The following is a 143,668-nucleotide window of genomic DNA, read 5'->3' as shown; positions in this document are numbered from 1 at the left end:
GTTGAGCTATCGCTCCTCACCCATTATGCTGATCACAAGGCTCCCTGGGCGTGGCATGCACTCCTACGCACAGACGAGCGGTATGTGGACCGTCGACAGTTGAAGGTGGCCACAGCTGGGGGGAAGGTTTGGAACCTTGCTTGTGATGGTGATTCAGACAGTCACAGGCGGGTTCGAGAGTTGATTGAGCAGACGGGTCTTCATCAGCTACCATATTGCAGCTACCCGGTGACAGATGCAGGCCTTATTTTGGCCCTTGTGGAGCGATGGCATGAGGAGACTAGTAGCTTCCACATGCCGTTCGGGGAGATGACTATCACCTTGGACGACGTGTCGGCTCTTCTCCATCTCCCCATGGGGTCGAGGTTCTATACGCCTGGGAGGGGGGAGAGGGACGAGTGTGCAGCGCTCTGTGCTCAGTTGATGGGAGGATCTGTTGGTATTTATGAGGCTGAGTTTGATACGAATAGGTCCCAGACTATTCGCTTTGGGGTCTTGCAGACCCGGTATGAGGCTGCGTTGGCGGGTATGTCTTAATTATTATTGTATTGTCTTTGTATCTATTATTATTGTATTGTTATAAACTATTAACTTAATTCACTTCATTGTAGAGCACCGATATGAGGACGCTGCACGGATTTGGCTGGTGAACCAGCTAGGCGCCACGCTCTTTGCTAGCAAGAGCGGAGGCTACCATACGACCGTCTACTGGATAGGGATGTTGGAGGATCTTGGTCGAGTGTGCGAGTACGCGTGGGGCGCGATTGCGCTCGCTACGCTATACGACCAGCTTAGTCGAGCGTCCAGGAGGGGGACGGCCCAGATGGGAGGTTTTACCTCGCTCCTGCTAGGATGGGTCTACGAGTACCTTTCTGACCGCGTCATTATCCGTAGGGCGGATCCGGAGTACTCGCAGGACCAGCCTAGGGCGCGGCGGTGGGCTATGTCCCGGGTCGGGCATGCAGGCCTTGATGAGAGGCGAGTCATGCTCGATGAGCTGACGGTGGATGACGTTATATGGACCCCATTTGAGGACCATCGGGCTCATCGACCACGGGATCCGAGGGCCATGTATTCTGGCTACATCCGGTCGCCATTTGGCCGTGTTGTTCGACGGCATCTACCAGAGAGGGTTCTGCGCCAGTTTGGCTTCATACAGGATGTCCCTCGACACCCCTCTGAGATCCAGACGTCTGGGTCCCTTGCTGAGACTGCAGATGCTGCCTTTGCTGAGTTTGCGCCGCACCTCCGCCCTCAGGGGATCCCCGCTACATATCCGGGAGAGGCTGTGGAGGATTACATGAGGTGGTACAGCGCTGTGTCCCATCGGTTCATCATCCCTGATGATAGGAGGGAGGAGTTCAGTGCAGTGGTAAGTTTGAATTTTATTTTCCATTCAATTGTGATTTTTTGTTCATGATATTTTATTTGTATCTAATGTATCTACATTATTTTTGCAGACTGTTATGCGTCGGGCCGTGGACTTGTTGGAGCAGTCACTCGAGGTGCCAGATGCTCCTGCAGAGGGCACGCATTCCCGATCCCTCACTGAGAGGGCGCTGGATCTTATTAGATCCAATGCCTTCATTGGTACCCAGGGGGTAGCCTTTGCTGCTGTCCGAGGAGCTAGAGCTGCAGGAGGCAGAGGTCGTGGAGACAGAGCGCGTGGAGGCAGAGGCCGTGGAGGCAGAGCCCGTGGAGAGGGTGCTCCTGCAGAGGGTGCGCGTGGAGGCAGAGGCCGTGGAGGCAGAGCCCGTGGACCTAGAGGTCGTAGAGGGGCCGGTAGGGGTCGGGGCGAGTGATTGACTATATATTTGTATATTTTTTTTGTATTTTTATATTATGACACGTGACTCTTTGTATTAGGACTCTCTTTATATTAATCATGCTTTCTATTTTCACTCATTATATGTCGACTCTTGTATTGAAAAAAACCCGTATAACTACACCGTAAATAATCAAAGGCAGGATAAGTAACATAAATAATTCATGGCAAACAGTTTAAAGGGTACACGAAATTATTCAGAAGCAACACGAAAACAAAATTAATCCTCAGTGATATCGATGAAGTCGTGGGGTCCGCTATCCTGTGGAAATACTTTGACTATGTTGGGCAACGTTATATTCAGATAACGAACAGATTTACTCGGTGCAAACACAGCAACCTGCAAGTAAATTGCAAATTTAAAAGATTAATGCGTACTTGTTCAAAGGAAGCAAGATTAATGTTTAAGGTAATAGACCTTTTGGAGAACAAGAACAGATCCAACAGTTATGACATTCCTAAATTCCCCGTCAGTGAAGGCCTTGCGATGGACGCTAGCGTCAACGGTGCCCGTAGGGTCCTAAATCAATGCAATCGTGAGAGAAAATGAGACAACAAATTGACGGTTAAAGAAGCTGGACAAAAGCGAGCAAATACCTTGAGGGTAACTTTGGCATCTCCGAAACCATTGGGAGTGCATGATTTAATAACAGCAACAACACTCTCTACTCTCTCAACATTCGTTGTGATTGTGCCCAGCGGAGTGGCAGATTCCACCAATTGCAGGGCTGTAAGCCAAGCATTTGAATTGAAATCAGGATCGGTTTCGGTTGATCTGTCTTCGAGAGCACGCCTCACAAATTCTTGGGTCGGAATGAGTAGTGTGTTAGGGTTGGATCTACGCCCATACATGGCAGCCTGGACGGCGCCAGCTGGCCCAGGAATGAGAGGACGAGAGCTGCTAGAAGTGCTGCCTTGACGTTTGCAACGGCGGACTAATGCATCCCAGTCTTGTTCCATTGTTTTTTTTTATCTTCGAAAGCAAGACATGAAGAAAAGGATGAAGAAGAATAAAGAACCCAGAGAGATTTATAGCAGAATGGTCAAAAGATTTATGGTGTTTGGTGGATAATACAAGTGTGGTTGGGGTTGGTTGGTGGTAGATAGTAATGTCAGGTTTCAAGTTCGTCATTTAGTGGATGAAAATGACAAGACTCTGATGATGGGGTGGTTGGAAATGACAGGACTCTGATGATGGGGTGGTTGTAAATGACAGGACTCTGATGATGGGGTGGATGAAAATGACAGGACTCTGATGACAGAGTGGTTGTCTATGTTAATTATCCCTGATGCTGATTCAAAATAATAAGGTCCATCAATATAACAATGACCATCAAATTAATATTATTAAAAGCAACAAATGAACATCATAAAGGCAAGGCCCATCAGATTAATATTACAGAGCGTTTACAAATGAATATCACACAAAAGTGTGGTGTCAATCTGAGGTGATGTCTACATAGCTTTGGTGAATAAGAGGAACACCAAAAGTAACAAGCCAAGCTTCATATTCTGATGTGAATCTTCCTAAACGTGTACCATATGGGGCGCACCAGCTTACTGATGTAGGATCAACATACCGTTCCCACTGGAGAGCAATTGGCGGCATAGAATGTCCAGGAGTTAGATGGAGCTACATTATAGAGAATAACAATAAAATTAGATAACTTGCAAATACAACAAATCAATTCACCAATTGGATATTAGTGTACTCAATCAAAAAATACCTGTACAAAGTGATTAATCACATGACCAACAACTATAACAGGATGTACATCCGGTGGACCTTCTCCTCTTAGTGGAAGGTATGACCAACAACCCGTAGAGGAGATGGATATGAAAACCACTTGGAACCTGGTTGCTACAAGGTATCCCATCTCTGGCAGTTGCATCCATTTATCCTCGGTAGCCGGATCACCAGGAGGAAGAGTGAGTCGGGAATGTAAGGCATTAACCACATGTCTGGACCACATTTCATCATACAACCCTCTGTGTCGTTCAAGTTCTTCTATCAACGCTGCCCTAACCCATGACCAACTTTCCTCACCTGATGGTAGTCCGAGTAATGCAGCAACGGCTCTATAGCCACAGTTACCATCATCCTCAACATTCTGAACTGTTTGTATATATGGGTGGAAAAAGGCTGGAAAATGACCCATGAAATAGCTTGTATCAGACTTCTTCACACGCTTCTTCTTCTTTGGTGGTTGTGAAACCTTCTTTGCCTCTCTGATCTCCCTATCAACATGTTCAAAACCTGAAAGATCACGAGTCAAGGATCCTATTGCTTTATTCTTAGGTGGTATTTTCTCATTCGCCTTAAGAGTGCGCTTGGACCTTATCTTAACCGCAGGAGTACAAAGTGAACTGCTTTCAGGACAATAGATCGCTTGAAGCTTCCTCCTTACCATACTCTGCCCTCCAGTATCCAAAGAACTGAAATAATGTGTCAATGCCTCAACTTCTGGTTGCATATCTCCATGGTTCATGCCGCAAATATGGTTGCTGGTAGTATCTGCAACAGGTTCAGGTACATGCTCCCAACTCAGTCTCTTCCAGAATGGATGAATTGACTCATATGGAATTCTTTCATAACCTGCAAGTTCACAAAAGTGTCACTTTCAATAACAAATAGAATTAATTGACAAGAGAGTGGTTGACCGGTGACCTGCAAGTTCACAACCGCAAGGTAGTCCATGAGTCTCTCTCAACAAGCAATCGCATCCGCCGTAGGACTTCATTCTTATATGTTCATCGTCGATGAGCTGCAGGCATTTGTTTGACACAAATCCTCTAATATTTGTGTAAAATGGGAACATGAAAATGTGATCAATTCTGTGAATACTGCGCTCAAACGATGCTAATATTTCAGTATGTCGATTACATGTCAAACTATGCGACGCATCCCATGAAGTGGCCAGGTCACCCTTGCAATCCCGTAACATCTTCTTCAAACTGGCATGTGCACCCTCAGCCCTGCAAACAACAAATAGATATCTTATTAACAACAATCTATCAAATGAGCAAACAACGCATAAATTAAGCTCATGTAATTTTTTTACCTGTTACTTGTTGTTGTTCCAAAGTGCATCACATGATTTGTCCATGCCTTGGCGAATTTCTCCTTGTGAACCAACCATGTAGTAGAACAATAGGAGGTAAAGTTGCTGTATTTTGCCTTGCACATATTAAACAATTGCATCCATTTCACTTCAAATTCTTCAACTGTTGCAGCATCCACCACCTCTGCCCACTTCATCATAACCAACTCAGCAAAATCATCTGTGCCAACATAGAGTTTGCACTTTGTCAAAACACACTTGTTGATGTGCCACAAGCATAATAAATGTGTAGTGTTAGGAAGGCTTTGCTTAGCAGCACTCAATAAGGCAAGATCCCTGTCAGTAACAATCACCTTAGGCAACATGACTTGATCAGCTAATAGAGACTTCATACACTCCAGTGCCCAAACGTAGTCATCTGTGCCCTCATTAACAATGTAGCAAAAGGCTATGGAGTATGTCTTATCTGTGGAAGTCAGTCCAACAATCTCAAGCAAGGGAATTGCATATTTGTTTGTCTTGTATGTGCAATCCATAATCACTACATATGGAAATGTGTTGAACAGTTTGATAGCATTTGGATGAGCCCAAAATACATCCCTAATGACTTCCGATCCAGGCTCATGTCTTTCAAAGTGGACATACTTGTCACCGTCCAACTTCTTCAACAAGTGTTGCATTTCTGTCAATCCCCCGCGGAGGGATTTTCTTAACCTCTTGCAAACACCATAAATCTGAGATATGGTAGTCAAGTTTGAAGGATTGTTTTCCTTCAAAGTCAACAACATCTTTCTCGGTGGAACCCAACTCCTTGTCATTTTTCCCACTTGCTCCTTCTCTCCGGGTTTTAGACGACCAACAAAATTGTGCCCAAGTAGTGACCTAGCTGGTTCATGGTTGTGTATACCTTCCATCACCTTTAGCCGCCAATCTCTATCTATGCCATTTTTCCTAGGTCGTCCTTTTAGTCTAAAAGGACGACCTGTCTTTTGTGATCTCGTCCCTTCAACAAGGTCAGGGTCTCTATAAGGAACATATTTACCATGCTTCTCGCACCCCAACATGACATAAGCTTTTCTGCTTCCATTCCCACCATAATCTGACTTTGTGATCAACGTAACATATTCATTTTCAATCGCAATTCCATGAACCCAATTGATAAGATCATCACGGGTAGGGAAAATCTGTTATAATAATAAGAATTGATTACAAGGGTGATCAAGACATAATAAGAATTGATATATTACACTCTCAAAACAATGCAAAAATATGTTCAAAGAATACCTGATCAGTTGCAAATAAATGCGAGACATCTATACTTATACACGGGGGCACAAATGCTGGTGGTGGCACCTCTGTAGTGGCCTCTTCAGGTTGACCATTGTGAAATCCAGCTTCAATCAATTGTGACTCACCAAAGAAAAATGAATCTGTCATCCCTGGAAGAGAATACGGAAAGTTACATTCCATACTCAATACGGAAATATACTTTCCATACCGAATACGGATTGTTACTTTCCATACTGAATACGGAAAGTACCTTTCCATATTCAATACGGAAGATAACAATCCGTATTATATCACGACTCAGAATTCAAAAACCCATCCTTCTAACTACTTAAACTACTTAATCTAACTACTTAAACTACTTAATCTAACTACTTCCACTACTTAATCCTACAAAATAACAACAAATAAACACATAGACTTACCTCTACTACAACACTTGTTGTAGTGGTGGAGAGCTTGGGAAATGAAGGAGTGGATGGTGGTGGAGAGCTTGGGAATGAAAGTGAGGTAGGAGAGGGTGAGAGAGAGGGTGGTCTGGAGGCATTGAGGAGGTTCAGGGGGGCTGGTGAGGGGTTGGTGAAAGTTGGTGAGGGAGGAGTAATGGTGGAAACAGGGGGAATCCTGTCAGAGTTAAATACGGAAAATACCTTTCCGTATTCATCAAAATATAATACGGAAAGTACATTTCCGTATTCAGTTAAATTGAATACGGAAAGTACCTTTCCGTAGGGCACTTTTGGGTTTAAAAAAAAAAGGTGGGGCGCGCAGCCCCATAGGGGAGGCCCCAAACCCAACTCCCTAGAATTCTCTACCAAATAAAAGTAACGGTCATTTATTGCACGAAAGATTTTTGTTTTATATTAAAAAAGCTTAATTCATGTTTTATTTTAAAAATATATAAATATAAAAAATGCATCCTATATCCACGTTTTCACTATTAGGTTAATATAAAAAAACTCAATTTATTTAAAAACATGGAAAGCACCTATTCCATGAAATTAAGCGCTGCATATAGGAAACTCAAATTTCACCTAGCAAGCTAAATCAAGGGGAACAAAGGAAGCACTTCCAAATACCAAATCCATTAATTTATGCTATAGTACTGTAAAATTATACAGTGTTAGCTTTTATGCAGAAGGAATTCCAATGTTGTAGAGATAGCAATAGAGAAGTCACAACCACCTTTATAAAGTGTAAATCAAAATAGAATAATGTACCAAAAGATAGTCAAGCATAAAAAGCAATACATATAATTAGAATCTGAACACCATTTTTTTAACAATATCAAATGGCCAGACTTGATTCAGCCAGAGACGCTCTGCAGAGCTACATGCTAGTAATTGAATCAAATGACTTTTTTATGTAAATCATAGCAGCACCAACCTTCATAAGATTCAGAAAGAGAATCCACAATTTTTATAAGGTTTGCATTGAACTCATTAAAAATGATCATGCCTATTAAAATCAGCAAGCTTCAGATTACGGTATGTGTCTCGTCTCGGCCAATATCATACATACCAATCCTTTAGTATGCGTCCCAAAAAGGAAATCATTGGACTTTTCCTGCAAATATATTTCAGCACAAAAGACACGTACAAACCCAATTGCTGAATGCAAAGACACTCATGAAAGAAACATTAAGCTCTTAAAGTTCCAAAACCATTGTAGTGAATTTTATTATTTTGGGAGCTCTGACCCTGAGGTTGCTGTTGGGAAGCATGCATGTTTAGCAACTGTTTTAATGAGCAAAAAGTCTGAGAGTAGAGGGAAGTCATATGCAAACAACCTAAATAAATTAATAGATGGAGAAGTTGCAGTGTCAAATAACATGAAAAACAAAGCAAAGGGATAAAACAGCCACATCATTTCAATTTTAAGTGATTTTTGTTATAGTTATGCATTTTTATAAAATAAAAAAACTGGAACTACAGGAAACCTGAGATTGAAGAAGGTTAGGTTAGCATTAGAGTTCCATTTTACTCACCTTCTATCTATTATCAAAATATTATTTATGATATTCGTTCATAGCTATTCATCTTCAACTCTTCTAATTAACTAATGGTTGCATAAAACTAAATCCACCTCTCACCTGTTATAAATTAATATCTTTTAATGTCTCTCATCTGTTACAAATTAATTACTTTTAATGTTTCTTCACACGTTAAAAATTTATAGCTTTTAATGTCACTCACCGTTACAAATTAATCACTTTTAATGTTTCCTCATCATCTATAGTGACTATATCTTAGACTCACCAACCAATATTATCTTAGTCCTTCTAATTCCAAAGACTATTTTATCTAGTCTTTCGTCAGGAACATTTGTGATTCATTGTCCCCAAATGTTCCAACCACAGCTCAACCAACAATGCATGAACAACCAATGAAAAATCTTAATCAAACCTGAAAACTTGAGAAGACTTTCTTTGCAACAACATTTACTATAAGATTTAAAGATGCTAACATGAAGAAAGGAAAAAGGCATCGGATAAAGAAAAACCCTTTTAAATCAAGAGTTACCCTTCATATTAGTATTGACAAAAAAAAAGTTCACATATTATCATACATACCACCTGCAAGCAAAAGGAAATGAAGGTCTATGTGACAAAATCTAGATCTAGTGTTATCAAGGTTCTCTTATATGGCAATTACTTTTTTAAAAAAGTCTAGACTTCATGACAAATTTTGTAGAGATTTCAGACCAATTTTCTACTTCATTGAGTTACACATTTTTCCTTTTTGTAAGAAATAATCTTCACCATATAAATAGTATTTATCTATATCTTTAAAAAGGTTCCTCTGTTCCTTTGTTTAGTCCAGCTACAGAGAGAACATGTGACGAAAAGCTTTTGGAAACCATTCAGCATGATGATATTGATTTCCTTAAGGACTTGAGCAATGTTGTAATATAAAAAATTTAATTAAGAATGGTCATCACTTACTATGACTCGAAATAAGTTCTAGCATTACCACAGCAGTGACCACATGTTTATAAGAAGACTTGCTCTTTGCGCATCCAACTTAGCAAGCCTAAGGTTTTTTAAATGACAATACTTTAGTGCTAAAGAATCACAAATTCAATGGAATTTTACAAATAGATGGTAGTAACACAAAAAAAAATAATCAATGCAGTTTCAGATCCAATTGAACAACAGAGAAGAAAGGCAACTTTTAGTAGTTAAATGCTTCAGAGCACAAAGCAGAATTAAGCATATAATACGACTACAAAAGAATTTCATTTGCAGAACAAAATTAGTTATATAAAATTACCCAAAAGATGGTGTCACTTTAGAATCCATGCACAAAAATGATTAAGGATCTACATGCATAAGATAACATAGTGTGGTTAGTCCATGAGCAAACTTGATATCACTGAAGGAACATTTCCTAAACAAGCAACATGGAACTATCCTGTATTCATTGATAAGGCACAAATGGCCATGAAAAGAAAATGTTCATGAGATCAGTGACATTCTATACTAATTTTAAAGAGCACATTTTTGTCTCTTTTCTTGGGTATGCATCTCCTATAGACTTAAAATTTTTAACTACAGATGCTTTTCAGTTTCAATTTCTTCCAATTCAAAACTTGCTCTACCACACACTCAAAAGTTCTAAGCAATGAAACCATTGATAAATTGTGCTTGATTTTTAATTTTGTTAGTGGAATCAAATGGAATGAAACCAATGAGGGTAAAACAGATTAATAATTACTAATTACTATCTTTATAAAACAAACAGAATACTATAAGAAGAAACAATAGACTAACTAAACATGTTCACCAAGTACAATTGAATGGTGGGGAATCACAAAACTAAACAAAAGAAACAAAAGAAGAAAAAACTAAAATAACAGTAAAACAATAAAAAAATTCAAAAGATTACCGACAATAGAAGACTGTTGTGTAAAGTACCCCTCCAAATGGCTGTGAAGAATTATGTTAAACAAATAGAATGGGAAAGGCAAAAATCACATATAGAAGAGGAAACCAAGTAAAATTGAATGGTAGGGTAGCACAAAACAAAACAAAAAGAAACAAATGAATAAAAAGCCAAAGCAAAAGAAAAAAAAAACAGCAACCTGCGCCAATCTCTTGTAGTTTTCTGGTAGTTGCATGTAGTGCATAGAATGTTGCCTCTACTACTTTTATGTGGAGCCATGGAAGAGCACATATACAAAATGGAAAGACGAAAAAAAACTAAAACAACAACAAAACTAACGGTTCAACATACCCACTGAAAGGAGGATAGTAGTTATGCCTGTTAAGGAACATAATGACAGCATATGGAAATTGTAAAGAGTTACCAAAGGTGAAACTAAACAGAAAAAATACATATTTTAAGCCTTCATCATTCTCACCCAAAGAAGGAAATTCAAGGCCACAACCGAAAGACATCACAACCAAGAGATGTTATCGGCGATGGCACGATGCTTCATACTCACCGAAGAAGGGATTTCGCGGGCATAAACGAATGGCAGGTATGCACAACATCAGAATGAAAACAGGGCAGCCTTGATGACTGGAACAGAGGTAATGCGGCCCGGATAACAAACACAGAGTGAATCCTGATCGCTACGGAAGCCTCGATTTCGTTGTGTGAATCGAATCATGACTGCCAAGCGGACATGGAGATTGCGGAAGCCCTGAATTCCCTTGTCAATCCTGATTGCAGTGGAGCCCTAATGCGAATCCTTGACTGAAGCAGAGATGTTCGAGGACAGTTTCACTCTTTGAAGGCTTTAAATGGTTCTTTATAGCTTTCAATCTGGAAACCCAAATGCGTTTCAGATGAAAAGAAACGGCTCAAAGAAGATGAAAAGAAACGGAAAAAGAACGTCAGAAAGGTAGGGTGAAATGCGTTTCAGATGGAATGCATGGAATGGAAGAGTGAAACTGATGCAATTAAAATTTCAAATGGAATCAACGGCTGACATTCAATCTGAGTGAAATAAAATGACTTTTTACAAAAATATCCATGCCCAGCTTTCATAGTTTTTGGAATAAATTGTCGAATGACTTTTTTGCCCCCAAGGCTGCAAAACTTTGCTTTTATATATATTATAGATAGATAGATATATATATATATATATTTCTCTTTCGAAAAAAAAGTAAATTCCAAAATATATATTTACAAAAAGCATTCAACCATTAACTAATTTTAATATTTAACATGTTTATTTTTATTTAAAAGATATTAATTCGTGTTATTTTTGTATCTAACTTTAGCACTTAATTTTTTATTTATATGTAAAATGTAGTAATAAGTTTTGTTGGTTAATTTTTAAAATTCATCAACTTATGATGATAATTAAAATTAAAATTTTAATTTTAATATATAAGAGTTTGAAATTTTTTACAATTAGTTATAAATGTAAATTTTATTTTACTATATATCTTTATTAATGTAAAGTTAGTCAATTTAAATTATTATTATTCAAAATTTGTCTTCAAGTTATAATTAATAGTTAAAATTTAATCACTAATAAAAATTATTTTAAAATATGGGAAATTGAAAAGTTTTTTTTAATTTGGAAATTGAAAGGTTTAACAATTATTAATTAATATAATGAATAATAAACTAAATGTAGTTATTTTTTAGTTTTGTATTTTATTATCTAATGTATTTAATACAAAGGTGGTAATCAATGCAAAAAAGTTCAAGTCTCCTTTACATATATATAGATGATATTACTTCAATAAGTTATCCTGCCTACATCGTTTTATTATAGACAAATGTTAGTTATTAGAGCATCTCTAATGTAAGGTTTTTAGTTTTTATTTTTGAGTTAAGAACTAAGAACTGAGTTCTTAACCACTGGAGCGGATGACGTGGAATTCTTAGTTCTTAAAAATAAGAACTAGATTCTTATATAAGAAGTTTTACTTTTTGAGTTCTTAGCATAAAAATTTATTTTTTTCTCTCTCATTCATTTAATTTAAGTATTGAATTAAAATTAAAATTTAAATTTAAATCAAAATTATATGAAAATAAAAAATATTAATATAATGATATTGTGGGACCGAATGAATAGTGCTAAGAACTAAGAACTCATGGTTGAAGCAAAATCTGCAAAGAGTTGCTTAAGCACATGTGGCAGTACGAGCCCACATGAATAGTGCTAAGAACTAAGAACTATGAACTAGCATTGAAGATGCTCTTAGTAAATTAGTACAATTATCTCTCCTCAGGGTTCGAACCCTGATCCCTCACCTACAATTTCCCTTAGCTCAACTGTGTGAGCTACCCACCTCACCCTCTATCTGCTTACATTGTGTACTCATTATCTTACAATATTTCATTTTAGGTTTAACTGTATTTTTGTCTCTAATTTAATGCGATTAAGCGAAATAAGTTATCAATGTAAGAATCTTGTTAACTTCAGTGATATTAGTCCTCCCATCACCCTTCATTAGTTGATTAACGAAACATACTGACATGTGATTCATTAATTGATATGACACCTTATGTGAGTCTTCAACGCACATAAATAATTATAAAAATAGAAATTTGTAAAATAAATAAATTAAAAAACACCAAATTAACCTAGATAATTTTTTTGGTTTTGTAAACTCTGATATGAAACCTCCCTTTTAGAAACTTCAACTTACTTCCCAGTAACTTCATCATCCTTCTTCCTTCATCCAAAAACTCCGTCTTTCTTCCTTCCTTCATCCTTCTTCCTTCAACATGAGGAGGTTGCGCGATTGGTGAGCAAGGACATCGTGGTGGCCTGGTTCTGGGTGATTGGGGCTTTGAGGGGAGGTTGTAGCAGAGTGTGGGAGTTTCGATCGAACTCTAAGGTGGTTGAGATGTTGTTTGATGTTCTCTTTGGTTCCATGGCTTATGGTTAGGTCTAGTGTTGGTGATGAAAGGATTCTTACCACTCTACTCTTGAATTCCTCAAGACTCAATTACAGTATAGTAAATGGTTTTGTTGTATCCATGGGGAATTGCTAACACAAATGTCGTTCTCTAGTTAGGTTGCTCAAACAATGAGTGTTTCCAAAATATTGATCATTGTTTAGTAACTAAATGCATTTGTGACATAAAACAAAACGATATAATAAAGATTGGATATTAAGATGAGAAAATTGTTGGAATAGAGTTCATCGTTTAACTACTTGTTGGCCCAATATTTTGGCCCAAGAAAAAAAAACGCATTCAGCCCAAAACTCTCGAGGAAGTCGAATTCTGACTAAAGAAAGGAAGAGGAAGTTGCACCAAGTTAATGGGGCGGCAAAACTCGACAACAACAATTACTGCTAAACACAGGCACATGTAACACGTGCCACACTGACCAAGTCAAATTCCCCCCACGATGGTCGAAAACATGGCCAGGAAACGGTTGGAGCAGTTGAAGCACACGATCTCCACCACCATGCGCAGAACTTCCGGAGCAAGCATCAGATCGTGGGAGAAACCAGACCCACTAACACGCAGAACACGAAACTCTATAAATAGGAGAATCCAATTCAGAAAGAGGGTTCCCAACTCAAACTCTGAAAAATTCACCAGAAAGCTCTAATGTCCACATCAATGAGACTCAAGGAGCAAAACGTGATGATGAAGGAGTACGTTGCAGAACCAACACTTTAGTTTCCCCGCATTTCAGCTTGTTGATTTCCAGTTCTTCTGTGCAGTTTGTTTGTCAAAATCTGCAGTTCATGTAGTTTTCATGTTATTTTAGTTTGTTTGACTGTTTTGTAATCGACTCGTATTCAATAAATTCCAGTTTCATCTGAGCTGCTTGTTATTGTCGAAAACACATTCATGTACACACAACACTTTGGCAAAGCGTTTTCTCAAAAGGACCCTGAAATCTAAACTTCCTTTAGTCGAACTAAGAGGATATTTGTTTACCAAAAATCCGTGTAAACAAATTGGCACGCCCAGTGGGACAATTTTTGTGAAAACTAAGTTTTACAGAAGCGTTTTGTGTGTTTTGTTTGCTGCATGCTATTTGGTATTTTCTACTTGCCTTGATTGTGATTTATATGCGCCTGAGAAGTGGTAAGACTATAAGTATGGCAAGCAATCGAGGGAGGACTTCCCCCCAAGGGTCTAACGTGGGCAATCAGGGTAGTCCCGGGGGAAGTAGTGGTAATAATAATGAAGAAGTGTCTACTGGAATGGGGCATGGCACCACTATGTCAACCCAGAATGTAGCAATTTCTGCAGTTGCAGAAATGCCTGTATCTACATCAGTACAGGCACAAATTGTTCCAACAGTTACGAGGGAAAACATGCCTTATGGTATGCCTACATCTATGATGCAAGGCATACAAGGCACGTATTCGACGTTCCCTGAAAATGTTCCCCCATTCAGCATACCCCCTTTTGGGGCAAATGGAACAATGTTAAACTTGGGAAGTCGAGTTAGTCCCCCTATTCCTGGATCTAGTTCACAAATTTATTTATCTACAGGTATGAATAATGGTTCACTTCAAGCCATTAGGCAGCAAGTAGATGATAGTAACCATGAAATGGTTAACATGCTATCTCGACAGATAGGTGAGCTAATCAACCCTGTGCTCCAAAATAATAATGCCAATAATCAGCATTTGGCACGACAGATGGATCGTTTGGCGACAGCCCTGGGGGCACCAGTCGAAATCCAACCGGCACCAGGGATTAACCAAATCCCGTTGCCTAACCATGTCCCTGCCCCGGTGCGCTATCAGGCGCCGCAACACCAAGAGATGAGGGCAAACCCTTTGTACGAGGCAGTGCAGCCACCATTGCAAAATGTGTATATGGTAAACAGGGAATAGGACATGTTCCTAGAATAGAGAACCAAGAAGCCAATGAATTGGCGCAGATTGCTTCTGGGTATATGATAGATAGACTAAAGTTAACAGAGTTAATCAAGATCAAAGAAAAACTGAGTCCTTCAGATCTCGACATTATGGTCATTGATAATCTAACTCCTGACGATTGGAGAAAGCCAATTGTCGAATACCTGCAGAACCCAGTGGGGTCAACTGATAGAAAAGTCAAGTATAGAGCTCTAAGTTACACCATTTTAGGCAACGAGTTGTTTAAAAAGAACGTCGACGGCACACTGTTGAAATGCTTAAGCGAAGACGACGCATTTATAGCAGTATCAGCTGCTCACGATGGCCTGTGTGGTGCTCACCAAGCAGGGGCCAAAATGAAATGGATTCTATTTAGACAAGGTTTGTATTGGCCAACTATCATGAAAAATTGCATCGAGTACGCAAAAGGTTGTCAAGATTGCCAAAAACACTCAGGAATCCAGCATGTGCCAGCTAGTGAATTGCACTCTATTATCAAGCCATGGCCTTTTAGGGGATGAGCAATAGACTTAATTGGCGAAATTCACCCAGCTTCATCAAAGCAGCACAAGTATATCATTGTGGCAGTCGACTATTTCACTAAATGGGTCGAAGCCATCCCACTACAAAACGTAACACAGGAAACGGTGATCGAGTTCATACAAAACCACATTGTATATCGATTTGGATTGCCAGAGTCCATTACAACGGACCAAGGCACGGTGTTTGTGGGACGCAAAGTGGCAGCCTTCGCAGAATCTTGGGGCATCAAGCTTTTGACCTCGACCCCTTACTACGCTCAGGCTAATGGCCAAGTAGAAGCAGCCAACAAAGTCCTAATAAGCTTGATCAAGAAGCATGTGGGTCGAAAACCAAAAAGCTGGCATGAATCTTTAAGCCAAGTCCTATGGGCTTACCGGAATTCACCAAGGGAAGCGACAGGAACGACGCCTTTTCGACTGGCCTATGGCCAAGAAGCCGTATTGCCCGCAGAGGTATACTTGCAATCATGTCGAATTCAAAGGCAAGAAGAAATCCCATGGCCATTACAATAAAGCAACAATTATGAAGCCTAAATTCTCGACTTGAAGGCTTCAAGCTGAACCCCAGCAGCAGCAATCCTACAATCCAAGCTTTGCTTCATACGCTGTTCCGCTGCTACTTCTTTAGAAAGTTGAGATGTCGAGAGCATCACGCCCGTGCACTCAGCAGCCAGCGCATTCAGTCGAGAATTCACAGCTGGGCCTTCATCAATCAACATAGCCTTTTGCTTCTCGAGTCTGGCTACCTCCCTGTGAAGCTCATCCAGTCGAGCATCAACACTCGACAACTCAGCTGCAATGAGAGTCCTCCTAGCAGTCAGCTTGAGAGCCTCTTCTTTTGCGGGCAATAGGCCATTGGTATTGGAAACCACTTGCGCCTTTTTAGTTTCAATAGATTGCTCCACCGCAATGGCTTTGTCAAGCGTGGCCACAACATCGACCACGAGAGTTTGCAATTCGACGAGGGCATCTGCCTGAATTTGATCAAGTTGTTGGCTTAAGAGGAAGGCAAGCAGTTCTTTCACTTCTTGGCCTAATTGAGGAGTGACTCGGACACTGCCAATAAAGCCAGTATCGAAAACCAGCCCTTTTAACTTAACAAGAGCCGCTTCAATCCGGCTATCATCGGGCACTCCACCAGACTGAGCAGTCTCAGCAATTTCAGCTTGGCGCGGCGGAGACTCGAGATCCAAAGTACCATCAAAGAAGCTCTGGAAGATAGAAAGAGGATCCTCGACCAAAAGAGCACTGAGCCTTTCACTAGAAGTATGAGAAGAAGCAGTCGTCTTAGAAGAAGCTGAACCTCCCTTAGCATGAGGTGAGATCAAAGCGGCTCTAGCATCTTGTTGAAATCGCTGAGGAGAAAGTCGAGGCTGTTGAGGGGAAGTTTGAAGCTGTCGAGGAGAAGGTTCGGAATGAGTAGAGGCCAGAACATCAGCCTTGGGTGGGGGCATTACGCCAATCACTTGGTCAGGCTGAATGATTGGATCCTCACCACCCTGCACTTCATCATGCGGCATGCTTTCTTCACGAGCAGGGGAAGGCAGGTTCTGCATATCCTGTGGAGGAAAATTAGAAAGGTTATCTCGACATTCTTTGGTATAATAGGGTTCACAACCAGGATGTTGCCAAGCAATTGGTTTCGAGTTAAAATAGAATGTCAGTTTGTCCCACACAGGGTCTGACTCAGTAGAGTCTAAACTCGAGCTAGAGGACTCTAAACCGCTCGAAGAACTAGATAGGGCAATTGGTGGAGGTTTAGAAGAAAACCACGTGGCCCGAGGTACAGCCATTTTAGACATGCCAACCCTCTGAAGAATCAAAGTAAAAATGATTGAGAAAGAGGAAAAGGAAGCAAATTGAAACAAGATGTGAGCTAATGATTCACCTTAGGGCCAGATGCTATGAGGGGACTGGAACTGGTTGAACTCTTAGAATGGTGGGAAGAGGAGCTGCCAAATTTGCGACTAGACCTTTTCCCGGAGGTCTTCTTGGCTTGAGCCATCTCGACAGGAATTGGTGTAGTACCTTGAAGCAGAGGATTAGAAGCCTGCTCATCAACACCTTGTTCAACACCTTGCTGCACTTCCTCACGTTGACTAGCTGATTTAGCCGGGGAGGGATTTCCCACAGAAGATTCACCAGCGCCTTTAGCCCTCTTTTGGCTCGCAGAAGTAGTTGGGGTGGCTCCCCGTTTTCGACTCTGAAACAAAAGCAAATGATCACAAAGATATACACGTCGAGTAAAAGTCAGAGTTTCACAAGGTTCAGTATTACCTTAGGAATCTTGAGCTTATCAGCCAAGGCAACATCATCATCATCATCATCCTCCACTTCGACAATCGCAGAGGCCACCCGAGGAGAAGCCTGAGGGGTCGGTCGAGGAATTGGTTCAGCTACAAAAAGAAAACAAAGGAGGATTAAGCCATAAATATCGCAAAGATGCCAGGTCGAAATGATTACCTTGACCAATAAGCGATTTTATCGATATGTGGTTGAAGATTTCAACCGGCACATGGAGAGGATAATTTCATAGGTAACGCTTGGTCCAGGTCACCCGCTTCCGAGGGGGCAGTGCACTGTGGTAAAAGTTTTTGATACTTACATGATCAACCCACTTAGGAAGCACTACCGGAAAAGCCAAAGCATACTTACAAGTAGGCAGTGGTGGGAACCTAAAGCCAGTTTTTCGAATAATAAAAGAAAGACCGTCCTCATCAGAAGGAAGGTTCAATCGGGTTTTCTTGGCTTTAGCTTCCCACATTTGCCTGAGAACTTGAGCTGCTTTGGCAACCGTTTCCTGAAGTCGAGGACCCGGAAAGTACACTACACCGAAGAATTGTTGAAAAGCGTTGATCTCAGATGTATGCATACCTTTAGTTTTCTTTGGGGCTTGCCTCTGCAAAAGAAAAACGTTTGTTATGCGCTGGAAGCAATCCTCAATTGGCGTCGAAATATCATGCCAATAAGCAGACCACCACGCCTTAAACGCCTGGGTGACGTAAAAGGATGGAGTGAAACTGAAAGGACTAAGACCAAGTAGCTCCTCATTGTTATAGTAACCAATGGTAGTGTCGAAAACACTACGTTTGGTGATGGTACCAGGATAGAGGATGAGGGATTTGTCGAACAAGGTATTGGGCAAATCTTGACTCAGCCCAAACTGTCGAGACACAAGCTGAGGATTGTAACCGCAAAGAGTAAAATCATTACTGGCGAAGTTGATGGTTAACACCCTGGGAGACAATATAGTCTGCCAAAGCTCGACTTGGTGTTGAGAAAGGTTCTCCGAACCGGGAAGATTAGGATATGAATTCCTTAGCCACCGAGGGCCGTAAGAGGGTTTGTGATACGGTGCAAAGCTCGAGCGGAAACGTTTCAGCTCGAAAAACATGGTGAAATACTTCTTAAAGTCAAACTCGAACGTGGAGGCATCATAAGGAGGGGTGAGAGCTTCAAGCCTGAAAGCGTCGATCCTTGTGTTAGACAACACAGGAGGAGAGTTCTTGGCTGGAAGAGATGGTTCGAAAACCGCATTCATCCAAAGCTGAAGAAGCCAGAAAGGACCAGCTGCATTCAAAGACGCCACTTTAGGATCTCGAATATCGGCGATTGCTTCATTGATCATTTGGTAGAGATTACCGAGCACGAGCCTAGCCATGGCGATAATTCGACCCTCGTGCAACAGATTGGCTAAAGGAAGAAGTTTAGCCGGAATTCTCAAAGATTTGGTGCAGAACACATAGGCAGAAAGCCAATACAGTAGAAACGCGACATGCTCAGCATCGGAGACTTCACCATTCTCGACGTAATGATCTTTAATAAACTTACTGAAAGCAATGTTGTCTGTCGGAATGGCGATAGGATCAGTGGGAGCAGCAGAAGAATGATAATCGTCACCCACCACCCAAAGGCCAGTGATGGCAGCAACATCGAGAAGAGTAGGAGAAAGCATCCCAAAGGGGACATGAAAGCTATTGGTGGACCGCTCCCAAAAGAAAAGAGAACTCAGAAGCATGGCAGGGTTGTAAGTAATCGGCGACCTCGACAACTAAATGAGGTCGAAAATGCCAGTCACTTTCCAATGCCCAGACTTACTGGCCTCCACCCTGTTGAGCCATCTCAGATAGGCTCCTTCACCAGCAGATGGGATAGGAGGCGCAGACCTGAAAGCCCTTTTGGGATCTTTCAGAAAAGGGAAGCGGTAAGAAGGTTGGAATGCAAGAATGAGCTCATCCCCACGAATGCTGGGGTGAAAATGCTCGTAGTCCTCAGGGAGACTGTTAGGCCTGCCCTTCTTCGCCTTCTTCAAAGGGCCCAAAATGGCACGTAAATTGCCATTCACAGAAATAGGAATAAATACCTGGGATTTCCAGATAGCCCGTTTCTCCACGTCATACGGCGGATCTGGAATGGGAGTGCGCTTGGCTTCATTCATCTCACAAGCAGCAGCCAAAGGGATGACATTGTCGGAACCAGAACCAGAAGCCATGGAAATGTTCAGAGAATACACCGGGAAAACAGAAACCAAACGATGGAAGGCGGTCACAAGCAAAATCAGGCAAAAGTTTGAGTGTTCGAAAGCTTGAGGGTTTGAAAGCGTGAGTGATTGAAAGAACGGTAAAGCTTGAAGAAGGCCAACAATGGCGTATTTATAGGCAAGCGAATAGTCGGACGTGAAGCTGCATTACAGGGTGATGCATAAAATTTTTGAAATCCAACGGTTATTTTATTATATAACCGCAAACCCTAATGAAAAGGCTAGGAAAAGGCCATGATTACTCTAAAGTAGAGACGGCACACGGCAGACGAGGTCAGACGCTAAAGCCTCTGATTGGAGCAAAAGTCAAACGATTGGATCTCTGATGGGACTTGAAATCAGAAAAGGAAAAGTCGCGAACAGCCGTCAAGCTCCGTCAAAATGCACGGGCGAAAAATGCTTGATCTCTCCAAGGACTGGTAGTCGAGAATCAACATTTTTGGGGGGCATCTGTTGGCCCAATATTTTGGCCCAAGAAAAAAAAACGCATTCAGCCCAAAACTCTCGAGGAAGTCGAATTCTGACTAAAGAAAGGAAGAGGAAGTTGCACCAAGTTAATGGGGCGGCAAAACTCGACAACAATAATTACTACTAAACACAGGCACATGTAACACGTGCCACACTGACCAAGTCAAATTCCCCCCACGATGGTCGAAAACATGGCCAGGAAACGGTTGGAGCAGTTGAAGCACACGATCTCCACCACCATGCGCAGAACTTCCGGAGCAAGCATCAGATCGTGGGAGAAACCAGACCCACTAACACGCAGAACACGAAACTCTATAAATAGGAGAATCCAATTCAGAAAGAGGGTTCCCAACTCAAACTCTGAAAAATTCACCAGAAAGCTCTAATGTCCGCATCAATGAGACTCAAGGAGCAAAACGTGATGATGAAGGAGTACGTTGCAGAACCAACACTTTAGTTTCCCCGCATTTCAGTTTGTTGATTTCCAGTTCTTCTGTGCAGTTTGTTTGTCGAAATCTGCAGTTCATGTAGTTTTCATGTTATTTTAGTTTGTTTGACTGTTTTGTAATCGACTCGTATTCAATAAATTCCAGTTTCATCTGAGCTGCTTGTTATTGTCGAAAACACATTTATGTACACACAACACTTTGGCAAAGCGTTTTCTCAAAAGGACCCTGAAATCTAAACTTCCTTTAGTCGAACTAAGAGGATATTTGTTTACCAAAAATCCGTGTAAACACTACTATATATCCTATGATCCTATATGCAAATTCATTTCGATCCATGATTCATATACATCATTTCTACCCTACTTCATTGGTTTCTCACATGAGTGTGAAGGTATGAAAAACGGTAGAAAGGGGGGGTTTGAATAACGTTTTCAGTACAAAACTACCACCTTAAAGATTTTAACAAATCTTTTCGAGAACTAAGTGCAAAAGATAGAGATAGAAAAGCACACAAGGATTTTATCCTGGTTCACTTGATAAATCACTCAAGCTACTCCAGTCCACCCGTTAAGGTGATTTCTTCCTTCTTAGAATGAAGGCAATCCACTAATCAGGTAAGAGTTACAACTGCACTTGAAACCTACAAGTGACTAACAATTACACTGACTTAGCTCACACTAAGATTCACTCTCTTAGTCTTCTCTAGGATCCGATCAACCTTGATCTCCTAAAGGAAAATCAAACAACTGTTTGAGGTTGGTGTTTACAAGGGTTTGCTTCTGAATAAGCTGAGTGTAAACTAAAATAAATTACAAGATGAAAGAAAGCTTAGAATATATCTTGCGCGTGTGTATTGCTTCTTGTATATTTTTTTCTTCTAGCCGCTTCTTTCAATCTTCAGCCTCTATATATACTCCAAGGATTAGGGTTGAGCGTTGCATGGGAAATGCTACCGTTGGAGGGCAGTTCTGGAAAATCCAGCTTCTGCTGTGGCTGAGAACGTTAGGTAGGTCGTCAGGAAGGTACACTTGCTTTTGTACTTGGATAGCGACTTGACCTTTTAACCTAGGAGACTTCTGATCAGAGGAATGCTTCGTATTGGAACTTGTGAAGCCGGTTGATCAGAGTCAGAGGGATAGCACAGATCCTCTGACCATTGTATCTTCTGATTCTGAACTCAGAGGGAAGAACATGGCCTTCAGAGTTTCTTGCTTCTGGACTTCAGAGTTTCCACTATTCAGCTTCTGGATCTTCAGAGTCTTCTACACCATCGGAACATCTGAACCTTCAGTGTTTCTTGGTTGTCAGAACTTCTGGATCATCAGAGCTTCTAGCGACTGAGTCCTCATCAGAGTTTGTATAGCTTCAGATCTTCTGAAGCTTTTCCACTGTTCATACTGAACATGGTGAATGCGAAAGCGTTGCTTGGGTTACCCTTTATACACAGTGCTTCTGATTTGTGTGAAATTGAGTCAGGGTCAGAGCCTGTAAATAGCACACTCAGAAAAACACGTTAGAGTACCACAATTGTTCATATCAAAAGGTTAACTTGTAATCATCAAAACATAGAGTTGTACTACTAGATCAAAACTTGATCTTACAATCTCCCCCTTTTTGATGATGACAAAACTAAGATTTTTGATGAACAATTCTTAAACATTAAACTGAATTCACTCAGAGTTTAGAGATATAGAATAAGACTTATCCTGATGTGAATGGTTTATCTTGCTCATTCTGAATTCAAGTTACTGCTTGATTCTGAGCTTAGCTCCCCCTGAATCTAATACTTGATGAAAACGTTAGTAAAGTCTAGATTCTGAGCTAAATCATATAAGAGTTCAGAGTGAAAAGCTTATGACATAGATGAAGAACGAATAATCAGAGCGCATAAGTGATCAGAGTCATGGACAAGGTATCAGAGTCTTGGGTATCAGAGTCAACTTAGAATCACTTCAGAAGAAGTGAAATGTATTCCTTGTATTTGCCCAGTGACACATCTATGGTCATGAAGGTGGAACTCTTAAAATCTCCAAAAGAAAAATAAGTCACACTAACACATCTTACATCAAAAACTGGGTTTACTCCCCCTTTTTGTCATAAGCAAAAAGCTTGGGGTGGGAAAAACTTAGCTTGAAGTACAAGGTACTTCCCCCTTAGAGAAGGTCTAAGTTGAAAGAAAATGAAGACGATGTAAGAATCAGAGTGAGGCGATAATAAATAGAAGAGTTAATGCAAGGGATGAACGTTTACCACCGGTCAAGTGAGGAAATAGAAGGGTCAGTTACCAAGTACTTAACCTCGAGAAACTGTAAGAGCATTAACTTTCAGAGAGAAAGTGAAGCCTATAAAAACGTTGGAGAGAAAGGTAAGCTTCACACCTCGAATAATATTCAGAAAAAATGGCATCATACAGAATGGCATTAGAAGAGCTCAGAAGGAAGGCGTTTGAGGAAGATATGTTCCTCAATATTAGGCATCCCGATGGTACAAAGACCATACAAGAGCTGACGAAGACACTGCTTGAAGAAGATCTTGGTCCAGAGATGGAGAAAGATCTGAAGGAGTTCCTCTGCTTCGTGGAAGAGATTCAGGAGCTTTGCCAGCGGGAGCTGAATCTGCTGGAAGAGAAGGAGACTGTGGAAAAGAGACTTAAGACGACAGAAGATAGTTTAGAAAAAGATGATCTAAGCATCAAACTTGGCAACATAGAGTATGCATTGGATCGTCTGGAGAAGGAAAGAGTGGAGCAGCGCCAAGAATGCAGAAGAATGAGGAAGGATCCTCCATTCTAGATATAGGGAATAATGTATGATGGAAAGAATTATGATGTAAACATAGAACAATTATGAATAAAACAGGGTTTGCAAACATATGTGACACAAACATATATAGATATATGCATATAGAATCACAAATGAACAAATTAAAGTAAGTAAATAAGCAGAGTTTAAATAAAACAACGTTAAATAAAAAGGAAAAGGAAGAAAAAGAAGAGATCCTAAAAAACTAAGATTTGGCAGTACGGCGCAGAAGTTCCATCATCATGTGCTTCATCTCAATCAGCATGGATTCATGAGTGTCAAGACGTTGTTCCATGATGTCGAGTCTGGATGAGCTTGTCGGAGTAGAGCTTGAAGGAACGTTCTGAGCAGCATGAGGTTCTGGAATGGAAGCAGAAGCAGCAGGAGTAAACAGAACTGGTGCAAGTCGCTCTGCCTCAGCCTCAGCTTCAAGACGTTCTGCCTCAAGTCTGGCTTGTTCAGCCTGAGCTGCTGCTTGACGGGCAGCTTCTTCTTCTTGTTCTTTCTGTCTCTTGGCTTCTTCAATGGCTTCAAGAAGCTTGGTTCTCTGTTCGAGTTCATGAAGAGCCACCCTCCTAGCAAACCTTTGCTTTGCAGCCTCAATGCTCTGACGTCCCTCTGCATGCAGGAGCTGCAGCATAACGGGAAACTGAGCCACTAGCCAAGTGCTCAACTCGTTCCACTCATCAGCCACATTTTCAGCATTCTCACTGAGGTCAGTCTGACCGTGCACATTGCGGAGCCTCAAGGAGGCTTCATGATTGAAAATATTGATGCACTCAGAGAGAGATGTGGGTTGAAGGTGAGTATAGGGAATGATGGAGAGGTTGGGTGCAGGAGAGGCTGGGTGATTGCTGCTATGAGCTTCAGAGGCACCTTGTGGAGAACCAATGTTAATTATGGGAGCATTGGGTTCAGAGGTTCCACGGTGAGGGTCTGAAGTTTCAACCAGAGGGTGAGGTGATCTAACCGAGGATTGGTTAGATACTGATTGTTCAGGTTCAGGGTCTGGTTGAATTGGCTCTTGTTGGTCAGGGACAGGGTGAGCCTGTTGGACTAAGGGGTCTGCCTCTTGGATAGGATTGGCCAAGATAGGTTCATCTGGGTCAACTAGACGTTCAGGTCTAGGGCCAGGATATTGCCTAGGGCTTGGACAGGTAAGGTAATATTCTTCCAAGGCAGATACCTTCTCTTTCCTAACCTCCATGAATTTTCTAAGTGATTCAGAGGTATTGGAGGGAGGAGAGTCAAAGACATTGATGGGGAAGGATACAGGTGTGAAGGCTGATGAAGAGTCTGTATCCGTAGTTCTGACAGCAGGACGTGCTGATGCTCTGGGAGCAGAGTGATCAGACGTTCTGGGTTGTGGTTCTGTTGGTTTGGGTTCTGGTTGGTTGGGGATGATGGGTTCAGAAGGTAATGGGTCGTATGGAATGGTAAGGAGAGAGGTTGGATCTTCTGACCTAGAGGATTGGTTCTGAAGCAAATTCCAGAGTGGTGCTTCAGTAGGAGAAGGTTGAAAGAATGAAGATCTTGGGGAATGTGGTGGAGAGGTGGTTTGTGCGGCTGGCTGGGATTCATGAATAGGAGTGAGGGGATTTGAAGAGTGTTGGAGTAAGGCAGAAATTGGGAGTGCATCAAATAAATTCAAATCATCATCAGAGGTAAGTGCAGGCTTACTTGTATGTGCTGATGATCGAGTCACTCTGGCAGGAGGTTCAGTCCTTCTGACCTCTGCAGCAGCTGGTTCCACCCGAGTAGGCTTCACCACAATTCTGACTTTCTTCTGCTTCTTCTTTGGAGGACCATCCTCACTATCATCACCATCATCATCATCAGGCTTGCTCTTCGCCTTCTTGACCAGAGGGACATCAGATTCCTCTGAGGATTCGTCCAGAACCATCTTCCTCTTGGTTTTCTTCTTGGGAGGAGAAGGAAACTCTGGAGCTGGTGGAAGTCTGCTGACGAAATCATCAAGGTCAATCTCGAATCCTTGAGCCCTGAGGTCTTCAACATAGCATCTGATGGCTTCAGGATGGTCTGCTTGAGTCCACAGAGGGTAGTCATTCAGAGGCATTCTTCTTCCTCTGATCTCAGAAGATGTGTCCTCATGAGCAGGAGCAATCTTCTTCTGGACCAAACCCATCTTCTTCAGAGAGTTGGCAGTGAAGACATCGCTAACAATTGTGCTCAAGTCCTCTGTGCAACCAGCATTGATCAAATCTTGCACCAAGTTGCTTTCAATGAGAAAGTCTGAGATCAGCCTCCCAAAAGGGATATATTTGATGGCTGACTTGATGGAGGAGGTGGTGCGAGACTTCCGGATGCATTCCTTCAAATAGGAGAACAGGAAGTAGGGAAGGCAGATCTTCTCCTTGTCTTGAATGAAGAACAGCATCGCCTTCTGATTGAAGTTGATGTAGTCTGGAGAACTGCCCTTTGGTCGTTGATTGATGCAGTTGAGCAGGATCTTGTGCCAGACCCTGAGTTTGGGTTGAAGGTCCATCACTTTGTAGCTCGTCTTGCCCGGTTTGAAGGTGGTGTACAGGGCCTTGTTGACGATGTCCTTGGTTCTGGGTTTCAGCTTCGATTCCGTCAGTGAGAACCGATACCCATGAGCAGTTTCTGCACCTAGCAGATTCACGAATGACTTCTCCGTGATGATGATCTTCCTACCCAGTATGTAAGAGACCACCTGAGTGTCATCACAATCAGCGTGCTTCCAGAATTCCTTTACTAGCTTCTCATACACCGGTCCTCGAAGTCGATTGAAGTAGTTTCCCCAACCTTGAGCGTGGACTTCAGGACGGAGATCAAACCCATTTGCAGCCAAGTTGTCGAGGTTGAATCTCCATTCTGCCAGGACTTGGAGTTCCTCAGGAGGAAATACACAGTGAACGGCACAGCCCCGTTCTGCAATAGGAACAATCTCCTCTTGAGCTTGAGCTTGTTCTTGTGCTGGGTTCTCAGAGCCCCGTTGACCCGTTGCCAAACCGACTACCATGTGAGGGAACTGAGGTGCATCTGCAGTAGATCTTCTGGTTTGTCTCACCATTTTGAAGAGGTTGAAGGTTTGAGGTAGAAGATGAAGTTTGAAGGATGAAGAGAGATCGAGAGAGAAATCACGAAGGAGGCGGTTTTGAAAAGCAGGGAGTGCGAGAGTGAAAACCGGAAGTGAGAGAGAACGTGTGTGTATAGTGGGTTTTATCAAATAACCGTTGTTGATTCAAAGAGCACTTTAAGATCAACGGTTGAAAATTAAAGATAGACAGTAACAGTAAAATACACAATCACACACAGGAGATAAGCATATCTACACGCAATCACAACAGACTGTCACACGGGCACAAGGAACTATGCATCAGAAATTCTGACGCACGTGTTGTTGTCTCAGCTTCAGAGTCAGTACCAGTGGGCACACACACTCTGATTGAGTTACCTTCTGGACTAGACATCTTCTGATCAAGAAGTATCATAGTCAGAGGTTCTGATCTATCTTCACTCTGGACAAAAGTCCATGTTTAGATTTTTCAGAATAAAATTAAATCTATCTTCAGCTAAGGGCTTTGTAAAGATATCTGCCCATTGATGGTCAGTATCAACAAACTTCAGAAGAAGTACGCCCTTCTGCACATAATCTCTAATGAAGTGATACTTTACCTCAATGTGCTTTGCCCTTGAATGCAAGATAGGATTCTTGCTCAACGAAATTGCAGCAGTGTTATCACAATAGATTGGGATATTGCTCTCAAGGATCTGATAATCCTCCAGCTGATGTTTCATCCAGAGCATCTGAGTGCTGCATATTGCTGCTGAGATATATTCTGCCTCTGCAGTTGATAGTGCAATGGTTGATTGCCTCTTGCTTGCCCATGAGACTAGATTGCTTCCCAGAAATTGACAATTTCCAGAAGTACTTTTTCTCTCTGTTCTATCTCCAGCATAATCAGCATCACAATAACCTGAAAGCTTATACTCTGATGTTTTCTTATACATCAAGCCAAGGTTAGTGGTGCCTTTCAGATACCTTAGGATCCTCTTAACAGCAGTTAAGTGGGTTTCCCTTGGATCTGATTGGAAACGAGCACATAAATGAACACTAAATAATATGTCTGGCCTAGATGCAGTTAAGTACAGAAGTGAACCTATCATGCCACGATAGAGCTTCTGACATACTTTACCACTTATATCTTCTTTTTCCAGAATGCATGTTGGATGCATTGGAGTCTTGGCCACTGTAGATTCCAGCATATTGAACTTCTTCAGAAGTTCTTTAGTGTACTTGCTCTGATGGATATATGTTCCTTCTGGTGTTTGATCAACTTGTATTCCCAGAAAGTACTTTAATTCTCCCATCATACTCATCTCAAATTCAGCCTGCATCATCTCAGAAAATTCTTTGCATAGAGATTGATTAGCAGAACCAAATATAATATCATCAACATAAATTTGCACAATTAAGATATCATCTTTATAAGTCTTGCAAAAGAGAGTTGTATCTACTTTACCCCTTACAAACTCATTCTCCAGAAGGAATGAGCTAAGTCTCTCATACCATGCTCTGGGAGCTTGCTTCAGACCGTAGAGTGATTTCTTCAATTTGAACACATGGTCTGGTTTCTTTTCATCTTCAAAACCTAGGGGTTGATGAACATAGACTTCCTCTGAGATATAACCATTTAGGAAGGCACTCTTTACGTCCATCTGATGTAGAACTATGTTGTGATTTACTGAGAAAGAAATCAATAGTCTGATTGCCTCCAGTCTTGCTACTGGAGCAAATGTTTCAGTGTAGTCTATTCCTTCCTGCTGGCTGTAGCCTTGAGCAACTAGCCTTGCCTTGTTTCTGACTACATCTCCTTTCTCATTTAGCTTGTTTCTGAATACCCATTTCGTTCCAATAACATGGACATTCTCAGGCTTCTTCACTAAGCTCCAAACATCGTTCTTGGAGAATTGATTCAATTCTTCTTCCATGGCCAGAATCCAATCCTTGTCCTGAAGAGCTTCATCTATGGACTTGGGTTCAATTAAGGACACCAATCCTTTCAGACTCAGCAAGGTCTCTTCAGAGGGTCTGAAGGCAGATCTGGTTCTGACTGGTTCATCTTTGTTGCCCAGAATCAATTCCTTAGGATGAGCTGCAGTGATTCTGCTCTTCTTCAGAGTTTGTGAGTTAGAGGGACCAGCTTCTTCCTCTGGTTCATCTTCCTCTGACTCAACTTCCTCTGGAGCTTTGCCTTTGTCAGAAACATTAATGCTTAAATCTGCAAACCTTTTCATTTCCTCCAAAGCCAACTTCACCTCCAGGCTTAAGTTTCAGCTCTCGGAACATACGCTTTTCTCCCGTCATGTGACGCGAGCATCCACTGTCCAGATACCATGATTGGTGTTTCAGTGGAGCTATCAAGGATATCTGCAACATAGATAATCTTGTCCTTAGGTACCCACTTTCTGGGTCCTCTTTTGTTAGTTACCCTAAAGGTTCTGATCACCTTGGGTGTCTCAACATAATATTTTAAAGGAATATTTGCATGATATTTAGTCATAGAGAAAGATCCCTTTTTAAGAGGGTTTTTAGCAACTTCAGCAGGTACAGGATCAGGCAATATGGTACCAGAGGGAACAAAGCATTCATACAAGGATTTAGCTTTAGACACAGAAGGCTCATTTCTAATTGGTTTAGAATAGCCAATGCCATGCATTCCATTTCTGCTTACACCATAGATCATTGAAGCCATTAAGCTTCTATCTACGCTTTTAGCCAGGAATCTTTGAAAAGATTTTTCATACTTAGATTCATGCTTACTATCAGAGGCATCGCAGGCAATAACTTCTTCTAACTTTGCAATTTGATTCTTAAGCACAGAGTTAGAATTAACTAAAGCATGGTTATCATTTTTCAAATCAGATATGATTTTCTCATGTTCAGAAGGAGTTTTAGAACCAGCAGATAAGTTCTTTTTCAGCTTCTTATGCTTAGACAACAAGGAGTTATACTTATCCATGATATCAGACAAAGCATGTTTCAGTTCAGAGGTAGAGAAGGAAGCAAATACCTCATTTTCATCGTCAGAGTCTGGATCTCCTTCTGATTCTGAGTCAGAGTCAGCAGCTTCCTTTGACTTTGTTCCTTTGTCTTTGACAATAGCCATGAGTCCTTGGACTTCACCATCAGAGTCAACATCCTCTGACTCTGATTCATCGAATGTCACCATCAGACTCTTCTTGGTCTTGAAGTGCTTCTTTGGCTTCTTGTCCTTCTTCAATTTTGGACAGTCACTTTTGTAGTGCCCTGATTCTTTGCACTCAAAGCAAGTGACTTCCTTGATTGATGACTTCTTCTGACCTGAGGATTCAGACTTTCCTCTTGCCTTTCCAGAGCCTTTGAACTTGCTCTGCCTGTGCTTCCAGATGCGGTTGAGTCTCTTGGAGATCAGAGTCAGCTCATCTTCATCAGAATCTTCTGATGCTTCTTCAGATTCTTCTTCTTCAGCTTGAAGAGCCTTTGACTTCTCAACCTTAGCCTTTTCAGATTTGGATTTCAAGGCTATGGACTTTTTCCTCAGATCTTGCATCTCTGAGCGCTTCAGCTCATGGCATTTCAAAATGCTGATGAGTTCTTCTAAACTCATATTCTCAACATCTCTCGTGAGCTCTATTGAAGTCACCAAAGGCATCCAACTTTCAGGAAGACACCTGATGACCCTTATGACGTGATCTTTTGTTGTGTAGCTCTTGTTGAGAGGACGTATGCCAGCTACAAGCAGTTGAAATCTGGAGAACATTTCTTCAATGGACTCATTTGGCTCCATGATGAAGGATTCATACTTTTGGATCAAAGACAATGCCTTTGATTCTTTGACTTTCTTGTTTCCTTCATGAGACATCTTCAGAGAATCAAAAATGCCTTTAGCAAACTCACGATCTGTAATCTTCTGGTACTCCTCATAGGAGATAGCACTTAGAAGAATTGCTCTTGCTTTATGATGTTGTGAGTACAGCTTCTTTTGATCTGCAGACATCTCTGACCTTGGGATCTTTTTGCCATCTGCATCAACTGGACGCTCATAGCCATCCACAATAATATCCCAGAGATCTGCATCGAAACCCAGAAAGAAACTTTCCAGTCTATCTTTCCAATATTCGAACCTTTGACCATCGAACATAGGAGGCTTTGCGTTGTAACCATCTCTTTGAGTTTCACTGGTGGTGGCTGCCATTGTTTTTCACACCGGCCCGGATCACTGAACACTGTTAGGTGTGGTAATCAGAACTTGCGCTCTGATACCAATTGAAGGTATGAAAAACGGTAGAAAGGGGGGGGGGGTTTGAATAACGTTTTCAGTACAAAACTACCACCTTAAAGATTTTAACAAATCTTTTCGAGAACTAAGTGCAAAAGATAGAGATAGAAAAGCACACAAGGATTTTATCCTGGTTCACTTGATAAATCACTCAAGCTACTCCAGTCCACCCGTTAAGGTGATTTCTTCCTTCTTAGAATGAAGGCAATCCACTAATCAGGTAAGAGTTACAACTGCACTTGAAACCTACAAGTGACTAACAATTACACTGACTTAGCTCACACTAAGATTCACTCTCTTAGTCTTCTCTAGGATCCGATCAACCTTGATCTCCTAAAGGAAAATCAAACAACTGTTTGAGGTTGGTGTTTACAAGGGTTTGCTTCTGAATAAGCTGAGTGTAAACTAAAATAAATTACAAGATGAAAGAAAGCTTAGAATATATCTTGCGCGTGTGTATTGCTTCTTGTATATTTTTTTCTTCTAGCCGCTTCTTTCAATCTTCAGCCTCTATATATACTCCAAGGATTAGGGTTGAGCGTTGCATGGGAAATGCTACCGTTGGAGGGCAGTTCTGGAAAATCCAGCTTCTGCTGTGGCTGAGAACGTTAGGTAGGTCGTCAGGAAGGTACACTTGCTTTTGTACTTGGATAGCGACTTGACCTTTTAACCTAGGAGACTTCTGATCAGAGGAATGCTTCGTATTGGAACTTGTGAAGCCGGTTGATCAGAGTCAGAGGGATAGCACAGATCCTCTGACCATTGTATCTTCTGATTCTGAACTCAGAGGGAAGAACATGGCCTTCAGAGTTTCTTGCTTCTGGACTTCAGAGTTTCCACTATTCAGCTTCTGGATCTTCAGAGTCTTCTACACCATCGGAACATCTGAACCTTCAGTGTTTCTTGGTTGTCAGAACTTCTGGATCATCAGAGCTTCTAGCGACTGAGTCCTCATCAGAGTTTGTATAGCTTCAGATCTTCTGAAGCTTTTCCACTGTTCATACTGAACATGGTGAATGCGAAAGCGTTGCTTGGGTTACCCTTTATACACAGTGCTTCTGATTTGTGTGAAATTGAGTCAGGGTCAGAGCCTGTAAATAGCACACTCAGAAAAACACGTTAGAGTACCACAATTGTTCATATCAAAAGGTTAACTTGTAATCATCAAAACATAGAGTTGTACTACTAGATCAAAACTTGATCTTACAGAGTGTACATCTATAACTCACTTTCTTAAACATTGATTCCTCACATGAATAGAAAATCTATGTTTTCTTTGAGCTTAGATGTTTAAGTGACTAACAAAGTCTACTTCCATTCCTAGATATAAGATTTATTAGATGGTTAAACTTAGGTCAGACTCTAGACATTGTAGCATCCGGTCTTAAGCCGAATCAAGTAATATATTCTAGGTGCGCAACTAAAACATATCATTAAGAACAAGATAAAACCATTGAATCATGAGATAGAAACAATATTTTCATATAGAAACCAAGAAGAATACTGCATAGTTAATGACTACATCCAACTCCAACAAAAGAAACGTAGCAACCCATCGTGGATTGCATCAAGCTTGCAAAGGAAGAACTAAGAGAATAGTGTTGTGACATGCTTGAACTGTGTCTAGCTCTTCGGATGATCAAGAATCCTTCCTCTAAGGTCTCTTTTGAGTTATGGTTGAAGCTCTCTCCAAGATACCAAAGTTTTGATCTCTTCTTTACTTAAAAATTGAGTTTTATATGAAATACTGACCAAAAGGCACTTGACTCCCCTTTGTGGGCGCTCAGCACCGAGGTTTCTTCAAAAGAGGAGTTTTCTAACTTCCTCTAGGCGCTCAGCGCTGATCTCTTCAGAATCTTACTTTTCACTGGTGCTCAACATCACACCCTTCTCAAATTATTATTTTGCACCATAAATTGAATTTTCCTTGGATTTTCCAAGTCTATTGTTACGACAATGGCTACGAGGAGTGTCAAGTAAGTGGATTTCTTACAACCCTTTTAAATTCTAGTTGTTTATTTCAATTTCATTTTAAGTTTTCTTTGAATTCTTTGCATTTATGTTCTTACTTTTAAATCAGTATTCACCGAAGTATTATTCTTCACCATCAAGTTGTCATTGGACAATTTGTCTTCATTATTTTTTTTCAAATTTTGATCAGAGCTCGTCATAGCATTGTTCTTTCAAGTTTCACCAGACAACTTATCATTGGTTCTTTAACTTGAATTTCATTCAAAAGAACATAGTTCTAATAAAAAGGACAAAACACTAACTTAGCTCAAGTGTCTACCTATATCACTAAAAGACAAAAGCATTAGTGTTTGAATCTACTAAGATCATTAAAAGGAAAAAATCACTACCTTTTTGTTAAAAGTCGAAATGCTTAACAAAATCATGAGCCACTAGAATTAAAAATCTAAAAGAAAGCATATTGTTCCGATATAAACCCTAAGTTCTAGACAAATGAGCAAAATACTTAGAGTGTTATTTTAGTGTGTCAAAGATGATTTACATAGGAGGGGGAGGTCTTCCTTTTATAACAGGCCGACCTCTGAACCCTAATAAATGTATTCATTACAATTTGACCGGTCATGTCCGTAATTGGGGTGTAATGACTACTGTGTCGGTTGACTTGCGAATAAATCTCGTCCGTCAAGGAAGCCCTTCATTACCTGGTCAGCTGACTTGGTTCCAGACTGTGTTGGTCAGCGACAGTCATGACCTTTGACCAAGCGTGTGATCAACGGTCGGGTTGCCTCCTTATCAACGGTTGGATGTCTTCGCAATGGAGTGGGCTTTCACATTAATCTTCTAGTATGTAAGCCCATACTTCACCTGTCCAGCCCAAACTCCGGAGGGCAGCCTGACCTTCCGATAGGAACCTGACCATCTAGTTTAGAGTCCATGACGGTATACAGCCCCCCAAGGCTTGTGGCTAAATGCTTTAGCCGCAAAGCCTTGAGAGAGCTTTTTACGGTCAGTCTTCTACTTCCTGGAACGTGCATGGTCATGTTGGCCCTGGAAGACCTTCCTTCTCGGTTGGTGTCCTTGGATGAACTTCTTTCTCGGTTGGTGTTCTTTCTCATAGTTCGTGCGTTGCAACGGTCAACCTTCTTCCCTACCGCCCCAGTCAACCTCCTCCTTCTCCTTTTCTTTTTCACCAATATTTCAAATTTCCCCCCTCTTAGTATTCACGCTTCAACGGTCAGCTTTCTCTCTTCGTGGCCAGTCTTCTCCCTCCTGGTCGGTGCGCTTTACCGGTCGACCTCCTCCTCTTCCGCATCGGTCGACATCCTCCCTCCCCGGTCGGCGTTCTCTCCTTTGGTTAGTGCACTTCACGGGTCGACCTCTTCCTCTTCCGCACCAGTCAACCTCCTTCATCCCCGGTCGGTGTTCTCCCTTTTGGTTTGTACGCTCCACCGGTCAGCTTTCTCCCTTCATGGTCAGTCCTCTCTCTCCTGGTCGGTGTACTTCACCGGTCAACCTCCTCCTCTTCCGCACCGGTCGACCTCCTTCTTTCCCGGTTGGTGTTCTCTCTTTTGGTTTCTGCGCTTCACCGGTCGACCTCCTCCACTACCGCTCCGGTCGACTTCCTCTTTCTATGGTCAGTCTCCTCTCTCATCGTTCATGTGCTTCAATAATCGACTTCCACCATCCATGGACGGCTCCGATCAACCTCGTCCTTCTAGGGCCAACCTTCTCTCTCCTGTTTTCGTTCTTTTCTCCTCACATTTTCAGATTATTGGGACCCGCGAGATTGGTCTTCTCCATCAAACTAAACACTTTCTCTTTCTTTTTCACTCCTTTCATTTTGAGCTTTCAATTAAGCAATTTTTGAAATCTCCACTTGCGGAGAAGCGACAGCGCGGTAGGCCATGTTACTCAAAGCAGCATGCGTGACATGCCAGGTGATTTTTTACCTCAACGCCGAACATGGAGTTGGCGGAGAAGCGACGCACTTGATTGAGTAACCAAGTGGTTTTTGACCTCGACATCGAACATGGAGTTGGCGGAGAAGAGACACACTTGGTTGAGAAACCAAGGGTGCAGTGTCGACGCGAACATGGAGTTGGCGGAGAAGCGACGCCGCTTGGTTGAGTAACCAAGTGGTGCAGTGTCGACGCCGAACATTGTGTTGGCGGAGAAGCGACGCCCTTGGTTGAGCATCCAAGTGATGCGGTGTCGACGTCGAACATTGAGTTGGCGGAGAAGCGACGCCGCTTGGTTGAGTAACCAAGTGGTGCGGTGTCGACGCCGAACATTGTGTTGGCGGAGAAGCGACGCCCTTGGTTGAGCAACCAAGTGATGCGGTGTCAACGCCGAACATTGAGTTGGCGGAGAGGCGACGCACTTGGTTGAGCAACCAAGTGGTGCGGTGTCGACGCCGAACATTGAGTTGGTGGAGAAGCGATACACTTGGTTGAGTAACCAAGTGGTGAGACTCGACGCACGACCGGGGTCAGCGGAGGTTCAATGCACCTAGTCGGGGACTAGGTGACGACGCCTGACCGGAGTCAGCGGAGATCATGAACGCATGATTGTTTGACTTCTTAGTATCCTTCAAAATTGTATGTTCCTTGTTTGTTTTTCTGGGCGTTTATTATGCTCAAACCAATGGTTGGACATGGATTTGGTCGAAATATGAAGGTCCTTTGAAGGATCACAGCGTTGCTCTATTCCTGTTCTCAAATGAAAACACTATCTTACCAAGTTAGTTTACCTTTGCTTATGGGCAGATGGAAGAGCTTCATTGTCAGCTATCGTTTGCGGCGTACCCTCCTTCTTTTCCTGCTTTTAAACCCAAGTGCGAGCATGCTATGAAATTCCTCTACGGTTGTGCATCTGGATCAACCGGTCGACTTTCTTCCGGTCGACTTCCTCCCTCCTTATAGGTCGTGATTGTAGCGACATACCTTCTTGACATCGACATGCCTGTTGTCGACGGAAGTCTTCCTGCAAAACAAAGTGAATATTTTGACGGCAAGAAGTTTGGTGTTATACTTACATGGTGTTTGCACATCCTCCCTCAGGATTTACGGATAGCCTTCAGTTCCATACTTGCTGAGATGAACGATGTCTCTGACAGCACCTTTCGTAGCCTTGGGCGGCTAGACTGCGGCGGTAGGGCAGGGGATGAAGAAACTCTTGTGGAAGCCGGTATGTTTTACCGGGCCCCACGGTGGGCGCCAATGTTCCGATATAAACCCTAAGTTCTAGACAAATGAGCAAAATACTTAGAGTGTTATTTTAGTGTGTCAAAGATGATTTACATAGGAAGGGGAGGTCTTCCTTTTATAACAGGCCGACCTCTGAACCCTAATAAATGTATTCATTACAATTTGACCGGTCATGTCCGTAATTGGGGTGTAATGACTACTGTGTCGGTTGACTTGCGAATAAATCCCGTCCGTCAAGGAAGCCCTTCATTACCTGGTCAGCTGACTTGGTTCCAGACTGTGTTGGTCAGCGGCAGTCATGACCTTTGACCAAGCGTGTGATCAACGGTCGGGTTGCCTCCTTATCAACGGTTGGATGTCTTCGCAATGGAGTGGGCTTTCACATTAATCTTCTAGTATGTAAGCCCATACTTCACCTGTCCAGCCCAAACTCCGGAGGGCAGCCTGACCTTCCGATAGGAACCTGACCATCTAGTTTAGAGTCCATGACGGTACACATATCTAGTCCCAAATTGATCTTAGATAATTTGTTTATCTTACAAATAAATAAGTATGATGTTACATTTTTTCAATTAATCTTGGTGCTTCTTGAATAATTCACATTGCTTCTAGATAACTTTCTTAAATTGGGAAAAATGCTGATGAACTGGGAATTCTGAAAGAGATAAGATGGATTAATTCTGTTGGTGGGCCACGGAATTTTAGTGGAACCATATTCTCAATTTATTACTTGATGGATGAGAAAGTGATAGCCTAAACCATATAAGCTTTGAAATTGCCACATTGGCCTTAGATGTGGAAAAAGCTATATGAACAGATTGACACCGAAAGATGTTCAATACAAGAAAAATGGCGAATAAAATACTAGTGTAGCTCTGTTGCTTATGCGACGTAAGTATAGCTGCCCTGCTTAATCCTCCATGGTGAACTTGCTAAAATAATGGTCCACCCTGGACCACTATATAAATTTCTTAATTTTGTAAAATTGGTGATCATAGTCACCTAAATAACCTCAATTTACTAAATTACTTCTTTCTTCAACCTGACCTCCACCATCACAATCTCGACTCTAACCTCTGTTGTTCTCCAGCCTCCACCGTCACGATGACAACCCATTTTTTCCGCCGAGTCGTTGCACATCATCCTCCTCAACGGTGAGTATCGTGGCATTGTTCTCTTTGCCAAGGAGTCAGCGTGAAGGCATGGCTAGCAGTACCAATCAGAGGAACGCCATGGTGAACACCGATCACGATGTCAAATGATAGCTCTCTATAAGTGTATGGAGTTGCACGAAGTAATAAAAAGATCAATCTTCCGGGATTGTGAATGTTTACGCACTAAAATAGTTGAATTCGCAGTAAAAGGACGTAAAAATAAAAATAAAAAAGAGAAGTTAATTGATTGTTGGTTTGTAACTCAATTGTAATAAAATAAAAGCAAGCAAATAACACGATTGATGTGTAATTAATGTAAAAATGCACTGGGGATCATAATTTCATTAACTCTCTCCTTATGTATCTCCCCAATTAGTTATAAATATGAATACAATTCGTTATGTCAAGGTGTTAAGCGTAGATGTCCACTTACCAATTCATTATCTGAGTATATCTTTCAGTTAATTAGTGATAGCTAGTTCCTTAGTACTTAATCCAAATTAACTTGATATTAAGTTCAATTTTAAGCAAACACAAGCAATTTGCTACCCTTATTCCTAAGGTGAAAAGACCCTTGCCGAATTCCTCTCCAAATTCCCAAATTCTACCAATTTCCTAATTGAATAAAAAATAGCAAGATAATTTAAGCGCAATGGATCAAAGAAAAATAGAGGAGAAATTCATGAACTAAAAAGGAATCCATAAATATAACTAAGAATTGGTTCAACACATAGTTTGACAGAAAACTAGATCAAACCCCAGTACTAAAAGAGTTTAGCCATACATAATCATAGAGAGAGTCCAATAAATAAGTTCAAACCAATCAATCTTGTTTAGAAATCCTTATTCTCGCTTTAAAAAATCCTTATTTACGAGATTAAAAAGACTCGCAACACTCATGCACTATAAACCAGTGCATGAGCATTGCCCTTCAGTGGTGTGGCGCATCAGCGCTCCCTCCCAACGCATATGTGTTGGGTCCTATGTTTCTGGACTTGGCTTTTTTCCCTTGTCTTCTTCAACTTGACTTGTCTTCTTCATTTCTTCAACATCTTGAGCACCTTGAGCATCTTCTAGGCTTCAAGCCTCTTGAGCATCCCTATAACCTTCAGACATTCATTTCAAACACTTCATAGTTGACCAAGATAAATATAAAATAAATATTGAATTAAGACTACAAAATACCAAAGAAAAATAGTGAAAACACAAAATAAGGTGCATATGCATGAAATACCATAAAAAGACTCAAAACACTACATAAAACTCAATAAACACAAGAAAAATACACAGAAAAACTAATGAACCCCGAGTCATCGTCAATCATCCGGTCACTTTCTCCTTAACATGATCTTGCCTTCTACATCATGACGTGAGCATGGACATGCTCACCTTTCCTTCCCATATATGTCGGTTCCCTCCACCATCGTAGAGTCTCCTACCTCAATGGGTATGCTTCATCTTCATCAAAGATCTTGTGACCGCTGGGGTGAAGTTGTCTCTACCAGGTCGCATCCCCCCACCACAATTTCACTTGGAAACCACCCATGGTCACCCGACGTGCGAGCTCTACTAGATATGCATCCCCCACCATGATTTCCCCCAAAGGAAATACGGCATAGTTGTTGTTGTCATTCCCATTTTCATTTCCCCTGTTTTTCGACGCCTTGAAACCCAACATCAAAGAATGGTGGTTCCTGGATCGCAAAGAGGGTGTTGCGGTTGAAGATGGTGATTGCTAGGGTTTTCTATGGATGCTGTGATTTGGTGATGGCTTAGGGGGTTTTGCAGTTTGGGGAAGATATTGTTGAGAAAGGGAGAGGAAGAACGTCATAGTGTCATGGAGGTACTCAATGACTTAATGGTGGTTGGTCGGGTGGTGAATACAGTGACGGTGCCACCGTGACGTAGTAGAGGAGGCAGGCGAAGTGGAAGGTTAGGCCTAACAAAGAGAGATTGTAAAGGTTATAATTTCTATATAATATAATATTTTTTCTTTTTTTAATCTATATCTAATTTAATCTGAGGTCATATGAATCATTGAAATTATTTAATATTAAATCCAATGGTTGACAAGTTTTATGAAAAGAATTACAGGTGAACAAATTTGAGACCACCCATGGACCACCTATGGCCATTAAGGTCGAGGTCCAAGGTAGATGTCACTAAAAAAACGTAGGATATCTTGCTTGATTCTCCTGATGCTCACCAACTTGCCCTTTATTCTATTTTTCATTTTTTGAATGTAGTCTTGAATACTATAATCTTTAAATAAAAAAATTGTTCAAAGTGGAGATTTTCACATGTACGATGTGATATGTCAACTGAGTCATGCAATTTTATAAACTATATGTGGAGCTCAAAGCTTAAAAGGTATAGAACAACTCTAATAGTGACGTTCAAAAAAAAACTCTAATAGTCATTTGCTTTGATGCAATCGAAGTCTTTCATTCAAAATTGCATAAGAAAGTTTACCCAGAAAAGCTAATCAATAATCCTCCAGCGACTTTTGCCAACAAAATGGGTGAGGGGGTGAATGGTTTTTGTTGAACCCACAGTTCCATATTCAGTCATTTAGAGTGCTAGTCAGCAAGCAGTGAGCTGGACAAAGTGGGTGGCTTAGAGTATTGATGGAACGTGTGTATGCATGTGTTTGAGTGTGTAGGTAGCTGCATTTTAGTTTTGAGTGGCTATCATTTTTTTTCTTTTGGTCCAGTGTTTACATGGCCAACGGGGAAAATAGCAGCTAGGACCTATAACTAGAGTTTCACAAGGTAAAATTTGAACAATTACTAGGCAGTATTCACCCAAAATCGAAAAACAAGCGAACTTTTTCGATCCTGCTTCACCCATCGCAAGACAAAAAATCATTGCCAGATATACTCCTAGAACAGAACCGATGGAAATATTCAACGAGACAATGAAACAAACAAAATAAACATGAAAAATAAGTGTCATGCAAACCCAACTATAGCTAAAAGTATTAGCTGATTTAAGTAATCATACAAACCCAAGTTACACTAAAAAAGTGAATATTTCTAACAAACATTCTGCTATTACAACATTCACTAGAAAGGAAAAGCATCCTTCTCCAAGAACCGCCAGACCCGCATGAAAAGGCCAGACCACACCAAAAATTTCAAATGTCTCATGCCTAAGAAAACAGAAAAAGCAGGTTAGTCAATATCCACATTACTAATAAAATATTAATCAAGAAGTTGTTCAGACTAAGACAAACTTTTGAGGGATTATAGAAATATTTTAAACATAAACCATAGTCCATTTAAGCTTAAAGAACAATGTTGTTCCAAATAACCACAGGAGGGAAGGTGGAAATTACCAAATTGACCATAAAAGTCATGCAAATGGTATCATGCTCACAATGAAATTTATAATTAGAGATACAGCATCGTGGCTTACCTTGCTGGCAATGTTGTTGGAAAGCCAGTCCAAACCCTCGTAGAGACCCTCTCCAGATGTTGCACAAGTGCTCTGGATATACCTGAAATAAATCAAGCCATTGCATGAAAAAGGGTTGTTACTTGTTAATCGAGGTAAGTCTCTTGGTCATTAGTTGATGGAGTTGCAGAATAATTCATGAAAGTTCCTTCCCAGTTTGAGCTAAGTCAAGACTGCACAATTGCAAGTTCATTTCAATGCCAAAAGTCACATATTCATACCAGTGGCGTTGGCGGAGTGAATGAAGTCCAAGCTTGTCAGTTATTTCAGCAGCATTCATTGCATTGGGAAGATCTTGTTTGTTGGCAAAAACAAGCAAGACGGCATCTCTAAGTTCATCCTGAAATAAACTTGACATTCAGATTCACATACCAATATTATTAATTACTAATATAACTAACACTTCCATTCAATTCCAACAGCCTTCAATCACGTATCATGGGTAAAAAAATTAGATAACAAATATCAGCACGGTAATGGGGTGAAACCATGCAAATCGTGTTACATGGTGTGATTAAACAACACAAGATCACATGTCTTTAAGAAGCCCAAAAAAATATTGGCAAAACAAAACGATCGCCCAGAAAAATTGTCACCACCACCAAGCATGCATTTAATAGTTAATAGTTAATACGCTTAGCAAAAAGAAAGCCCCAAAAAACAAATAGGATATTTCCAAATGTCTTGCACAACATGTAAAAGTGATCTAGAAAGGGCACGAAATAATAAAATCATATAAGATAACAAAAAAAAAATACATGGCTCTAAAAGACACATACCTCATTCAACATCCTGTGCAACTCATCCCTTGCCTCAACAACACGGTCTCTATCATTGCTATCAACCACAAAAATAAGTCCCTGAGTGTTCTGGAAGTAGTGCCTCCACAGTGGACGGATCTGCAGATAGAAACTAACATTATTCAAAAATCATTCAAACCCTTGTATAAGAAAAGACGAAAAGATGCCCAAATGGAATGCAATCATACACAACTTCAAACACTGGGAAAAGATCCCACAACCATGCATGGTAGCTGGTGCATAGAAATAACTGGAAAGATACATATTCAACATCAACCAAAATAAGAATGATCCACAACTGATTTAAAAACAAAATAAAGTTGTGTGGATACATACATCTTCTTAATCAAATCATATGCATAAAACTATAGCAAAATCAATTATATTATAGATGAGCCCATCCCCAACCCCCACCCTCTTTCCTTTTTGCTTCCTCTTTTATTCTTCAGTTTGTCACTTAATAATAGTGCAGACCCACACCCACACTTCCTATTTCCATCACCAAAAAGAAAAAAGAGAGAAGCATAAGCAATGCCAATGCACTTTCCTAGATCAAAAATTGGTAACTAACAAATATACAAGCCACCCTCAAATTGATAGATAAATCCCCAACTTAATAGATCAATCAAACCAGGTGCAGAGATATAGAGCTTGGAATTTGAATAGAGTGAGGACATGATTTACAGTTTAAGATTGTGAATCATAGCCATACATGACTTCTACAACCTCTCTGTTATCATAAGAACAAACAAGCATAAACAAATATGGAAGAAAAGCTGTACCTTGTCCTGACCCCCAACATCCCACACAGTGAAGCTGATGTTCTTGTACTCCACAGTCTCAACATTAAACCCTGCAGAGAAATAACAATTTCCATTATTTTAGGAAAATACAACATCAGATGCCATAAGAACATCCAGAAACACATCCTCCGAGCCATTTTAGTAAGCAACCAAGACATCAAACCCAGTTCAAAACACCTTAATCTCCATAGTTATCAATAAAACTGTTGCAAAGGTACCCGAAATGCAAAACAAAAACAAAAATCAAAGAAATCAAAACAATAGTGTTGGTATTTGTGTGTACAGAGGAAGGATCAATTAAAATGGTGAAATTTATATATTCCACCCAATAACTTTTTTTCTTGGTCCTTGACGGATGCCGGCACCCGTTCGGGATATTGTTGCATGTCCCTCCCTCCCGGCTTGTTCGGATAAATTTTTAAAACATAGGATGCAATTTCTAATGATCCAATCATTGAATCTATATACAACTACTTAAAAGTGGTCTGAACAAGCTGCACCTATATGCTACTCCACTTACTTCCACCTCCACTAAGTACTGATGTGACTTCATAGGAAGAAAAGACCCATCGTGTCAGATTTTACCCCCAAAAAAAACATATTTTTGTTCATCTAAACTCAACAAATTCATATTTTTCATATAATTGAATCATGAAAAGCACAAATATCACATAAATCTAAACAAAAAAAACAATTTTGAAGTATGTGATCTACATAATTATAACAACAGATAATAGAAAACTGAAAAACATGTAGTAAAGTGAAATCACTGGAACAATTTAAAATAATAATAAAAAGGGGAAAAATTAACGATGAGCATAACCAAGAGGGAAGTGAACTAACCAATGGTGGGGATAGTGGTGACGATTTCACCGAGCTTGAGCTTGTACAAGATGGTAGTCTTACCAGCAGCATCGAGACCCACCATCAAAATCCTCATTTCCTTCTTCGCAAACAACCTGCTGAACAGCTTCGTGAACGTCAACCCCATCTTCACTCCCACCAATCGCTGATCCACACAACAATCAAACAAACAATCAAATCAATCGCAAAATCGCAGATCGCTGACCTAGAATTTCGATCCGATCGGGAAAAAATTAATAAAAATTGGGGAAAATTGGGAAAAAATTGCACGATCGTTGTGTTGTTGAGATGAATTGAAATTGAGAAAATCGAAAGGGAATGGAATCGGAGATGAATGAATTTACCTCTTCTCGATTTCAAAGGTTTTGGAGAGAAGAGCGAATCTCGAATTGATTTTTTGTTTATTCTCAGAGAAAGATGAAAGAGGACACAGTTTCTCTTCACACGGTGATTTTATTGAAAAATGCTTGGGATACGGCGTCGTATCAGGTGTCTTGTAAAACGGCATCGTTTTGGTTGGACTTTGTGATTGGTGATAGAAAGTCTTCAAGTCATCTAACAAGTTAATTGGATTATTCTTGTCGCTGATTATTTTTTCCACACTATTTTTAATAGGAGTGTAAGCGGGTGTGGTCCGATCTGTGAATCCGATCAAACTTATCCGAACCAAACACATTATGGTGGGATGAATTTGATCATTAGTTCGGTTCCGATTTTTTATTGCATTTGATATGTGTGGTTGGTTCAAGTAGTGCGTGCATGCTTAATTCTCTTTTAGTAAAGTATTGGATTCAAAGTCTTATGGATGGAAACAAATTTGTTAAAAGAACTAGTTCACCATAATGTAGATGTTCCTTACTCGAATAGGCTTGCTCGCGTAGAGCATACTTGTAAGCACCAAAATACAACAATAATATATACACCCCTTATTTTTTAAACACTTCATTTCCATCTATTTTTGTTTATATATCTCTCATCTTATCATCTATCACATCTCATACTTTTTCTCATACTTTTTTTTGTCTTTCTATCTCTCTCCTCATTCCACCTCTTTCACCTAAAAAAAAAGAGGTGTGTAAGTAACATTATTCACAAAATATGTCGATACATGTTGAATAAAAGACTTTTGAGAAAAGTGAAAATTTTATTCTTTCTAGTTTTCTTTTTACAATGATGACAATCAAATTTGAATCACACCACTCAATCACATAGCACAACAATACCATACAACATTATATGGACTTGAACTAATTTAGATACTAATACAACTTTCTACGTATAATCTATATCTAATACAAATTTATAAATATTGTGATGATTACAATGTATGGAGTAGCTATATATCCCTAATAATGCTAGCAATAGGTTCAGCATTCAGCAAGAATCTATTTTAGAAATGATTCCAGTGCTTCGTGGGTTGCCTCTCTCCAAACAATTATCAACAGGTGGCACTGTTTTAGTCTTTATCTCCCCATATGCTGCCCAACAAAAAGGAACATTGGAGTTCTTAGATTCTTGACTTGCTTTTAGCTCTATGGTGTCCATGGTTATACCACTACAAGGTAAACTATCACTGCATGCAAAATAAACAGGCTCCCAAGTGTATGTTCCTTTTACATTCACATAGTGTATGCCTGAAACTGCCACCGCTGATGTTTGATTCCGGCACTTGCTTTTGTCACAATAGTATTGGTCAATCATTATTGGAGTTTTAACATCAGTAACTTGAATGTTGGAGAACAAAACATTTTGGACTGAGCCAGAGCCTCCCTGTATAATACAAAAGCAACTTCTAGTTAACTTTTTTTTATTTTAATTTACCTGGAGATATTCCAAGAGCTTATTTGAATTTATTTTAACAAGTAAGCACTTGCTTGGACTTATTTTGATAAATGGCTCTAAATAGCTTATAATAAGCGCTTACATCTAACTATTAACTACTTTGTAACTAATTTTATAGTTAAGTTTTTCAATCAATTTATGCATATGAATAAGTGTTTATGTGTAAGGATGGGTTATCATAAACGCTTAATTAAACTGTTTAAACAAAAAGTATTGTTACGTTAATTTAATGATGGATTAGGATATTTCATTCTTTTGTCTCTGTTAGGTGTTCCCTTCTCTGCCTCACTAATAAAATTGGGTCATGTTATCACTTAGATATGACAGTTATAACCTTTTCCATAAGTGATTTTTAATAGACGACATGACACAATTTCATTGCTGGGACATACACGATTTACAGGATTTCGATCAGTTAACTATACCTGCCATGTTTTGATTCTCACACCGGTTAAGGTATTCTGGATAGTAATATCCCGGACTGTGACATTTCTAACACAGGCTTTGGTGTTCTCCCTTCCAAGACTTCCAATGCCAATTCCATGACCTGGTCCACAATTGATGTTGTGTACCAATACATTGGAGCACCCAGTTTGTATGGAAATACAGTCATCCCCTGCATAATATGTAGCAAGAAAACATTCAGTACTCTCATGAAGAAGTTACTATATGTTTAAGAGTTCACACTTTTGTGGTTAGCTTTTTTGTTTTTTCTCTTTCATTTTACTCTATTCCATCCCTTTTCATCATTTTACTATTGAGAATTACACTTACCACAAGCAAGTGTGCTGCTATAGATGACCACTTCCTGTGAGTTTTGTAGGTGGATTCCATCTGTGTTGGGGCTATCACCAGGTGATGAAGTCTTGATATCAAACACCTGAACGTTTGTGCATGAATCAAACTTGAGATGGGTCTGCTGACTGTTTTGAATCGTTATACCTGTTACTGTTACACCATTACTTCCATAGAACCTGAGTGCCTGCAGCATGAAATGAAACATAATAAAATCTTGTTATAAAATGTATGGTCTATGTTGTAAAATTAATTTGCAAAGAAACCATTTTAATTTATGAATGAAGTTTTTCATGGTCCATAGTAGACAAATTTAAGAATTTTTTTATAATTTCTGGGGAAAGTTCAATGTAAAGATTCTCACAGTTGGTTTGGTTCCTGGCAGTTTTCCATTGCCACTCCACCAGACAGAGCCTTGACCATCAATGACTCCTTTACCTTTGATTGCAATCTTACTAAGCTTTGTGAATTCAAGCCATTGCAAGGTACCTGATCCCCAAGCTGAAGGGCTTGTAGGTGCAATGATTTTGCCATCCAACTGCAATGTGTATTTTTATAAAGATCATGTGTTAAAATTTGTTTGAACATTTTATTGTCCTTGGACTAAATAAGCTTAGTGCTTGTAATGTTTGCAGGGTCAAATATAGCATAGAAATTTTGAGTGAATAGAGTCAATAGACTAACTCATTTACCTGAAAAACAATGTTTGGCACACAATTTGGGCCTGAGAAAGAAATTATTTTCACCAGGAAGACATAACCAGATGGAACAACCATTGTTGATCCCTCTGTTTTGCAAGCAGCTGCCCATGCACCTTGAAATGCCTGTTTTTCAATGTAAGAATAGTTAATTTGGAGGATTTAATACATTGATTAAAAATGTGTGACATGATAAATTAATGTACACATGCACATAGATACATATATGTATACTTAAGAGGAGTGAATCTGAAATTCACCTTTGTGTCATCTGCATGTCCATCACCTTTAGCACCATAGTCTAACACATTAAAATTAGTAGCAGAGGCTGCTTTGAGTTTCCTCCAGTGGTAATTACCTCTAGTGGCGGCTATGCAGCTTTCAAAGGTACTGGAAGACCACAAAGAAAACACAATGGCAATGATCAGTTTAATACCCTTCATATTTTAAGAGAGGGTTTGGATTTGAAGTAGTAAAGAGGTTTTGTGTAGTTAAACAGAGCATGAAATTGAAGCTCTATTTATAGAAGAAAAAATTTTATAGTACTTGGAAACACTGTGCAACCATGAGCCGTACAGTATCAAATTTCATGACAGTTTACAGGGAAAGGGTTATGCATTTGATCCATCTATGTTATTCTATATTGATTATATAATTCCATTCTTTTTATTTAAATTGATTCACCTGTTGACAATGACATGAGATTTACTAATTATTTTCCTAGCTTGTTTTATTTCCCTGTGATTGGGGGGTTGCGATGCTAATTAGATGACAAGAATTCGCATTTCACCAATAATCTTCCATTGACCTGATCAAAATGAACTTGTTGGAAACAGAGAAAGGTGTAATGAAAACTCAAACACTTTCATATGAACATTATTTAAATACAATGCAAAATTAGATTGAAAAATGATAAAACTTCTACCTATTATTGATCCGAAAAATAAATCAGAGTAAAGCAACCCATAAATTTGTAACATACCACTAAAACTTAACTTAAGAAGGGGCCTCCACCGCTACTCCACCTCCCGGAATACTCAAGAAGGGTATAGACCCCAAACTCCAACGGAGCAAGGGTGGGATAATAATCTAATCATTTAGATAAACGGTCAAAAGATCCCCTTACAATGATGTCAAAGTTCCCCTTTATAGGGATAGTACACTGGATTCTTAAATCCTACGTTAATTGGGCTTGTTGGGCCATAATACGCTCGGCCCAACCCTCTTACATAAACAACTGCCCCACGCGATCGTTCCTAGACAAGGTCCTAATATGGTAAAGTCTTCACCCTCACCAATGACGGACTGCCTTACATATGGTCTTAAACGTCCCTCGGCGAGCCCCTTTAGGGAATAGGGGTCTCGCCTAGTCCACCTCCTCAACAACCTACCAAAGATCACTTGCATCAATAGGAATGAGTTAACTGATTGTATTCTCTATTACTCCCTCCGTTCCTATTTATCTGTCCAGGAAGAGAAAGTTCACACAAATTAAGGAAAGCAATTAATTGTGTTGATTTTCATAAAAGTATTATTTGTTTTCCTATAAAACCCTTTAGAATGTATTTTATCTTTCTTCATTTATTGTTTTTGTAAGGGCATTTCTTGGAAAAACATCAATTAATGCTCTCTTGAAACTATAAGTAGACAGATATATAGGAACACAATTTTTTCTTCAAAGTGGACAGTTAATAAGAAACGGAGGAAGTATGTATTTAGAGGGGAACTCTCAACCTCACCAGGTCCCTCAAGAAAATAAGTTCTTGAGATCAACCGTTAGAAGAAAAAAAAAAAAAAGAGAAATGAAAACTTACACATTTTTATTTATAGGAACATCATTTGAATACAATAAGAAAAAACATAACTGAAACAAAACTTCTACCTATTGATTAAAAAATAAATCTGAACTACTCATAAATTTCTAATATATCCCTTGTACAAATAATTTTTAGGGGAATACCTTCCTTGAGATTTATCATTATTGCACTGATCTCCGCGGCTCCGCTTTACTTTACAAAATGCATTGACCTCTCATTTTTCATATATCATTTAAAAATACAAAGGGCTATTGAGTATTATAAGAACACATCTTAGAAGAGGTTGACACAACCATAATAAACCTCAGAAAAGTTAGTGTCTCGTGAGAGATTAGTAAAATATTTTCAATAGTCAGTCTATTAATGATAAACCTCAAAGGAGGTCGCTGCAATTTCCCCTAATTTCTTTATATAATTAAAACTTGCAACATAAAAATTCTAATATACTCTAATTAATAATAGTTCTAGTTCATATTCTCAAGAGAACTCAGCTCAAGCAAGGTGGTGATCGATCAGCTTAGAGTAGTCAGTAGTGGTGGTTCTATTCTATGGTTGTGCACGAGTACAACTGAGTAGGACAGTAGAAGTAGGCACTGCAGGTTAACCTGTTATGCATTCAGTTTGTTTGTACTTTTAGAATAGAAAGCCGTCGAAGCCGGCAATCAAAACGGCAATGATTTTGACAAAAATACAATATTACTATTTTCCATGTTCCGCCGATACTTTGCGTGAAATAGACAGTACCTGGTAGAAATTTTATTAACTAAATCAAAGGACTGAAGGAGGCTACAATAATAATCAACATTAAACGAAAGTGACAGTGACATCACATGTGAACCGTTGAGTTACAGGGCTATGATGCTACATTTGATGCTGTGAATAATACTGAATCTATTTTTTCTAGTTCAGAATATATATCTGTCACCAACAACAACTAATTGCTATGGTATATGCACTAATCAACAAATATTGGCCTACGAAATGTGAGTCATTTCCATGAATAAGGATAAAATCTAATTAATTTCATGATAAAGACTAAAGAGATCATATGAGCTAATTATCACATAACATTTGTAGTGTTTTTTTTATAAACAAATGTGATGGATAATAAGTTTTGACACTGCATTTACTTTAATAATTTCATTGGATTTATTAAAATCAGGGACTTGTGTTTAATTCATCATCTGTACTCAAATTGGCAATATTCACTTATGTTTGTTGGAGGGTGTTCTTAGACACGAGAAGATCAACTACAAGGTATTGCATTTATCTAGGGGACATTCTAATCTCTTGGAAATCAAAGAAACAATCAACCATGGCAAGATCTTATGTCCAGGCTGAATATCGAGCTTTAGCGTGTGTTAAGACAATTGTTCAGGATTTTTCAATTGTCTTTTGATTATGTCATGGTATATAATGCTAACATCTATGCCATTGCCTACATTTCAAAAAAAAAAATGTCATTGCCTTGCTTGTTATCCAACAATATATCATGAGCGACGCCAAGCATGTAATATAGATGTACAATTTTTCATCTAGGAGGCTTTCTTAAGTTGATCCATGTGCCTTCACAACACCAGCTTGCGGATTGCTTTACCAAGCCTCTTCATATTTCCTTCTTTAAGCAACACATGTTGGAATTTTAGACATATACTTCCTAACTTGAGGGGAGTATTAAGAAATGTATTTACTATATAGACTAGTTAGTTAGGGTGATTAGTTAAGCTATAATTAGTTAAGTTGCAATTAGTGAAGTTTCTGTTAATTTCTCTTTCTATTACTAATAAATCAATGAGAAATGATTTTCTCCAATTTCATTCTCTCTAGCTAGTCTCAATAGTACCACCAATCCAAACACGCTAATAGTTAAATTCAATTTAACAGGTTATGGAAATGATAGATCTTGCAAATGATTGAACGTAATGTATAGTGAAAGAATTACACGCACTCACATGGAAGACATAATTTTTTAAAATGTAAAATCAGTGCTCATGCCGCTATCCATGTTATTAGCTCTTCTTGAATGGCGAAGTGTGGATATCGATCATTCACGGATATTAGTGGTTAGTTTAAGTTTTGTTTATATGTAAATGTTAATTGTTAGTAATGTAGTAAATTAGTCATTTTCAGGGTTCGAACCCTGAACCATTCACCTTCTCAAACCCTTATGTCACCTAACTACTCTTACTACTTGAACTAACATTTGAGGACAGTGGTTAATTTAAGTGGTACATACTTGATTTTTTCAATAAGAATATAGCTCTACCATAATATGAATGTTCTTGACTCAGGTGAAATTATTGGAAAGAAAATAACAATTAACATCAATCTTTATCCATCTAAAACATATACAATGAACATCAATGCCACTTGTTTTTGGCTTTGCCTCTTGCATGTCTTATCCTTCAAGTTATTAGCGAGATACACCTTACCAAGTGAGATCAAATCTTTCTTTCTTTTTTTTTTTTTTTTTTTTTCTTTCCTCTTGCAGATATAGCCAGGTAGAGAATTATTGCTTCCACATAACAGGATAAAGTCTCCTATTGAACATGTGAGTTTGAAATTTGTCACTTGCTTATATATATGTGGCTTACGAATTACGATAGTTACTTGGCTTCAACGTTATATCATAGGTGCTAAATATTAATTTGTGAATGCACTAATATATAGTTAATTTTTGACATTTTCAATTAGTTGCTCGTTTCTTAACTGAATATCCTTTTTTTTTTAAAGCCAAATATCCTTCTTTGTAAAACTAAAGCTTCAAAGTATCGTTGATATGAAATAAAAGTATTAATTGATAATTTGATATTGATTCTGAAATGCTTTGCCTTCGATACAAAGTCTCCAAATATGCATTATATTGGTGCTGCATGTATATAGTGACCAACTTGTATTTTCTGTTTAATTAGTTGGTCCTGTAACTTCTAATCGATCTTTAACGAATCTGGAAGTTTGTCTGCTTTCAAATCGCCTGCTACAATTCGAAGGTCTTAAACGTCATGTGAATAGCACAAAAAGGAAAAAAAGAACAAAAAGTACAAAAAAATGTCTTTCAATGTCACAATCATAAAAACAACTGGCACACAATAATCATGAAGTACAATCGTCCCCAAAACCGTTGCTATTCTTGACTAACGCACCTGATTTATATAATCTCCTTTTATTTATAGAGCAATATATATAAATAAATGATTTTTACGATAACTACATCATTGAATATACATATAGCACATTAATTAATCTAGATTTCCATGGCACATGCTCTTCCGCTATATACGCTCTTTCTAATGATGTCTACAAGAGCCTAGAGAGAAGGGTGCAGAGGGAGGTCATGCTATATTAAAAGAAAGAATACAAGTTCTTCAAGTGTTCCTTTAACTTACACGACATGTGAAATACATACGTAAGGCAGACTACAATACATTTTCACGTGATTCTTGTCAAAAGAATATTCCATACCTTCCATTGATGTGATTACTAATTGATACTGCATAATTATGAATGTTAGACAGTCAACTAGAATGAATGGACTTAGTTTCCATATTAAATTAGATATAATGCCTGTGTTATGTTCATCGTACAGAGAATAAGTAGTACTCCCTCCGTTCCTAATCTTTTGTTGTTTTAACTTTTGGCCTAAATTTCAAAACTTTTGTTGTTTTACAAATCCAATGCATTTTTTCTCAATTTATTCCATATATACCCTCATTTAATACTATACCTCTCACCTACCACCTCTTATTTTCACCAATCAAAATCATAACAAATTTCTTAACCAATAACTATAATTCTCTCTCTTCACTATAAGAGAACATTAAATAGGGGTGCTTATGTCAACAAATATATCAATGATTGCACTCTTAAACAATGTGCATAACCTTAAACAACAAAAGATCAGGAACGGAGGGAGTAACTAAACTAGATCAGGCCCCTAGCGGAAGTAAGAGACCCTTAAGATTCATCTTTGCACCTAGCTAGATGAACCTCCTATTACCGGTGGCGGATTCAGGACCCCGGGGTTAGGGGTTTAAATTTTTCAAATGAGCACATCGATAAAAATATAATTAAAAACAACTGTAATATATTTATACATCAGAAACTATACAAATCATAGTTGTCATCTACGCTATTTCATATAATGGAATACAAAACATCAATGAAACTATATAATGATTAAGTTTTATGGGATCTTTTACATGAAAGTAAAACACTGAAAGTTCAAAATACTGAAGGATATGAGCAGTGACGGATCCAGGAATTTTAAGTTGTGGGGGCAATTTATACATATAAATTTATAGCATTAAAAAAGCGATATTTACTATAACAAGTGAGCATATACATCATAAATGATTTTTAAGAGTTTATTTTTCAAAATCACTGCACAAGACCGGCTCGAATATGTTTAAATGAAATTTGTATGGGATCCTACTAAAAATATGGGTTATACAGAAAAATTTAGTTGGATCCATACAAATCTCAATAAATGTGTTAATGTAAATATAGTTAGTAGTACTCTAAAATCATCATTATGCAATAGACCAATATAACTATGGGGCATTCAATGTAGTAAATAAAAAAAATAACACTTTATAATTGAAGGTTATGCACATGAATGAGAGAAGGGTGAAAGGAAATGGAGAAATACTCAAACGTGGGGGCATACTATTAGTGGTGGGGGCATAATTTAGTCTTATATTAGTAATCTAATACTCTTATGGACTTTTTGAAAAAAATAGTGGGGTCAAATGCCCCCATGGTGCTTCACATGGGTCCGTCCCTGGATATGAGTAAGAAAAACAAAAATTATACAACTCAAAAATTATACAACTCAATCAGTTCAAAGTATTACAAACTCATTTGACAAATTTACCAAATCTTGAACACTTGAACCCGAGAAGCACTTTTTTTTTATAAGTCAAATTTAATTGATATGAGCACAAGGGGTGCTCTCCCTAGTACAAGAGATAACAACAGTAAAGAGACAAGTAAAGAAAAAACAACAAGTAGTACAAAGGATTCAAGTACTAAAAGAACCACAATGAATTTGTTTTCCCTTCAAACGGTAAAAAAGGCATGATCGTGGAGTCCCATCTTGAGAAAGCAATGCTCAAACAGAGGAAAATTCTCTTTGCAGCGCAGATCCAAAGCATCTACAGGGGCATCTCTAGAGAATTTTTGTAAGCAAATTGTATTGAAGAGGTACTAGAGGTACCTCAACCCATGGTATGTATAAGAAAGTAAAAAAGAATTCAAAAAGCAAAGGTCCAATGGACACAGTACAATAACATAAAAAGCTCAAACTAGCCTTTATCAATCTATGCCACTAGATACCTCAGCAGCTGAGGCCAAGTTCTCAAGAATAACACACACATCACCTAGTATTCAAGAGACTATCAAACCTCTGAGGCATACCAGCAAAACAACCAACCGGCTACACACGTATAGATGCCAAATTTAGCTTAGGGAGAGGAAATCAATTTAGGGTTAGGGAAATCAAGCTTGAGAAGAGAAAGGAAATCAATTTAGGGTTAGGGAAATCAGCCATACCTAGGGTAGCCGCAGAGCCTCTACTGGACTGGTGGTCAGTGGACGGTGGTGGCGTGGTGGTGGTGGTGCGTCGTGCGAGAGGGTGAGGGCGTTGTGACTGGTGAGCGTGAATCGTGAGTTAGAGGGTGAGAGCGTGACTGCGAGAGTCTGTGACTGTGAGTGTGTGAGAGAGGAGTAAGTGGGGGTCTGGGTGCAAATATAAAATCTCGGGGGGTTAAAAAAACATTACAAGGGGGTAAGTAGAATTTTTGTTTTTTTCAGGGGGTTCATCTGAACCCCCTGACCTGGCTGTGGGTCCGCCCCTGCCTATTACTAGAGGTTCATCTCCTTTTATATGTAAACTCAATTTAAATATTAATAAGACACAAGTTCAAGTTAATTTGGGTCCAAAGTATAATAGATCACCAGATGAAGAACATATCAAAGCATAATAATTTGCCCACATTGCATGAGTAATATGTCAGCATAATAAATCGCTCACATGGCGTGATGAAACAATAAATAATGTGAGACCGCCCATAAGATGAAGAAGTTATGATGGCTATATGTGAGATCGCTCACCACATGTGAGATGCCTCACCAGATAAGGATTCGCTCGCTAAATAACATGGTCATACGTCAAGTAGTGATCGAGGTCACTCTCTCGGTAATGAGATCATTCGACCAAGAATGGTCGTCAGTCACACCTCGACCCCGCTCCTCGCGACATCTTTATGGATCAAGTTGCTTTCTGAACGAGGCCCACCAATATCTCGGGGCTCACCCACCCCACCTGTCCACAAGATACCGAGCCTGAAACATGAAAGTTAAGCATGCCTTCAAGCTGGGTCGTCTCGATCTGCCTCCTCTGGCAGCTCCCCATCTACTAATCGCCCAAGAGTGATCGCTAGTCAAGCCTCGCCCCCGCTCCTCATAGCCTCGTTATGGATTAAGTCTCTTCCTGGGCGAGGCCCACTAATGTCCAAGGGCTCGGCAACTTCATAAGACATCGTGTCTGAAGCACGAGGACAAAGTGTGCTTTAACTGTCTCGAATCCATGAAGTGATGTCGCCATGGAAAAACGCCATGAAGTTTGCCCTTTGACAGGCGGTTTCGACCAATGTGCAAGGACACTCCTCCTGGCTTCCTTCCATCTAAGGCTTCACTTACCCACCCATTCCAATCGCTCTGCTAAGGGTGTCTTCATGTTTGTACTCGATTTTCATTCACCTAGTCCGCACACACCCCCTCTTCATAGTCGCCTCACAATATTCTTGCGGACCAAATCACTTCCTTGGCGAAACCCCGTGATCATAAATGGTCCACTCAGTCTTGTTTATTAATATATAAAATTTATTATAGTTTAAATTTGTTTTGTCTTTTACAGGTATTAACTTGTTTTGGGTGGCAGTCCCACCCAACAAATGACTTTTTTTGTAGTTCAATTCTGTGAGCTCACTTTTTATGGAGATTGAGTTTGCCTACCACTAGACAATCACATTGTTAAATAATTAAATTCAATTTTTCTTATTATTATTGTTTAAAGTATTTCTTCAAGTTATGATTAATATGAGAATTTTTTTTAAAACTGATTAATATGAGAACTTGAAAAGTTTACAATTAGTAATTTATTTAAGGAATAAATTAAAGGTTATTAATAACTAAATATTATTATTATAATTAATGTGAAGGTGAAGTTATATTGTTTAAGTCAATTTTACTTTTACTTTTTATTTTATTTTTTATTTTTTCTCATTTTTTCATTAATAATGAGAAAAAAAATTGTAATTTATAATTATGTAATAAATAACATTAAATTTTATTAATAACTAACATTAAAGTTTATTGTCATTACTGTGAATATCAAGCCACTTTTACTTTCAATTATTATTATATTGTTTTTCACAAGTTGTCATTAATAATGAGAAATACATAAATAGTCTTACAATTAGTAACTAATATGATGAATATTATAAAAGGTCATTTATAACTAACAGTAATGTCATTAATGTGAAAGTCAAGTCAATTTACTTTTACTTATTATAATAATAAATTTTTTTATTAAGTTATCAGTTTTTTACAAGAGGAAGACTAAAAAGTAAAAACAAATAGAACTAAGGACACATCAAGGCACAAGGGCCTAAATAATATAAGAAGGAGAAGTGTCCAAACCCGGTGTGGAAAATACTCCCTACACGCATGTCGTGCTAAAAAATAGAATTTAAATTATAATAATAATTTATAAATATGAGAAACTAAATTTTTTTATAATTAATAATTAATATAATGAGTAGTATAATGTCAATATTAATTGATTTCAACCTTCATTCATGATGTTAAAAGAAACAATGAAAAGAAAGGGAGAAGAAGAAGAGATAAAAAAAGGAAAGTGAAAGTGCACTAGAATTTATATTGTGAATAGTTTATTTATATATTAAAAAAAAATATTGACTCATATTTGTAGTAATGTGTATAAACATAATACTAATTAAATAAATAAATAAATCATTCTAAGTAATAATTTAAATTACCTAAAATAAGATGCTAATTTTTCGGTCAGAATCTCGACAGTAATGTCTCTGTTAGATTCTCTGGTCGAAATACAAGAAAACTCCATTCAATTCTCGATGGAAACTGGCGGAGTTCTTACCTGGTAGTGTGTCGTGGATGGCACATCATTCCTTGATGAATGTGAGACAGACTAGAGCAGTCCGGCACAACAAAAAAGGACTTTTCTACGACATTCTCATTCTCAAGATTCAACGCTATTCCTTTCACACCGGTGGCAAATTCAACCATTTCCCCAGCTTGAATCTCGTTCAGTCCATAAACAAGAAGATTCTCTAAGAAATGAATAATATGTTATAATATATATATATATATATATATATCTTTTTCATAGAATGAGAGAAATCATTACCATTATGTGTTAAAATATGAAAAATATATCTTTTAATATCTAGATCATATCTTAGATTATTTTATCGTATCTTGATTTTGTTTTGAGTAATTTAGATTATTCCTTAGATTGATTTTCTTATTAGTTAGCCGGGATTACAAGTCTACAAAATACTATAAAAAGTGGTTCTATTTGGTACAAGACAAAAGTCACGAAAATAAAGGCAACACTCTGATGTTATTAAAAGATAAATATATAATTAATAGATAAAAGTATAGGCTAAAAAACAGTTTATGCCCCTGATGTATCAATTATGTGCAAAAGTCATCTCAACTCTTTTTTTCGTCTATGTTTGTAACATCAATGTTTTACGAAAGTGTAACGAATACCCTTCTGTCAGTTCTGCGTTATAAAACTAACAGTAGGAGTTGACGTGGTGTTTTTATTTTTACTTTTTAACTTCCACGTGGATTATATGAAATAAAATAAAATAAAAAAGGAAAAATCAAAGGCGTGTGCGTCCAGTACGTGCTGTCTTCGGTTGCTAATTGCAATTTGGGGATTAGGGTTCAATAAATCCCCAAATTGAACCAGAGATGCTTCCGTCGAAGAACAGAGAAGGAAAATTGAGAAGGGAAGACGAAGCAAGGGTCAAAATAAGTAAGGTAGAGGAGTCGCGACGAAGAAGAGGCTAGGCACAATATATCAATGGGTGGGGAAAGCCATTTTCTGGAGGGAGCTCTATCACCAGTGGGTATGGTCGAAGGAAGAATGTATTGTGCAAGTGTGGAGAGGTAGCTCCGGTTGTGACTACTTGGACGAACGAAAATGGTAATATTGGGAGGTGTTTCTATGGATGTGGAAGATTTAAGGTAATTTCTAGCCAAATTTCTTTCATTATTTGTTGAAGGTTGATTAATATGTGTTGTTTTCTTGCTGAAAGTTTCTAGGAAATTTGCTCTTTATGAGGAACAGAATAAGAGGCAATGTGATTTTTTTCAGTGGTATGATGAGATGGAAAGGAATTCACGTGACAAGAAGATCATTGCAGGCCTGTTGCGTAGAGTTGAGGGGATGAAGAAGAACCAAGTTATGTTGATCAAGTGTTGTGTATTGGGATGGTCATTAGTTGTATTTCTGTTGGTTGCATGTGTAATTTTGATGATGAAATTGATGAAGTAGAACTAGGAGAAGGGCTAGGATGAAATGTAATTGAATGAGAAGAAAATGGAATGTATGTTGAATCTAGTGCTAAAATGTACTCTTGCATATGTGCTTTCTTCAAGGACCACATTTCTCCCTTCTTCTACCTCGGGGTCCCTCTTCCTTTCCTACCTCGACCTCCATGATTTGGAGACCCACCAGCCATGTGAGAAGATCGGGGACATGCATCCAAGATTGGGATGGATGAAGATATGGGGCTACGAACGTAAATCCTCATGGATGGCAGTCGCACGTTTTCAATTTTTCCTTCTCTGTTCTTCGATGGAAGCAAGCGTGGTTCAATTTGGGATTTATGAAACCGTAATCCTCGAATTGCAATTAGCAACCGAATATAACACGTGCCCTGATTTTTCCTTTTTTAATTTTATTTCATATAATCCACGTGGCGGGTCAAGAAAATAAAAGAATAAGCCACGTCAGCTTCTATCGTTAGTTTTCTAACGTCAAAATGACGGAAGGGTATTCGCTACACTTTTGTAAAACATTGAGGGTACAAATATAGACGAAAAAAAGTTGGGATGACTTTTGCATATAGTTGATACATCAAGGGCATAAACCGCTTTTTAGCCAAAATTATACTAAGGTGGTCTTTAGCATAAATGACTTAACAAAGATAATTTTATGATTATTGTACAACATCATTCGTACAAAAAAGAATTTCTATACTACAAATATGGGTAAATATTTTATCTTTTAATAAAATCATCAACTATTACCCAAGAGGGATAGCTCAGTTGGCAACATAGCTGAGTGTGTGGGAAGAACTCTCGGGTTCGATCCCCACACAATACACTTTAAGGGAGGGATGAAGAGTCTTAACTGTGACCAAATTCTGAATCTGGCGACATCCAAAGGGTAACCGGGTACCGGATGTTTATACTCAAAAATAAATCATCAACTATTCACAATGTAAACTCTAGCACACTTTTGTTCCCTTTCTCTTTTTCTTCTCCCTATTTTCTATGGATTGTTTCCCTTAACATGGTATTAAAGCTGATTTGATCCTAGACACAACTTTGTAGATCTAACTCTGCAGAGGAGGTTCAATATCTTTTTCCCCAAAGTCTAAACATCTCATTCTCTTTTCCTCTTTACCTTTTTTTTTGTTGTAACAATAGCTTCCCAAAACCATGGTGTTATCCCGATGGCGCTTGACGATACTCGTGTCTTTTTTAGTGGCGTGAGGCCACAATAGTTGTCTCTCCATTCCTCTACTCACTTCAATATAAAGTTCATTTTGAACCCTCCTTCCTGCAACGATGCAAGGTTGTCCCTTCTTCCCACGACAACATAGGGTTCGTTGTAGAGGTGGCCTTTCCTCGACAACAACGTGAGACCGTGCCTCTTCCTATGGGTTCCGACGAATTAAACTCTGGAAACCACCGCAATGTATCCTCTCTCACCTTGTTTCTCTAGTATCTTTTGGTGTCTTGAAGCTTAAAAAAGTTGATCTTCTATGTGGTAGAGGTAGAGGTTTGGTGTCTCTAAATTGTGTTGATGATCTTGATGGAGACGCAGATTGTTGGTGCACAATGACAATGACTTTTATTATTCACCCTTGTTTTTCTCATTTTCACTATGATAATGACAATGCACCCTCGTTAGTTTTTTTTTTCTTTTTAAAGAGTATATTGGTAACAAATTTTAAGCGCAATTAGTTTAATATTGAGGAAGAGTGTTAGAAAATGAAAAACATTTAAGCTAATTTTCTTTTGAAAATGGATTTTACAATTAATTTCAAAAAATTATGAATTCATATATTACACTTTTATGAAAGTGGATAGTTCGAAATAAAAAGACTATTTATGGATTGTGGGCTAATTAGTGTAACCCTTCATCTAATGATGACAACTTGTTACTAACCACTTGAATATCGTGTCAAAATCTCACTTTTACGGTCATCGTATTTTCTAAAGAATTAAAAAAACTTACCAACAGCTTGAGTCGTGAGTAATTTAGCGATACACAATTTTTTTGGTACGATTAGTTACCGCCAAATCACCTACGACTTGGTCGTTAGTATCCATGATTGTGTAATTAGTGACAGTCTAGGCCTTGGGTAACTTGACTAGCCTAAAAAAATTTGAACATTAGTAACCGACAACTTTACAGAAGGTCAAAGCTGTTGATAATTTCAAAAAATTGAAATTATCGTTGGTCGGTAACTTGACATACTTTTAAAAACTTGAACAATAATTACCAACGAACAAATCTATCGGGAATTTCAAAAATTGAAATTGTCTTCGGCTGATTACTATGCAGGCTTTTGGAAATTGTATTTGTGGGCTAGCTTGTAAGTATCATTAAAAAGGTCGTCGGTAAGTTACCGACACCGTGGGTTCTTTCTCATATGGACTAGAAAGTAGAAAGAATAATTTGAAGAACCTCCAAAGAGCCGCTTTCTATAATCACCTTAGGGATATCTAGTTCAATGACGATCTTCAATGTCACAATCACTGCAGTGAGCTTCATAAAAAAGATATTCGCCGAACCAAACCTTTCTAAGTTTTAGCAAAACCCAGTTATTCATACCCTTATTGCATCACGTAGGGCTCCACCACAACTAGCATCACACTCCTTCCTCACCAACCTATCAACATTGAATTTGAGCCACTCTTCCACTAGGGGACGCTAAGCTTGTTGTTGTTACCGCTGCAACCTGTTGGAAAACATGTCATGAGTCACCATAAAATCAAGGTGTAGGTCATTAGCACCTGCGAGCAGCAGCTGCTCCATCCCCATAAAACGTAATAACCCATACAACCTAGCCATATTGGACGAGATCTGGTCGAAACTCGATTCATTATTCATCCTACAAATTTCTGACAAGGCTGAGGCAAAGAATATGCTCAAGTCTCACAATTATGCTCCAGTGTTATTTCCCAAAAAGTTAGGTAGCAACCACTCCTCAACGTTGAGAGAGAAGAACTCTCCATCGACACCCCTTCCCCTCGGTGTCTGCTAGAATGGAGCAACGAAGCTGTAATCACATAAGAGATGGAGATATGTCTCGGTGAAAAGAATGAATACATGTTGACCTTGGGATATAAAGCTATTTTCTTCTTGTTTTTATGATATTTTAGTGAGTAAATTATGTTAGTTTAGCATTTTTAGTGAGTTTTAGTTTATGCATTTTAACATTTATAGGTCATTTTCAGATTTTTAGTTAATTTCTAGGTGTTATTTATCCTCTTTATTGGTTTTGTTGTGCAAGTAAACTAGGCACGGTTGTAGAGAGCTTGGATGACGTAATGGCGCTGGGGTGATTCTTGTGGTGTGGTTGCGCCACAACCCCGATGCACTTGGATAGGATTATATGTGCAATTAAACTTAAGATCATTTTTAATGGAGTTGTTTTGTTATGGAGTTACCAAACAGAATATACAGAAAAATTATTTATTTTTCTAATTAAACTAATAATGTTTTATATTTTTAATATAATTTTCAAAATTATACTTTAACATTTATAAATTAATTTTTATTTTTATTTATCATAATAAATTGATATTAAATTTATATTTAAAATAGTATTTCACGATAAAAATGTATTTTAAATTTCAATATTTTAAAAAATATCATCCACTATCTTGAACAACCTAAAATACTTTTTTTTTGTTTCTCAGGTTACCTCTACAATTGACAGCTATAAGACTAATACTTTGACTCTCATGCCATATTAAGTGGATAAGCGACCTTGATTTTTTTTTTGTATAATCTAAATCACTTATCTTTCACATGAAATATGAGATTTATTTTCACAAAAATGACTAACATAATTGATAAATAGTTAAATCTATTAAATACTTTATCCCCGAATGATAACCTAAGTGGTAAGAGCTAAAAGAAATGTTGGTTCGATGATGAATTACTGGGATCAATCTCTAAAAAATGCAATTTATCCTTTCAATATAAAAAAATCTATTAAATACTACTAGTACAATACAATATACAATGAGAAAAGTTAATCATTAATCTATCTATCTATCTATATCTATCTATCTATCTATCTATCTATCTATCTATCTATCTATCTATCTATCTATCTATCTATCTATCTATCTATCTATCTATATTTATCTATCTATCTATACTATATATAAAGGGAGAGTTTTTGCTATCTTGAGGGCTACTTTGTCATTTAGTAATTCATTGTACACAACTTTCAAATTAAGCATGGACATTTGTATAAAAATACTATTTATTTTCGTTAGATTGGATCAGGGCCTATTTGATTGCATCTCCAATGTTATTGGTTTTTGCCCTTCTTTCAAACGTCAATTTCTCTTCCTCTTCCACATTCAACAGTTACAACTTCCCATCAACCTTTTGAACTTCAAAAATCTTCCACCTTCCAACAAATTTAATTCACACAGTTTCTTCCTCTTCCACCTTCTCAAGTTCCACCTTATCACCCACCTCTTCAGCTTCAACTATCTCCCTATAAAATCTCTTAAACAAGTTTTTCTCACATCAAAGCACACACAATAGATAAACATCATTCTACCAGCCCTCTGCACCACATGCGCCGATTTCGACATCAAGGTATGACTCAGTCACCTATGCTTTAGTCATTTGATTATTTTCAGTTTCATATTTCAATAATCTTTCACACATCAAAGCCATCTTTGCCATCAATTGCATTCTTTTGTTCTTGGTTTATGTATATCCTTTTTTAACTTCCTTGCTTGCTGAATTACTTTTTTTTCCCTTGAATTTAACCATGCTTGCAAGCCCTACTCTCAACGAAGGAATCTGTGGTTTACTTGATGATGTTCAACTTTAGGTATCACCTAAATGTTTGATAATTTTCTTTGTTTCATTTCATATATTTAAGTACTTATGTCTTTTCTTTGTTTCATTTATCTTTTGTCATAATCAAGTTTTGGTTTTACTTATTACTCTTTTATAGCTTTTAATTTTCAATGGGGTGTATATGCATCATGATGATGATGTGAAAAGCTGATGACATATAAAAAAGCAACTTGCAGGATGACTGAATCCATTAAAAAATATGCCTCTACTCTGTTTTTTTTCCCCTACTATGTTTTATTTTGCCTCTGTTAGATCCTTCATGAGTAAATGCATTATGTTTTCTCATTAGTATATTTGCTGCCATGTTCTGTAATCTATGCATTGTGTATTAAATTCTAAATTGGTGTGTGAAGGAAAATTTATTGCCCTATTATGAGTTTTATGTGATTTTATCTTCAGACCCTTATTACATGGCATGGTGCATTGTGGTTGAGTTTATTTTATAGATCAAAACATGGGTGAATGAATGTTAAAGGTTAAAATGAAGATATTAAAATGAAACTTCACCTCCCACTTGGCCTCTCCAGTGTTTGATTTATATTTTTATAATAATAAATTTCTATTGACATTGTTATAGCTTCATTTTTTATCTAGGTTTTTGCATTTGGATGTGGTTCAATTATACTGACTTTGTTGATCAAATAGAGGAGCTTCCTGGAAATTTATGGGCATATTCTATGTTTGCGTGATTTTATATGCTGATTTACCATTCTTTTCTATACAAAGTTCTGATTTTGTTTCTCTGTGCACTTATACATTAAGGGTTTGATTTAATTGTTGCATAACTTATGAGGTTATTTTTATAATTTCACTCAATTATCTACTTCAACCTAAAATTAGTAAATTTACCTTCCAACTTTATTGTGCTCAGTTCTCTCTTACACATGGTAATTGTCTGGCTTTTGGGTTTATTGTCTGGATGACAAATGTTGTGAGGAAATTTCCTGTTAAAGTTGTATGTGTGTATTTCTAATCTCAAAATTCATATTAAGTTTTGATTTTAGTGTTTGACTCATCCTTTCCCATTTTCAATTTAAAGGTCGATTTTGTGTCTGTTTGTAATTTCTTCTTTTATCATTATATTTGGTTTTAGTAAATTTACATTAGAGTTGAAGATATAAATTTGTTCAAGTCGGAGCTGGAAGGAGCCATACAATGGTTGTTACTGAGGATGGAAACTCCCCGGCCCTTTGATGGTACAAACATTGACAACTTGGTTCCGATTTTGCAACTATTATCCAATAAAGCACCCAAAAGTAAAATTTTAGCATGGGGAAGAAAAACACATGTGAATATGAAAAAGAAACAGATTAATATACTTTAGGGATTATATAGAAGTTAGAAAATATAAACTTTAAAGATTGAATTTAAATCTCACTTCAAAGTGCCTAATGATAACGCTAACATAAAGAACTTAATTCACAAACTTTTGCACTTATATAATTCCATTCACATACATATATAGATGTTATAAAATTTAATTTTCTTTACATGGTACTTCATTTGGGTTAAAAATTTAAAAAATATAAAATTCAAGAATAAATTAGTTTAAAAAATAACAATTTAATTGTTAGTTAAAAATAAAATAAAAAATTATTAAAATATTGTAAAAATTAGTCTTCAAACATTATACACATGCGCGTGCACACACACATATATTTAAATAAAAAAATTAGTGTCATTGCCGGAAATACTAGGCCCACTAAAGGCACAAAAATAGAAGGTAAGTTTGTTATAAAATGGGTGCCTCAATTTAATATTTGTACCTATTATTTTTTTTATTGTTATAACTAGAATTCATATATACTTACAAAAATAGTGATTAAATTGTATGAATTTATATCTTTTTTAACTTAGAAGTTATGTAGAAGTTGAAAAATTTAAAACATGAAAGATTGAGTTTACATCCCACTTCAAAACTCCTAATGATGACCCAAAACTAAAGAATACAACCCATGGGCCAAAAACCTTTAAACTTCTACAATTCCACATACATGTGCTTACAATTATATAGAATTCATAAAATCAAATTACTATTCTTAAAATGAAATAATGAATTTCATTTTTTTTTAAATAAATATCAATTCAAAAATCAATTATTTAGAAATTATTAATGTCATTTTAAAAAAAAAGTAAAAAGGAAAATTGATAAAAATATTATTAATATAAAATAAAAATCTTAATATAAAGGATAAAAACACAAAATATATGAGGCTCCAAACCAGAAGCTCAAATTTTTAAGTTGCTGAGCTAAATAATTTCATAGTGGATACTAAGCACAGCAGACATAAACATAGGCGAAAAGCTAGACAATAGAATTAGATAAAACATCTCTCACAAATTTAATTCACGTATATGTCTACTTATTTGTCTTTCCTATATAAGAAAGCCAAGAGAGGGTGAAAGTTGGGAGGTAAAAAGTGATGTGGGACCTAATCACTCAAATGTGACTTGAAATGCTTGCTTATGCTGCTAGCTACTATCAGGGAATTCATATCATCATGTTTTTATGATAATATTTACAATTCTATATTGCTTAAATTGCAGATCAATATTACCAGTTTTAATGCTAAATTAATTGGCTCAACTGCAAAAAAAAATTTCATCTCCAAATGTGTCGTTTAAATGTTTTTAAGTATATAATTTAGTGGTTACTTATTATGAATTAATTAATATCAATTAGGAAATTATAAAGTACATGATTGTCGTAGGATTTGAGTGAGTCATGCAAATGGATAGTAAATGGACATAAGTTGAAGAGAATATTTTAATATTAAATATGATATCAATGCAAAAATGACATTCTCACTATCTCTTCCCCTTGAAATTCTATTTGACGGTTTCAATCCTCCCATTATTGTCATGTTATATCCTTCTTCTATTTATCTCAAAATATATAAAAATTATTTATTATTATTTGGATCATATGAGATAGGAAATTCCATAGGGCACACAAAGTCAGTTTTTTTTTTTTTTTTTAAGTCAGTTTTGCTTTATTGGATTATTAGTTAAATGATAATTAATAGTAATATGAATCCATAAAAGATAAAGATGAGGGATTTAATATTATATCATTGTAGAAAATAACCTTCTCATTATCCATTTTCCTTGCAACTACATAAGTATTAAATTAAATGGTTTTTAATTCTATAGTTTGTGTTAACGTATCTACATTGAATAAAGGCTCAAACTTTTAATCATTTTACAGGTACATATAACCAGAGGTTAGATACTGATATTTTAGCTTAAAATGTCTAAATGTGGCTATTTCATTTTTGTAATGATTTTCTCTTGATTCCATCTTACTTTATATTAGACAGTTTCCATGTATAATTGAGTCTTCCTAATTTTTCATGGTTTACAAATAGAGTTTTTCTTTTCATGGTTTTTTACGATAAAAAAACTTTCAAATTTATGATTTATTTATCTAAATTTATTTTTATACTTTTAATTCATAAAATTTCTTTTGATAGATGTAGCAAAAAAAAACCACAGATTTTGAGAAATTAAAGGCTATAAAAACGTGAATATTATCTGAGGTTATTGCTAAATTTTACAAATAGGCTCATTCATTTTCAAACTTAAGAAAAGTATATGAAGTTACAAATGACACATTCAGGATGTGTGCTATACGATGAGCTTACCTGAAGATTATAAAGAATAAACGGGTGAAGTAATAGAAACATTGCATTAATTGCAGTACTGCTAACAATGTTAGAGGACTTTTTGCTACTTAACTATTATCATATCAGATTTTAAGGGCATAATTTGTTTGAGAAAAAACTTGAGAGTATTTAAGTGATGGTAAAGATAGACGAAGACTTCTTATGCAACACGGTAGTGAGAACATTATTAATCAAAACTCATAAATTATTGCGTTTCTGCAAAATAAAAACAAATACATTCATCACTCGAAATAGAAGAAAAATTTATGTTTGCTTATATCTAAGATTAATATTTTTTTAATTCATAATAAATTTCATTTCTATAAACATTAAAAAAACACAAATTTAAAAAGAAAAAATACACATAATAAACAAAAATGAATAACCCGTAAAAATACTAGTTTTCTCTATAATAAATGTTTACAAATGAAAAAAAAAGATAAGAATCAAATTCATTTTTGATCCTTATCTTCTTTCAGCACAATTTCCAAGGAATTGTCTCATCACATTTAAGTATTTAATGACATTGAGAAGGAAAGATTCACCCTTCCTTCCACTCTATACTCTCTCATCACGTGACTTTCTTTCCTTCCTTCCACTCCATTCCACTGAAAAAAAGTCAGTCATAGAGTAAAGTATTCAAATCCAACGGCTCAGAATTCATCCTCCTACCTTCGTGTGAATTCTGAATCGAATCTACAACAATGACTTTAATAATTGTACGGTTCTGATTTCTCCATCAAAGTGGGCCCCGCAAAACAGTGGGACTTAAGTAGTGAAAGTGCGCGAGTGTCAGCAATTCAGCTTGAATTCCCTTGTCACTGAGTTCGTACCCGATTGAGGGCCGTGACTCGGTCCGAGTCATTTCACGGCCCTCACCGCCACCGCTCTCCACCGTTCGCCGGCGACGCTTTGATTCTGCTCGCGGAAATCGTGTACAGAAGGTTTTACTCTTCTTAATTGATTCAATTCTTACTCAATTTTGAGTAATTGTTAATTGAATTGCTTGAATTTGAGTTGACTGTGAATTTGCGCAGGGTGAAATTGCATTATCAATTTTCTTGGTGGGTTAGCGTTCCTGAATTTTCCGAGAGGTAGAGATTCCACTGGTGCTTGTTAGTTTCTGTGTTGTTTGAATTAGTAACATGATTAGCCTCTGTTAAATTTTGCATTTATTCAAAATTTTTTGGGGGTTTTGATTTTGTTTATATCAAATTCTGGGTTTGGCAAGCTTTTGCATTGTAATTGTGTGTTTTTGGTTTAGGGAATTGGGTGAAATCTGTTATCTTCTCTGTTCTGAGTGTTCAGATTTTCTGTTGGTGTCTATGCATGTATTGTTTGGTTTGTTATTCCTCTGTCTTTAGATTTTTCAAGGGTAAAAGGCAACAGAAATAACCTTCTTATGCATGGAATCGTGTAAAGATATTATCTTTTGATCAATTCGAAAAAATTGTTCTGAACAGTCCTCTGTCTGAAATTACTGGTGTTATAGAGTTTATCTGCTCTAGACACTGTGCTGCCAGGTGGCACAGGTGTGTACTCAATCCAGAATTGACTGGTTGTATTGCTGCTAGCTATGAAGCGCAGAAACCTCTGTTCGATGGAGCGTCCTGTGTGTCGGACACTGATACGACACAGACACCAGTGGACACGACGTGGGCACTTCTGAAGTTAGTTAGCCGACACCTATTGTTGGCTGGGTGAGACACTGATATCATAGTGTGAATAATTGTTGGGGATTATTTCCGAAACATTTGAAAACAAAAATTGGATAAAGTCAAGAGTTACTTACAAGAATTCTTATTCAAGGGAGAATCCCTTTACAAACTCCATAAGTTAATCTCAGAGAATTAACAAACTGAAACCTAAACCTAATCTAATGAGAAAACCCCCTATTTATATCTATCATGATAGAAGTAACCCAATCACGCCCATTAACATTAACTGCCAGACCTCTTCCTCTCATTATAGGCTTTCCTTAATTCTTACTACAGTAAGTTTTTTTTTTCTCTGTTTGTATCGGTTAGGCCAATGCAAACATGTCTAATTCAAAGTTTCAGAGGTGATATCGTGGTCGACGCTTATTTTGGATGCTAAATCTGTACATTCTTGTAGTGTTCACGTCCCATTAGGAGTCTTTCACTCTAGCCTCTAGGGTAGTCGTGGAGCTCGAGATTGTGGGCGGCATGTACGTGCTTATCTGAGCCCTCCAATTCCCGTCACGCACAGAAGATCCAACGACCAACATTTAGAGCTACATCAGGCACTCATTACTCAATTGGTATCCGCAAACAGACACACATAAGGCAAGTAAGAAGAATGAACCCCATGTACACACCCTCATTCCAGCCTTAGCCAAATTACCCCTCCCAAACCCCATCCTCTTACTTTGGCATCAGCGTGTCTTTGTAAGACCCCTCCTGGGCGTTATTGACAACGGACCGCTGTGGACTGGTCCTTTCCCTCACTATCACCATTGTCTACCCTTGCTGGAGTTCTATAGTTCCTTCTCAATCAACACAGGTCGCAGTGATTTGACCGGATTGATCTGATCAACTGGCGACGTCTTTGGGAAACGGTAAAAATCTCCCTCACCACACCATGAGAAAAACTCGCCAGTCCTCTCGCCAAGAGCCAACGCCAGATGGGTATGCCGAGACCGTCAACGAAAGTAATCTACCTCTGCCATTGCCATCTGTTCAACCGGAGATTCAGCTCACTCTCCCGGCCCCACCGCACCAATGTCAAGAACCATTGGAGATCCCACATCACCAGACGAATGAAGCACTCATTTGACTGGAACAGAGGATCAAAGCCATGGAGCGCCAACACCCCCTCGAAGAAGCTGTGGTCCAATCATAGAGGGAGGATTCTCAAGTGATGATTCCCCGCCTCCAAGAGGAAAGAACGCATATGAAAACTAGAACAAGAAGAACACCAATCTGAGAGGCTAACAGTAGAGTCGGGAAATCATCACTTATATATGAAAAAGCAATCCTAAACTCTTGAGCTACTTTTGGGTTGAGTTAGGCCTCCAAATTCTAATAATATAATTATATTTTATCTTTAAAAAATTATATCTTTATATGATTTGAATAACTTTTCTTTAACATGAAATATAAGATTCATTTTCACTAATAGTGACTAACATAATTAGTAAATAGTTTTTTCTTTGGCATAATTATTAAATAGTTAATTCTATTAAATAAATTTTAATAAAAATTCAATCAGTAAGGTTGTCTATGATAAATATTTTACTATGGGAAAAGATAAGGATCAAATATGAATTCGATCCATGGAAAAGGAAAGATTCTCTTTTTTTACGAAGTCCACTCTCACGTGTATGATATCATACCATACTCAACATCACCTGAATTTCTTTTCCCTTTCTTTCCGTCCTTTCACTCCATTTCCATTGGAAAAAGTCAGTCATCGAGTAGGTTTTGGAATCCTACGACCCCGAATTTAACTTCGCACGCTCGTGCAAGTTCTAAATTAATTTTCAACAATGCCTTTCATATATATGTGGTTCTGATTTCTAGATCAAAGTAGGCCCTGCTAGAAAGAAAACAGTGAGAAAGTAGTGAAAGTTCACGAGTGTCAGCAATTCAGTTCAAAATCTCTTATCGCTGAGTTCTTACCCAATTGAGGGCAGTGACTCGGTCCACATCCATTTCCACGGACCTCACAGCCTCCTCTTCTGCTCTCTCTCTCTCTCTCTTCAGGCTCTTCACCGCTCCCCAGCGACGCTTTGTTTCTGCTCGTGAAATTCGTGTACAGAGGGTTTTGCTTTTCTTCATTATTTTAATTTTCATTTGTACCAAATTTTGAGTAACTGTAATTGAAGTGCTTGAAATTGAGTTAATGTGATCTTTTGTTTGGTTTTGTGCAGGGGTGAAAGTGCATTATCGATTTCCTCGGAGGGTTCGCACTCCTGCATTATCCGAGAGGTAGAGATTCTGCTGGTGCTTGTTAGTTTGTATGTTGTTTGAATTTGTAACATGTTTAGCCTCTGTTAAATTTGTTTTGTTTTTAATTTGTAGGGGTTTTGATTTTAACAAACTCTAGGTTTGGCATGCTTTTGCATTGTAATTGTTAGTTTTGGTTGGGGGAAATGCGTGAAATCTGTTTTCTCTTTTCTGAGAGTTCAGATTTTCTTTTGGTGCCGATGTATGTTATTGTTTGGTTTGTAATTCCTGTCTTTAAACTTTTCAAGGGCAAAAGGAAACAAATAAAACCCCTTTACGCATGGAGTCGTGTAATGATATCATTTTTTTTATCAATTCGAAAAATCATTCTGAACAGTCCTCTGTCTGAAATCACTGGTGTTATCGAGTTTATCTGCCCTAGACATTGTGCTACCAGGCAGCACAGGCGTTACTCAATCCAGAATCGACTGGTTGTATTGCTGCTAGCTATGAAGCACAAACACCTTTGTTCAACGGAGTGTCCCGTGTGTCAGACACTGATACGACACGCAGACACCAGCGGACACGGCGAGGACACTTCTGAAGATAGTTAGCTGACACCTATTGTTGGCTGGACACTTGTGAGACACTGATATCATAGTGTCAATAATTATTGTGGGCTATTTCCCAGACAATTGAAAAGAAAAATAGGAATAAGTCAATAGTTACTGACAGGAATTCTTATTCAAGGGAGAATCCCTTTACAAACTCTGGAAGTAAATCTCAGAGATTTAATGTTGCAAACCCACACTCTAGGCCCAGATTTGGCAAAGTCTATGAGAGGAGGCCCAAGCAAGGGACAGCTGTACCTGAAGATCCACCTTCTAGAAGCTTGGATCCCAAGATAACCGACTAATGAGGTGGCAACACACACATGGGTGAGGGGGGGACCATAGGGTATCAACCTAGGGAATATATGTTGGTTTGGAGAGAGAGTGAGGTAGAAATTAGTCTGGACTGGGAGAGATTGAGCACTCTCGAATTGCTCAAGTTTATCTTGTTATTTTCTTCCTTGTATTTCCCTAAACACTGCTTCTGGGTTCATACCAGAGGATTCAGTGCCTTAATAGCATACAATCTTCTTCTTTCCTATTACATTTTTCTGGTACCTAACATTGGTATCAGAGCTCCCGATCCAAAGGGAGCTTTGTATGGTACTCACCCGCAGCGCTATGGAGAATCGGGTTGACAACTTGGAGCGTTCCCTCACCGAGATGAAGGAAGTGGCTCACGAACAGTTTGAGGAGCTCCGACGACTCTTCCTGAGTCGCGACAACCGGCGAAGGGGTCGTTCCAACACCCCACGCCATCGAAGAACCTCACGCGATGCGAGCTCAGTCACCGCAAGGAGAAGCGATTTCAGGTCACAACCCGGGTCGCGCTATTGGTCTCGAGCTGCGACGCACGATCGTGAGCAGCACGAACCCTATCATCACCGTCACCATCTGCGAGCAGTCACGGGAAGGCGAGTCGACATTCCGATGTTCAACGGAAGCGACGCGTATGGCTGGATAACGAAGGTCGAGCGTTTTTTCAGGCTCAGTCGGGTCGAAGAAAGGGAGAAGATCGAGATGGTGATGATCGCCATGGAAGATCGTGCCCTCAGCTGGTTTCAGTGGTGGGAAGAGCAAGCTCAGGAGCGAGCTTGGGAACCGTTCAAACAAGCTCTGATCCGCCGTTTCCAACCGGATCTTGTCCAGAACCCGTTTGGACCTCTACTCAGTGCCAAACAGAAGGGTAGCGTCATGGAATATCGAGAAGCCTTCGAGCTCTTAGCTGCACCCATGAGAAACGCTGACAGGGAGGTGTTAAAAGGGGTATTCCTGAACGGTTTGCAGGAAGACATCAAGGCTGAAATGAAATTGTACCCAGCTGATGACCTCGCTGAGCTGATGGACAGAGCACTGCTGCTCGAGGAGAAAAACTCCGCTATGAGAGGAGGGAAACTGAGAGATGATGACAAACGTGGGTGGAAAGAGAAAGGAGGAACTGGGGGAAGGTATTTTCCCAGTATTGGAGACAACAAGGGGAGGTTTGCTAACTCTGCTGCGAATCACCAAAACAGAGGGGGAACTGGAACTGCTGAAAATGAAGGGAAAAATCTTGTGAACAAAGGGGGAACAGGAAGCAATGAAGGAAAAATTCCTGAGAAGAAGTGGAATGGAGGGCAAAGGCTCTCTCAAACCGAGCTACAGGAAAGAAGTAGAAAGGGGTTATGCTTTAAGTGTGGGGAGAAGTGGGGAAGGGAGCACATATGTGCCATGAGGAATTATCAATTGATTCTGGTAGAGGGGGAAGAGGAAGAAGAGGAAGATGAGGTTTTCGAAGAGGCTGAGGATGGGGAATTCATTTTGGAAGGAAAGGTGCTGCAATTATCCATGAATAGCAAGGAAGGGTTAACCTCTAATAGATCTTTCAAGGTCAAAGGAAAGATTGGGAGCCGAGAAGTTCTGATATTGGTGGATTGTGGGGCAACCAGCAATTTCATTTCTCAAGAGCTGGTGGTGGAACTAGACATACCTGTGATTGCCACTTCAGAGTATATAGTGGAGGTGGGAAATGGGGCTAGGGAGAGAAATTCCGGAGTATGTAATTACCTGAAGCTAGAGGTTCAGGGGATTCCCATTACTCAACATTTTTTCATCCTAGGCCTAGGGGGAACAGAAGTGGTGCTGGGAATGGATTGGCTTGCTAGTCTTGGCAACATTAGAGCAAATTTCCAAAAGCTGACCATTCAATGGGAGGTTCAAGGACAGAAAATGTTCTTACAAGGGGAACCATCCTGGTGTAAGATTGCTGCAGGATGGAAATCTATTAAAAAGACTATGGAGAAGGAGGGTGAAGCCTATTACCTCTCTTATGAGGGGTTAACTGAGGATACAAGGATTGCAACTAAGATTTCAGAAGAGATAGAGGGAATCCTAGCAGAATTTCCTGAAGTTTTTCAAGAACCAAAGGGGCTACCTCCCAAGAGAGCAACAGATCATGCCATTTTGCTTCAAGAAGGAGCTTCCATACCCAACAGTAGGCCCTACAGGTATCCATTCTATCAGAAAAATGAGATTGAAAAATTAGTAAAAGACATGCTCAAGGCAGGGATCATTAGACCCAGTACAAGCCCTTTTAGCAGTCCTGCTATATTGGTGAAAAAGAAAGATGGAGGGTGGCGATTTTGTGTGGATTATAGAGCCCTCAACAAGCTTACAATCCCTGACAAATTCCCTATACCAATTATTGATGAACTGTTAGATGAAATAGGAGCAGCTGTGGTTTTTTCAAAACTTGATTTGAAATCTGGTTATCACCAGATTAGAATGAGAGAGGAAGACATTCCTAAGACTGCTTTCAGAACCCATGAGGGCCACTATGAATACCTAGTCCTACCATTTGGCCTATCCAATGCACCCTCAACCTTTCAAGCACTCATGAACCAAGTCTTGAAGCCCTATCTTAGAAAATTTGCACTTGTATTTTTTGATGATATCTTGATATACAGTGAGAGTGAGGAAAAGCATAGGGAACATTTGAGGAAAGTTTTGCAAGCTTTAGAGGATAACCACCTGGTGGCAAACCAAAAGAAATGTTCTTTTGGTCAACTGGAATTGGTGTATTTGGGGCATGTGATATCAGGACAAGGGGTAGCTGCTGATCCTAACAAAATCAAAGATATGTTGAACTGGCCCACTCCAAAAGATGTGAAAGGATTAAGAGGTTTCCTTGGGTTAACAGGGTATTATAGGAAATTTATTATAGTAAACTGGCCCAACCTCTCAACCATTTACTCAAAAAGAACAACTTCAATTGGAGTGAAGAGGCAGCTCAGGCTTTTGAGAATCTGAAGGTGATCATGACAACTGTGCCAGTTTTGGCAGTGCCAAATTTTGCAAAAACCTTTGTTCTAGAGACTGATGCATCAGGAAAAGGGTTAGGGGCTGTACTAATGCAAGATGGGAAACCAGTGGCTTATATGAGTAAGACACTTTCAGAAAGAGCACAGGCCAAGTCTGTATATGAGAGAGAATTAATGGCAGTCGTGATTGCAGTTCAGAAATGGAGACACTATCTCCTAGGGCAGAAATTCATCATACATACAGATCAGAAGAGCCTAAGATTCTTAGCTGAACAGAGGTTGATGGGAGAGGAACAGCAGAAATGGGTATCCAAATTAATGGGATTTGATTTTGAAATCAAATACAAGCCAGGAATTGAGAATAAGGCAGCAGATGCATTATCCAGAAAAATGCAATTCTCAGCTATATCTTCAGTTCATTGTGCAGATTGGGAGGATTTAGAAACTGAGATTATGGCAGAGGAAAAATATAGGAAAATCATGCAAGAGCTGATCACTCAAGGCACTTCTGTGGCAGGGTACCAATTGAGGAGAGGGAGATTACTCTATAAAGGGAGGATTGTCATTCCCAAAGGGTCTGGGAAAATTCTCACCATATTACAAGAGTTCCATGATTCTAAACAAGGGGGACATGCAGGCATTTTCAGAACCTATAAGAGGATTTCTGCTCTCTTTTTCTGGGAAGGGATGAAGCTGGATATTCAGAGTTATGTACAGAAATGTGAAGTATGTCAAAGGAACAAATATGAAGCACTCAGCCCAGCTGGCTTCCTACAGCCACTACCCATCCCTACTCAGGTATGGACTGACATTTCCATGGATTTCATTGGGGGGCTACCTAAAACCATGGGGAAAGACACAATACTGGTAGTAGTGGACAGATTCACCAAGTATGCTCACTTCTTTGCACTCTCACACCCTTATAATGCAAAAGAAGTTGCAGAACTCTTTATCAAGGAGGTAGTCAAACTACATGGATTTCCTACATCCATAGTCTCTGATAGAGACAGAGTTTTCCTAAGCACCTTCTGGACAGAACTATTCAAATTAGCAGGAACCAAATTGAAATTTAGTTCTGCATACCACCCACAAACAGATGGACAGACTGAGATTGTAAACAAATGTGTGGAGACCTATCTTAGGTGTGTGACTGGGACCAAACCCAAACAGTGGCCTAAGTGGTTGTGTTGGGCAGAATTTTGGTACAACACCAACTACCACTCTGCCATCAAAACCACACCCTTCAAAGCATTATATGGGAGGGAAGCACCTGTGATCATCAAGGGGACTGATTCTTTAACTTCAGTAGAGGAAGTTGAAAGGATGACTGCTGAGAGGAACTTACTTCTGAGAGAGCTCAAGGAAAATCTGGAAAAGGCCCAGAACAGAATGAAACAGCAGGCCAATAGACACAGGAGAGATGTGCAGTTTGAGATTGGGGACATGGTATATCTCAGGATACAGCCTTATAAGCTCAAAAGCCTGGCTAAAAGGAAAAATCAGAAGCTTAGTCCAAGGTACTATGGACCCTTTTTAGTGATAGACAAGATCAATCCTGTTGCTTACAAGTTGCAATTACCAGAGGGCAGTCTAATCCATCCAGTATTTCACATTTCCTTGCTCAAGAAGGCAATTAATGAGGGAACTCCTTGCCAACCATTACCCAGCTCATTAACAGAAGATTGGGAGCTCTTAGTAGAACCAGAAACTATTCTAGGAACAAGACAGAAGGAGAATGGGAGCATTGAAGTTTTGGTTAGATGGAAAGATCTTCCAACTTTTGAAGATTCCTGGGAAGACTACACTGCTCTGCTGGAACAATTCCCTAATCATCACCTTGAGGACAAGGTGATTCTTCAAGGGGGAAGAGATGTTGCAAACCCACACTCTAGGCCCAGATTTGGCAAAGTCTATGAGAGGAGGCCCAAGCAAGGGACAGCTGTACCTGAAGATCCACCTTCTAGAAGCTTGGATCCCAAGATAACCGACTAATGAGGTGGCAACACACACATGGGTGAGGGGGGGACCATAGGGTATCAACCTAGGGAATATATGTTGGTTTGGAGAGAGAGTGAGGTAGAAATTAGTCTGGACTGGGAGAGATTGAGCACTCTCGAATTGCTCAAGTTTATCTTGTTATTTTCTTCCTTGTATTTCCCTAAACACTGCTTCTGGGTTCATACCAGAGGATTCAGTGCCTTAATAGCATACAATCTTCTTCTTTCCTATTACATTTTTCTGGTACCTAACATTTAACAAACTGAAACCTAAACCTAATCTAATGAGAAAAACCCCTATTGATATCTACCATATTAGAAGTGGCCGAATCAGGCCCATTAACATTAACTGTCAGACCTCTTCCTCTCAGTATAGACTTTCCTAACAACAGTATTCGTATTATTATTTCCTTCCCTAACACAAATTGTTTGGATTTTCAATCTTAAGCACCATTTTATTTAATATGCTCATATTTAGATCAGCTAAATTCTTTTGCTGCAACTTCTATTATAGTTAGCTTTTTCTAATGCTAATCACCTTGTCTTTGCTTGGGCAGCCTAGAGTTCTGTATATCGCAAGGCTGGGAGATCAAAGATGGTATGTTTTATTTCGAAATCACATTCAAAGATGCGTATATTTGTTGTTTTATGGGTCCTCATTAATAAGTACAACTGTAGTGAGCCTCGATTAGCAGTGTGATTCTAAGTTTTTTCTTCTCGTTTTTCTTAATTACTTGATATTTTTTCTTTTTGCTACTTAGCTTTTGCTTCTCTTATAGCGTTCAGTTATTGCAGGGTGGTGGAGATGATGATTCTGGTGTGGAGAGTGACAATATTGATTGGACCACAGAAGATGAGCTTGAGATTGAGAACTTTCAATCTTCATCTTCCGGTTTAAGCGCTCCTAATGGAGAAACTATTACTGGGTCTGGAGAGGTAAGCTTTTAGGAATTTCTCTTTATTTCAGAGGTTATCTTTATGAGTAGTTGATTATTAAGTAATTAATAGACTGATTTCTGAAAGCTAAAGATAATGCAAAATGATTTACTAACCTGGCAGGTGAGTGCAGAAAAAAAAAATCTTGAGATTTTAGACCTCACAAATTTAGTTTTACATTTATAATGTGCATTTACCATTTAGATTTTGTGGAATTTATACCTATCTTATTTCCTTGTGGCTAGTTCTTCAAGAATCAAATCCTGTTTTATATTGCTATTTATGGACTTGTTGTATCCCATCCTTCCCATTTGGGCTAACTATCTGAACATATCTTATTTAATATTCTAAGACTACATGCAATATGCTAATATGAGTTGATCATTCAAGGATTTGCATGCTGTTATTTTTCTTTCGGTACTGTCACTTTCCTTGATTCATTCTACTCAGCAAATTATGCAAGATTCTATTTATTCTCCCCTTTACGTACGTGACTTCTGTTTGCTATCATTAATGGGAATGAATGCATTTATTATTCTTTACTAACATCAATAATCTTGATGGTTTATCCAAGTACTCTATCCATGAAAGTATTTTAAACACATTTGCTCATGCATCATTAAGAAACATGCATATAGGACTACTACTCTACAAAGGAAATGAAATTTTTTAGCCACTAATTTCTATTTCTCTCTCCCTTAAGGCAAGCACCTCTGCAGGTTCATCTAATTCAAAGGTATTTGACCACTTTATTGGTATGGGATTTCCCAGAGAAATGGTTTCCAAAGTAATTCAGGAACATGGTAAAGGCACTGCTTTACCCCATTATTTGTAGATTTGGTTCATATAGTTCACAACTAATACTGCTCTGATGAACGCTCAGGTGAGGAAAATGAAGATAAACTACTTGAAGAACTTCTCACGTACTCGGCAAGTTGATATTTTCTCAAGTCTTGATTGACAGTATTCCTTTTCTTGGGAACTTATATTAGAGAAATGATATATTATATGCAAATTCCTTGGATGAAAATCATGAGTCAGTTAAAAAACATTGGAGTTTCCATGTAATCATAATGTAACTCAGAAAAAATTGAAATGTCATGACATTGTACTTTTTGGTTTTGTCATTATGATTACATGCACGAGTTCCCTTTTTGTCAATACTATTTTTAATGGCATTATTCCTATGTCTCTTTCCCCCCTTCACCTCTTTCATTTAGTTATTTTTATCTTACTTTTTATTTCGTAGTTCGTACTTCTTTCTGGCCTTTTCTAATATACTATTTGCATGTTTTGCAATTTTGGTTGTCAACGTTACAGTTGTCTTGACTTTTTTTTTTCTTTTCATATTTCCAGGCTCTAGAAAGTTCTCCCCAGCCACAACAGCAAGTGGAACCAGATCCCTGCTCTTCAGAGTATGGAGGGAGTTCTTGGGATGATTTGTCAGATGCTGATGCTTTTTCTGATGATGAAGTAATCTCTGCTTTTTATGCTTCTTGATGTTTTGTTTCAATGTTGTATTATTTGATTCATCTTATTGTTATCATGCTATTTTGTGTCTTTAATGTCATGTCATGTCATGTCATCTACTAGGATGGTTTCTGGCCTGCCTTAGGATATGCAGTTACAGGCATACACTCAATTTTAACCATGAGATAAATTAGCATGATTTACGTTTCTACCTTCGGCAGAATCTGAGTTAAACAAAACAAAAATCAAGCCATTTCCCACTATGTGGGGTCAGCTACATGGATTAATCAATGCCATAAGTCTCTGTCGCGTATTATGTTTGAGTAACTTGTAGAATTTATCTCTTGTCTATCCAAAGAAAAATGAAATTTTCTTCGTGTGGTTGCACTTACTTTTACATGCATTTATGGGAGGTCTGAAATTGCTTATGCTAGAAACAATTAAGTTGCAGGTTACATATTTTTAGTCATGGCTTGGTTATGGGTTTTTTGCAGGAAGTCAGAAAACCTGTTTCTGAAAATAATGATACCTTGACGTCCTTGGTGAAAATGGGCTTCAAGGAAGAGGAAGCTTTGATTGCCATTGAAAGATTAGGTGCGTCTTTAGATTATTCAGTCTTAGATTTGTGGTAGGTTTTTAGCTTTTTATTTTGCAAAAATGTTAGGTCTTTTTTACTTTATTGTTCTTGTTACACAATGTACTATCTTCAATACCGTTGCTTATGTTCCTTGGGAAAATTGAGCCATATGACAAACATTGTTTTGCAGCGTTATTAAACTCTGCCCATATGACAAACAAATTTATTTTGCTGTGCTATCTCCAATTGATTTCCATTGGCATGCATGCTTGCATGTATCTGTGTATATATGTATGTCTCTGTGTGTATGTGCGTGCGTGTTGCTCGATCATTGACTAAGTCAAGTTACTAGCTCAGTGGTTCAACCGATGAGCCATTGGCTGATGCGTGTGTGTGGGTTTACCAATGGGCCAATGCTTATATGACATGCTTTATGTAGTCTTTCTTCATGAAGTTGGCCAATGCTTATATTACATGCTTTGTATAGTCTTTCATTATGAAGAGCCAGCATATACTTGTTTGAAATATGTAGTATAACCTTTATTAAGTGAGTAGAATCAGGAACAGCCTCTTGCAAATGCAAGATAACACTGCGTGCAATAGATCCACAGTGGGCCTGGCCCTTCCAATGACCCTAGCATGGCATGAGCTTTATAGCACCAGTTTCCTCGGTATAGATAAAGATCAATTTGTCTAACATGACTTCAAGACAGAAACACAGTAAAAGATAACTGTTTTGAAGTCAGTGGGAATCTTTTAAACATATCAATACTATCCATTTTCATTGCATTCAGTTTGCACGGTAATCTAGCGTAGGATTTCCTCATTCTGCTACAGTAACTTTTCATTCTGAGTCCTGCCTAATGAATGCATATCAACCTGTGCCTTTTGTACTGCTTTATACTCCAAGCCAATAGATAGAATGTGACCCAAATTCATTCACTTTTGTACTGCTTTATGCTCACTGTGGCAGAATCCTCCCAAAAACCCACATGCATATCAGCATATGTTTGTCAGTCATTTATATTCTATCCTAGTTAAATCAACTGATGAATTTGGGTCACAAATGTTTGGTGTGAAGAGTGAACCCTAAAGTGCCAAGTTAGTATTTGAAATGCAGAATCAAGGTTTGTGGTGGCATCTTGTTTTCCATTTCATGATTTCCTACTGTTTAATCAATTTCCTCAAGCTTGTTGATATCTTATGGCAGTGGAATAATGTTTAAGCATATAACTGGCATGAAGAAGGGACTTTTTTTGCTTTTCTTGGGGGGAGTTTTGAATGTGGAGTTACCTAGTTTCCTGAAAATTTCTTTTCACAGAAGACTCCAATTTGAAAGATGCAGCATCTTTTGAGTTGGTCCTTTACTGGAGTTTCTCAATTGTATTGTCAGGCGTTCTAATTTTTTGTATTGTTTGTTGAGTTAAGAAGCACTTTTTGATTAATTCAATTTGGCCTTTTAGATTTCTAGACTCTTCTGGCCTTTTTCATTCCTCCATTTTGTTCGATAAAAGTAATGGTCCTTGGAGGTTTCTGGTTCTTCTTATACATGTTCATTAAATTTTCTGATGTTTTTTTTTAGTGTACCACTTACTTGAGCACAGACCAATTGTATGCTTGTAGACCTCATGAAGCCATTTATTCTTATGTTTGTGTGATGAGTCTCAAGGACAGTGTCTTTTTTCCCTGCATTGCAAAGTTGCTTAGTTGCTTTGAGATATGCTTTTTGGTGTTTTGATTGGCCATGAGCTTGTAGTTCATGATTCAATTTCACTTCAAAGGCTTTGGGTCCTGTGTGCTTTAACACCGTGGACGCTAAAGTTTAATAAATTGGAGGGTTTGGTTCAGCTTTTTAAATTAGGGACCAAATTGAGAAGTAATGAGTCTTTCAGAAGACAATTTTTTTTTCCACAATTGGAAAATTGCTATATCTGGAAAGTTTGGGGCCTATGTGTTATATAATCATCTTTAAAGAATGCTATTGTTTCAGAATATTGGTCTAGTTTGTAGTGTGTATGATAAATTAATAGATCTGAAATTTACCTACTCTCCAAATAACAGCTGAACTTGTTCATTCTCAATAATCACCTCATCTGAGGACTATTTTTTGTTTGTATTAGAGATAATACCCGAGTGTGCATTGTTGTAGTCAGGAAGTTAGTCTTAGCTAATGTAGTTAGCATTGGTTCAAGATAGTTATAGCAGTTAGTGTCTTCTCATACAAACTACCTGCTAAGGACTCTTTTAAGAGTGAGTCACAGTTGTAATCTGTCCAGAAAATCATAATAACAGATTCTGTTCAAATTCAGTTCCCCCCCCCCTCTCTCTCTCTTCTTCTGTTCTACAATCATAACAGTTTGTCTTCATAAGTTTACATAATTTCTTTCTGATCAACTTTTTGCTTTCTGTTTTCTTGGCCTCATTGTTCTAGTGAAATACTGCAGGTCCAAACTCCTCGCTTGAAGATTTGGTGGATTTTATTGGTGTTGCTCAAATAGCAAAGGCAGAAGATGCCCTTCTACCTCCTGAAGAGAAGGTAGCATACTGGAATCAAGTTTAGAGCATGTTTGTTTAAACTTCTTTAACAAAAAACAACGTTTTTTAATAAAAAGAATCACTTAACAAATTTTAGGTGTCTGGGTACATTTTCTTCATCAACAATTTTTTTTAAATGATCAGTTTTTTTAAGATTATATTCGGATGTTACATTGAGTAGCTTCTTCTCTAAAATAATATCATCGGTAGGTGAGATAGAAATCACGCTCGTCTTAAAAGTACATTTTTATGAATGTAAACAACACAAATTAGTTTTTTCTTTTTAACAAAAGCTCTAAAACATAATCTCCTTACAAAAACTAAAAATCACTTCTTTTAAATTTTTAAACAAACGGGCCCTTAATGCATCTTATCTTTTGTAATTTATTTTTCCTTAAATCACGGTCACACCACTTATTTGTTACCCTTTTTTTGTTATTTTATCATATGTAAAAATAGTTTCAAACTTATTTTGACAGCCACAATATAATGATATTGCTAAACCAAAAAGGGAAAGATTTTATGATTATGAAGTGCTGGGAAAGAAGAAGCTGAAGCGGTGTGAAAACAGAATCCTGAATGAAGATGATGATGATGATGATGCACTGCATCTTCCGAAGCCAATGATTGGGTTTGGGATTCCCAATGAACCTAACTTCATAACACAGAGAAGACTTCCAGATGATGCTATTGGGCCTCCGTACTTCTACTACGAGAATGTAGCAATGGCGCCAAAAGGTGTTTGGCAGACAATATCGAGATTCTTGTTTGATGTTGAGCCCGAATTTGTGGATTCAAAGTATTTCTGCGCTGCTGCGAGGAAAAGGGGCTACATTCACAATCTACCGATCACAAACAGATTCCCTCTCCTACCACAGCCACCCCGGACAATTCATGATGCATTCCCCCTGACCAGGAAGTGGTGGCCATCATGGGATCCAAGAACCAAACTTAACTGTTTGCAAACTGTTATTGGTAGTGCTAAATTAACTGAAAGAATTAGGAAAGCGCTAGAGAACTATGATGGAGATCCACCCGAGAGTGTTCAGAAGTATGTTCTTGACCAATGCCGCAAATGGAATCTAGTTTGGGTGGGCAGGAATAAGGTTGCCCCACTAGAGCCAGATGAAGTTGAAACACTTTTGGGCTTCCCAAGGAACCACACAAGGGGAGGTGGAATCAGTAGAACAGACAGATTTAAGTCCCTTGGCAACTCATTCCAGGTGTGATGATTCTCTCTCTCTCTCTCTCTCTCTCTCTAACAATAAAGCCTTCTTGGAGATCGTCCAGGATGCTTTTTCCTGTCATATAAATTATAATATTCCTTGGAACTATCTAATAATGTTCTAAATAACTTCTCTTTATATCCAAGTTTCAAAAAAAAAAAAAAAAAAAAAACTTCTCTTTATATCCAGAATAATAAGGTAGCGCAACTGAGGATGACCTATAAACTGAGTGAACCATTAGAAAATGTTAAGAAATAAATAGCCTCTATAAAGATTTAGTTTTTTTACAACCAATGAAGCACATATACATACATTGATACACTAGATATGACACAGATACATAGTCACATACATAGACACACGATGTCTAAATATAAGACAGAATACAGTATACATGACATGTGTGTGTGTGTGCATGCATCTAGTTAAGACCATTGAGGAGTCAATCTTGATCATCCATATATGTTTTAAGGTCATAATTAGCTCCTCTCACCTCTTCCCTTCTATGAAGGGTTGGTACTGTTTCTTTGTGTTAGAGTGTCAGTTATATTTCTCACACTAAGACCTGTATTATTCTTGTATCACATTGATTGCTCGTCAACAGGTGTTCTATTAAAGGATTTTTTATGGGTTTGGACACACGTCAGACACTTAGACACACACACACACTCAAATCAGACTTGACAAGGATACTCATAAAAAAAGTCCATCTTGTTTTCTAAAGCACTTAAAAATAATCAACTTAAAATATCAAGAAAGGTCTTCAACACACTTATGTTGGCAATTGTTGCTCCTTCTATTTATCCTTGTACTCTAAACTTGTTTATAGTGCATTATAATTGAGAAGATGGGAAGTGTTAGTAGCTAATCTTGATCATACAATAGTATATGGATTTATGGATGGTCAAGATTAACTCCTCTCATGTTTGAACGAATTTTTGTACTCACACACTTGCAGGCATGGTAATATGCATGCCACATGCATACATGTGTGTCTGTTTACTGTGTCCTGCAGTTCTGTTTCAGACATTGCGTGTGTCTGTGCATCCATGTCTGTTTTAGTGCTTACACAGTTACACCCTTTATATATGTGTGTGGGGGAAGGAGGGGGTACAAGGATGAGTAGAGAAATAAGTGGCACTCTCACTTGAAGTTTGCTGGACAATCAGGTTTTAACTCGTAGAGTTTGACTTTTCTGAAAAGTTATTTAAAAACATAATGATTTTGTTCTTTAGTTTTTGTGTCTTTTTTCAGAGTACAGCCTTGTTTGACTATCGGTTAATTGTCCATGGTGTGTCTGCTAAGTGTCCTAATTCTTAATACAATTTTTTATAGGAGACCTAATAAACTAATGAAGAATGTCTGACACATGTTATATGAGTGTTGTACAGGTATTGGTGTTGGAAATGTGTCAGGCATTTCAACATCTCCAGAAATGTCCGCCCTTTATAGTTTATAGGGTACAACACCATAGTGACATTTGATTCATGTAACAGATCTCAACTACTGAGAAAAAAAACTCTAGGTGTTGTATTCAGAATAATTTATGAAAGTAGAATAAGTTATATGAAGTTTCAATCTCTCTCTCTTGTATATGTGTGTGTGTGATACTTTCCCAAGGGTTCTGATTGTTTTAAGTTTCCATGTAAATGCCTCTTTCCTTATAGGTTCATTTTGACTTTCAGGTGGACACGGTGGCTTACCACCTGTCAGTTTTGAAGGATATGTACCCTAAGGGTATCAATCTCCTTTCTCTCTTTTCGGGAATCGGTGGTGCGGAAGTGGCTCTTCATCGGCTTGGTATCCCTTTGAAGAATGTAGTTTCTGTTGAAAAGTCTGAAGTGAACAGAAACATTGTTAGGAGTTGGTGGGAGCAAACAAATCAGAAAGGTAATTTGATTGATCTGGAAGATGTGCAGCAGCTAGATGGTGATCGTCTAGAGCAGCTGATGAGCGTGACTGGGGGCTTTGATCTGATTGTTGGTGGTAGTCCATGTAATAACCTGGCTGGTAGTAACAGGGTCAGCCGGGATGGACTGGAGGGCAAAGAATCTTCTCTCTTTTTCGATTACTGTCGGATTCTTGACTTGGTTAAATGTATGTCGGCAAGATACCAATGAAACTGTCCAAAGAAACCTCCTTTTCTGGTTATGTATTTAATCCAAACATTTAGGATCTTTTTATATAACTTCAGATATTAGACATAAGCTTATCACCCCATTTTTGTTGCCAGCAAGAGGCAACGTTTTCAAATAAATTTATGTTTACTATTTCATTGATACCTAGTATCCTTTTCGGGTTCAGTACACCCAAAAGTGATTGATGAGTCAACTAACATCCTGGGGATGGCTCTCTGTCTTGCTCTTCATTGCTGATAACAATATGATGGTAATTTTCAGCCACTGCGTTTCAAATACATAAATTTGAAAATATAAAATTAAAAAAATTGATTGAGTGGTTGAGTTGTTTCGGTTGGGAAAAGATCTATAAGAGAATTGAATAAATTGCAATTGGTTCTTGTCCAAGGTTTAACTTAAATGAAATTGATTACTAAATCATTTCAAACCAATTTAATTGTTGTTGTTTGGATATTCGGGTCAATGCAGTTCGATGAACATCCTTACTCCTGCTCTTTATAATGTTCATTTTTTTTTTTCAGTTGATCATTGCTGGAAAATGATAAACCATTCACCTTTATTATTATCATCTTTCTGAAATTATGTGGCGATTATTGTTGTTGAATTTGAATTGTACTATACTTGTTTTGTAAGAATATGATAATTTTTCTTATTTGCGCTTTGTGTTGTGTTTGGTGTAAAACTTGAGAATTGAGTCTCAAGAATTTTTATGTCTTAGATACAACAAGAAGGTTAGAATGGCTAAGCCAGTAATTCTGAAATGGTTCCCTCACAATGATCCTTGGATTAAAATCAATACTGGTAGCTCTCTTGTGATTCTAGAAAATGCAGCAGCTTGTGGTGGTGTTCTTAGGGACCATGAAGGGCGTTTTCTAGCTGGGTTTTCTGCTAAGCTTGGTGACTACTCGATCCATCAGGCTGAGTCATGGCCCATCTTTCATGGATCAAGCTTGTTGTCCTGAGAGGCTTTGGCAAGTTTATTATTAAGTCTGACTTGGAGGTTGCTATTGGTTTAGTGGAGAAAGGGTGTCCTCCTTCCAATCCTAGTGCCTCTCTGATTCGGGAGATCCACATGCTTGTTGATAATAATCCAAATGTGTTTTGGAACCATATCTTTAGAGATGCCAATTCGATAGCGGATATTTTTGCCAAGAATGGTCAATCCCTATCTTGTCATATGATGATCTATGACCACCTTCCTTTCTTTAGTAGTATTTCTTTAATGTTTGATTCTTGTAACACGTTTTATATAAGGAACTAGTTTTCCTTGTTTTTCTGGCTTTTAACCCCGAATAGAATAAAAAAAGATACTATAAATTTTTTGACGATATATGAGATTCTATTTAAGTACAATGGCTAAATAAAAAAGAACACTATGGTCTAAGAGTTAGGACTCCATAGTAGTTACTATGAAGGATAGACAACAACTCCACCGGCGCTGATCATGCATAACCAAGGCTTACGCAATATATGTGTAAGTGTGCATAAAGGTAATTTTAGAAACAAGTTTATAATCTTCAAGAGATTATAATAATAAGATCTACTCACTATTTTCAATTTCTAATATCCGGTATTCTCGATCCATATGCTCTTGTCTACCATCTTTTCAACTCTGGAACAAATAAGATTCCTTTCTGCGTGTCTCTCTCATTGTCCCCGGGTTATATATGTAAGTGTTTCATTTAGTTGTTAACCCTAGATATCCACTTATAATGCATTCTAATCGACCACCTAGTAAAATAAATAAAATAACAAAATAATTCCAAAAAAATAATTAAAATATATTAAAAATGCACGACCTTAATAAAATTAAATAAACATAGTATACAAAATATGCACTCATGACGTGTCTTATATTACAAGGATAAGTCGCACTTCAGGTTTCAGTTTTCTTTATCAAATTTTGTTTGAACTTTGAAGAAACACAATCAACCCATTTTTAATGTTCCTGTGATTGCTTCAACATTTGTGTCCCATTACTAAGTAGGTTGCACATAAATGGGAATTTATTCTTCACTTGATGGTTTGTTCCATAAATTTCCATGTTGTTAAAACTGGACCGGATCTACGGGGTTGAGAACCGGTCCAATGCAGTTGATAATCAGAGCATGTGAATGTTTGTAAAAAACTGACGAAACAGGTAAAGAACTGGAAAAACCAATGGAAGTATATCTTATCACACAATTCAAATAAAAAAACAAATACTTAACACCTAAGAAGAACTCGTAATTGTCTCGAAGCTTTTTCAGGATTAGTAGCATTTTATTTCATCTTCTTTGTAATTTTCAAAAGAGCAGGAGCAGGTCCAACTCTAACAGCTTTCAATGCAATTGTTGGCTAGTTAGTGAACTGGTCTCCACACGACCTTCTGTTGTTATTGCAGGTATGGTGAGACTTGCAACCCATTAAGTGTGAGTTTGAGTTACAGATAATCTTTATTATGACAGTTTACCTAACATATTCTGACTAGAGCGTTTCATAACTGTTCCAATGAAGAAGCCTCAGACAATAACTGCCTACTACAACATTTAATACATTCCATTGAGTTGAAGTTTGTACCTACACAAGTCTTCATACTTATTTTTAAGGGTTATAACTCGACCCTTTAACATATGTCGCCCAAATCATAAGTCATACAGGCAGAAGCAGTGACTGTCATAACTGTCAGCAACTCATAATACTTCATACAAGCAAATCAAACATTTATTTTCAGCATAACTCATAACTCATCAACGCCACAATTCATTCATAAAAGCAAATGAATCTAGCAAATATTCATTTTCAAAACTCAAATCATCAATGCATACATAAGTCGTCCAAATCAGAAGTCATACAAACAGAACGAGTGACTGTCATAATTGTCAGCAACTCATAGTACTTCATACAGGCAAATCAAACATTTATTTTCAGCATAACTCATCAACACCATAAATCATTCATAAAAGCAAATGAATTCATTTTCAAACACAAATCACCAAGATTTACACTAATTCATACAACCCAAGACAATCATAATTTTGGTTAAGTTGGGTCAGGCCTAGACATGATCCAGCAGCCACCATCCATCCAAATCCAATACAATCAAACTGGGCCTAATGACACTCAACCATAGTCAAGAATCCAAACTTCCAACAGCTAACCATAGTCACTCACCCATAACCCAACCTTTCACTTTCCCTTATAATAATATCTTCTTCATTTCTACTTCCACCTATAAATAACCAAACGATCATTCATCGCTGCTGCTTCCTCTTCCTCTCACCCTCGACCGTTTCCGACGTGTGCCGCAGGGGTTTGCGATTCGAAGCCGAACCCTGAATTGGAGATAGAGAGAGAAACACCAGTTTCTAGAGAGAGAAACACCCACTTCTCGCTCATCTACAGGTACCATTCGATTCGATTCGGTTTTCGTTTGAATTGATTTTTTTCCTCTGTGTTAATTGCGCGCATTGCTTGCACCGTTCCATTACGAGCTAGATCTGAGTGTGAATTTCTAGGGTTTGCTTGTTGGGAAACACTGCTACCCCATGCTGGGTTGTGATTTTGATTGAATCTAGGGCTTGGTTTATTGAAATAGTTTTGTGCTGCATGCATTTGTTTGAGCTTGATTTGGGTTTTCTGGTCGCGATTTTTGTAATCAGAAGTGTTTTATACGCTGGATTGATAACTTGCTTTTGTTCATGGTGTGAATCGGTCGCTTGTTTTGCTCAACGTACTGTGTAAACTTACAAATTTGAAGTTGTTGCTTGGTTAGATTTGCTGGGATTTTTCTTTCTAGATATGCGGGGAAATGTTTGATTTGTGGGCAATAATAGATGTTATGAATTTATAGAATCGAATGTTTTAATTTGAGGATGTAACTTTTGCTAGGGTCACTGTGAAAATGAAATATAATTGCTCTTTTAGGGTTCTTATTACTGTAATAATTTTTTATTTTAGTTTTTGGTGTGGTTTCTGATTGTGTTTTTATTCTGTTTGTCTTGTTAGAATTATATTTTCGATTCACTTGCTATGGCCGCCACAGCTACTGCCACAGTGGGTCCGCGATATGCACCACCCGACCCGACTCTACCTAAACCATGGAGGGGTCTTGTGGATGGCAAGACTGGGTATCTTTACTTTTGGAACCCTGAGACTAATGTTACCCAGTATGAGAGGCCTACAAGCTCCGCTGCCCCGCCAAAGTCTTCGGTGCCCAGTTCTTCTGTCCAGGTTCAACAATCATCTCAGCGTGCTCGCAGTCCGGATTTGAAGGACAGGTATGATAGAAATGGAGGTGGTGGGTCAAATGACAGTGGATCACGGAACCATCAGGTTAGTGCTCGACTTTCTCTGTTGTTATTTGGACATGTTAATATTTGAAACCTAGCATAACCTGTAGCACTTGGAATTTTTAGACATAGACTGTATGGTGTATTCTACCAATTGGTATGTCATTTGCTATCAGTGATTTTTATGCATCTTTTATGTTCATTTTGAATCATTAGTTCCGTTATCCTTATGAGTCTTGTAAATAATGGGGAATGAGATGATGTTTGTCTTATTGAACTAAAACATTATTCACTAAACTTGTATTGAATAATTTCATTATCTTTTTTCTTAAATGGACGCTAAAGATGTTTGGAAATTATATCTACTATACACCATGCTGCTAGAATAAAAAGAAGGCAGTGTTTAAGATTTAGCTGTACATTTTTCTCAATCCTAGTCTGTCTGGGGATTTATTTTACTTTTGTTTTGTATTAGAGTTCCAAAGAGGGAAGTTTTAGTTCTCATCCAAATGGAACACATGCTACTGGAAATGTTAGTTCTGTCAAAGATCAAGGGGCATCAGATGCTGGAGCTGGACTAAGCCCAGAGTCTTATCGGCGTCGGCATGAAATAACTGTTTCTGTAAGTATATATTGGATTTTTTGTGGCAAGTAATTATATCACACTGCTATAATTTTGAACTGTACATTATATATATTTATATTACACTACTCTGTTTCATGAACTGGACATCTTGCATCTGTTATCAACCTTGGTGATGCAAAAAATTATTCCCTTACATCTTTTAAGAATATATTTGGAAAATGTGTCCCCACAATTAAGTTTTTCTTTTTTTCCCCTCTTAATGTTTCTAGGGAGATAATGTGCCGCCACCTTTTACATCATTTGGGTCCACTGGCTTACCACCGGAAATTCTTAAAGAGGTATCAGCTTCTATACTCTTTTTTTCACATCTTTCTTCAGTAGTGGCAGTTAGGAGGTTATGGAAGTTTCTGATCCTGTTGTTTCTTGCGCAAAACTCTGATTCCTGAAGCTCTAATTTTTAAGTTTCAGGCTCATGATGATTCTTTTGCCATCTTTACTTTTTTTTTTCGTAGGTGCGATATTTGCTCCTGGAGAAGGAGCTAATGTCGTACACTGTGGTGCCCTCTTTTGTGGGGCTTGCATTTAGTTTGGACTTTGGAGCGCCCTTTATGGTGGACCAATTGTTTGGAAGGGCTTTCCGAATCATCCAAGTTCGTGGCTGGGACTGCCGTTGGTCATGATTCAGTCTGCCACTTGGTCTGTTCGGAAGAAGAGGCCTCCTCATGCGCTAGCTTGCATCAGCAAGCAATGGTGGCTTGCATATGGGGGGATGATGCTTCTTCCGGCAATAACCACTCCTCTATAAGTCCCAAATGAAACCAATCTCCTGGATTTTCCTTTTTTAGGTACAAAATGCTGGGTTCTCAGCCCCTACTCCAATTCAGGCTCAGTCATGGCCCATTGCTCTTCAAAGCAGAGATATAGTTGCCATTGCAAAAACAGGTTCAGGGAAAACTTTGGGATATTTAATCCCAGCATTTTTTCACCTCAAGCGTACTGGCAATAACTCCAAAATGGGTCCAACTGTTTTGGTACTTTCACCAACTAGAGAGTTGGCAACGCAAATACAAGATGAAGCTGTGAAGTTTGGGAAATCATCTAGAATTTCTTGTGTGGTAAGTAACTATCTGCTCTTTTTCTTTTGGACTTCTTATATCTTCCTTTCATGTAAGATGTACACTGAGATTATTGTTTCACTTCACTGAAATTTGAGATTGTGAAACAAATTTTGCTTGAAGCATAATTCTTCATTGGATTGCTTGTTCTAGTAGGTTCCTATAGTTAAACTGATCTAGAATAAAACTGGCTGCTATTTAGTGTCCTATGCTGGGTTTGCTTATAATTATTTATTAATTAACTATTATTTTTTCCCTAGTGTTTGTATGGAGGAGCACCAAAGGGTCCTCAGTTGAGAGATATTGAACGTGGAGCAGATATTGTGGTAGCCACTCCTGGTCGCTTGAATGATATTCTTGAGATGAGAAGAATAAGTCTTCATCAAATCTCTTACCTTGTGCTAGATGAGGCAGACAGAATGCTTGACATGGGTTTTGAACCTCAAATTAGGAAGATTGTGAATGAGGTGCCTGCACGCAGGCAAACTCTCATGTATACTGCGACATGGCCTAAGGAGGTTAGGAAAATTGCAGCTGATCTGCTGGTCAATCCTGTTCAGGTTAACATCGGAAATGTAGATGAGCTTGTTGCCAACAAATCCATTACCCAGGTTTTATAATGCCTTTTTAGCCTATATCATTTACTTCATTCAATTACTATTTTTTCTTTAGACCCTCTATTACTATCAGAGGATTGTTATTAACTGTGATCAATCCATTTTTAATGTTATTAAAACAGCATATTGAAGTATTGCCACCAACAGACAAACACCGTCGACTGGAGCAGATTTTGCGGTCTCAGGATCAAGGATCCAAGATAATTATTTTTTGTTCTACCAAGAAAATGTGTGATCAACTTGCTCGTAATCTTACGCGCCAGTTTGGAGCTGCTGCTATACACGGGGACAAATCCCAGGCTGAGAGGGATCATGTGTTGAGTCAGTTTCGAACTGGGAGGTCTCCGGTGCTTGTAGCCACTGATGTTGCAGCTCGAGGACTAGACATTAAAGACATTAGGTTGGTAACTATTTGGGTTCATTGTGTTGTTTATTATTCCGAGGCCATTATGTTGATACACTACTTAGTTCACTGACACTGTGCATGCTGAAGTATTATGTTTTTCCATGAATGTTTACTGGATGTACTTTATTGTTTAGGACTAATGAGAACACTGACCATAAATGTTTTTCAGGGTGGTTGTCAACTATGACTTTCCTACTGGAGTGGAAGATTATGTTCATAGGATTGGAAGGACTGGGAGGGCTGGAGCCACTGGTTTAGCTTACACTTTCTTTGCGGAGCAGGATGCTAAATATGCTTCAGATTTGATCAAAGTCTTGGAAGGTGCAAACCAGCGTGTCCCGTCAGAACTTCGTGATATGTCAACACGGGGTGGTGGGATGAACAGATCCAGACGCTGGGGTTCAGGTGGACGGGGTGACTCTGGATATGGCGCAAGGAATGACTCTGGATATGGTGGAAGAGGTAGTGATTCTGGATATGGTGGAAGAGGTGGGTTTGGGACTGCTGCTTCTGGCAGGGGTGGAGGCCGTGGATTTGACAATGATTCACAAAGGTTAGTTTAATTTATTTTTAGTTACATTTTTTTCTATTTTTCACTTGAAAAACTTAGTGCCTTATTACATATGTAAGAGGAATTGGGTTTTGTAAAAGAATCCTCGCATTCTTGAGTAATGGTCACAAATGTGTTGTCTGGTGGTATAGGAATGATCGTGGTCGAAGTCCTGAGAGGGGTGGTTCTAGCTGGAGTGATCGCTTCAAAAGTGGTGACCGCGATCGTAGTCGTAGTCCTGACAGGGCTGCACCATCTCAAAATACTCAATTCAGCTTTCACCAAGCAATGATGGAACGACGTGGAGGGGATAGTGATCGTAGTAAGAGCCTTAACCGTGACCGTAGTCGCAGTCCTGGTCCTCATAAACAGGAGAGGGCCCCAGCAGTTCGTGAAGGTTACAGTTTTCATGGATCAATGATGGGACAAGGGCAGCGTGATGACAGTCGTAAATCTGCACGTAGTCCTCACCGAAGTTCACCATCCTCCCCTGGTGGTGGTAGGTCTAACAATAACCCTCAGAAAGGGTGGGGAGGATCTCATCCTTCTTACAATGGAGAAGTGGAGGAAGGGATGATTCCTGAAGAAGGAATGATATGTTAAGGATTTGGCTATCCCTGCCATGATGCGATATGTTAAGGTTTGCACATGTTGAAGGTTATTTTGCTCAAGGCATTGCTGCTTGAACACAGGTAATTTAGGATATGGTAGTGGAATTCATGGTAAATGTATATTTTGTGGGGCTTAGCAGAAGCCTCAAAATGGCATAGGTGAAGAACCTAGTATCGAATATGTTATGTTTTTGTTATTTTGGGAAAAGTCGAGTTTATATGGAACCTTTGCTAACTTTATGTTTCCAGACAATGAGGACTGAAATTAATCAGACACTAAAGTATTTGTATACTTTGTTTTGGGTAAAGAAAGTGGTGAACAAATTTGACGCTCTTATTATTTTGGGTGATTATTTACCATCTGTCTCTACAGGCTTCGGCCTTAATTTTCTAGTTTGTTGTTGTCTTTTAAATGTGTGAAGGGCTGGTGAACTTATTTGTTAAATATACTCTTAATTGTTTTAATTGGGAGCTAGCTTTTGTGGTTGAGTATAGGCCTCCCAATTTCTAATATGGTATCAGAGCCTATCCTAGATCTAGTTGTTGTTTGTTGTGGAGACCTCCCATTATTGGGCCACCCGTTGTTGTTGATCCCACGTTCCAGGTTGTTCAGTCGTGGACGTGAGGGGGTGTGTTAGAAGTTCCACATTGGCTAGAGATAGAACATAGATAGCCTTTATAAGGGTAGTGCAAACCTCAACTCTTGAGCTAGCTTTTGTGGTTGAGTATAGGCCTCCCAATTTCTAATAACTTGAAAGTAGGAGAAATTGTATTATTACTTCTTAATCATAATACAAAGGGTAATTACATTATATAGAAGAAGACTAATCCTAAATAAGGAAATAACTAATTATGTACACAATCTCCTAATAAGAGAATAATTCTCCTAATACTGAATATAATCTTCTAATAATAATTCTTATATTAATTCCTTATTTACAACACCCCCCCTCAAGCTGGTGAATGAATATCTATCATTCCCAGCTTGCAAGTAAGCTCTCGAAACCGCTCCAAGGGAAGTCCTTTGGTGAGCACATCAGCCAACTGAAGTCCTGAGGGGACATACTGTGTAGATATTAGACCACTATCCAATTTCTCTTTGATGAAGTGCCGGTCTATCTCTATGTGCTTTGTTCTGTCGTGTTGGACTGGATTATGAGCAATACTAATGACAGATTTATTATCACAGAAGAGTCTCATGGGAGCTTCATACTTTATTTTCAAATCATCCAGTATGATCTTCATCCACAACAGTTCACAAACTCCTTGAGCCATGGCTCTAAACTCTGCCTCTGCGCTTGATCTGGCAACTACATTCTGCTTCTTGCTCCTCCATGTAACTAAATTTCCACCCAAGAACATACAATATCCTGTAGTGGATCTCCTGTCAACAATTGACCCTGCATAATCTGCATCAGTATAAACCTCCATAGACAACTGCTCACTCTTCTTGAACAACAGACCTCTCCCTGGACTTGCCTTCAGATACTGCAAGATTCTATCCACAGCATGTAAGTGTCTCTCCTGTGGGTCATGCATGAATTGACTGACAACACTAACAGGATAAGCTATGTCAGGCCTAGTGTGAGATAGATAAATGAGCTTCCCCACAAGTCTCTGATATTGAGCCTTATCAACCCTAAGGTCCTCCTCACTACTTCCAATCTTGTGGTTTTGCTCTATAGGCACTCCAATGGGCTTACAACCCAATTTACCAGTCTCTTTGAGAAGATCAAGGACATACTTTCTTTGAGATATGAAAATCCCTTGCTTCGAGTATGCCACCTCCATACCTAGGAAATATTTCAGTTTTCCAAGATCCTTCATTTCAAATTGGGCTGCCAACTGTTTCCTCAGATTCTGCTTCTCAAGTTCATCATTACCTGCAATGATCATATCGTCTACATAGACTAACAGAAGAGTGAGTTTACCATTTTGAGTATGTTTGATAAAGAGGGTATGATCACCTTGGCTTTGTTTATAACCCAGAGACACCATAGCATTAGTGAATCTCCCAAACCAAGCTCGGGGTGACTGTTTGAGCCCATATAGGGCCTTCTTCAGTTTGCACACCTTATTTCTTCCTGAAGTAGGGTCATACCCCGGTGGAATCTCCATATACACCTCTTCCTCCAAATCTCCATGCAAGAAAGCATTTTTAACATCAAACTGTTGCAACTCCCAATCAAAATGAGCTGCTAAGGAAAGAATGATCCTTACAGTGTTCATTTTTGCTACCGGAGCAAATGTCTCTTCATAATCAATTCCATAGGTCTGGGTGTATCCCTTTGCAACTAGCCTCGCCTTATACCTGTCAAGTGTGCCATCAGATCGGTACTTCACGGTATAAATCCACCTGCAACCTACTGTCCTCTTGTCATTTGGCTTCTCAACAATCTCCCAAGTTCCATTTTTGTCCAGTGCATGCATCTCTTCATTCATGGCTTGAATCCAGTTCTTATCTTTTAATGCTTCTTGTACTGATGTAGGGACTCTAATAGAGTCAATAGCTAAAATAAAACTCTGATGTTGCACAGAAAGATTTTGAGTAGACACAAACTGGGATATAGGGTACTTGGCACAAGAACGTTTTCCTTTTCGTAAGGCAATAGGTAAGTCATCAAGGTTATGCTCATAGGAATTACTAGGCTCAGGGTTCGCAACACTTACCTCAGGATCAGACGATTGGACTTGTTGTTGGATCAGGACGGGTTTTACTTTCCGCTGGTACTTTATCCTGAACCTGTCAACATTATTCTGATCTGGTACTACTTCAGAACCATTGTCATCATTCTCATCTGGTACTAGTTCATGACCATTGTCATCATTCTGATTTGGTACTAGTTCAGGACCATTGTCATCATCATCACTGTCCTCAGTGATAGGAATAGAGGAAGGCATCAAGGGATCCTGTAGAAGAGGAATAACAGACAATTCTGGAGACTCAACTTCCTGAGTATTCCCCCCCTGAAGCTGAGGATTGGGATAAAAAGACTCTGATTCTTGAAAAGTAACATCCATGGATATATAGACACGACGACTAGGAGGATGATAACACTTGTAGCCCTTTTTATCTGAGGCATATCCTATAAAGATGCACTTAATAGCCCGAGGATCTAACTTACCCCGATGATGACCGTGAACATGGACAAAGGCGGAACAACCAAATACACGACTTTGAAGACCTGACTTAATGGGCACAGACGGAAAGAAGCTAGTCATAACATGCACAGGACTAACACTAGATAAAACCCTAGAAGGTAACCTATTAATTAAATAAGCAGCAGTCAAGACAGCTTCCCCCAATAAAACTTAGGAACATTCATTTGAAAGAGTAAAGCTCGAGTGATTTCAAGAAGATGACGATTTTTCCTTTCAGCAACCCCATTTTGTTGTGGGGTGTCAACATAAGTCAACTCATGAACCACACCATTTTTTGTAAGAAATTCAGAAAAATTCTTGTTAACATACTCTTTCCCATTGTCTGACCTTAACCTCTTAATAGGTTTCCCAAACTGTGTTCTAATCATGTGGAAAAAGTTAACAAATAATTGAAACACCTCAGACTTATCTTTCATAAGAAAAACCCATGTAATCCGAGTACAATCATCAATAAAAGTAACAAAGCATTTTGCACCAGAAACATTAGAAATGGACGAAGGTCCCCACACATCAGAGTGAACAAGATCAAAAGGTTGAGCACATTTATTATTACTAGGAAGAAAAGTTGAACGATGATGCTTAGAAAACTGACAAACATCACAATGAAAAGATTCGACTGACACTTTTGAAAATAAATGGGGAAACATGGTCCTAAGAATGCTAAAAGGAGGATGCCCAAGACGCTTGTGCCGCAACCATATTTGAGAAGTATTCCAGGACTCTGAACTCGTCTGATGACACTTGCTTTCCTCGTGCCGTAGACAGTATAACCCGTCCTGTTCCTTAGCAATCCCAATTATCTGTCCCGTGGCAAGATCCTGAAAAACACCATGTGAGTGGAAAAAGGTTACAGCACAGTTCAAGTCTCGAGTGAGTTTATGGATGGACAAAAGATTGTTAGAAAGTTTTGGGACATGAAGCACATGCTTTAAGGGAAGAGATGGACTAAGGTGAATATTACCACATCCCGTAATCTGGTTTTGGGATCCATTAGCAACAGTGATATAGTGTTTTTCAGGGTAAGTGAAATAAGAAGATAAATGTGAGGGGTGAGGTGTCATATGATCTGTAGCACCAGAGTCAATAATCCAGTCATTTTCAGTACTCAAAGCATTAAGAGATAAGAAGGTAGAACTCTTACCAGTCATTGTGAGAGAACAAGAACCAGAGGGCTTACTCAATGAGTCCATAAAAGCTCTCAGACGCTCCAATTCTGCTTTGCTAAGGCTAGGGACATCTTCTGCTGGTGGTACAGGTGGGACTTCACCATCATTTTCCATGTCAGAAGTTGTGTGATTTGCGCGCCTCTGCGGAGCACCTTTGGACCCCCTCATACGTCTAAGGACGTTTTCCCTTCCATAAAGTTTGAAACAGTACTCTTTGGTGTGACCAGACCTCTTACAATAAGTGCAACGATCATCACGGTTGAAGAGATCATCACGGTTGAAGCGATCATCACGGTTGGGGCGATCATCACGGTTAGGGTGTCCGGAAGAGGTGGATCCTTTTATGGGACCCTTTCTAGAGGCTAAGCTGAACCATCAACTGATTTTTCTTCCACCATCACTGTCCTCCTAGTTTCTTCACCACGAACTATAAAGAACACCTCTGAGAGAGAAGGGAGTTGCTCTTTACCCAAAACTTGGACCCGAATCGGATCAAATTCAGAGTTAAGCCCAGAGAGAAACTTAAAGATTCGCGCTTTTTCAATAAATTTATTCAATGTTGTGGAGTCAGCATCACACTTCATCTTCAGATTTTGATACTGATCTAATTCAATCCATAGACCATTCAAGGTCCCATAGTAATCTGTCACGGAGAGAGTTCCTTGCTTAGAATTGAAAACTTTATTTTCCAATTCATAACAAGCTGAGAGATCTTGTTTCTTAGAATATGCCTGTGCCAGATTATTCCAAATCTCCTTAGCAGTAGGGAAAAACATAATTCCGGCTAATTTCCGGAATCATGGAGTACCAAAACCAGGTCATAATAAGAGAATTCTCTTCACGCCATGTGTCATATTGTGGATCAGTTTCAGCAGGGGCTTTTTCTTCAATATAACTGATTTTCTTGCGACTTATGAGAGTGTGACGGATGAGCTCAGACCATTGGAGGTAGTTGCGCCCATCCAAGCGAAAGGAACCTTGTAATACCGGGAGATCTTTGTGGGTCAAAGGTGGAAGAGAGACTTTCACTCCAGAAGTGAGTTTCTCCTTAGGTATGGGAATCTCGTCTCCAGACATACTGAGAGATGTTACTGTAGAAGGGAAACAAGAGGAAAAATAACAGAAACAGAGAAGATTGCACTCTCCTTGAATGGAAGAACCAAAGGCTTCTCAAGAAAAAACACCAACAAAGTGAGGAAACGACCCTCAGAACAAGACCAAAAGGCACGGGGAACCCTCTCTGTGCAATCGGAGTAACGAACAGAGGATGGCAGGCCGGTGATGAAGAGCACAGGCCTCCAAACGGTATAAGCCAACAGTGGCAAAACAGGAAACGTTACCAGATAAAAGGGCCGTAATAAGACGGCTAGGGTTTTTTTCGCAGAAGCAGAACTCCAAAGATCGGGAGCTCTGATACCAACTTGAAAGTAGGAGAAATTGTATTATTACTTCTTAATCAGAATACAAAGGGTAATTACATTATATAGAAGAAGACTAATCCTAAATAAGGAAATAACTAATTATGTACACAATCTCCTAATAAGAGAATAAATCTCCTAATACTGAATATAATCTTCTAATAATAATTCTTATATTAATTCCTTATTTACAACAGGATGTAGAAAAACTTTGTGTCCTCCCAATTTCATAGGGATGAGGAATTGAGGACCAAAAAGTGTAGAATGTCCTTGTTGCCTCAACTAGTGATTTAACACTTCACAGTTAATGTAAGTGATGCAACGTTATATAAACAGATGTTGATCAGATCATAAACTTTGCTATTTAGGGAAAATATGATTGGAGATTGATTCATGAATGATAGCTAGTGGTGTTCTCAATTCTCATACTAGGGAAGTTAGAATTTAGGTTCACATACATAGAATAATAATTTTCTTCTTTCTTATGTTAAAAATCTTCTAAAAGCATATCAGAGCAATTACTATGTGTGGAAATAAATATCAAAAGAATACTGAAGGTAGAATCAATTGGTCATTGGTTCACTTGGCAAACTTCAAGTTTCTGGCCCTGCAATCAAAACACCAAAAGGTGTGAGGCTAATGGCCCACATGTGATTTTTATGTGAAAATGAAGTGACAAAAATGAAGTCAAAATGTACAAAGAACGAATTGTAGCACGCAATTTTTTGCGAAGACTGGACATTATCTACATAAAAACTTATTCTTTTATGGTGGAATCTGGTACGTTTAGATATCTTATTAGTCAGATAACAAATGAACATATTAATATGCGTTCAATAGATTTGGTGATATTTTTTTCTTTTTGTTACATGATAGGAGTAACGTGAGCTGAGTAAAAGGTAATTATAGGTGAAGGATCAGGCTTCAAACCCTAAGGAAAATTTGTACTAATTTACTAACAACTAACATTTGCCTATTAAAAAAGACATGACAAGAGTAAGACCATGTGACAACCTATTATATGGCTCATTAGATATTGAAAATCCATGAAGGACTTTCCTGAAGAATATAAATACCTGAAGAAATTTGTTTAATAAGACTTCAAAATTCATTATATAGATAAGAACATCAGTGCGAATGTGGTACTTATAAGTTCACCTTAATTAATACTTATTGAAATAGAGGTATGAAAATGATCCCACTTGTGCATGTGTTTTCATTTGAATGTTTAGAACTAAATTTATTGCAGACAAATAGTGAAAGAGAAAGAAAAAAAATGCGAGCGCTCTTGCACTATACGGCTTTTTGGCGTCGCCCTATCTTGTCTTGCTGGAGGAAGATTTTATATGTAGATGACTTAAATATTATTGGAGCTCTTGAAGCAGTGTTTTAAAACTCGGTCTAGTTAATGACTCTATTAAGGTACTGAATCAATGGATCATTAATTCAACGAGTGAGTTGATGATCACATCAGTTGAACCGTATAATTAATTCAATGGATCAAAAATTCAATATATATATATATATATATATATATATATTAATTATGTGGTTTAGTGGTTGGTTTCAGTATAATTTTTGTGAAGGTTTAGAGTTTGAACCATATCAAGAGTCTCCTAGGTTCTGAGTTCGAAACTTCCAATGTTTTATGAATTTTCTCGGAAACACAACTATATTATAACCGGGCCAGTTCAATCACCCGTTTTTGAACTATATAAACAGGTTTTGTCCGAGCTAAAAGCAATTTCGATATGAACAAAAAATCAGAAACTGAAAAGTCGCCGATTTTTTGTTGAACACCGTCTCGAAAAGATTATGTAAATGACAGAAAATAGTTTACAAGGATCTCGCAAAAATAGTTTTTTATCTTAGGATACATAATGAAAATTTCAAGGATGAACATTTTTGTTCATCAATGAACTAACACTGACAAAATTTTGAAGGATGGATTGCTTGTTCATGAAGTCTACATTAGACAGGACACATCCATTGAGTAATATAATGGTTGTGAGATCACATCCATTGGACAAAACTCATGAAATTGAAGAAACTTCTTGGTCTTGAAGTACCTAAGTGCTATTGGAGCGCTAATATATCTTGTTGCATTTTTTCATGACAACATTTTGAATCTCATTGATCTAAGTTTTATATTAGTGTCTTTGTTTCCAAACAATCATAAAATAATTATTATTTTATTAATAATGTATTTGTCAAATTGTGAAAATTATAAGTAGGCAACAATTTGTAATCTATTAACTATTTTGCACTATTTGATAAATATCTAAATAATAAATATGTAACACCCTCTAAACCCCGTATAAATATTATAGCATAAATCAGAGTAAAATGCATAACACGGTGTCACACTTATTCATCAGAAACTTAAATCAAAACACATGTCATGCTCATAATAAATATATAAATTTACAACTTTAATGTCATAACATCATATGCATAGCACAACGAATTTATTCATCTTCAAAATAAAACATAATCAAAAAATAAATAAATAAAGTTCATAAAATAACTCTTAACATCAAGGTACAAAACTAAGTGTTTCCCCGTGTTACATAACAGAGCATGACTCCCCTAACTAAACCATAAATGAAAGACTAGCTCCTCCAACTAACCCTCGCGAGAAGCTCAACTATCCTCGGTACCTGAGCGATGTCGCATAGAACATCATTCCAACGGAAGGGTGAGAACTCATATCATATGAATAAGCATAATAATAAATAATGTAAAAGTTTATCTATGTTCCACATAAATTCTTCACACTACACTAACAAATAATAAATTATGTAATTTAATATAATCAATCAATCTCACGGTTATGACGATACTCCATAATTCATAGCATCAAGTAAGCAAATATTATTGTCTCCAATTACCACAACATCAAATCTCAAAAAAATATCACAATTATCATTAATTAGCATCAAGAACTCCCTAACACATATGACTCAAGTGAGACCCGTGCAAATGTCTTTGGTACCAAAGTTGTTATCCTTAGCGGTATCACCGCGTCCACTCCAGACAGATAACCACCAATAAAGCCCTCGCTCTAGGCTTCAAAACCACTCAAGTTTTGGGACAAGTCACTAGTCTCCACGAGAACTAGCAAACATTGCCTCTTGACAACTATGCAATGTATTGTGCAAAACTCAACTAACATATGCATATTCAGACCATCTCCAAGTCTTAATTATTTTAGCATATTCATCACATCATCACCAGCTCAACAATTCAAATCATCTCCAATTTCACAAAACACACACTTACATGTTATCAATCACACAACATGCAATCACAGTAACTTAACAACTTAACACATAATATCAATTCAGAAATAACATCATATAATGAACTATTAAACAGATGTAAATTAAATATAATTCATATATAACAAGTTCTGCAACTATTATACAAAAACTGGATTCTTCCTAATTTTTCCCAAAAACTCGTCATCTCCCTGCACCATCCCCTCATGCGCGCGCTACCATGCGCACCACTACCTACATGCGCCACCTCCCTCGCCATGGCCACGCGCCACCGCGCCTTGCGCATCACCATGCGCGCGCACCAAATCTTTTTTCGAAAACAACATTTGCATCTAAAAGGACTCATTTTATTCAAAACGGTTATAAACTGTACAACAACCTAGGCGAATTTTTAAATACCTCAAATATACTCAGAACAATCCAATATTTTTATCATGTTTTCCTATACACGTTTTGTAAATCCATGTAAATTTTCAACTCTAAATTCTAAGTACAAAATTCAGGTAAAATCTAACACTAACAGCAGTTCGTGAGAAACGAGACCGCTTAACCTATCTTCACTAAAACGCATCTAACTTGAGCTACAGACGTCGGAATGACGTGAAACCAGCGGAAAAAGTTTTATAACAGACAGGGCTACAACTTTGATAAAGACTGCTTCTTCAAATTCGGCCATTAACACAGCTAGAAATAGGGTTCAAGAGCTCGTAAATTTCCCGTGCATAATGCGCGCCTATCTTCTACCCCCAAAATTCATCTTAAAATCAAACCCTAACTATTTCATGCTTACTATCATTACCCACTATCATACTAATCCATAGAACATGAATCCGAACCCTTACCTCTTGAAGATCAAATTCTAGGTTTTCTTCTCTTTTCTCCTCTCCTTCTTGCTTTTCACGTGTTCTCTCTGTCTGCTAACTTCTCCAATTCTCAAATTCTGATTTACATTTTTTCTATTTCACTCCTATCCATTAAATAGTCATACTAATGGACCTCACTCTCAATTACTCACACTAAAACCTAACAACCTTATTTATCTAAATCTTACGTTATATCACATAAGATTTAAATAATAATCACATATATCACTCATATATAATTTAAATAATTTACTCACTCCATATATCACATAATCACTTAATTATCTAATAAAATCACATAATTCATCAAATTACCATATAGCATAATAGTAATTAAAATAAAATACTAAATAACCAAATAACGAAAGAAAAATGGCGTGTTACAAAATACATATGTTTTGGGTTGATTGGGAACATTGATATTTTTTTCTTAAGATTAATGGTGTTGATGTATTGTCACGAACGACACAAAGTCTTATGGAGGGGGTGACTGATAAGTGGTGTTGGCTCCCAGGCACAGATGGTGGTTTTACAGTTAACTCATTTTATTCTTTTTTGCAGGCACCGATGTTATTACCTCCTGATCAAATTTTTGCCCGGGTTTGGAAATCAATTACACCATCCAATGTGAAGGCTTTTTCGTGGAGGCTCTTACTGGATAGAATTCCTTGCCTCTTGAACTTGAGGAAGCGCAAGGTTTTACAGACTCAAGAAGAAACGATTTGTAAGCTGTGCTCTTTTGAGGTGGAATCAACTGCTCACCTTTTGTTCTCTTGCCCAATTTCTTTGGATATTTGGCGGGAGTGCTATCGGTGGTTGGGTATCTGTACGGTCCTGCCAAGAAATCCCAGAGACCAGTTATTGCAATTTCATTTTGGCGGGGATCAGAAACAACAGAGAGGTGCTGATTCAATTTGGTTGGCGGTGGTGTGGTCAATTTGGTTGATGAGGAACGAACTTATTTTTAGGAATGGGGTGCTGGATATTCCTACAATTATGGAAGTGATTAAATGGAGATCATGGATTTGGATAAAGCATAAGACTGGAAGGCTTAGCTGTTCTTTATTTGAATGGTCTTCTTACCCCATTATTTGTTTGAAGGAACTGTAATGTCACTGGCCTTGCAGTGTTGAGTCCATGGATATTGGTTTTGAGTATCAGTTTAGGCAACGAAATTGGGTTGTTTGTGGCTTTTACTGTATCAGGTATCTGCTGGGGTAGCTGTTGAGGTTTGGTGTTTGTTTTTATTTTTCCTTCTAGACTCTCTTTGTTGTATTATGGGTTGAGTACCCCTTGTACTCCCATTAATGCATTTCTTTACTTATAAAAAAAAACGAACGACACAAAGAATTAAATGGGATTTTCTCTTGCTAAGTGATTTTTTCCGTCCAATCTAGTCTACTACTAACGGTCAAAGTCGTTAGTGAATTAGCAATGGTTTTTTAGAAATCGTCGGTAATACTTTCCAACAAGGCCAATACAATGGCTTTTTGACCATCAATTTTCTGTCAGTAAAGCTACATTATCAATCGCTTTTAGGGTTTATCAGCGGATTTTGACAGTAGGTATTAGCATTTCTCTTGTAGTGATATCATGAACTGCAAGTCTCCCACCAAAAAATGACATTATAGGAAAGGAAATGGGTGATTTAGTAAAAAGAAAATTAAAAGTTGTTTTCTTCATTTAATAAAAAAAAAAAACTGCGAATCTAGTAAAACTTGTCCAAATCATAAGCATATTGACTAATACTCCTGTCTTAATTAATAATTATCAATGAACGGAATGTCTCCCTCATGTAAAAATATCTTAATAAAAGATTTTTTTCCAAAAAAGATATTATGAAAAAGAAAAGGGTGATTTTTTTTTATACTAGTACAACTACAATGAGTGATTTAGTAAAATAAAATAAGTGAAAAAATAAGAAACCCCTTTCTTCCTCAGTCAAAAAGTCATGAATTTGGTAAAACATGTCCTAATAAAAGTATGTTTTGGGTAAAACTCGTCTTAATCAAAAGTACATTGACTGATACTCATCTCTTAATTATCATGAACAGACATGTCTTCGACGTGTCAAAAATACCTTAAAATAAAATGAGGTGTGTATATATCAGGAAAGTTTGATCTAGTAGAAGGATATGGATCTGCAGGTAGAGAAGATAAACCATAGATTATTAAACAATTAATCGAGGGGATGCATAGTCAACCTCTTTCGCAGCTATGTCGAGATTTTTATTGTGATGTTGTCTATCTTTATGCTTGTTTTATGTCTTTTGTGACTTCAGTTTGAAAGTGTTTCTGGTCCCTCTGCTATCCATTTTATAATGGAGTGAACCATTTATTTTCGACTATTTATATAAAGGACTTCAGAAATTTTGTTTAGGAGTCGCCCCCTCCATTAGTTTCATGCGTTGTGCTGGTGACAGTGCTAGCTCTGCCTTCGTTGTGCGTGATATAGATACGTTCCAATCAGAGCGTATTGGTTTTGTCATACTTGAGGCTAGTGAGTTTATGGAGGCTCTAAGGGTTTGGTAGGTCTTGCTTGATTTCATGTCATTGTTTTTTTGCATTTTATTTCGTATTTATGTGGTTTTCGCTGTTTTGGTTGGATATCTGTTGTCTTGGTGTTTTTGTGTTTTGTGTTTGCTGGCTTTGGCATTGTCTTCTGTTTTTTTTGTTAACATTGCAATCCAATCCTTTCACCATTACCCAGCAATTGAAGTGATTATTGCTCTGAAAATTGTTTAATCAGCCCTCTAATTGCAAAATCATCGGACCTGTGTCTTAACCCCACTTTCTTTCCTATTTCCCAAACCCTCCTTGTACTTTCTTCCACATATTCCACTACATCCTCCTTTGCTTCGAAGGATGGTATTGTCAGCTCATCCTCGTTTTCCACCAATGACAATTTTTCTGTAAATCTCCTCCTTCCTCTTATTTTTTCTTCACCTTTGCACCTTTACCTTTCTTTTTCAGATAAAGCTCTTCAATATCTTTTGTTTTCTTCCTTCTCTCCCCACCTTTTTTTTCTGCTCTTAGATAAAACTTTCTCAACATGAGAGTTCGATCTGATCCAACAGGCCCAAAGTTGGCCTAAGTAACTCCAAAGAGGATTGTCTATGCGAGACATCGATAGATGATTGATTAGGCTAGAGCATCAAGGAGAGACTCAGAGTTTTGTGGATAGAATAGGTTGACTAAAACTGAATCAGTTAAGCAAGAACCCAAGGCATGCTCACCATTGTTCTTCACACACTTATATTTCAATTGCTTGTTAATTAATCACCTAAACAATCAACCTTAAAACTGAATTTTACTCGCTTTCCTGCCGTGAACTCGAGGCTTAAACTGAATTCGCATACCAATTCCCTGTGGTTCGATAAATTAAAACCGGGTAGATTCTGTACACTTGCAGATTAACCAACAAGTTTTTGGCGCCGTTGCCAGGGAATTGTTTGTGTTTTTTTGGTTTAAGTTATAGTTTGTGGTTTTATTTTTTGTTTTGTTTTTATCTTTGTCTAGAATTGGTGCTACTAATCTTTCTCTGTTTTAGTGTCACACTTTCAGGTTAGGCTCACAGAAGACACCATCATGGGTGGCCGAATGACGGAGGAGGAAATGCAAGCCCATATTGAGGCAAGAATCCAAGAGGGGATCACCCTCCGGTTATGAGAACAAGAAGTTGAGAATGTTAACCGGTCTCTTCGGGAACTCACTTCAGCTACTATGAGTTATGACTATCCCGGGAGCATTGTTTTTCCCGAGGGAGTTGGAAACTTTGAGTTGAGACCGGCATTCATCAAGTTGGTGAGCCAAAGCCAATATGGTGGAGGTGCCCTGGAAGACCCTCACGCTCACATGGAGAGGTTCATCCGGAATTGCAACACTTATCGGGTGAACAATGTTCCGGCGGATGCAATTCGGTTGGGCTTGTTTCCATTTTCTTTGAAGGATGCAGCGGAGGAATGGCTGAATTCACAACCTCAAGGGAGTATCACTACTTGGGAAGACCTAGCAGAAAAATTCACAACAAGGTTTTTCCCAAGAGCTCTTTTGAGGAAGCTGAAAAAAGACATCATGACTTTTGTGCAAACCGCTGAAGAGAATCTCTATGAAGCTTGGGAGCGCTTCAAGAAGCTCTTGAGGAAATGCCCTCAACACATTCTCACCCAAGCTGAATTGGTTGCAACGTTTTATGATGGTCTACAATACTCTTGGAGGTTTGGTTTGGACGCGGCTTCTAATGGGGAGTTCGATGCTCTTCCCCCACAAACGGGGTATGACTTGATAGAAAAGATGGCAGCGAGAACCATGAACTCTAAAAATGATCACCAAACCCGAAGGAGTATGTTTGAAGTTGAAGCTTATGACAAGCTCTTGGCCTCCAACATGCAACTCTCCGAACGAATAGCGGAGATTCAAAATCACATAAAGGTGACCAATTTGGTCGGTGCTACAGTAGCCAAAGTGGAGTGTGTGGCTATTGGAGGGCCTCATGTTATTGATTTTTGTACCATGCCTAATCAAGGTTTCCGAGGTCAAAGCTCCGGACTTTCTCAACAAGTCCAAGAGCAAGTTGGTGAAAATGATGGTGGCAAGAAGAGCTTAGAGGAGCTATTGGAGAGCTGCATCAACCGCATGAAGAACAACTATAAGAACCAAGAGGTGGCTATAGAGAACTTGGAAAGTCAAATTGGCCAGCTGGCCAAGCAAATGGCCGAGATACCTTAAGGTAAGTTTTCTCCCGATTCTTTAATTTTGTCTAAACATGAAAATTCTGCTGTTGTTACCACTAGGAGTGGGAGAGTGTTACATGAGTCAAAAAAACAAGTTGAGGGAGAGAAAAATGAGAAAGTAGAGCAAAAAGATGAGGGTGTCATGGAGAAGAGAGTGAGTGAACCGGGGAAAGCTAGAGTTGTGAGTACTCCTTCTGCTGAACTCAGCAAGATTCCATTCCCCAAGGCTTTGGTTAGGAAAAATCTGGATAAACAGTTTTCCAAGTTTTTGGAGTTTTTTAAGAAACTTCACATCAATATTCATTTTTCTGAAGCCTTGGAGCAAATGCCAATCTACGCTAAGTTCATGAAGGATATCCTAAGTAAAAGAAGGAAGTTGAGTGAGGTTGATGAAACTATCATGATGACTGAGGAGTGTAGTGCCATTTTGCAAAGAAAAATGCCTAAGAAGAGAAGTGATCCTGGGAGTTTTACTATCCCAGTGGAGATTGAGGGGTTGACTGTTGTTGAACCATTGTGCGATTTGGGAGCGAGCATCAACTTGATGCCGCTTAGCATGTTTAGAAGGTTGAACTTAGGAGAGGTCACCCCGACCATTCTCTCCTTACAAATGGCGGATAGATCCCTAAAAAAACCATATGGGATTGTTGAGGATGTGATGGTGAAGGTGGACAAGTATGTGTTCCCCGTGGACTTTGTGGTGTTGGACATGGAAGAGGATGCAAAGATTCCTCTCATTCTAGGCCGACCCTTCTTAGCCACTGGTAGGGCTAAGATTGATGTTGATAAGGGTCGGCTCATTCTCCGAGTTGGTAAGGACAAGGTAAAGTTTTCGGTTTTTAATCCTACTTTGCAAACTAACCTTAATGATGATTTTGTTTGTGATATGATCAACAGCTTGTCCAGGTCTTCAGGAGAGACCCCCAAGGTAAGTGAAAAAGATGTTGAGCTTAGCCAAACTCTCATCAAGCTTGTTAGTGAAAACAAGTATGGGGGGTCGAAAGATGAGAATTTCCAAGCCCACATGGCCCGATTTATTCAAGCTAGTCACCTTGTAAAGATGGAAGGTGTGACTAGTAATGAGCTCAATATTAAGCTCTTCCCTCACTCCTTGAAGGGGGGAGCAAGGATTTGGTACGATGGTTTAGATGATACCCTCTCTTGGGAGGAATTGTTCCAAAGGTTTTCTGCAAGGTTCCTACCTTGCACATGTGGAAGAAAGATTGATGGTTAGGAATTTCCTTCCTAACACCAAAGGAAGGAGAGTCCACCTAGGACTATAACTTAGGGCTGCTTGGGAGACAACTCAAGTCTTTTTTTCTTTTGCTTGTTTGTTTGTTGCATTTTGCAGGGAATGAGAGCCTGAATTCTGGAGTAGGAGGTGTGTCTAAGGCCTCCATGGTAACTTGTAAAGGAGGTCGACTTTTTCCCTTAGTTAAGCTCATGCATTTTTGCATATTTTTCTTTTGTAGCTGTTATTTTTCTTTTAATCATGCATTGTTTTGTTAGAGTCATTTTTGGGTCTTTACTTCCCTATACTCACATGTTTTTGCCCGTAGTTATACTCTCTTACTTGTGCTGGTTTTGAAATTTTTTTTGTGAATACTTGTGTTGTCTTTTGGGGATGAGTGATTGCATTTTTTTGGGGAAGAGAGGAGGAGACTTCGGTCTTCTGAGTGTTTCTTAAGGATAGAGTTTGTGTGAGTCCATAAGGGTCCATCTTTGACCCTTCACCATAAAATTTCCCTGTAGGATCCTCACTCACTTGTACTTCTTGGTTCTGTATTGATTTCACTCTTTGCATGCTTTGTGATACTTGCACAATTCTTGAGACCTGTAGGTTTTTGAGCTTCAGAGTTTGTTGGCTTGAACTTTTGTCCCTAGTTGTCCCTTTTGAGCCTATTGAAGATTTCTTTGTTAGCTAAAATGATTGGGATGGATGATAGGTTGGATTTTGGGGAGTGATGGTCCTTGAATTGTTGTGGAGCTGAATAATTTGTGAAATAGTCTCTTGCCCCAAGTGAAAAATATTGAAAAAGAAGAAAAAGAAAAAGAAAAGAACTCCTAATCAAAGATGGAGTGCAAAAAAGAAAAGAAAAGAAAGTTGAGAAAGGGGTCAAGAGACTGGTGCTTGTAAAGTTTGTTGATGAAAGCTTCGGGGTTATGTGATTGGACCACACTCAATAGTTATGAAGCCTAGTCTTCCTTAGGGACCAACCACCTTGTACTTCACCTAGCCAACATTTCAACCCTTGTGAAGTCTCTTTGAATTTGGGCATGTTTGATCTCTGTTGCTCTTGAGTGAATGATATCCAGAACCTATGAACTACTTGTGTGCTCAGTGCACTTAATATATATCTCATCCTAGGAATTTAGATCTATATGTTTCTCATGATGGAATCTACACTCTCATTTATCTAAAAGTTGCATGAAGTGGATTGTTGTGTATTGTTGTGGTTGCTAAATCCTCCGGTTTTGTGATAAGTACTCGTTATTGGGCACTTGTTGGGAGCATTTCTTGCGCTTGAGGGCAAGCGAGTGTTGTTTACGCTCGAGGGCGAGCTGTCGTTGAGTATAGTGGTGTGATGACCCTATTTTAGTAGTGTTTTTAGGGTCATTTCTTAGTTAGTTTTGAGTCTTTTTGTTGAGTCTCATGTAGTGTTTCATGCATTCTCATGCATTTTTATCTTTATTTGTGTTTTTACTTTGTTTTGGTAATTTTATAGTTTTATAGGGACCATTCTTGCATTTTAAGTAAGTTTAGGACTTGCATGTCTTTTCTATTTGAATTGAGGGTCTTTTGTGCTAATAAACTCTTGGAAATCCTAGATATTTTCCTTGCTTTGTTCCCAAGCAGCTAGGTCTGAAAACTGATGAAGAAAGAAGGTCAAAAGGCTTGGAAAATTGAAGGGAGGCTTAAAGGGGAGTTAAAATGGTCAAAGGCACATGGTCTGGTAATAAATTTGTGAAGACTTGCTGGTTGTATAAGTAAGTTATGCAATTAGATTTTGTCCCTGGCATTTGTGCTGAATTTCACAGTAACTTTAGCCAAGGTTCCTTAGTGGTGGGAATTATTATTTCAGTGTAAAGTTAGATTGGATTTGTGTTAGCTGCTTCTGTCAGTAGAGGGAGGATGATTGCCAACAATTGTTAAGTGTCTATATTTTGGGTCTTTGCTTTTGATTGAGTACTCTTTTTCCTCCTTAGGGTTTTTCCCACTGGGTTTTTCCTAGGGAGGTTTTAACGAGGCTCTCTCATGAGTCGCTTTTATTCCCAAAATAGCTCTCGGGACATCTAGGGCCTTTAGGTTTGGCGGCTTGGTTAGGGATTCTTTTTCTTGTATTGTCTTTTTCTATATCTACATGAGAGGATTGTTCTCATGATTTATTTCAATGATCAATAAAATTTTCTTTGCTCTCAAAAAAAAGAAGAAGAAGGTCAAGAGGCTTTCTAGCATGTAGAGAGCGCTCAGGCGCTCGTGTTGAGCGCCTGAGCGCTAATTGGTTCGTTGTTTACATCATGCTAGAGAGGAATTGGCGCCTGAGCGCTCCTGTTGAGCGCCTGAGCGCCAATTACCTCCAGAAGCTACTTTTTCCACTTGGAATATGCGCTCAGGCATGCTTAATTGGCGCCTGAGCGCCCAGACTCGACCTGTTTGCCTATAAATAGGCTTTTTATCATTTCTTTTGTAACTTTTGTCATTTATATACATTCCTAAATAAGTTAGAAGTAGGGTTAGGCTCTGGAGCTTGAGGAGAAGCTTTCTCCAAGTCCATGTTCCAGGTTTTATCCTTTCTTTCTTGTATGGGTTCTATAGCCATGCTTGGCTAAACCCCTTTTGCTTTGGGTTCTTTGTAAGACTTATGATGTTTTAATCTTAATTCATATTTCTATTCATGAATCCTCTGAGTAAACCCTTGAATCACATATCCATGCTTTATGTTTCAAGCTTGATCGCGAACTAGCTTCATGCTTTTCTATAATAGAACGAAAGTTTGTTATAGATTAGGGACTTGTTGTGGGATTACCCCTTCTATGCTTGCTACTAGGAATAGAGGAAGGGTTGGGGTTTGTTGGCCTGAATTGCATGCTTAGTGCCTTTAGCAAATGTTTAGGTTATCAAGGAATTGTGCCTATCTTTTGACTTGAGAGGATTGTCTATGCGAGGCATAGATAGATGATTGATTAGGCTAGAGCATCAAGGAGAGACTCAGAGTTTTGGGGATAGAATAGGTTGACTAAAACTGAATTAGTTAAGCAAGAACCCAAGGCATGCTCACCATTGTTCTTCACACACTTATATTTCAATTGCTTGTTAATTAATCACCTAAACAATCAACCTTAAAACTGAATTTTACTCGCTTTCCTACCGTGAACTCGAGGCTTAAACTGAATTCGCATACCAATTCCCTGTGGTTCGATAAATTAAAACCGGGTAGATTCTGTAAACTTGCAGATTGACCAACAGAGACCTGACAGATTTAAAGAAGTGAACGGACGGTGGCAGTCCTGTCTGCGTGGTGTTTTTCATCCGACAAAACCGACTTTGGCGACCCGAAACCTCCCAAAATTGTCTGCTGGACAACACTAAAAAAAGGCTTGGGAAGAGCATCAGCCTCATCACATTATTTTTAATATACACATATTTCTGAGTGTGAGGGCGTGTGAACTGAAACTAACGTGGGCGTACGCACGCACACTCACCTTTGAGGGCTAGATTTGAGGAAAGATTGTTACGATAGGACTGCACTCGCATTTATCTCACATTAGTTAGAGTTGGTTATGGCTTATCAAAAAAAAGTTAGCGTTGGTTATTACTGATACTCATTTTCATCCCTATTTAATGAAAAATGGATGATTTAGTAAAATAAAAAGGGGAGAAAATAAATTGTTTTCTTCCTCAGACTAAAGTTGTGATTTTGGTAAAACTTGTCCTAATTAGAAGTACATTGACTTACACTTCTATCTTAATTATCATGAATTAACACGTGACTACTGCGTCAATAAATCTTTAAATATTTTTCCGAAAAATAAATATTATAAAAAATAAAATGGGGGATTTAGTAAAATAAAATAAGTGAGAAAACAAATTGATTTCTTCCTCTAACATAAGTTGTGAGTTTGGTAAAACTCATTCTAATGAGAAGTACATTGACTGACACTCCTATCTTAATTATCATGAATCACATATCTTATAAGCACAAGATGTTTTTTACCAAAATAAAGAATATTATAAAAAAAAAAGAAAAGCAGTGATTTAGGGCCTGTTTGATAACCCTTTTTAAAAAGAGTTCTCAAAACTGTTTTATAAATCAATTTTTGGAAACTGTTTTTAGGGAGAGATCGGAGAAAAAACTTGTTTGATAATTCTAATTTTGGAAACTGATTTTTAAAATGAAAAAACAGAGAACTTGTTTGGTAAAATCATTTTGAAAACCTGTTTTGAAAACTAAAAAATTAAGAACTTGTTTGATTGTGTTGTTTTCTTTTATGAGATTTTGAGACTTAAATTGACTTCATATTTGTATTCTTTAATAAAAAGAAGACATTGTGACATTATCAAACAACTTGAAACTGAAACTGTTTGCGTTGAATGCTGAAAGCGATTTGCAACAACTCTGTGCCGAACACCATGACCAAGAATGAATAAGAACATTGCAACTTTTTCATCAACAAACACATCCCTTGAGTCACTTAAGTAGTTTTTCTCCCTCAATTCATTACAGAATCTAACAAAGCATGGCTTCCTCATTCGAAATAAATCAAAGCAAACTGTTCCTGATCCATTCAATATTCCATTAACAAATTCACGACCAGACAATTTAGAATCATTCACCACTGTTTTATTCAAATGATTCTGGTAATAATCATAAACCATATTAATCATTAGCATCTCTGCCATTTCATCATCACTTGAACCTGAAGAATCTCCATCAATATCCATAATGGAAATAACCTGCCATTTAATTTATATAACAAAATCTCAATAACTAAATCATAACAAAACATCCAGCACATTTAATAATCATATATAATTAAAAATCCATCACATTACAACCATAGTAAAATATCCAACACACTCAATAACATAAAAATAAGAAAATATCCAGCGCATTCAAATTCAACACAAAGACATTAAATAAAGTACTTAAGGAGTATATCTCCTAACAAACACAAGATAAGCAAATTAAAGTTCCACCCCTAAAGTCTATGAAGCCATGCATGTCTCATTTCAGCGGACATAGCAAGAAACATCTCTCTATATTCAGCCTCCTTAAACTTTTCACAAGCTTTCATATAGGTATCCACTGAGATGCCTTCAATTCCTTCAAGTGCAGTCACACACTTAGTAATTGAATAATCAGGCGTTACAATGGACGAAATGGCCTCCATACTATGACCCCTATACCTTTCAGCCCTTGCCTTGGATGCATCAGCCCATGCTGCTAGTGCATCTCCCATTTGCATTGTTCTAGTACTTTTCTTAGATTTTCCCTCTTTCTCTTGAATTTGGCGCTTTCCACTACGAGTAATGCGCTCCAATTCTTGAACATCATCATTAGAACTATCATTATCAAGGTTAACATGAACCCCATTGTTGCGGTATTGATTTTCAAGCTCAATTTCTTCATCTGTGTTGGGTGGGTCTTGGGTAGATGAATGGTGAAGAACTCCCGTTGCAGTATTTTTGTTAAATATAATTCCCAGTAAGTTATAATGGTCAAGACCTCTCCTTTGAAACTGAGCAGCTTTATCATGCACCTAAAATAATATAAGTAATAAGTTAATTCACTAAAAATATTAATAAATAAAGTGAACAATAAATCCGATGTTGATTACATACATACCCGAATATAATCTTTCCAAACTTCCTCACTTGCGGTGACAGTGTTGGTTTCAGGATCCCACCCAAATCCAGTGTGATTCACAAGTGCAGAGAATTCGCGATACAAAGCTCGCAACCTATGCATCTTTGCCTTCAGTTGTTCTTTTTTATAAGAACTCTTTGCTTTGAAATTTAACTTAGTGGTCATGGAAGTCCACGTTCTAGTATTAAATACACCATTTGGCATATTTCCATTTGTCACTTCATCAACCATAATATCTATGAATTCCTTAACAACTAATTTAGGCCATAACTTGGAGTCAACATTATCAGCGTTACTTGCCATCTATTACAAATTCCTTCACAAGTAAGTATACAAGAGGAGAAAGAATAAAAGAAAATAGAAAAATACAAGATCAGTAACAAGAATAAACCAGTTGCAAGAAAGATACAGGGGGAGGGAAAGAAAAATCAAGAACAATCCGTATGGTACCAATCAAAGAACATAACCAGCAATAAATAAACCCCTCCAATCCAATATATATCCAATATATAATACCCAGTATCTATCCAAAGCAATAGGCAAAAATAATGCTAAGTAGCAATAGGCAAAAACCACTCACGCACACTCCTAAGTAGCAATAGGAAAAATTCAGTTGCAGAACAAAAACCACTCACGCGCACTCCTAAGTAGCAATAGGCAAAATTCAGCAGCAGTAGAGATAGCACGAAAAAGTAATCATAGAATTTTCAAGCACCCATATGAACAAAAATAATGCTCCACCCACTGCACCCATATGAACGAAAATTATACCCCACCAACAGCCTCACAAAACTCACCCAAGAAACCCAACCAAAACCCTAGATTCAAGTATAGAAACTAAACCCTAAACCCAAAGAAATTAGAGAAATTGAAGATGATAGAGAAACTAAGAGGAACCAAATCAACAGAAATTAAACCAAACTGAGATTTACAAGAGAATGAAAAAAAAACAACCTGAGATTTGGATTTTCCACTGCTGCAGATAGGTTGGGGAAGGCGTTCCAGAAGCAATGGGAAGACGTGAGTGTGTTGAGAAAAACCGATCAGATAAGCGTTTTGGACTTTGGGTGATATTTACCAATTTTGCCATTACTGAAAACACCTGTTCTCCGTGTGTTTTCTGTTTTGGAGAGAGAAAAGCAAAAGTGAGAAGCAAAACACCTTTTACCTCTTTCCGTTTTTCAGTATTTAAAAAGGAAAATTGAGAACAGTTTTTAGAATTGAAAACTGATTTTTAATTACCCAAGCAAGTTTTTCAGTTTTTTAATTTTTAAAAAGTGAAAACAGTTTTTGAAAAGTGTTATCAAACAGGCCCTTAGTAAAATAAGATAAGTGAGAAAATAAGAAACCGTTTTCTTCGACCGATTGTGATTTTGGTCAAACTCATCCTAGTCAGTAACATATTAATCCTAGTCAGCAACACATTGACTAACACTCCAATCTTTAATTATCATGAATTGCATGTCTCGCGAGTCGAAAATTCTAGAAAGCGTTTTTATTCAAAAGTAAATATTATAAAAAAACTTTCAATTTATTGAATAGTACAAACAATGTAGAAACACAACAAACATCTCATGTATTTTGCATATATCACATCAATTACTTCTCTGTCTTTTCTTCTATGCGGATTTTTACGAATCATTTTCCATTGAAAAAAAGAAATTAAAAATTCATTTTTTACTCTACAAAAAAAGAGTTGAACCTCAAAAGTCAACCATGAATATGAACCGTAGATTAATACTTATGCATCAAGAGCTATTTGGCACCCACAATATCCCATAAAGCAGCCCTCATCCCCACTCTCACCACCCTAAACCATTCTACTCCTAAAAAACAACAATCTCTCTCTCTCTCTCTCTCTCTCTCTCTCTCTCTCTCTCTCTCTCTCACAGTTGTGCTTTCTGCATGGCATTCGATCCTACCTTCCAAGACCAACTACCAGTCCTTTGCAGAGACCTCCCCTACTTAAATCCAGAGATTCCGACCATGTTTTCATCACCAACCTCCGTTCTCATCCCACCACCACACAACAACCCCTTGTTGAACCACGCCAACACTTTCCACCATATTCAAGACAATACCCACAACCCTGACCTTTTGATGGAGGGTCTTTCGTTTGTTTCCAACCCTATCAATGTTCCCTCAATTCCCTACTTGGGTGAGTCTTCCCAAGCAGGGTCTCAAAGTGGTTTTGTCAACCCTAACCCTATGATACCTTCACCAAACAACAAAATGGAATCCTTGTACCACCACCAAGGTGGCACATTAATTTGGGATTTTAAACAAAAAACTACAATTCAATCATCTGCAGTTTCTGCTTCCTCCATTGCTCAAATGGGTCCCTTAATTGTGTCACAACCACCACCACCAGTAGATTCTAGTGAAATTGAATTGGTGAAGAGGGCTTTGTTTGAAGGGGATCTTTCATACCTCACTGAAATTTTTGGCACTAGTCATGATGGTGAGCAAAGGAAAAATGTGCAAGCTGAAGGGGATATCAACACTGCTAACATAACCAAAGGGCATTGGTCAAAACAAGAGGACATGTATGAATAATTTCATATGTTGTCTTCTGTCTCTTTCTCTGCTTTGTCCTTTTTTTTTTCATTTCAAAGAAAATTTGACCTTTGATACCTTTCATATATTTCAGGGTTTTTTTTCAATGTTGAAAAGTTATGAGTATTTATTTGAATATTTATGGTATTATATGTAGGGCGCTTGTGACATTGGTGAAGCAGTACGGACAGAGTAAATGGAGTAAAGTCGCAAAATTAATGAAGAAAAGGCTTGGAAGGCAGTGCAGAGAAAGATGGCACAACCATCTCAGGCCAGAGATTAAGGTTGCTTCCATTTCCTTTGTCAATTTTTGCATCCAGGCATATATATTTCTTTTGGGTTTAATAAATGCACTCACATTATATATGCATTTTAAAAAACTCACATGCTTGATCGTTGCCACTTGGATCTAATATTCAAGATTTAATGCTTCTATCTTTTATAATAAACACTTCTCAACCTCTTCTGTTCCATATATATAAAGGCATATTAAGGGAGAGGGATACTGATTGTGAGATATGTTAGCATCAAATTGTGATCGTACAACATGAATAGTTGAGATTAAAGGTTATTTAATTGTCACTTAAAAAAAAAAGGTTATTTAATGGTCATTTTAAGAATCTCAAATCATCTAAACATATTTTTTATTTTCAAGTCATATATCTTTCAATTTTGTAAAACATCTCGTTCAAACAATTGTTTCCTTTTCTTCTTTTGAAAATGGGGTTAAAAATCATTTCTAAAAATTAGTTTTGAATTCAGAAAAGATCTTGTTCAAATTGTTTTTTTCTTCTTCTTTTAAAAAATAGGTTTTAAAAATTATTTCTAAAAAATATTTTTTGAATTCAAAAACTGATAAAACACAAATTATTTATGAATTTCTGTTGTTGATAAATGGTAGTCCATTTCTTTTTGACTTTTCTTCTGAACTAAAACGCAAATTAAATTGCCAATTTAATTCGTTCTTATCCACTTCCAAAAAATATTAAATGATATTAATTCGTTCTTTAATTTAATAAATATTACTCCATTCCTATATTAACTGCCACTACTTTTATCCTTTTTTGTTCATATTTATTTGTCAAATTTCAAGAGATTATTAATTATACGTTATTAAGTGTTCCCTTAATTTAATTGCGATAGGAAAACTGAAAATCTAGAATAAATAAGAGAGATAAATGATATATTAAGAAGTTAGATAATATTTTAATAAAACAAAAATATTAAATAAATTTTTTGAAGTACCAAGAATCTCTAGTTTTTCCATCCTTATTATGATTTTTCCTCCTTTTCGTCTTAAAAAAAAGTACCAAGATTGTCATTTGCTATCATGATGCAATCATGTACTATTTGTCTGTCAGGTGCAAATGCAAACTGATTTTGTATGATTAGATCCCCATATTCATTTTATTCTGATTTTGTACTCTATTATATAAAGTCAACACTCCATTGCATTCTTCTTAAAATATTATATTCAAATGTAGTTTAGGTCTAGTAGCAAAACATGACGGTGAAATTTGATTCATTTAAGCTCTCTATATAATTCCCATATCCACATATTTTTTGTCTTGTATTAATGTAGAAGCGTCCATGGACAATGATAGAAGACCTTATACTGATCAAATCCCACCAAGAACTCGGAAACAAATGGGAAGAAATTGCAAAGAGATTGCCTGGTAGGTCAGGGAACACCATCATGAACCATTGGAACGCCACCAAGAAATGCCGAAATATTTTCAAGAAGCCTGAAACTTATGACGGATCTATGCTTCAAGCTTACATCAAAAGGGTCACTGCTTCTAAAGAATCTACAAGAGAAACGAAGAAGAAACCCATAAACAAGATGAAGATGAAGGAGGCCATGCATACAAAGTTGAATGAAGGTGTGGTCAATGGGAATGTCGATGGAATAGCAAGTGGGTCGGTGATGGATGGTGGAATAGTCAATGGTTCCACCATATATGGTTACATTCTTGAAGGCTTGATCTAGGAGATGAAGGAGATGGATTTGCATACAAAGATGATAACTAGAAATTATTAAAAATTAATCAAGGGGCATGCATAGTGAAGCCTCTCTGGAATCTATCTCATAAATTTTATGAAGGTTTATCATGTTGATCTTTCTGTGTTTGTTTTGTGTCGTATGATTTCAGTCTGAGGGAGTCTGATGGGTTTATAGATATTGTGCTTTATTTAGTTGAGTCTGATGGGTTTATAGATATTGTGCTTTATTTAGTTTATCTTTTTATTGTTTGAAGTTTTATTAATCTAGCTTTAGTTCATATACTATTATTAAGTATCAAGCTTCTAGTATATTTCCCCTAGTAAGATGATGTCACTTGTTGGTCATCTAATTAAAGAATAAGCTTTAACTATAAATTATATCTTTTGTTGTTGAAATTGATAACAAGAAAATTGAAAAGTTTTATTTTACTTTCTTTTTTTCACTTTCTTTTAGTTTTCTCTCTTTGATTTTGCTTGGTAGGTAGAGTTTCTCTCTACCAAGGTGCTTATAGTTTCTGGTCCCTCCGTGGCTCATTTTATAATTGAGTGAACATTTTTTTTTTACTATTTATATAAAAACTTCTTCAACTTTCATGCTTTAATATGTTTTCACTCTTATTTAGATTTTTTTTCGGTCCTTAGTTACACAATGTTTTTATGATATTAGTCCTTGGACCTTAGAAGTTATACTAATCTGAGAAACAGGAAAAGGCACCCCCAAAATCTGAGAAGTTGTACTAAGACAGGAAACTATTTCCACAAGATGGACATCACACCCGCCATGAGGGCTAAACAGGTGTGCCACCTTATCCCGTCAAAACTCCTCCACAAGATCATGGCGGAAATTAAATGGTGGTCCATGTGGAAGCCACCTATCCCTCCAAATATTGACTTTCGTTCCATCTCCAATTCTCCACGAACCTCCTCTTTCAAAGACCCAAGTTGCCTTCATGATACTAGTTCATTCATAACTTGGTCTATACCCTCTTTTGGCCCCAAACTAATCACAATGGGAAAGTAAACAACCTTAAAAACCTTGGCTAGAAGTGTTGCCGAAGAGTTAAATATCCGCCACCAGTTCTTTGCCACAAGAGCTAATAAAAGATTTGAAGTCCCGAAAGTCAAGACCCCTTTTTCCTTTGGGCAGCAAAGCTTCTCCCACTTAGCCCGATGAAGACTCCTTCGGGAGACATTCCTCCCCCCCCCCCCCCCCCCGACTTTCGTTCCATCTCCAATTCTCCACGAACCTCCTCTTTCAAAGACCCAAGTTGCCTTCATGATACTAGTTCATTCATAACTTGGTCTATACCCTCTTTTGGCCCCAAACTAATCACACTGGGAAAGTAAACAACCTTAAAAACCTTGGCTAGAAGTGTTGCCGAAGAGTTAAATATCCGCCACCAATTTTTTGCCACAAGAGCTAATAAAAGATTTGAAGTCCTGAAAGTCAAGACCCCTTTTTCCTTTGGGCAGCAAAGCTTCTCCCACTTAGCCCGATGAAGACTCCTTCGGGAGACATTCCCCCCCCCCCCCAAAAAAACCTGCTAACTATGCTCTCAATTTGATCACAAAGCCCATCAGGCAGGACAAAACAAGACATCACATAGGAAGAGATTGTTTGTGCAACTACTTTGACCATGACTTCCCTCCCCGCACAAGACAAAGACTTTTCTTTCCAACCCTTTATGTTATTCTAAACTTTTTCCTTAACAAAATTAAATAGTATTGTTAACATAGTATTAAAGTGTCAAGGCAAGACATCTATCTTTGCTCAAATTGAAAAAATCGAAATAAAAGGAAAAATAAAACGAAAGGCAACCTCCAGCTCATAGGTTCTTTTTTAATATCTGACCACATTTATCTTCCACATGAGACCATTATATTTGAACCGGAAACATTCACATATAGGTTCTCTTTGATTTCATCTTTTCAATAAAACTAAATTGGATCATACTTTTTTTAATCTTGTATTTAACTTTGTTCTGTCTATAACATGCACTAAATATAGAACAACTCCGTGCGTGTTTGTATTTACGTTCAAGTTAGTCAAAAACACATTCATTCACTTCAATGACACTGAGATATGGATTGGCCAAAAACAGGTTCAAACAGTCTTGCAATATGCGTTGACAGAAGTACAAACACAGCCTCCCTCTTTTCCTTCCCTTTGGAAGAGTTATGCTGTCTTTGGCATTGGCTTACTCCGTTTTGTCCTTGAATACAAGAAAACTCCAACAAGGGCAATAGCAGTTCCTGCAGTTACATATAGACCACAAGAAAAGGAAGGACTTAAATTGTAGCAATCAATGATTCACATTTGTTTGAGGCAACAAGTTTTTGTCAGCACTTGACTTGAGGGAACATAGAGGCCATGAGAGACTTACCAAGTGCGTTAACGGGTGAGACAGGATATTGGAAGAAGATAACTGAAGAGACTATGACCACCACACGCTTCACACAATTTCCAACTGAGTGGGTCACAGGTGAGACCTTCTGTAATATTCCATAAGAAACCTGCCACCAAACACATTTAGCACCAACGCCAAATATTAAATAAGTCACAAATACCAAAGAGAATATAGTTAGTATATATTGTCAATGCAAGAAAATATACAGACATTCATAGCATGTTTGCACCAGCTTCTCTTTTCTCTAAATCAACTCTGAAACTCAAAAAGCTTCTCTCCATAATTGATTTTGACTTTACAATCAATTGTATTTCCAAATATGCACGAAGTCATACCTCACCATTTTACTTTTTGGTTTTTTTAATTTTAACTTAATTATGATGTACCAAAATCATACGGCCGACTTCACATAATGGGATAAGGCTATTGTTGTTTGTATGATGTAGCAAAATGGTAAAATCTAATTGGCTATGTATAGCTTACTTACATTGTTAGTCTGTAGCTAGTAAAACTCTACCAAAGAACCCGTTCTAACACAAACTAAATATGGCAAAGATATGTAAAAGTGAACATGAAAAAATAATGCCACCAAATGCCAACACAAAAATTGAATAACAGCTGATATAGACCTCAGGGAAATTTTTATAATTGCCAATGGCAATGTCACAGTAATGATTTGTGTACGTCCTTGTGTTCAGCACTTCAATGCATGGGTTTAAGTTCTTGCCAGGTGAAGGCCTAACACCAGTTTGTAAAATGGTGCTAATATCCAACATAAAAGCAAATTTGGCATCTAATGCCAGTCAGTTCTTAGGATAAAATGTTTTTGTTTTCAAGTGATCTGGACTTTGGACCTATTGCGAGGATATCAAACCAATCAAAACAAATAGGAGTACTGAAATTTGTTCAAATCAAATAGGAGTACACAAACCAATCAAATTTCTTCTAACTAGAAAATGCCATAATTCATAAGAGCAAAACAAAATAAAATTTGAAAGGCCTCACCTGCTGGTATGCATGGAAGCAGAACGCAGCCAAAACTGATCTCACACATAGCTCTCTAACATTCAAACCTTGGCTTGCCTTGTTAGGAAAGAAAAGCATACTATAAGCAGATTTTTCTCTTCCTCAATTACTAAAATAAAGAAAACTAGTAGCACTCAATTGACATACCGCAGATTGGAGGTATGAAGGAGTGGACTTGATCCCCTCCAAAAATATAGCAAATGGGACTAACAGGATAAAGGAGATGATAGTTATAACCGAGTAGAGATTGATATTGTCCAAAGTTTCCTGTCAGGAACATGCTTTAAGTGATGAGCCATATTCTTAACAGATTATTGTAAATTAGCTCCATTAAGTAATGTGCTAATTAGCTTCACCAACAAAGATAAAAAAAAAAAAAATCGTTTCGTAAGGGAATCTTTACCTCATCATTGGCCATTAGTTTTTTGCTCAATACATTCCGTGATTGATTAGTAAGATTAGATGCCATTGCAGTACTGAAACCAATCCTGTTTTGAGACGGCACGAGTCAGACTCTAGAATCAATACTAGTATATTACCCTCAAACGAGAATAAAATATTTTATTTTCATCAACAGAATTATTCAATATTGTCTCTGAGGAACTCTGCATTTGGACCAATTACCAATTGAAAGAGACTTCAGTCATTGATGCCAGTGACACTCCCCCTACTATCGGAACAAGGGAAGAAACCACCCAGAAACTGGGCCTCTGTTCATTTAAGGATCAAAACTGAAGGTCAGAACACCAAAACAATTAGATCATCCTGCATTTTCAAATGAATGAGCAACATAGGGAAAACGATACAATATGTAAAAGAGCACATATAACTAAATTTGGTATCGGTACAAAAAAAATAAAATTATCTTCCATTCATGACCACCACATCCTATATAAATGACATAGAGTCAATTATCAAAACAACATTAAGGACAGTAGGAGTTAGTCCCATTCTATGCATACACCGGTTATTCAACCAAGGAATGTAAATTTCTTAGCACCGGGGCATGTCCACCAACCCTACTTGCTAGCATCCACCAAATCCTATTTCTGATATGTTGAAATTCTTTGAGTGATGACACTTTCCAGTTCTAATAACACTGTTCAACACATAACAATACTTCTTTGCTAATAATTGCTTATAAATAGTTATGGAGCCTCAATATTCTTATGTCAAAGAATTCACCATGTAGTTTAACCAATGATCAATGTAATGGTATCACAAATGATATGTTTATTCATGGCATGCATAATGCATTGTTCCTAGGTCCTCTAGCCTCTCTTATTCCAGAGAGGTAGAGAAATGCAAGAGTAATCTACAAAAAGTGAATAAAATTAAAAATTACAAAAAAGGAAGAAAGAAAGTGAGGGCTTCAACATTACCTCACCCAGAAAAAGGGAAGAAAGAACAACAGTGAAAAAGGGCTCCATAGATTTGATTGTGTGGGTGAAAGACACAGCAACCTTGCCAAGACTGATGTTAGTCAACAGGTTCCCCATTGTATGAGCCAAAGCCAGTGGAAGGATTGACAAAAACTGTGAATACAAATAAACTAATCAGCAAGAACTTTGAAATCAGTGTGACATCCCACTAAATAATGGACTGCTCCATTTGTTTTTCCCAATCCATATACCTGCGAACGAGTGATGTTTGGTCTGGGATGCAGATTTAAAGTCCATATCAAATTAATCATCAACGAAGCGAAGCCAAATTGAAATGCTGTCACTGTTGCTGGAAATGGATAGACTTTTAGAACCTAATAGACAACCAATTCATGTATAGCATCTTAAGATCAGCTTCTCTTTCCTCATAAAATTATGAAACTTAAAGTCACTAGTCACTACATCTATAATTGTGACTTTAGAATCAATTGTAAAAGGATTTTCAAACATGAACTTAAATTTTGCATCCATGTGTTAGGAATTTCAAATTTTTACCCCAAAAGAAAAATATCACTTTCCCTCTCACCCCAGAAACTCATATATTGCATGTCATTCCCAATAAATGCAAAAATTGAATCTTTTTCACTGCAAATGAAGGAAGAAATATGAAGAACCTGTTTGTTGTAGATGTTGAAGTAAATATTCAAGAGGTACCAAGTTGCAAACATGACTCCAAGCTGCAGAGACTGAACCAAATCAGAGGGTTTGCTAGGCTCATCACTCTTAGCCTCTGGCAGAGAAGCAGCAAGGACCCTGAAAGATGAGATTTTTGGAGCAGAAATGAGAAAAGGAGAAGACTTTCCTGCTCTGTGGAGTAAAAAAGAAGATGGGCATGATGAAAGTCCTTTGATGGTGAAAGTGAGTGGTGAAGAAGAAAATGGGTGGAAATGGGAGAGTAGTTGAGGGGAGAACTTAGCTATGGCTATGCGGTTTGCAGAAGAAGATGAAGAAGGTGACACAGAAAGGCTCTGCATTTTGGAGTTTGCAGAGGACAACAAAGAGGAAAGTGAGTGAGGGGACATAGCTCTTGCATGAAATGTAAACGTTGTTTCTAATTCAAAATTTATTTTTCAGAATGGATTACTAAACATACATTACATTTCAGAATGTACTTTAAAATTTATGTTTGGATTTTAATTTCCAGAATTTCTTTTTTCAAAAAGCATTCCGGAATTAATTTTTAGTAGGTCATTTTGAGTAGTGCGCATTAGTCAAAACTGAAAAATGTCTCGATTAAATGTCACTTCTATTAAAATTTATATGACGCGACTATTTTCAAATTATTAGTTCTTTCTATGTACAAAAAAGATAGCTAGACCACACAACAATACTTACCACTTCATACATTCATTTTAGTGGTGGTTTCTGACCCATAAAGTGGAAAGTCTGTTTTTTTACTTTACATTTTGTGGCGGTTTAAAACTATCATAAAAGTTGGGGTTCGACAGAGGCCACCACTATTTACTGGTTTACAAAATGAGAGTTTTTCTACATAATAATAAAAGTATAAAATTATTCCTCTATTACTTCACAAAATTGAAAAGTTGTTGTTTAGTTGAAGAAGACCTTCTTTTGCCATAGGAAATTACATGCTTTCTCTTAAACTGGTTTAAAATACCGATTATGTTATAGATGTTATCTTCTCCTTATACCAATTTGCCTTCTTCTTCAGTAACAACACCTAACACCAAGCTTCACACATAACCACCAACACAACCGTCGCAGTTGTCGTCGCTGCCTTCGGGAACCCACTTCTAGAAGGTTTTTTTTCTCCTTTGAACCCCCACACCTCAACTTGTCGAACCCCAAACCCAAACCTCTGCCACCGTAAATAGCCACAAGAGATCAAAGCGCTTGAAAACTGTATTTTATTTCAGTAAAGAAGCCCAGTCGTTCACGACCTCATAATAAATCAACATAAAGAGAAAAAAAATCAACAAAAAATTGAATTACACAATTATTAAATAGATCACGTTGTCCTCGCTCTATGCCACGCTGTTTAAAGTTAGAAGAAAGCTTGATTTTTGAGGTTGATATCGTCGAAGCAAACAAAAGTCACCATGGACCACGATGTGAGTGCAGATTTGGCAAGCTTCACTTAAAACTAGTATTATTGTAGCTTTCTGGTGGTTCATATTCATTAAAGCCAGCAATGTTACTGCAGAAGTGATTGGTTGAAAATGATTTTGAGAAGAACGTTGCCTCACCAATAGATTAGAGAATCAAAACAGACTTATTGGATTCGTGCATGGATTCACTATAGGTCCTACCAAGAAGGTGATATCAGGTTTACTTTAGTGTTTCCCTTTTTTTGAAAAAATTTCGTGAACAAAACAAATCATTTAAAAAAATTGTGTGTTTGCCACGTATGACAATTAGGTAACATTCCTTTTTTTTTTCAAGTGCAACATTCCTTAACCAAGGTGAAAGAAGGTCCAAAATAACTAAAAATGAAAAACCTGTGAACGTTAACTGATGTATCTCAATAATTCATGGACTAACCTGACAAACTTTGATGAACTAAAGTGATAATTTACTCTCCATTTCCAAGTTGGAGATGATCCTCACACCAATGTGACAATTCAAATCATGGGCTGTGACAAAATAGATGGGTGAAACTGCTAAAGCTATAAGAAAATTTCTAAAAATCAGCAACCTTAGTTTTCACCTACAAGTCACCCTAAAAATACAAAGGGTTCATGAAATAAGCCATCAAATTCACAAAATCACAATTCATCATCAGCATTTTGTTCACATCATAATTATTTTGTACTTATCTAAATCCGCCTGTTAAAAATTCACTGATTTCTACCGATCGTGTAAGTAACTTTTGACAGTTGTACAAGAATGGGGAAGCCAGTAGCCAGTCTCAAAGAATCAATGGTCGAATTGGCAAGCTACCCAAGATTCTAAAAAACATCAATATCAATGGTCAAATTGTAGACATCTATCAAATCAGTGTTTAGCTTTCCCAACTTCTCTTCCTCCTTCACTCTGCAGAAAAGGTTACTTACACCACTGAAGGCTCTTGGAGCTTTCTCTCAAGATTATGTGCCACAGCATCAACAAATTCCTCAGTGTTCAAGTAAAACTCCCTTGATACCCTGCACATCATGCCCGTGTCCAAACAGTTAGACACGCAGTTTAAAGTACAAAACTGATGAAAAGCGACCCCAGCACAAAAGACTAAAGAACACTTATAAATATATTCAAATGAGAGTGAGCATAAGGCGAAGGAAATCCATTTACTTAGATCCATGAACCAGAATTGCAAGATCTTTGGTCATCTTTCCTGATTCCACTGTCTCAACACATGCAGCCTCCAACTTATGAGTAAAATCCCGCAATTTTTCATTATTATCCAGCTTGGCTCTAGTGCAATAATAACAGAATCATGTCAATAATAGGTCCAGGGAAAAGGGTGGAAAAAAATTAAATAGAAGTAAATCACTTTATACAATAAACATCATTGCATGCCCTTAGGTAGATAATTTTAAAATGAGTCCATTATGCAACCAAAGTTAAACAGCTAAGCACATCTTAAAAATGGAGTCTATAAAGAGAAATTTGTTCAGTTTGGCACGTTGGACCTATCGACCACAGTAAGGAATATAGTTTGGCTCCTTGTCTTATAACCAGTAATGATAGGGAGACCTTTTCCATCTGAGGTAGGTAAATGACTAGCAAAGTGACACGCACAGGTATGAAACTCAGGTGCGTTTTTTCTTTTCCAAGAGGAATGGAACCCGTGAAACGGGAGGGCTTAAATCCCAGCCCCTTGAATAATTGCTCATATTATTAGGGAACAGTATCTAGGTCTTTCTATAATCAGCATAATCAGTATCACTTCTTTAAGCCTTTCACTAGCCAGTTATAAGAACATCCGGTGGTCCTTTTTCTATAAGGATCTCAAGTTTTCCTCATCATCAAAATGCCATCCAAGTCACCACAAAACAATGTCACGACAGATATAACGAATTAGCTATCATCACCAAAGGAAAACGGGAGGGGGTTAAAAACTGTGAGCCTTAGTTATTAGACTCTCATTTTTATATGAGACTTCAGAAATGGCATAAAATGTTGATGGTTAAGTCTGAGAAAAAGCTGAACAAAGTAAAGAGGAAGGCCACATGAATATGGATCATCATTTCTTAATTTATTGACATCAATATATGACACCCCATTTCAATCTTTCATATATATGCACATAAAAGATATTGCAATTGGTCCAATTTGTTAAGAACCCACAAATCAGAATTGAAAGAATCTATTATTGAATGAAACAAATGAACAGAAAAGGAGAGAAGACTCTCCTCCAAGGGTTTCCTCCAACTGAACCACTGCTCTGTTTCCCAATTAACAAACTGAATGAATGCCCTCTCCAACTTCACATCCCATATTTATTTAACTACATACTTCCCTCCTTCTAACCAACTAACTCCCTGCAATCACATTCCGTAACTAATTTTTCCTCCTCTCATATCTTGACACAATCATGTTCATCTATACCAATTTTGTCAAAATTCCAAAGCAATACTATTTAAAGTTCTGAACTAGCAAAGATGAAGTTTGGAAGAGCATCAAAATGCACAAGAATTGGCAATTTAAAATAAGTAATTTACCTATGTTCCAGTCCTCGTGTCCATGCAAATATGGAAGCAATACTGTTTGTACTGGTTTCTTGTCCCTTTTGATGAAGCCGGAAATGTCTCGTTACAGTTCCATGAGCTGCTTCAGCTTCTAATGTTTTGCCATCAGAAGATAACTGCAAAATTTTGGTTTAAGTGCAGCAAAAAGTATGGCTTCCAATAACCAAAATAGAGATGATGATGATGATGATGATGTAGATGAAGAAATACTGAAATAATAATATTCTAATACAGACCAGCACAGAAGCCATGAGACCCAATGAGCCAAAACCTGCAAAGAAGAAAAGACTTTAGCATGTCAGAATTATTAACTATACCAAATTTTCAAATGCTCTCTTTCGCATGTCACAAAAACATTCAACAAAGAAAAGTAAAATTAACCACCAGAACAGAAAATATACATATTCACAGAGTTTAATTGACTGCAGGAACCCACAATTAGGACATACACATTTCAAGATTTAAGTAACATATGTTCAGAATCAAGGATAAGTGCTTCTCTTTAATTGCTACTTTCTGCTTAGTCATCATATTGTTTCATTTCATTTTGAAGACAAACACCATGCTTTTCTCTACTGCACAAATATAGACCAAGGTGCATGTAAAGCAAGAGGAAGCAGGTGCCGCTTGTTTGTAAAACTTGGCACTTCAAAACAGCTTTGGTCAATTGCTTATTTTCCTAATAGATCTGTTTCTTAAGGTCATTTTCTCATGGATATTTCTATAAAGGTTGCGAAAAACACAGAAGGAAAATCAAGAGATTTGGACCAAGTGAGAAGTGTTAAGGATGAGATGAAGACAAAAGAGTTTTGTTGCTGGTCAAGGTCTTAAAGAGAGATGGAAGAATTACTTCAACAAACTTTTCAATGATGGACAAGGGTCGAACCTTAACATCGAAACCTTAACAAGGAGGAAGTGTTGTGGAAGGCTTTAGGAAAGAAAGGTGTATTAGAAGTCTCACATTGGCTAGAGATATGGCATAGATAGCCTTCATAAAGGGTAGAGCAACCCTCAACTCTTGAGCTAGCTTTTGGGTTGAGTTAGTTGTTTTAAGACAATCTGATCTGAAATGTTGGTCAGGGTTAACTGATGTTCAACATTAATACCATGATCATGCTTCCCAAGTTCCCATTTTGGACATAAATGATGAGTTCTCTAAATCACCTTGAGCAAGTAAATCACTTTGGACATCACCATCATAATTCTTGCAAGCCCAAACATATCCACCTTCACTCTTGAGTGCATAAGCCACCATGTCATCAATTAGTCTATGCTCATACCTGAAGTCATTCAAAGGTGTCAATCATCATTTGTATATGTAATGCATCAAAACAAATTGGAGCATAAACATCAAAACAAACCATATTGAGTGTTCTTCAAACTTATGCTTCCATCTTTCTTCATACACCTCCTGAAATATGTCTTTGAACCTGTAATAGTCTCAAAACTGTAAATCATCTCCAATAACAACACATAAAAATAAGGTTTTCTGAATTTCATAGAAGTTCAGCATACAAAGGAGATACTTGGAAATAATGATAATAATAATAATCACCTGCCATCGTATTTCTTGAGAATTGTATTCTTGGTACTCAAGTAAAGTGGCCATTTTTTTGCAAAGGCTAGTGACATTGATGATTCAGCAAATGCTCGAATAGACTGGCACATTAGAAAAAGAAGTGTTTGAACAGACAAAAAAGCAAGTTTTTAAATATTTTAATCAAAATATACATTGAAGTTATAAAATGAAAAATACCTCATCAACATTATACATAGCAAGCGCTACACCCGGGCCTTTGAATTCGTGAACATCAAGCTCCGTGGGAGCCTCACCATCTTCTGGGACTGAATTAGAGATAGAAATAAGTTTTTAAATTGTCTGAGGTTTACATCAATAGTTAGAAATAAAAAAGTTTCAACTACATCTAAATGCAGGGCTTTGGAAATCAACATACCATATACCAACTTAAGCTTCCCTGGCCCTTTAATTATTGTGTCAGTGGCTCGATACTGATCACCAAAAGCATGCCTACCAATACATATGGGCTTTTTCCATCCTGTAAACTGAAGAATAAGTCCCAAATAGTTCTTTACAATGTTTCAACTCCATTAAAAATCAAACTATAGTTAAGACATTACCGGGAACAATTCTGGGTATATTACGGCAAATTATGGGTTCACGGAAAACAGTACCTAGAAAAAAGGAAAGTAACACAAGACAAAATTTAGATGGTTTGAAAACATATTAGAGTAGAGTACACATTACTCTGATTAAGAAGTTAGTTACTGCTAGTAGTATAGTTAATATTTGAGTTAGTTACATTCTGTTAGAATGAGCTGTCAATACAGCTGTCATGTGAGCTGTCATTACAGCTGTCACATAACTGATTCTGTTAGAGTTGGTAGCTTGCTTAGCAAGCCTTGTATTCTCTATAAATACTGAGATCACTCATTGTAATCTTTAGCTTTTCAATAATGAAATTCAGTTATGTACCTAGTCCTACCTCTGATGTAACTACTACTTCTTATGCCTTGTGGCACAATAGGCTAGGTCATCCTCATCATGAGGCTTTGCATTCTGCTTTAACTGTTTGTAAGATACCAGTACCTAATAAAGCAAAGTTTTCAGTATGTTCAGCTTGTTGTTTGGCAAAGTCTCACAAATTACCTTCTTCTTCCTCTCTACTGTTTCTTCATGTGGATATTCTTATTTTTTGACTTGTGTGGATGCTTATTCTAGGTTCACTTGGATTTTTCCCCTAAGACAAAAATCTGAAACCTATTCTGTTTTTCTTCAGTTTCAAGCCATGGTTGAATTAAAGTTTAGCTTGAAACTGAAATCTGTCCAAACAGATAATGGTACTGAGTTCAAACCTCTTACCCCTCATTTTACCAAACTTGGCATTGTCCATAGGCTCACTTGCCCCTACACACACCATCAAAATGGTAGTGTTGAAAGGAAGCATAGACATATCATAGAAACTGGTTTATCTTTGCTGGCTTATGCTAACATGCCATCCCAATACTGGGATCATGCTTTCTTGGCTGCTGTTTTTCTAATTAATAGGCTTCCTACTGTGGTTTTGGGCAATGAGAGTCCTTATTCTAAGTTGTTTAAGACTCTCCCTGATTATAAGATTCTCAAAGTGTTTGGCTGTGCCTGTTACCCTCATTTAAGACCTTACACTCACAACAAGCTCTCCTTGAGGTCTAAGGAATGTGTGTTTATTGGATATTCTTCCTCTCATCAAGGGTACAAATGCATGGACAGTGATGGCAGAATTTTTATCTCTCGAGATGTGATTTTTGATGAAGTAAAGTTTCCTTATCCTGCCATGTTTACCTCCACTGACTCTGACCTCCCAGATAGTGGCATTCTTTCAACAATACCTATTGTTCCAGTTCCAATTGCTGCTCAGCCTACAACCTCCAATTCAGACTCTGATTTGTCTTCAGGACCTGTCTCTCTGGCTCAGGTTTCTGCACAAGAGCAAGTCCAAGCTTCTCCTGCAGCCTCAGGCACAGCTTCAGCACCCTCTTCTCCTGTTGGGCCTTCACCTCCAGTGGGCAATATTCATCCTATGCAGACAAGAGCAAAATCTGGCATAATCATGCCCAGATTGCATCCAACCTTGCTCCTCACTCAGGCAGAACCTACTACAGCCAAGCAAGCACTCAAAGACCCTAAGTGGTTGGCAGCAATGAAGGCTGAGTATAATGCATTACTAGCTAATGATACCTGGACATTGGTTCCTCTACCCAAAGATCGGACACCAATAGGATGCAAATGGGTGTTTAGAGTGAAGGAGAATGCAGATGGTTCTATCAATAGATATAAAGCAAGGCTTGTAGCCAAAGGTTATCATCAAGTGAAGGGTTTTGATTATTCCGAGACATTTTCCCCTGTGGTCAAACCTGTTACTATTAGGCTCATTCTTTCTCTTGCAATCACTAAACAGTGGCATATTCATCAGCTTGATGTCAATAATGCCTTTCTCAATGGTGCACTTCAGGAGGAGGTGTACATGACACAACCTTCTGGATTTCAGAATGAGGATAAGACTCTTGTTTGCAAGTTGAACAAAGCTCTCTATGGCCTCAAACAGGCCCCTAGAGCTTGGTTTGAAAGGTTAAAGTCAGCTCTTGTGAAGTATGGCTTCAAACCTAGTAGATGTGACCCATCTTTGTTCACTTTCCACAATGCAACTTGCTGCATTTACATCCTAGTCTATGTAGATGATATCATCATTACAGGCAACTCTTTGCCTCTTGTGCAGAAAGTGGTTGAGAATCTCAATTCTGAGTTCTCTTTGAAGCAGCTAGGACTGCTAGATTATTTCCTTGGTGTTCAGGTGCATCATCTTCAGGACAGGTCATTATTGTTGACCCAGACAAAGTACATTACTGATCTCCTCGAAAGAGCAGATATGGGAGAAGCAAAGGGCATCTCTACTCCTATGGTTGGTGGTGCCAAATTGAGCAAATATGGAGCAGATTACTTTGCTGATCCTACCCTTTACAGATCCATTGTAGGAGCACTTCAATATGCCACCTTAACCAGACCTGAGATAAGCTTTGCTGTGAACAAAGTTTGTCAATTTCTAAGTCAGCCATTGGAAGATCATTGGAAGGCTGTTAAGAGAATATTAAGGTATCTTAAGGGTACTCTTCATCATGGGCTGCATCTTAAGCCTTGTTCTCTTCATTCTCCTGTTTCTCTAGTGGCCTTTTGTGATGCTGATTGGGCATCAGATCCTGATGACAGAAGGTCAACATCAGGATCATGTGTTTTCTTTGGCCCTAATCTTGTGTCTTGGAGCTCCAAGAAGCAGACCTTAGTGGCTCGTTCCAGTACTGAAGCAGAATACAGAAGCCTAGCCAATACCTCTGCTGAGCTGCTATGGGTTCAGTCACTTTTGCAGGAGTTGCAGATTCCTTTTTCTCCTCCTACAATCTTTTGTGACAACATGGGTGCAGTGGCTTTGACCCATAATCCAGTTCTACACACCCGCACTAAACACATGGAGCTTGACATCTTCTTTGTGAGGGAAAAAGTTCTCAACAGTCTCTTTTTGTGCATCACATTCCTTCAGTTGATCAACTGGCAGATCTCTTTACAAAGGCTCTTTCACCTCTTCGTTTTGAAACTCTTCGTGACAAACTCAATGTGATTGAGAAATCCATTTCTCACCCACCTTGAGTTTGAGGGGGCCTATTAGAGTAGAGTACACATTACTCTGATTAAGAAGTTAGTTACTGCTAGTAGTATAGTTAATATTTGAGTTAGTTACATTCTGTTAGAATGAGCTGTCAATACAGCTGTCATGTGAGCTGTCATTACAGCTGTCACATAACTGATTCTGTTAGAGTTGGTAGCTTGCTTAGCAAGCCTTGTATTCTCTATAAATACTGAGATCACTCATTGTAATCTTTAGCTTTTCAATAATGAAATTCAGTTACATATCTTAGAGAGTTTAACAAAACAGATGTAATATTTTCAACAAACAAACAACCAAAGCTCAACTTATTCAGGTTCAGAACATGTATTACAAAGTATCATAAAAAACAGTTCATTGAGATTTTCTTGGATTCATAGACTGTCTGATAAGATGTATTTAAAATGAATCGCCAGAAATGTATATTTATAAATTCAATATTACATATTTCCCCTCATCCACATTCAAATTAATATTCAAATGGCCAGCAAAGCTGGCAATAATCCAATTATCCAAAAAGCCCAAACTCTTCTATTTTGACTGATTGAATTCTATCTTCTGCCACCCATCTATATAATGTGCCTTTCAAAAATAACAACCTACAGTCCCAGATGATAAAACATAAAAACAAGGAAATAAACTGTATTATGTCAGGATAAGTATATTTATCAAATATGTCTAATCTAATGTGCAAATTCCACAAGTATAATAGACAAAACTTCTTTTTACACAAAAGCAGTATTCCCCTATGCAGACTAATATCTCATTCACTGTATATTGTTATACACTTATACTTGGTAATCTAACTCCAACGCACAAGAAAGAAACATGAGAGGAAGAAGCCATTTGTGCAGTAAAGTTAATGGATAACATCACTAAATTTGATGCCTGCATTTTCAGTATTATGTGTATATTCCATACCATTTAAAATATTCCTAATAGTGCCATTAGGGCTTCTCCACATAGATTTCAGTCCAAATTCTTTGACTCGGGTCTCATCTGAAAATTGGAAATACAGTAAAAGAGTTGAGATAATATTATGATAGTACAAAAATAAAAATGATAAGTGAATCAAGATATTAGATATGCACTACGTCGGATGGATATTACATAATACAAAGCGGTATAGCAGATCTAGCTAAAATGGTGAGAAAGACATCAGGCAGGCTGCTCTTTAATTCATGAAGTGGAATATTTGATATAATTTAAGCCCAGTACAACTAACCAGGAGTGATTGTTGCACATTTCACAGCAACATTGTACCTGAAGCAAACAAAACAAGTGCTTCGATTAATAAATGAGAAGGGTCTTAATTTTTTGTTTATAGAAAACAAAGAGAAGAAATGGCAGCTAGAAGCGGGATGAAATCTTCCGAGGCAGAAAGAGAAAAGTACATCAGGGGAAAAGAAGGTAAACAGGGCAGCAAGGCTTCCCTATACCAATACAATTCTATAACCAAGTCTTTAAGCCTATATCCAAAGAAAAGTCCCTTGAAAAAGACATTGGCAGCGCAGCATAATACAAGTGCTCTTAATACAACTATGCCAAAGAGAGCTAAGGGAAGAGAAGCGCTCTTAAATATACAAGTGCTCACAACCAAATAAATCAATCGCCACGAATTTACGGTTCCTCCTTTCGGTACATGGTAAAACAAAACATTCAAATCAAACCATCACAAAGCTGCTAAAGTAGGAGGACAAGAGCAAAGCTTATCAATGACCCTAAACGAATTTCGATAAAATATACAACTTGACTTCACTCAAGCACCCTGATGGAACATCAAATAAGGAAAACACAAACACCTCCCTCCCACGTCAACACTCCCCCAGCAAGCAGTTGCACTTGCATCATACCTCGAACAATTTTTTTTTGTGAAACTGAATAAGTAGCATTACATTGGCTTTCAAATTCTAACCACACCCAGAAACTTTAAGTATAACTAACTAAAGTGTTAATATGTGATACATTATATTCATTCAAAGATACTCACCTGAGAGCGGCTTCAGCGCTTTCGACAGTAACCCTGTCATCAGTAGCATCACGATTCTGAACCCCCAAATCAAAATACTTGATGTTCAAATCCAAGTAAGGAAATATAAGCTGCAGCCACACATAACAAAAAAAAAAATCACCTCCATATCAAAAGCTAATCAAAAACCACAGAACACATTACACAGAGAACAGAGATTCATACTTTATCCTTGATCATCTTCCATATAATCCTGGTCATTTCATCACCTACAGGTTAAAAAAAAACATCAAACAAAAGAGAACACACAGCTGAAGTAGTGAATTGTGATGAAGTAGAAAGCGGTTGAGGTTACCGTCCATTTCGACAATGGGATTGAGAACTGGGATTGTGTGGAAGGTGGCGCGAGAAGCGAAGCATCGGAGGGAGAGACGGTTGGGGAAGGAAAGGGAGTGAGAGGGGAAATCATGGGTGAGAGATGGAGTTGAAGGGAGAAGGAAGTTAGGGTTTCTGAGAGTTGAGGAGGAGGAGGAGGAGAACATGGTGGCGCTTTTTCGAACCGCCGCAGTGATCATCACTTTTTTGGACAGTGAAGCTAGCAGGGTCGACTTGTAAGACAAGATAGTTTTGCAACCTTCGTCTCAATGTCAAACCAGGTTTAAGATTCTAAAAATAATAATAATGATAAGGAATACCCCATGAATATTTGGTGGGTATATACTATATAGATACATTTTTTTTTGTTACAATACTATATAGATACATAATTATTCGTATGGGTCTCATTAATAAATGTATAGTGGAATATTCGTTAAATAAATTAATGAATTTTTTTAATAAATAGCTGGTAGTTGTTAATTATTAGTAAATTAGTTTATTTGTTAGGATTTAAACCATGGTCCATCAGACCATCACCCTGCAAATCTCATGGGATTTGAATGTATGTAGATATCAAGAATATTTGTTACTTTCAAAAAAAAAGAATATTTGTTGGATTTTTTAATATGTGAGCATTGTCATAGTAAAATAAATTAGTTTTCCGATGTAACAAAAAAAAGAGTAAAATAAATTAGTGCATACTCATGAGTATGAGTAATTTTACTCATTACCAGTTTTTATTCGTGGGTCATTTGCATGTAAACATTAGTAATAAAGTCTCACGAATTTGGTACTCTGTCTTTAACTGGTTTGGTTTCTGTACTGTTTTGCCATGTGAGAGTCAGCTGCATTTTTTACAATTCGTTCATGGATGCTGGAATAATAATCAATGTCGGGTTTGGTGGGCTGTTTGGGGGGCGGTGGTCTGGACTGTGTGGCGTATGCGTAACAGGCTTATCTTCAATAGCATATCCCCAGATTGGGATAATTTGCTGGGTTTGATTCAATGGAAAGCTTGGTTATGGGTATCTTCTCTCTTAAAGGATTTTAGAAGCTCCATATATGAATGGATTTCGGATCCTCGTTCATGTATCTCCCAGGTTTAGTGGACTTTGAAGGGTTTGGAGGATAGGTTGGTGCTTTGGTGTGTTTGCTGCATTATATTGGAGAGCTGCCATCAAAATTGGGCTTCTCTTTTGGGGAGTATAGTGATCTTTATGCAAATTTACTTATGGTGTTGATTACCTTACTGGTTTATTGGTGTTGGGGACTTCCTCCTTGTTTCGTGTATGTGTGTACGGCTGTGGAATTTTGCTGGGGGAGATAATGATATTCTGCTTATTTTGGCTTTGGTGCATTACAGTAATGAAGACTATTAGGTGTTTTATAACTATCTGCTGGAGTAATCTTTGGAAAGTATTAATATCCATTATGCACTGGATGTGGAACTGAATTGGACTAGGCTGCTTGTTTTGGGGGAGGGTTATTACTTATTAGAATCTTTGTAAGCTTCCTTGAAATTTTCCTCTTGACTTCTTAAAACTAGTACTATTTTTCCTTGCTAGGTTTTCCCAATGGGGTTTTATCCTAGTAAGGTTTTAATGAGGCTTGTTTTGTTAAGTCTATTTTCAAGGTGGTACTAGGTGGGGTAGTTGCGTCTTTTTTGGACCTTTGTTTTTTTGAACTTGCTAGTCCTTAGCTTGCTCTTTTTTTTTCTCTTCTTCTTCATCTTTGTATTGGGTTGAAGTACCCCTTCAATTCAATATAATTCTTGTTGCCTATAAAAAAAAATATTTGTTTGATTTAATATGTGTGTTGTTGGTGTAATTTTTTTTTACATGAACATCCAATTGTTTTGTGCGGTATCACAAATAAAATTTTAATTTAATTTAAATAAAAAAGAAAATGTAATTGTCTCCCTAGTGTGACATAGAAAGATTGGAAGTTACTTGTAAATACCGACAATGCATATTTATTAATCTCACTTTTTTTTTACATAAACTCATTTTTATTTAGTTAAATATTAATTTATGACCGAATACAAATTAAGTAGTGCATGCTCACTATATCAAAGAGTGTCATCGGTAAATAATGTTATTTTTACTAACATTTGTAAGAATAATATCAAACAAAATATTTTATTTAGGAATATCCCTCCCAAATGAGCAACACACAATCGGATCATGATCATGACCCGTTAATCACTTACTTAGGGGGCATTTATTATAAGTTTTATAAAAATATTTTCAGGAATCTCATTATCAGTAAAGTCATTCCAGGGTAAAATGAAAATGTGTTTGGCTAGTATAAGTTTTTCTCGGGAATGTTTTTCAAAATCATTTAATAGAAAAGATATAAAAAAATAAAGGGTTAATGATCAAACTAGTCCCTGAGTTTGTAAACGAGTTTGATTTTAGTCCCTATAACGAAAAAAATAGCATTTAGTGGCGGTCATTTTTACAATTACTAACGATTTTCGATCGCCACTAAACGTCATTTTTTCTTAGAGGGACTAAAATCAAACTCGCTTACAATTTTAATGACTAATTTGATCATTAACCCAAATATAAAATAAGTAGTGGAATAGAGATAGTGGAAAATAACTTATATTCCCATGGGGTGGGAATGTAATATTCCCCTTCTTTGAAATGGGAATAAAATTTAAAAAATCATGTGTAACTTACTTACCTGGGAATCTTTCATACCCGGTAATTTAAAATTTAAAATTTCTACCAAACATGGGAATGTTACTGTCCCAACCTCACATTCCTGGGAATATTGTGAGATGCTCATCTACCAAACGCCTCCTTTGGTAACTAAACCAAACCCCGCCTACGACAAAATCACCAATGGACATCCTTGTGAAATCCATCAATTGATTTTACATCCCTGCAAAAATCCCACATGACCCAGCAAAAGCACTAAACGCAAACAAAATAACAGCCCCAAACAAGATAATATCAAAAAAAAAAATATAGTAAAAATATTTATAAAATATCTCAAACTTCTCTAGATGAAAAATAAAATAAACATGTTTCTTATTTTATCTAAATTTAAATATTTAAAATTATTGAATTTTGAATTAAAAGAAATATTTTAACAAAATCGTTTTATATGATATTAACTTCTTAGAAGGAATTGAGATGAAGTGTAGATTTTAAATAAGAATTGTTGTACGTTCATTCTCGCAAGGCTTAATTGCACTTTTAGTCTTTAATCTATCATGATTGTGTGATTTGACTCCACATGTTTAAAAGAATCGATTTTGGTCCCTCAAGTCCCAATCTGTGAACATTTGTGTTTGTCAAGTTATCATCCAAAATTAAACAAAAGTCGCTTTGGTTGGCCTGTTATTTACTCAATTGTGATGTGTTTATACTAATTACACCATCATGAATCACACATCATAAAAAAACAAAACAATTGAATTAAAAAATGAAATTAACCCTAAAGATCTATCACGATTGTTCTTCTTCAGCTTCTCCCACCCTCTCAACTGCGACATCATGGTGGGGGTTTTCTCAAAATTGAAGGATCTTGGCAAATGGAACATGGAATTGAACTTTTGCTCAAATTTGGGATTGGAGGTTGAGCAGGTAAAACAAACATGGAAATTAAACCAGAATCCACATAATACAAAACAAATCAACCAAAGACAAAGATCCTAACCAAAAGCACGAGCTTTTAATGAACATCTAAAAAATGCATCCTTTTGTTACTAAAAGAAAAAGCCCAAATGTCACTTTCATAGCAAAAACAGAGGCGAGATGTAGATTTGTTACGTTGAAGTTGAGATGAGGGAGGAAAACTGGTAAGGCTTATTCGATCTTATCGAGAGAGGGAGACAAGAGAAGTTTTGCTACAAAGTTCTAGGTTTTGTGGATCATATCAGGTTTCATATTGCATAAAACAAGATGAAATTGAAGCGAAAGTGGGTTCTGCATTTTACCAATGGGGTTTGATTGCATGGGTGAGGAAGTTTGTCTTCAATGGACACACCTTATGAGGAAAATAATTTTAGGGATATCATGAGGGAAAAAACCTCCATCACTTACTTTTTTTGGACAAGAACAATGTGACATCTATAGGTTGAAGGCATAGGTGGGTTCTAGATCCACCGCCATCGACCTTCAATGCTGATGTGGATTTATAACCCACCTTCATCCTCGATATATGGTTGGAGGGTCACATTATTCTCGTCCCAAAAAATATAAGTGATGGAGGGCTTTTTCACCTCATGATATATCTAAGTTTATTTTTCACTTCAAGTTTCCATTGAAGACAAACTTCCCTAGCCATGCTATCAAAACCCCAATGGTAAAAGCAGAACCCACTTCGCGCTTCAATTTCCTCTTGTTTTCAGCATGTGAAACCTGACACACTCAACAGAACCTGGAACATCATAGCTAAAGTTCTCTTATCTTCCTCTCTCGATAATATCATACGAGCATTACAATTTTTCCTCCCTCGTCAGAGCTTCAATGCAACAGATCTAGAACCGGCCTCTATTTTCTATTTGGAATTGACATCTAGGCTTTTCCTTTCAGTAACAAAAGGGTATGTTTTTATGTTCATTAAAAGCTCGTGCTTTTGGTGGGATCTTTGACTTTGGTTGGTTTGTTTTATACTATGTGGATTCCGGATTTATTTCCATGTTCGTTTCACCTACTCAACCTTCAATCCCAAATTCGACAAAAAGTTTTGATTTTTATCAAGAAAGAAGAGAGGAAGAGGAAGAAGAAATTTAAAAGAACAAGTTCCATCTGCCAAGAGCCTTCGATTTTGAGAAAGCCCTCACCGAGATGATTCAAGTGAAGAAGATGAAGAACAAGTGAACGAGAGAGAGAAGTTGAAGAAGAAGAATCGTGATAGATCATTAGGTTAGTTAGGTTTTTTTAATTCCATTTTTTTTTATGTGTGATTCATAGTAGTGTTATAAGCAGAAACAAGTCACGGTAGTGTAAATAGCATAACCAACTAAACAACTTTCACCTAAATTTGAATGATAACTCGATGAACACACCTGATTTTAAAAAATTAGGACTTGAGGGACCAAAATTGCTCGTTTTTAACTTTGAGGGGGTGAAATCAAACAATCATGATAGACCAAAGACCAAAAGTGTAATTAAGCCTCCTAACAAACATGGGTGTATTTTTCTCTAAAAATAATTGTTTATTTAGTAAAAGGGTTATTATAACTAGAAAGAAAAAAAACAATAGTTTATTGCTTTCTTATGTTTAAAATATCACTTTTTAATCGAGTAGAATTGTTTTCTCTTATTTTTAAAATAATAAAAATTGTTTTTGTCTATAATCTAAAATAAACTTATTTTGAAAAATATAATTATTAAAAATGGTTTACTCAAAAAATGTTTTTTATGAAAAATAATAATAACAAAAACATATAAAGTTTCTTAAACTTAGTTTTCCTCTAAAATTAATTTAAAATTACTATTTACGGTGGTCTTCATCCAAAATACTAAACAATTATTAAAATTAGTTTCAAAAAAAATTGATTTTTAGAGGTTTTCTCCTCGATGAATTATGATCCCTATGCCATAAAATTGAAAGATAAAATATGTTATCAATTAAGACATATGTGACTTTTTTTGCATATAATATTTTTCAAAAATGAGATCTCAATTTTATTTTAGTTTTAAATTATGAATATACCATTGATTTTCATCGGGGCTTACCATGGTAGCACAAATGCATCGCTTCTACAACTTGCTTTCAACCAAAAATGGGGTTCCACTTTGCCTCACACCATTAGTTATGGAACCATTTAGATCTGAGCCGCTATCATGAGATTAAACATCCCTATGTCAAATTTCTCCAAAAAAAAACACTAATTATTAAATTTATTTGGGGGTTTTCTCATGGTTGAGTCAATTACCCTCATGCTATAAAATTAAAACATAAATGTTATATCAAATCAAGACATACGGAACATTTTTTTTATATAAAATTTTCAAAACTGAAATCTCAATATTTATTTTACTTTTAAATTAATATTAAGTTACGAATATACCGTTGATCTTCATCAAGGATAGTCTGTGTGGCAAGCAGGTGCTGCTTCTATAATTTGCTTTCTACCAATAATGGATTTCAACCTTTTGGCTTGCACCTTTAGCTATGGAACCATGGAGACATGAGCCACCGAAGCGAGATGAATCATCTCTGCTATTTTCATAAACCCTAACTTTAGGGGTTTTCCTCTTTTATGAATCGTAATCCTCGTGCTATAAAGTTGAAACATAAAATGTGAAATCAAATTGAGACATAAGTAATGTTTTATGCGTATAAAAAATTTCAAAATTGAAATCTCGAATTTTATGAATGATCAAACAAACCTTTTTAGGGCGTTTTATTTTTGGTGTTCTAAATCATAAATGTGAATCTCACACAAATTTCATGGAGAAATAAGAGGGAGAATGAGGGTTTGTTGGGATGGGTACATGCATAAGGGCGAAGGCGAAGCCTTAATGGTGGGGTTTAGGTCAAGCAATGTTTCAACGACAAAAAATATGGGGAAATAGAGAAAATAAAAAAAGGGACAATTACTCAACAATGATGGCAGCCTAGGAAGATAGGTTTTGAGGGGGGACTGATGGGGAGATGAGAGGATTTAAGGTACTTTTATAGTTGCACTTCTACAATCATAGCCATTCAAATTTTTAATTATATATCAACGGTGTTTTTTTGGGATGCGTCGATGCTCTAACTTTTTGGTGATGTGTCGGTGCCCTATTGGTCCTTTATCCACTCTTTCCTTCTTATGTTGCCTCTTGTAAGGTTATCAATTCTACAATCATATCCATTCAAATTTTTAATTATTATATCAATGGTGTTTTTTAGTGATGCGTCAATTCCCTAACTTTTTGGTGATGTGTCGATACCCTATTGGTCGCTCAAACACTCTTTTCTCCATGTGTCGCCTCTTCGTGGCACTCCTCTAGATTTATCAATTAAAAATTGTAATTGTGGGTGAAAATGACTAGAACATTCTTCCTCTTAATTCTATGTACAAAATTGCCTTATGAGAGCTTTTTTTTATGA

The 143,668-nt window shown here is 37.7% G+C and overlaps 9 protein-coding genes, 1 non-coding gene and 1 pseudogene across 12 annotated transcripts; 5 read left to right on the top strand and 6 right to left on the bottom strand.

The window, feature by feature from the left end:
- The first annotated feature begins 2 nt into the window (after positions 1-2).
- LOC130735624 (protein MAINTENANCE OF MERISTEMS-like) lies at positions 3-1,841 on the top strand. Its single transcript, XM_057587550.1, has 3 exons — positions 3-526; positions 612-1,372; positions 1,461-1,841. Exons 1-3 carry the CDS (start codon positions 295-297, stop codon positions 1,800-1,802), a joined length of 1,335 nt encoding a protein of 444 aa, XP_057443533.1. The 5' UTR covers positions 3-294; the 3' UTR covers positions 1,803-1,841.
- Positions 1,842-40,344: 38,503 nt separating this feature from the next.
- LOC130739209 (ADP-ribosylation factor-like) lies at positions 40,345-43,837 on the bottom strand (annotated as a pseudogene). The gene is made up of 7 exons (XR_009019814.1): positions 43,680-43,837; positions 43,315-43,480; positions 42,451-42,521; positions 41,648-41,767; positions 41,090-41,208; positions 40,830-40,911; positions 40,345-40,563 (listed from the first exon to the last, which is right to left on the bottom strand). The product of XR_009019814.1 is annotated as an ADP-ribosylation factor-like (transcript).
- Positions 43,838-44,459: 622 nt separating this feature from the next.
- Positions 44,460-47,264, bottom strand: LOC130739208 (polygalacturonase At1g48100). Its single transcript, XM_057591454.1, has 6 exons — positions 46,931-47,264; positions 46,665-46,796; positions 46,337-46,510; positions 45,952-46,159; positions 45,603-45,793; positions 44,460-45,105 (listed from the first exon to the last, which is right to left on the bottom strand). Exons 1-6 carry the CDS (start codon positions 47,111-47,113, stop codon positions 44,710-44,712), a joined length of 1,284 nt encoding a protein of 427 aa, XP_057447437.1. The 5' UTR covers positions 47,114-47,264; the 3' UTR covers positions 44,460-44,709.
- Positions 47,265-67,402: 20,138 nt separating this feature from the next.
- LOC130739207 (DNA (cytosine-5)-methyltransferase DRM2) lies at positions 67,403-85,450 on the top strand. Of its 2 annotated transcripts, none has more exons than XM_057591453.1 (12): positions 67,403-67,560; positions 67,654-67,710; positions 70,509-70,566; positions 76,989-77,029; positions 77,227-77,367; positions 78,071-78,170; positions 78,251-78,297; positions 78,724-78,840; positions 79,332-79,431; positions 81,859-81,950; positions 82,429-83,172; positions 84,861-85,450. In XM_057591453.1, exons 4-12 carry the CDS (start codon positions 77,027-77,029, stop codon positions 85,293-85,295), a joined length of 1,779 nt encoding a protein of 592 aa, XP_057447436.1. In that variant the 5' UTR covers positions 67,403-67,560; positions 67,654-67,710; positions 70,509-70,566; positions 76,989-77,026; the 3' UTR covers positions 85,296-85,450. The 2 variants fall into 2 exon arrangements, with proteins under 2 accessions (XP_057447436.1, XP_057447435.1); XM_057591452.1 differs by having other exon boundaries at positions 77,218-77,367.
- LOC130736966 (uncharacterized) lies at positions 71,757-74,423 on the top strand. Its single transcript, XM_057588740.1, has one exon. It carries the CDS (start codon positions 71,757-71,759, stop codon positions 74,421-74,423), a length of 2,667 nt encoding a protein of 888 aa, XP_057444723.1.
- Positions 85,451-88,528: 3,078 nt separating the features above from the next.
- On the top strand, positions 88,529-93,806 carry LOC130739205 (DEAD-box ATP-dependent RNA helicase 46). The gene is made up of 9 exons (XM_057591451.1): positions 88,529-88,697; positions 89,301-89,627; positions 90,060-90,206; positions 90,440-90,508; positions 91,016-91,285; positions 91,546-91,896; positions 92,025-92,302; positions 92,478-92,861; positions 93,011-93,806. The coding sequence occupies exons 2-9, from the start codon at positions 89,325-89,327 to the stop codon at positions 93,459-93,461; spliced, it is 2,253 nt and encodes a 750-aa protein (XP_057447434.1). The 5' UTR covers positions 88,529-88,697; positions 89,301-89,324; the 3' UTR covers positions 93,462-93,806.
- A 13,609-nt stretch (positions 93,807-107,415) lies between these two features.
- On the bottom strand, positions 107,416-107,522 carry LOC130741564 (small nucleolar RNA R71). Its single transcript, XR_009020456.1, has one exon. It is a non-coding gene; the product is annotated as a small nucleolar RNA R71 (small nucleolar RNA).
- A 6,456-nt stretch (positions 107,523-113,978) lies between these two features.
- On the bottom strand, positions 113,979-115,567 carry LOC130735623 (L10-interacting MYB domain-containing protein-like). The gene is made up of 2 exons (XM_057587549.1): positions 114,941-115,567; positions 113,979-114,854 (listed from the first exon to the last, which is right to left on the bottom strand). Exons 1-2 carry the CDS (start codon positions 115,262-115,264, stop codon positions 114,294-114,296), a joined length of 885 nt encoding a protein of 294 aa, XP_057443532.1. The 5' UTR covers positions 115,265-115,567; the 3' UTR covers positions 113,979-114,293.
- Positions 115,568-116,795: 1,228 nt separating this feature from the next.
- LOC130735622 (uncharacterized) lies at positions 116,796-119,842 on the top strand. Its single transcript, XM_057587548.1, has 3 exons — positions 116,796-117,507; positions 117,675-117,801; positions 119,100-119,842. Exons 1-3 carry the CDS (start codon positions 116,867-116,869, stop codon positions 119,505-119,507), a joined length of 1,176 nt encoding a protein of 391 aa, XP_057443531.1. The 5' UTR covers positions 116,796-116,866; the 3' UTR covers positions 119,508-119,842.
- A 1,684-nt stretch (positions 119,843-121,526) lies between these two features.
- Positions 121,527-125,468, bottom strand: LOC130739204 (phosphoenolpyruvate/phosphate translocator 2, chloroplastic-like). Its single transcript, XM_057591450.1, has 9 exons — positions 125,012-125,468; positions 124,589-124,711; positions 124,338-124,490; positions 123,580-123,665; positions 123,359-123,443; positions 123,103-123,222; positions 122,935-123,012; positions 121,906-122,035; positions 121,527-121,774 (listed from the first exon to the last, which is right to left on the bottom strand). The coding sequence occupies exons 1-9, from the start codon at positions 125,417-125,419 to the stop codon at positions 121,698-121,700; spliced, it is 1,260 nt and encodes a 419-aa protein (XP_057447433.1). The 5' UTR covers positions 125,420-125,468; the 3' UTR covers positions 121,527-121,697.
- A 1,625-nt stretch (positions 125,469-127,093) lies between these two features.
- On the bottom strand, positions 127,094-136,903 carry LOC130739203 (isocitrate dehydrogenase [NADP]). Its single transcript, XM_057591449.1, has 15 exons — positions 136,587-136,903; positions 136,457-136,500; positions 136,253-136,362; positions 135,488-135,525; positions 135,184-135,261; positions 131,186-131,239; positions 131,002-131,103; positions 130,803-130,891; positions 130,602-130,705; positions 130,408-130,476; positions 130,211-130,326; positions 129,283-129,317; positions 129,020-129,162; positions 127,647-127,769; positions 127,094-127,501 (listed from the first exon to the last, which is right to left on the bottom strand). Exons 1-15 carry the CDS (start codon positions 136,804-136,806, stop codon positions 127,408-127,410), a joined length of 1,419 nt encoding a protein of 472 aa, XP_057447432.1. The 5' UTR covers positions 136,807-136,903; the 3' UTR covers positions 127,094-127,407.
- Between the last annotated feature and the right edge of the window lie 6,765 nt (positions 136,904-143,668).

This window comes from Lotus japonicus, chromosome 2 (assembly GCF_012489685.1).
Source record: "Lotus japonicus ecotype B-129 chromosome 2, LjGifu_v1.2".
In the NCBI taxonomy this organism is placed as follows: domain Eukaryota; kingdom Viridiplantae; phylum Streptophyta; class Magnoliopsida; order Fabales; family Fabaceae; genus Lotus; species Lotus japonicus.
The sequence above is the reverse complement of the archived record's forward strand: the minus strand, read 5'-3'. Positions and strand labels throughout refer to the sequence as shown.

What these genes read in the sequence shown, in the direction of transcription:
- LOC130735623 (XM_057587549.1), bottom strand. Translation starts at nt 115,264, where the DNA reads ATGGCAAGTAACGCTGATAATGTTGACTCCAAGTTATGGCCTAAATTA. An exon ending in TTTGGAAAGATTATATTCGG is followed by an intron (nt 114,855 to 114,940) that starts GTATGTATGTAA and finishes ATATTATTTTAG; the next exon opens with GTGCATGATAAAGCTGCTCA.
- LOC130735622 (XM_057587548.1), top strand. Translation starts at nt 116,867, where the DNA reads ATGGCATTCGATCCTACCTTCCAAGACCAACTACCAGTCCTTTGCAGA. An exon ending in TGGTCAAAACAAGAGGACAT is followed by an intron (nt 117,508 to 117,674) that starts GTATGAATAATT and finishes TATTATATGTAG; the next exon opens with GGCGCTTGTGACATTGGTGA. An exon ending in ATCTCAGGCCAGAGATTAAG is followed by an intron (nt 117,802 to 119,099) that starts GTTGCTTCCATT and finishes GTATTAATGTAG; the next exon opens with AAGCGTCCATGGACAATGAT.
- LOC130739207 (XM_057591452.1), top strand. An exon ending in AAGAACTTCTCACGTACTCG is followed by an intron (nt 78,298 to 78,723) that starts GCAAGTTGATAT and finishes TCATATTTCCAG; the next exon opens with GCTCTAGAAAGTTCTCCCCA. An exon ending in TTCTACCTCCTGAAGAGAAG is followed by an intron (nt 81,951 to 82,428) that starts GTAGCATACTGG and finishes TTATTTTGACAG; the next exon opens with CCACAATATAATGATATTGC.
- LOC130739204 (XM_057591450.1), bottom strand. Translation starts at nt 125,419, where the DNA reads ATGTCCCCTCACTCACTTTCCTCTTTGTTGTCCTCTGCAAACTCCAAA. An exon ending in CAAACATCACTCGTTCGCAG is followed by an intron (nt 124,491 to 124,588) that starts GTATATGGATTG and finishes TTGTATTCACAG; the next exon opens with TTTTTGTCAATCCTTCCACT. An exon ending in CTTCATACCTCCAATCTGCG is followed by an intron (nt 123,013 to 123,102) that starts GTATGTCAATTG and finishes TTTCCTAACAAG; the next exon opens with GCAAGCCAAGGTTTGAATGT.
- LOC130739208 (XM_057591454.1), bottom strand. Translation starts at nt 47,113, where the DNA reads ATGAAGGGTATTAAACTGATCATTGCCATTGTGTTTTCTTTGTGGTCT. An exon ending in GACATGCAGATGACACAAAG is followed by an intron (nt 46,797 to 46,930) that starts GTGAATTTCAGA and finishes ATTGAAAAACAG; the next exon opens with GCATTTCAAGGTGCATGGGC. An exon ending in TGCCAAACATTGTTTTTCAG is followed by an intron (nt 46,511 to 46,664) that starts GTAAATGAGTTA and finishes TACACATTGCAG; the next exon opens with TTGGATGGCAAAATCATTGC.
- LOC130739205 (XM_057591451.1), top strand. Translation starts at nt 89,325, where the DNA reads ATGGCCGCCACAGCTACTGCCACAGTGGGTCCGCGATATGCACCACCC. An exon ending in GGCATGAAATAACTGTTTCT is followed by an intron (nt 90,207 to 90,439) that starts GTAAGTATATAT and finishes TAATGTTTCTAG; the next exon opens with GGAGATAATGTGCCGCCACC. An exon ending in CATCTAGAATTTCTTGTGTG is followed by an intron (nt 91,286 to 91,545) that starts GTAAGTAACTAT and finishes TTTTTTCCCTAG; the next exon opens with TGTTTGTATGGAGGAGCACC.
- LOC130736966 (XM_057588740.1), top strand. Translation starts at nt 71,757, where the DNA reads ATGGAGAATCGGGTTGACAACTTGGAGCGTTCCCTCACCGAGATGAAG.
- LOC130739203 (XM_057591449.1), bottom strand. Translation starts at nt 136,806, where the DNA reads ATGATCACTGCGGCGGTTCGAAAAAGCGCCACCATGTTCTCCTCCTCC. An exon ending in GGAAGATGATCAAGGATAAA is followed by an intron (nt 136,363 to 136,456) that starts GTATGAATCTCT and finishes GTGTGGCTGCAG; the next exon opens with CTTATATTTCCTTACTTGGA. An exon ending in AGCGCTGAAGCCGCTCTCAG is followed by an intron (nt 135,526 to 136,252) that starts GTGAGTATCTTT and finishes TGTTTGCTTCAG; the next exon opens with GTACAATGTTGCTGTGAAAT.
- LOC130735624 (XM_057587550.1), top strand. Translation starts at nt 295, where the DNA reads ATGCCGTTCGGGGAGATGACTATCACCTTGGACGACGTGTCGGCTCTT. An exon ending in GTATGAGGCTGCGTTGGCGG is followed by an intron (nt 527 to 611) that starts GTATGTCTTAAT and finishes ACTTCATTGTAG; the next exon opens with AGCACCGATATGAGGACGCT. An exon ending in GGGAGGAGTTCAGTGCAGTG is followed by an intron (nt 1,373 to 1,460) that starts GTAAGTTTGAAT and finishes TTATTTTTGCAG; the next exon opens with ACTGTTATGCGTCGGGCCGT.